The sequence below is a fragment of the Budorcas taxicolor genome, chromosome 6 (genome assembly GCF_023091745.1).
Source record: "Budorcas taxicolor isolate Tak-1 chromosome 6, Takin1.1, whole genome shotgun sequence".
Classification (NCBI taxonomy): Eukaryota; Metazoa; Chordata; class Mammalia; order Artiodactyla; family Bovidae; genus Budorcas; species Budorcas taxicolor.
The window spans coordinates 30,007,020-30,151,198 of record NC_068915.1 but is presented as its reverse complement, the minus strand read 5'-3'; the positions used below and the strand labels follow the sequence as shown (position 1 = coordinate 30,151,198).

Genomic DNA, 144,179 nt, shown 5'->3' with positions numbered 1-144,179 from the left:
TTCAAAGCTATTAAGAATAGTTAGATTGATAGAAATCATCTTTTCTGGGGTTTGCCTACTGTGATTTAAAAAACAGTGAAAAAACTCAGCTACATGAACTTGATGAAGCTATTCAAATTTTAATATTATTCTGAACCCCAACTAATATTCAGTTGCTTAATTGAATTACATTCCTCTTCAGTTTATATTGCAGTTTACAAAGTAAAAGCTCATTAATCTGGCTGTGGAACATTTTGGGGGGTGATTGAATACTCTGTTTTATGTAGAGTGAGATTAAACTGGCTCATTTATCTGATTTTATAACATCACATTTATACATCTCTAAGTATTTTAGACATAAAATGGATTCCTGGAGATCAGGTGATTAGAATTGTAGGGTTTTATTACCAGGCTTAATTAGAACTCAGATCTCCTGATTTCAATACTAATGCCTTTTTGAAATGTCAATGTTTCCCAGTGACTTTTTCCCTTAAATATAGGTTAAAAAAGATACACTCCACTAATAACAAAATGGTTCAGCATTACACTGAGCATCGTCCAGAAGGACTTTGGGGGAGCAGGGGCTGTGAGGTGATGCTCATTGTCCCAGTGGGAGCCCTGACGCGTGAAGAGAAGGGGCAGCCAGAACTGTGGCTCTCAAAATATGGTCTGTGAATCCCTGAGAGCTCTGAGGAACCTTTTAGGGCATTTCTGAATTCCAAACTACTTTAATAATAATACTTAGATGTTATTTGCCTTTTTCACTGTGCTGATATTTGCTCACATGGTTTAAAAGCAATGGTGGGGAAAATGTGGATGTCTCGGCACCAACCAAGGCGGTGGCTGCAGATGTATAATCACCACTGGGTTCCTCACTGCCAAACCCTTGAAGAAAAAAAAGAAAAACATTTAACTTAAAATGTTCTTAATAATAGTAGTAGAAATTATCACTTCATTAAATCCCAACCTTTGAGTGCATGCCTTGTGTTAGCATTCTCTGTGATAAAATGAAAGTATGCTTGACCTTCTCCCACGTAGTGAAGGACGATGCTTTTATTTTAGGAATTGTTGCAGAACTAGTTCCTTTTTAATGGATCATCATTGTAACATGAAAGAATGACTGACAAACTGTGACAGTTTAGACTTGGATATTTGGTGGACATTTTCTTGAAAATAATGAACTAAGCTTATCAAGAAAAATAATGGACTGTATTTGTTCTACTGATAAAATCTGAGCTTTCAGGTGAAAATCCAAATAAAAACTCAGATTTTGGAAAACATTTTCGTCACCACGAACTTGAGAGTATATAAATTTTTTAAATCTCTTTTAATGATATTGGTGACAAATAATATCATTTGTTAATGATATTAACAGATGTGACCTTTCTTTTGTTATTATATAAGGAAATATGTTAATTTTTCCAAGCTCTGTGTGGATCAGTGTGTGATATTATGCAACTATAAATGAATAAACGATCTACTCAAAGTGCAAGGGAGTAGACTTTAATGTAAAAGACTACAGTATTTCATTGTTATATTTCAGATTCTACATTACAACTAAACTTTAAGAAACTACTCTATGCTGAGTTTTGGTGTAGTATTTTGGAAGAAAATCTACAATATAGGGAAAAGCTTTTAAAACATTTCCCCCTTTTAAAGTTTTTTGATCTCTGGGAGACAGACTTGTCTTCATATACTCCAGCCACAACAACTTATCATGTAACATATTGAAAGCAGAAGCAAAGTTGAGAATATAACTTCTGTTAAACCGGATACTTCTCACCAAATTATTTTTATTTGAGGAAACATGGTCATTTTTATGAAAATATTAATGATAATATATAGTAGATATTTTTACTTTAAAATGAATTAAATATTTTATAAATGCCTCAGTTTTCATTTCTAATACAGTAAATGAAAACCAAAACAAGCATAAACAAAAATAAACAAATTTTTTTTTGGTCCTTATCATTTTTTTGAGAATGTGAAAGAATCCTGAGACCAAAAACTTTGCTGATGCTTTTCTAGACTCTAGATTGCTGCTGCTGCTAAGTCACTGCAGTCATGTCCGACTCTGTGTGACCCCATAGACAACAGCCCACCAGGCTCCCCCGTCCCTGGGATTCTCCAGGCAAGAACACTGGAGTGGGTTGCCATTTCCTTCTCCAATGCATGAAAATGAAAAATGAAAGTGAAGTCACTCAGTCGTGTCCGACCCTCAGCGACCCCATGGACTGCAGCCTACCAGGCTCCTCCATCCATGGGATTTTCCAGGCAGGAGTACTGGAGTGGGATGCCATTGCCTTTTCCGAAACTCTAGATGAGATGATGCTAATTTAATCTAATCTAATCTAGACTGTAGTCTTGCACTATTTTTGAACATATGCAGTTATATACAGATTGTAGGAACAAGAGACAAAAGGAGCATGGAAAGAGAGAGACGAAGGGCTTTATCAAAGTACTTGCAAAGTATTTTCCAGATCTATTCTTAATTTTTGCAGAGGCTATGGCAAGGGTACAAATGGAAAACTACATACCTTATGTCATGATATTTAAAATTTATAAATTAAACTAACATTCTGTTAAGTAAAATATGTTTATCCTCATGCCCTGAAAAATATACTGTTTAACCAACTATTAGGAAAATATACGTAAAGAAATAGGTTATGCCAAATAACTGCACAAATTCAAAATAATTGCCTTTCCACAAAGGACTATGGTTTATCTTTGGGAGACCTCACAGCAATGGTCAGACAAGAGAAGGACAGGGAAGAATATTCTCCTTTTTTGCTTTTCCAGCATCTTCTTCCAATCAACTGACAATTCCAGGGAAAATGCCCACTTTCTCTTGCTTTGTGTGAGAGGAGGCTCTACTCTCCACCCAGGATTCAGCTGCTCATCCATCTTGTGCTCTTTTCTTAACCTCACTGGGCATGGTAAGTTGCTTCAGTTGTGTCCAGCTCTTTACAACCCTATGGAGTGTAGCCCACAAGGCTCCTCTGTCCTTGGGGATTCTCCAGACAAGAATACTATAGTGGGTTGCCTTTTCTTACTCCAAGGGATCTTGCCCACCCAGGGATCAAACCTACATCTCTTAGGTCGTCTTCTTTGGCAAGAGGGTTCTTACTACTAGCACCACCTGGAAAGCCACCTGCCAGTGCAGGAGACCTAAGAGATGCGAGTTTGATCCCTAGGTTGGGAACATGCCCTGGAGGAGGTCATGGCAATCTACTCCAGTATTCTCGCGTGGAGAATCCCGTGGACAGAGGAGCCTGGTGGGCTACAGCCTGTAACGTTGCAAAGAGTCGGACACGACTGACGCTACTTAGCACAGTATAACCACTGTACAAGACATCAACTAAAACGCCCAAATGAGTCTGCAAAGTTACTCTTCAATCATCAGCAAACCATTCAAGCAGTGCCCCTCTCTGGCAATACTGCTTTTTTAAGATTTTTCCAATGAGACAAATAGAAAGTCCAAGTTTCACTGTAGAGTTCCCAGATTTACTTGAATTTTGTGTTGGACTACTGCTGCCTTGGGAGAGATGATCTGACCCTGGCCAAAACACACAATCCTTGTTCTTCCTCCCACCTTCTTACCACAACATAAGGCACTTATCTTGCATATACGTGGACGTCTCAGCCTTCTTGTCTGAACCCTGTCTCGCAGGTGTGGGTGTGTTCGTGCTGAGTCGTGCCTGACCCTTGGTGACCCCGTGGATTATAGCTCACCAGGCTCCTCTGACCATGGGATTCTACAGGCAAGAATAATGGAGTTGGTTGCAATTTCCTTCTCCAGGGGATCTTGCCAGCCCAGGGTTCAAGCACTGTCTCTTGTGTCTTCTGCATTGGTATGCAGATTCTTTACTCCTGGGCCACCTGGGAAGCCCTTGGGCAGTAACTGATTACTCTTGGCCATCCAAAGGCCATATATTGTCACCCTGCTTATTTAATTTACATGCAGAATACATCATGAGAAATGCTGGACTGGATGAAGCACAAGCTGGAATCAAGATTGCCGGGAAAAATATCAATAACCTTAGATAGGCAGAAGACACCACATTTATGGCAGAAAGCAAAGAACTAAAGAGCCTCTTGATGAAAGTGAGAGAGGAGAGTGAAAAAGTTGGCTTAAATCTCAACAGTCAGAAAAGTAAGATCATGGCATCCAGTCCCATCAGTTCATGGCACATAGATGGAGAAACAGTGACATACTTTATTTTTTGGGCTCCAAAATCACTGCAGATGGTGATTGCAGCCATAAAATTAAAAGATACTTGCTCCTTGGAAGAAAAGTTTTGACCAACCTAGACAGCATGTTAAAAAGCAGAGACATTACTAGCAAAGGTCCATCTAATCAAAGCTATGCTTTTTCCAGTAGTCATGTATGAATGTGAGAGTTGGACTATAAAGAAAACTGAGTGCCGAAGAATTGATGCTTTTGAACTGTGGTGTTGGAGAAGACTCTTGAGAGTCCTTTAGACTGCAAGGAGATCCAACCAGTCTATCCTAAAGGAAATCAGTCCTGAATATCCATTGAAAGAACTGATGCTGAAGCTGAAACTAATACTTTGGCCACCTGATGTGAAGAACCGACTCCTTTGAAAAGACTCTGATGCTGGGAAAGATTGAAGGTGGAGGAAAAGGGGATGACAGAGGATGAGATGGTTGGATGGCATCACTAACTCGATGGACATGAGCTTGAGTAGACTCCGGGAGTTGGTGTTGGACTGGGAGATCTGGCGTGCTGCAGTCCATGGGGTGGCAAAGAGTCAGATCTGACTGAACTGAACTGATCCAAAGGATGTACACTCTGGTTCTTTGGGATGAGAATTCCAGGGTCCTAGTATGAGTCACTTATGTGCATGTATCAGTGTAAGAAAATTTGCATTTTAATTTTGATAATTTGCATTTAGAGTACATTTTTATTAAGTAATAATTTTAGGTTTCCAGAATAATAATACTGTCTGTAGAGAAGTTATGAATCAAGTTGGGAATTGTATGGAAATAAATATATTGTTTTTGGAAAGTATTTTTAAAAAGAGTGAATAGTTACATTTTAAAGTAACTAATAATAGTTCCCATAAAACCAGTAATGAAGCCATTTATTTACTTAAAAAAATTCCAATCTTAGGCCCCTGAAGTGCTCTTTAGTAGCAGGGGGCAGGTGGGAGGGGTTGCTAGTTGCTCTTAAGCATACAGTATCCTAGTTGTTTCTCAGAGTTAATATTAACTACCATAGATTTGTAATTTATAATGTGGAAGTATTTTAGTCGCTGGTATTACCTGGATTATTTGGTATTCTGCATCTCTGTGAAATATTGAATGGCCCCTTGTTCATGGAATTATATGAACTTTGGGATTGGCTATTTGGGGAATTATTTTATACAACAGAATTACCTTCTTAATGATACTGTTTTTCTTAAAAAAATAGTCCAAGATTTTATTTTGACTTGCATAGTTAAATCAACATAGTATGGTTAAGAAATGGGACCTGAACTGGAAGGGTTAATCTTCAAGTTCAGCTTGAGCTGTGTTTACTGATCCTTTTCTGCTTCTTGTTAATTGGCACCTCAGACTCCATACTAATTAATGGGAGAGCAAGGGGCAGGTGGCGCTGTTTTATTTTGATAATCCTTGTCAGCAATGTCTGTGTAATCTTCTTGTTTAATTATAATGAATGTGCATTTGGGGTGCATGAACTTTCAACAGCTTTTCACTGAAAGTTCACTGGACAAGGACAGTTTTGCACTTGTCAGACACTGCTGCAGATTGCGTACAAAGCCAATTGTTTCACCATGCTAGTTCTGAACTCACACAAATGGAAGTCACTAATGGACATACCTTGTGCTTCTTTAAAGCCAGGCAAGGATAACTATCCAGAGAAATGAACTAAATCTATGCTTCCTTTAATTGTGCCCCTCTTTTTTGGAGTGAGGGTAAGAAATATGCTTAAATAGGGACATGAATTTTAAGAGTACTTAATAGATGAAAATATTAGAGTAATGTTTTTTCTGGAATGAAGAGCCTAGGCAGGAAGTCAAAATAAATGGAACTGATTTACTTAAGAATTTGCAAGTTTTAGCTGTGAAATGACTAGATAAATGATTCTGTTGGAAAGTAGGTACCTACTAGCAGATGCCTATTTTACTAATTTCCATTTTAAAGAGAATGTTAGGCTTTCAAGTAAGGTAAAGATTTAGGTAAAAATAAATTCATAATAATTTTGAAGTCTGGGGACCAGTCTTAAAATTGTGTTACAAGCAGTGCATTATTTATTTGGGGGAAGTGCGAGAAAATGAAGGAGGAAAAAGTCAAAAAACACCTCCTTGGCTGTTAATACCTTGAAACTTAGTGGAAAGGAAATAACACCCAATTTATAAGAACTCTAATGTAAACAAACAGGAGCTATGATAGGAAATAGCACTAGGGCCAGTTTATAAGACTTAGTCTATGTTCATTTTTTAGATAAAACTTCCTGTACTTCCAGCCATTTTAGTCCAGACCAAAACCAAAATAAACCTTCCTCAAATGGTGAAAGGAAGCATTTAATTGGGTGATATTTTTGGAAAATCAAAAATAGTTACTTCTGCTGTTGGTTCTTTGATAAAAGTTTCTGTTATTGATAAAAATTTAAGTGTTATTTGAGATATTGTAACACTTAAGTTTTGAGTGTTGATAAAAACTTGTGTTGAGTATTGATAAAAAATTTGTTTTATTTGAGATAAAAGTATAGATTTATATGAACTTAGATGTTAATTATATACTTATAGTTTACAATAATGACATTTCATAATACTATTGTTGTGCCTTATCAGATAATATTTACTTGACTTAATTTAGATTTACAATTAAAATAGAAATCCAAATCTGTGGTTCTCAACCCAGGAGCAGTTTTGGCAGTCTCAAGACATTTCTTATTTTTACCGCTGGGAAAGGGTACTACTGGTGTCTAATGAGTAGAAATGATGGATGCTGCTAAAAACTCTCTAAAAGACACAGGACAGTTTCCCCATGAAAAAGAATTATGTGTTCCCTGAATGTTTATATTACTGGGATTAGAAATCTGCCCTTTTACTCATGAAACACTACACATTTATAATCAATGGATTGTGAAGATTCCGGAGAGTTTATAAAGAGATGCTGTGTTTAAGGCAACAGTTATATTGGGCTTCCCTGGTGGCTCAGTGGCAAAGAATCCGCCTGCCAATGCAGGAGATGCAGGTTCGATCCCTGGGTTGGGAAGATCCTCTGGAGAAGGAAATGGCAACCCACCCTAGTATTCTTGGCCTGGAAAATCCCACGAGTTGAAGGAGCCTGGTGGGCTACTGTCCATTGGGGTTGTGAAAGAGTAGGACATGACTTAGCCACTAAAAAACAACAGCAAATCCACGTATTGGGTTGTATGGGATTGATCGATAAATAACATATTCCTAATTTTTATCACTTTCTCTCCCTTTCAAATTATAATTTTATACTGAAAGAATAAAAAGTAATTCACTATGTGAGAGAATAAACATTAACTACAGTAATGCAAACTAAATGGTTGACTAAAATGTGGTAATCATTTAGCAATATATGCATATATCAAATCCTTATGTTGTACACCTTATACGAATACAATGTTATATGTCAAGTGTGTCTAAATAAAACTAGGGAAGAAAGTTACTCTTGTGGGAAGGTCTAAAGTATAGGAAAGAGCAGTTACAAATTCTCTAGGTTTCGTTTCAGTTTTTATTATATATTCAAAATTGAAGACAGTGTAGTGTTAACATGGCCTAGAAAGAATACAGTGTGATCAGTGTGGTGTGTGCCATGTTGTATGCTGTTCTTTTTGTAAAGCTTGTGTGGTTTCTTTGGTGTAAAGTAGCTACATGTTAGAGATCTTTAAGTGGATTTTAACCCAACAACTAAAGTCAGGCTTCAGTTCATCTGATTTGAAAAACTGATCCTCATCTTTTATTCATATGTAATTTTTCATTAATTATGATTAGTGGATAGAATTTATATCAGGTGTATATTTACTATAAGAACAATAACCTGATTCCAGATTAAACCATTTAAGTTTCATTTGCTCATTATTTTTCTTTCATGATATTAATGCAACTAAATACATCCTCAGCACTATATTTCAGATGCTTTTTTTGGCCTGCTAGTATTCATCATTGGTCTTTTAAAAGTCACTAAATCAGTTCCTACTGACTTTCATATGTAATAGAGCAGACATGCTATGTAAAATGTTTTAAAGTATGTAATATTTTACATATACTATATATAGTGTGTCTGTAAGCAATGGAGCATAGAAATATTTCTGAACCCACATTGTACATAAGAAATTTAGAACTAACATTATGTTAATGCTGTATGAACATTGGTGGAAATAGGGATACTTGTTTGCTTTTGGAACTGGCCTATCTTCAAATATTACTGGTAAAACACATATTTATAGATCTCGGCAGAAAATGAATGTGTACTGAGTGTGTGAGGAGTGGAAAGATTTCTCAACATTATGTATTCATAAAAGATAGCTTTCTAAGTAAATGAGAAGTAACTTGGTTGCAGGACAATTCAGTAATTTATGTATATGTATGTATCTTATTCCCTGGGAGAGAAGAAACAGGACAGGCGCTGTGGTCAGCAATGTGGTGGAGAACTTGTTCAATGGCAGGAGGTTTTGTCTACAGAAACACGAAGGCTCACTCAGCTGGGTCACTGCAGTATATTTTATAAGGAAACCTGTGTGTAAAAATAGATGTGAATGAAACTTCTTTTAGGGCACAGGGTCCTATGGTTGTTACAGAGCCACTTTGTTTTAATGGAAAGAAAATGTGAACACTCTCCATTTGGAAGCAAGTCTTAGGGAAGTGGCTTTCAAAAAGTATCTTTTTGTGCACTGTTGCTAGTAAGCATCCAAAACAGGTGTGTTTTCTAACCACACTGATTAAGTAACTATCTTAATCAGCATTTCTCAAACTCTGGTAGGGTATACTTTTTTAGAATACTAGAAATCATATATAATGATTTGGTACAGTTTTTCTGTGAATTTTGGCAGATAATTCAATATTTGAAACAAAAGATGAAGGAAATTGTATTGAAGTTCTAGGTAATCTTTGCTATTTACCCTTTAAAAAAATCACGATACACCCAGTCCAGAGTTTTAATGTTATTGTCTATGACAAGAAAATGTTTTTATTTCTATGGTGTTTATAAATGCTATATTTACAACTCTCTTTGTAACATCAGTGGAGTTTCTGAAATTTGAGTTTATAAAAAGAATATGGAATTAAGTTAATATATGACTATTACAATATTCAAGTAGTATATACATAAAACTACTACTGCTAGTTTAAATCAGTTGAAGTGAAGTGAAGTTGCTCAGTTGTGTCCGAATCTTTGCGACCCCATGGACTGTAGCCCGCCAGGCTCCTCTGTCCATGGGATTCTCCAGGCAAGAATACTGGAGCAGGTTGCCATTTTTAAAGTTTGTTTTCCTTGTGACAGGACTAACGAGAACAACCCTATTTATTGCAGGAAGGTCTCTGTTATGGATTATCAATAATGTCTTGGAGCTCAGGTTAGATACAGTGAATGGAAGCTACTCTGTTAGGAGTATCATACTCTGTAGTTAAAAATGAGGAAAACTTTGAATGCTTTCTTGACCTCCATAGTGCAAGTCAAAGTCGCTAGTCATGTCCGACTCTTTGCAACCCCGTGAATTCTCCAGGCCAAAATACTACCCTATCCCTTCTCCAGGGGATCTTCCCAACCCAGAAATTGAACCAGGGTCTCCTGCATTGCAGGGATTCTTTACCAGCTGAGCTACCGGGGAAGCCCAAGAACAAGTATATTTTCTTTACCATAAAATTGCCACTAACTTTATTCTCTTTTGTGAAATTATTTACCATTTCAAATGAAAAGTCCATAGGGCTCAAAATAAATGAAACCTAACACATTTAAACACACATAACCCCCAAACTTTGCTCCATACCTTTCTTTCCTCTCCTTAGAGACTTCTGCCTTCTACATAGCATGCCTGCCAACAAAACTTCTAGTATGGTAAAATGTTTTCAATTTATATGTTCTTTCCAACTCTTATGTCAGAGACTCTTGAAGTTACTTCAGATCTCAAAGCAATGATGGCAAGCCTTCAACACTCACTTCTTTTAAAATAAGTTTATATGCATTTGCGTAATACATTTTCTGGTTCTCTGGCTTTGAAGCCTATGCCACAAATGAAACAGACCTCTCACACAAAATGCATTTTAATATATGCATGCTTATACACATGAATGAGAAGGTATATAATACAAGAAGTCCTAATGTGAAGACTTAAATACTGAACAATATCTTATAGGTTACAAGCTTTCACATATGTTCTGTCATTTGTTCAGTATGACAGTATTGTGAGGAATAAGGGGATTTCTGTTTTCTAGCAAGAACTGATGCTAAGAGGGATTAATTGTGGTAGAGATGGAATCTGTGACCCTTAGTCTAATGCCCTTTTTATTAGACCACACTAAAAATTCTATTTAAAAACCCAGCAAGATGACACTGCTTATTAATATAACTGTTGAATTAAGAATTGCTGAATCTGTCTGTAATTTAGCCTGTGAGGCCAACACTTCTAGCTATTTGAATAATGATTCTAGCAGCTAATATATTAGAGTCTATATTTGCACACTGCATAGTCTTTGTCCATTAAAGGAAAATGTAACATTAATTGATTTATCTGATTTTGCTTTTAGAAAACTCCATTTTCTCTTTGATGAGAGGTGATTGATCTTGACAATGGAAGGTATTTATTGCATTTCAGATTAAAATTTTATCTGCTAGGCAAGTGCCTCAGCCTTTTAGGGGTTCCCCACTCTAGGATTCTACTGACTGTCTTCTTCCAAGATCAACGCTGTTGCAAACTTAAGAAGCCTCGCTGTCTTGGGAGAGGCGTGTCCGGCCCTGGTACTTTCCTGCGTAATCCACTGTGTCTACCTCTGTAAGGACTGCCCTCCTGTGTACTCAGTCCGTAGTCTAAGCTATTCTAGAACTCGGTCAACAAGCGTTCATGGTATCTATAAATGCAGTATCAGCACAGAGAATGCAACTTACTTCATTCATCCCATGAATGTCAATTGTCTCTTGTATGCCAGGCACAGTTACAGACGCTTTGGATTTTATAGTGACCATGACAAAGTACCTGCTTCCAAGTGCTGATATTTAGAAGGAAACGGCTAATAAATACAAAACAGAGATCATCAAATCAGACATGGCCTGAAGAAGATGTTAGAAAAGCTGGCGGTTACTTTTCTTAGGATGGCCACAGAACTGAAATCTAAATAATGAGGGGACAAGTGAAGAGACCGTGAGATTAAAGGACTGTGTTGTGCTCGGGGGCTAAAGAGAACACCAGCATTCAGAGGACATATTGGGCAAAGGGGAAAGTGATAGGAGATGAGGTCAAAGAAGTAGGCAGGGGCTGAAACATGTGGGCCACAGCAGCAAGTGTGGTTTTGTTTGTAATTGGAGGTTTTAAGTAGGAAAGTAGCATGTGATTTACACTTTGCAGATGTTTCTTTGGTTGCTGAGTGGAGTACTTCATCTGAGGCAGGACGTATGGAATCAGTATCCTACAGAGGAGGCTATTCTATGAGTTTCTGCAGGACTATAACTTAGTCTAGAATTTTTGCAGTGGAAGTGCTGAAAAGTGGTTCAATTTGGGATATATTTTGGATATAGTACTACCAAGTCATGATATAATGTATTGGATCTAAGACCTGAGAGAAAGAGAGGAATTAAGGAAGATCTAATGATTTATTAGATCTAATTTATTAAAAAAGATCTAACAATTCCCTAGTGAAGGACAGGGAAGCCTGGCCTGCTGCAGTCCATGGGTTTGCAAAGAGTCGGACGAGACTGAGCGACTGAACCACAAAAATGATTTGTGAACAGAAAATATCTCTTGTAAAAGGTTAAAATGGTAATAGCTTACCTGGCTGGTTTGCCTTCATTCACTCTTTCATTGTTGTGGAAATGTGAAGTATCTTGATAGAATCAGCACTTTGCACTCAACTTGTTTCCTAGAAGTTGCTGCTTCAGTTGGTTCAAATACACCTATTAGCCAGAAGAAGAGAAAATGGGATACATTTTGGAATGCACTTGTCAATTTCGAAATGATTTTCAGAAACATTATTAGGAATCATATTTTGAATATCTGTTGTGGAACTGTGATCAAAGTGTCAGTTCACTAGAATGGTTTTCTGATGACTGTAGTTTTATTTACCAAGAGAGAAGGTAAAGAACATTGCTCATATTTGTGCTATGAGTTTGAAAGACCTGATATGGTAATAATAACCTATTTTAGGATAGCACATATAATCATGAAACATTTGTTTAGGTTTTATCACGACTAGCATAGATTTGTGATTGTATTTTTTGGGTCACAAGCACGCTTGACAGTATGTGAGGGCCCCTTGTACAATCAGTGTGTAACAGTGTATCTTTGCTCATTTTATAGAGCATAACTTCATTATATGCAGGTTGATATTTGTGTCTTCTAATTTATAACATTTTCTTCATACATATTGTCTATTTGATTTTGTAATCTTAATGAGGAATCAAACCCCAAATGATAATAGAAAAAAAAATTCAGTTATTACACAAAGGTATAGACTTCAGAATATCCTTGTAAAGCTGTATTTTTGTAAAGTTACCAAATAACTTTGTGTCCGTACTGACTCCATCCACTTTAAGCATGATTTCTCACTATTTCTTAGTCCAGGTACTTTATATATTATATTCTCACTTTTGTTACTCATTAAAATGAGTATCATTACTCATTTTTTGAAATACTTTTCCTTTAATGTTCATATAATTCTTAGATAACATTCAAAGTTGTCCCTATAATGTCTATATTATTTTAGATAGAAATAATAATTGCTAGATTACTCTGGATTTCATTTAAAAGATGAGTGAAGTATACTGTAGTTATATATGTATATAGTCTGTGCTTTTAAAAATGAAAGGCAAATTTTTCTTAACTAAATTCTTAAAATTATCCATAGTCCAGGTTATTACTTCTTTCTCTGTGGCCAATTTAAAAAGTTGGACACGACTGAGTGACTGAAGTGAACTGAGTACTCTCTAGGGTCAGAAGAGCAGTTAGCTTTGTTTGTAAAACAAAATGAAAAGAATTATTTGATTCCAAACTGAGAAGAACCTATTTCTCATTTAACTTATTTTTTTCTCATGTGTTTCACTTGATTAAAAAAATTAAAATTAAAATTATAAATGCTAATTTATTTGTCAGTTAATCTCTTAGAGTCTGAAATGTTCAACTAGTTATCTGAAGTTATCTGATTAAAAACATGGAGGGGGAAAAAACCAGAATTTCTCCATTTCTCATGACCAAATCCTACATGCTTTTCTCTCAGTATGTGGATCTGAGAGGGAAACCCAGCTTGCTTTATTATTCATCTTTCCTTTTGAACTGGATGATAAATGCTGAGCCATCACATCAAGCCTATTCTGAAGATGTCCTGAGTAACAATAAACGCTTTGTAATGAAAATAGCACAGGGTAGCTATTTACAAAGTTAAGAATCCTGAACTTACTTATTATCTGTATTACAATGTACTTTGCACATCATCAGTCTTCTGCTTATTGACTGGGAATATTTAAGTTAAAATGGATTATTTTAAATAGAATATAAAGTTTTTCATTTTCAGTCTTGTACTGTAACCACCAAACCACTCAAATAATTAAGTTGGTAGATGAGATGCCTGCTATTATGCACATATATTGCCTGATGTGTTCTATACATTTTATTAGGGGTGGTAATAATTAATCATCTTTTATCTGTGTATTACTTTCTACTTGATGATACTTTTTGCTATGTCAAAGATTGTCTTGCAGAAATAACCTGACCACAGTGGAAGAACCCCTAGAGTAAAGGAAAGCACCCTAAGATTCAGATGAATTAACTTAATGAAGATGGTGTCTTCAGCGCAGAGGCCACAGGAAGGCAGGACCAGAAGCATTTACCCCAGGAGGTTATATATAGGGTGATTGGAGACATTCCTAGAGACGATGAGGCACTGGCATTTATTTAAGAGAGAGGCCATTTCACTTAGAGGGCTCATGCTGGAATTAACTGGTGTCATTTTGAAGGAGGGTTTTGCTAATTGGCATCTCCCAATTGTATATAATGCCAACACCTTTTTGTTTTAATTATTTCCCGTAAGCATAACTCAGTAAAGCAAAACTCGTTGCAGGTTTATAAAGATTTAAGAGGAACTGTTGCAATTTAATTGGTTTCCAAAAGCCCTATGTGAACGAAAACAGTTGGTTGGTATTATTTGTATAATGTTTTGTTGTTTGACGTTGCAAGCATTATGTTCATGTATTGTGGTGATGGCCTGCTGAGTAATTGCAAGGTTCATTATACTACCAAGACTGTCAAGGGGCATTTATGGATATTCATGTGCAGTGAACCCTTGAACTTGAACTGGTCATTCTTCTCTCCCATGTCTGAAATTGTGTTTACTCTAAATGGCAGGAGAAACTTTAATTATGAAACTAGTAAAGAGGAAAAATTACCTAAGTTAAAGTTTAAAGTGATAAAAAGTGATAAATGTATTTAAAAATGTACCTGCAATTTTTCCTTTCTACTATTAAAATGTTACAGTGTTGACACATAATTGCATGTTAATAAATATATATATGTTTACCCACATATACCTCTTGAGTTTTGCTTTTTAAGTTTCTTTGATATTTCAAAAGTTTTTGAATCAATGTGCAATGCTTGGATCATATTTTTAAATTTCATATTGATATTTTCAAATTTTTATTAATATTTGGCCTGTAAATAGAATTTATACAGTATAAATAATGGATTTCTAATTTTTTTAAATTGAAATATACTTTGGGTGCACATTTGCCATGAAACAGTATGCCTTTAAAATACTTTAAAAAGCTTAGATTTATGAGTTTCTTTGAGAGTACAGATGACATTATTATGGTAGAAGGGATTTCTTTAGGAGTGTCCCTCCACTAGACTTTCCAATTCTTGAAAATAGAAGCATTCTATCAATCTATGTATCCTGTCTCCAAGTGCTCAATGCATAGTGCATGTTCAATGAAATCTTGTGGAACTTAATTGAAGAGAGCTGAGAGAAAAGCAGGAATATAAGAAACAGATACAAGTAGAACACGGAACACATGGAGACTGGTGGCAAGAGACGGAACTGGAGAATGAGGCAGGGCAGGTGCTTCTGTTGCAGGTGCTTGGATCAGATAGAGACAATGTTATGGCGCCACTGCAGGATTTTAAGCAGTTAATCACCCTTCACAGTGTTATGGAGGATGGGAATGGGGCAGGAGTAGATCAATTCTCTGATTCACCCTGGCTAGGATATGGTATTTTGGAAGCCTGGGTTGGACAAAGGTTGTTCCCCCACAACCCCCCTTAAAAAAAAAAAAACAAACCTCTTTAAAAAATTAATTTTGGTAAAATACACATGCAATAAAATTTGCTACCTTAATGATTTTTACATGTTACAATTCAGTAGTGTTAAATATGTCCACATTATTGGGCAAAGTTGAAACTCAGTCTGCTCAGGCAGTCGTAGCATAATACATTATACTGAGTGACTTAAGCGACCACGGACATATATTTTTCACAGTTCTGGGGTCCTGAAAGTCCAAGGTTATGGTGCCAGAACATTCAGTTCCTGGTGACGACCCCCTTCCTGGAGTTAGACTGCTGTCTCCTTATAGAGCAGAGAGAGACAGAGAACACAACAGAGTTAGCTCAGATCCCCTTCCTCCTCTTAGAAAGATACTAATCCCATTATGGGGGCCTTACCTTCATGACCTCATCTAAGCTTGATTATCTTCAAAAGGCCCCACCTTCAAATACTGTCACATTGAGGGGTTATGGCTTCATCATATGAATATTATAACAGCATTTATATTTTTGTGACTGGTTTATTTCACTCAGTATAATGTCTTTAAGGTTCATGCATTCTGTAGCATATGCCAGCATTTCCTTCCCTTAAAAGGCTGAATAATGCATCATCATGTGAACATTCCATATTTTGTCTATCCATTCATCTATTGTAGAACTCTTGAGTTGCTATTACCTTTTAGCCCTTGTGTATAATGTTACTATGCACATGGGTGTGTAACTATCCTCTCAAAATTCTGCTTTCAATTCATTTGGATATATATCCAGAAGTAGAATTGTTAGATTATAAAGTAATTCTGTGTATGATTTTTTTAAGAGTTACTCTTTTCCATACCAGCTGTACCATTTTACATTCCCAACAACAAGGGTTTCAGTTTCTTCACATCCTCTCTGATAATTATTTTGTTTTTGTTGATAATAGCTATCCTGTTGGGTATGAGATGATATCTCACTGTGATTTTAATTTACATTTCCCTAGTGATTAGTGATGTTGAGCACCTTTTTATGTGCTCGTTGGCCATTTATATATCTTCTTTGAAGAAATGTCTATGTAAATTCTTTTCCCATTTTTAAAATTGGGTTGTCTTTTGTTTTTGTTGTTGCTGCTGCTGCTAAGTTGCTTCAGTCGTGTCTGACTCTCTGTGACCCCATAGACGGCAGCCCACCAAGCTCCGCCGTCCCTGGGATTCTCTAGGCAAGAACACTGGAGTGGGTTGCCATTTCCTTCTCCGATGCGTGAAAATAAAAAGTGACAGTGAAGTTGCTCAGATGTGTCCAACTCATAGCAGCCCCATGGACTGCAGCCCACCAGGCTCCTCCGTCCATGGGATTTTCTAGGCAAGAGTACTGGAGTGGCTTGCCATTTCCTTCTTTGTTGTTGTTGAGTTCTAGGCATTGTTACATATTCTGGATAAGAGCCCTTTATCAGATATATGATTTACATGATTTCTTCCATTCCATAGGTTGCTTTTTCATGCTATATTCGGTTGCTTTTTCATGCTATATTTGGTTGCTTTTTCATGCTATTGATTGTATTCTTTGATGCACAGAGGTTTTAAGTTTTATGTTTACTTTATCTATTTTTTAAAATTGCCTGTGCTTTTGAAATCGTATCCAAAGAATCATTGCCCAATGAAGTAACGTGAAACGTTTCCCATATGTTTTCCTTTAAGAGTCTTATAATTTTAGTTCCTATGATTAGTTCTCTTATCCATTTAGAGTTCATTTTTGTACAAGGTAGGGATTCATCTTTACTTTTTACATGTGGATATTCATATTTTCCCAAAACCGCTTGTTTAAAGACTGTCCTTTCCTTACTGAATGGTCTTGGCAGTCTTGTTGATGCTCCCTGCTGGAGCAAAGGAAGAAAAGGGCCTTTGGTGCATGGAAATGAGAGAAGGACTTAAGAGACAGAATCTTGGAGAGACACCAGAAACTTCCTCAATAAGAATCTTGGAGGCAGTTTCAGGAAAATGATGGTGGAACCTTGTCAGATCAAAAGCACAAAAGGGAAGATTTAGAGCAACTTCCAGAGCCAGAAAGAGTGAGAAAATAATGTTTTGTTTTTGAAAAATATGTGAAGTAAACAAGGAGGGAAGTGGAAAAATTGTGGGAAAAGATGAATGATAGGCAGTCCACCTGAAGGAAATATAAAGTGTCCTATGGAAGACAGTAGGCATAAATAGTTATAATGAAGGATGCGGTAATAAGATATGTGTCATAGACATAATACCTGTCAAGTACTATGGAAGTTTGGAAAAGGAAACAATTATTTCTACCAAGGGAATCAGTTGGGTCTTCCTGGATATATTGCTCAGAATTTCAGGTTGAAAGCAACAGAAACCAACTATGATTAATTTACACAGAAAACAAAGCAACTAAGAGGATATTTGCTAGTTCATAGATTATCCAGGAAGAAATCTGGATTCATCTAGGAGGTGACATAATTCCAACTGAGCTATTTTAAATCCTAAAAGGTGATGCTGTGAAAGTGTTGCACTCAGTATGCCAGCAAATTTGGAAAACTCAACAGTGGCCACAATATTTGAAAAGGCCAATTTTCATTCCAGTATCAAGGAAGGGCAGTGCCATAGAATGTTCAAACTACCACACAATTGCAATCATTTCACATGCTACCCAAGGTAATGCTCAAAATCCTTCAAGCTAGAGTTCATACTAATAGTATGTGAACTGAGAACTTCACATATGAACAAGCTGGATTTAGAAAAGGCAGAAGAACCAGAGATCAAATTGTCAACATTCATTGGATGGTGGAAAAAAGCAAGGAAATTCCACAAAAACATCTAGTTTTGCTTCGTTGACTATGCTTAAGCCTTTGACTGTGTGGATCATGACAGACTGGAAAATTCTTCAGGAGATGGGAATACCAGGCCACCTTACTTGCCTCCTGGGAAATCTGGACACAGATCAAGAAGTAGCCATTAGAACTGGACATGGAACAACAGGCTGGTTCAAAATTGGGAAATGAGTATATCAAGGCTGTATATTGTCACCCTGCTTATTTAACTTCTATGTAGAGTACATCATGTGAAATGCTGGGCTGGATGAAGCTCAAGCTGGAATCAAGATTGCCAGGAGAAATGTCAGTAACTTCAGATATGAAAATGACACCACCCTAATGGCAGAAAGTGAAGGGAACTGAAGATCCTCTTGATAAGGTTGAAAGAGAAGAGTGAAAAAGCTGACTTAAAACTCAACATTCAAAAAATTAAGATCATGGCATCCGATCCAATCACCTCATGGCAAATAGATGGGGAAAAATTGGAAGCAGTGACAGACTGTTTTCTTGGGCTCCAAAATCACTGCAGAGGGTGACTGCAGCCGTGAAATTAAAAGACGCTTGCTCCTTGTAAGAAAAGCTATAACAAAACTAGACATTGCATTAAAAAGCAGAGACATTACTTTGCTGACAAAGGTCTGTCTAGTCAAATATATGATTTTTCTAGTAGTCATGTATGGATGTGAGAGTTGGACCATAAAGAAGACTGAGTGCTGAAGAACTGATGCATTTGAATTGTGGTGCTGGAGAAGACTCTTGAGAATCCCTTGGACTGCAAGGAGATCAAACCAGTCAGTCCTAAAGGAAATCAACCCCGCATATTCATTGGAAGGACTGATGCTGAAGCTGAAACTCCATTACTTTGGCACCTGATGCAAAGACCCAACTCATTGCAAAAGAACCTGATGCTTGAAAAGGTTGTGGGCAGGAGGAGAAGGGGAAGACAGAGAATTAGATGGCTGGATGGCATAACCGATTCAATAGACATGAATTGGAGCAAACTCTGGGAGATGGTGAAGCCTGGTGTGCTGCAGTCCATGGGGTCTCTGAGAGCTGGACAGGACTGAGCAATTGAACAACAACCAGGAAGACATGAGAACCAAGTTTGGAAGAGGCACTACCTAGAACTGTATTTAAAATTGCAGGCCACTATTCATCTTGTAAGAAGGACAGCAGTGTCACCAGTTCAGCATGGGCATTCTCACTTACCTGCTCACGTCTTCAATACTAGGTCCAGATGTTACACCTGTACCTGGTGCTGCTGCCTTTGGAAGCGCTGGTCAGAATGTATGCCCTGAGCTCTCTGGTAGCTTTGTGTAACGTCTGGGAGAGGCACATCTGATTTGGAAGATTTTGGTCCTATAGTCATGTCCTAGCTGCTAGAAAGGCAAAGAAAGTGAATCTGAATTTTTTTACCTTTTATTTTGGTAGAGTTCTGTCTCAAACAAATGGAAAATGCCCAACACTTAGGAAATGAGAAAGGCTTAAAGCTAGGTGATTGCAAAGCATGGTAACATCCAGAGTTGAGAGAGGTAGAATTTGGAGTGCTGTAGAAGTAATAATAGTATTTAGGCTTGCATTTGTAGCTGGAAATAGGGGAGTGGTGGTTCAAAAAAATAGGTTTAGCCTCATAGTCAAAATGATACTAGCTGAAACCTGGGCTTTACAAAGGAAAACATTTGAGAGAAGAAATCATTGGGAAAGAATCATGGTTATCTATATTATATGAACATGAGAGAAAGAAACTTGGATGAATAGGCCCTCATTATGAAAACCGAACGAAGAGCTTCTAGTGAGACCTTAGTAAATTGTATGTGTTCAGTTTACTTTTTTTTTTTTTTCTTTTTTTTTTTTCAGTTTACTTTTAAATGAATGAGAATTTTAAGAGGGAAAGTACAGACAGTGTTACATTGCCGGGGGACAGAAAGGATAAAGACTAAGAAGAATTCGTTGGACTTGTTGAGTTTTGAAAGAAGAATTTCAGTAGAATGGTGGTGATAGAATCTAAGAGCAAGTAGAGATTTACAGGGAAAAAGGAATTGAGATGGGAGTTAAGTGGTAGTAAGGGTCAGGTGCTTGAGGAAGTGAGAGCTAAGACTTGTCAACGGAAATACTTGGGGGAGAAAAGATTTATTGAGCACCTACTGCATAGTAACCATTGTAAGTGCTTGCGGAATCTAAGTGAACAGTGGACAAAGATCTGTGCCCAGGGGGTCCTTACACTCTGCAGGGGTGAGGGGAGCCAAGTAGTTAACAATAAAAATAGCTAGTTTAATTTTATACTGGTTAAAGGTGGTAAGTAGAAAAAACAAGCAAAGCAGAGTAAGAAAAATTAGTTGGATTTGTTCATCTTTGAAAGAAGAATTTCATTAGAATGGTGGGAATACAGGTCTCATAGGGACTAGTTGGGGTTTGGGGATAGGGGTGTTGCAGTGGTTCATGGAGTGTAGGAGAGGCTTCACTGAATTGAGAATGGAACAAAGACTTGAAGAAGGTAATGGAGGGAGCTAAGTAGATATCTAAGGAAGGAGTGTTGTAGGCAGAGGAGTGGGAGACCCAAAGTTCTGAGCTGGAGCATGCTTGATGTGTTTGAGGGACAGGATGAGGAAGGGGAAGAATAGTGGAAGAACCCAATGAGATATTTGGAAGCCACCTTTTTTTTTTTTTTTCCTTTTTCATGTTTCAATGCCATTCTCCCAAATCATCCCATCCTCTCCCTCTCCCAGAGTTCAAAAGACTGTTCTATACATCTGTGTCTCTTTTGCTGTCTCGCACACAGGGTTATCGTTACCATCTTTCTAAATTCCATATATATGTGTTAGTATACTATATTGATGTTTTTCTTTCTGGCTTACTTCACTCTGTATAATCGGCTCCAGTTTCATCCACCTCATTAGAACTGATTCAAATGTATTCTTTTTAATGGCTGAGTAATACTCCATTGTGTATATGTACCACAGCTTTCTTATCCATTCATCTGCTGATAGACATCTAGGTTGCTTCCATGTCCTGGCTATTGTAAACAGTGCTGCGATGAACATTGGGGTACACATGTCTCTTTCAATTCTGGTTTCCTTGGTGTGTATGCCCAGCAGTGGGATTGCTGGGTCATAAGGCAGTTCTATTTCCAGTTTTTTAAGGAATCTCCACAATGTTCTCTATCGTGGCTGTACTAGTTTGCATTCCCACCAACAGTGTAAGAGGGTTCCCTTTTCTCCACAGCCTCTCCAGCATTTATTGCTTGTAGACTTTTGGATTGCAGCCATTCTGACTGGTGTGAAATGGTACCTCATTGTGGTTTTGATTTGCATTTCTCTGCCTTTGGAAGGAATGATGGTAAAGCTGAAACTCCAGTACTTTGGCCACCTCATGCGAATAGTTGACTCATTGGAAAAGACTGTGATACTGGGAGGGATTGGAGGCAGGAGGAGAAGGGGATGACAGAGGATGAGATGGCTGGATGGCATCACTGACTCGATGGACATGAGTCTGAGTGAACTCTGGGAGTTGGTGATGGACAGGGAGGCCTGACGTGCTGCGATTCATGGGGTTGCAAAGAGTCGGACATGACTGAGCGACTGAACTGAACTGATAATGAGTGATATTGAGCATCTTTTCATGTGTTTGTTAGCCATCTGTATGTCTTCTTTGGAGAAGCCACCTTTTATATGACCTTGTAAACCACCACAAAGACTTCAGAGGGACATGCTAAGCATCTACTCTTACTATGGGGTTAATCTAAATCTTCATATACAATTCAGAAAGACTTCAAACTTGCTTTTCATAGGCTATTTTTATTTTTAACAACTTCCAGAAAGAGATAGTGAAAAACCAATACAGAAAGATAATGTTATATAAGAGATGCAAAGTGAGGCAAGATTCTTTACTGAAGAGACAGAAGGTAAACTGCAATACAGTGGTTTTTTTTTTGCCTCAGAGTGAAGTGAACATCTTGTTGTTCAGTTGTCAATTTCTGACTATATACATATAATTTAATGAAAAATTGAACACCCCTTTTAAACAAGTGTTTCTAAAAGAGCAGCTGTTGCTTTTGAACTTCCTCTTTTCCTTTTTTTTTTTTAACAAATTTTTTAGTGAAGGTACTAATGAGATATATTGAGGACTCAGAGTAGAAACTATGGTGACTGTTTAAATCAAATTGATCATCTGGACTGGCCTTAAATCAAATTCAAGTTTTACTCATGTCAATTAAGGTTGAATTTGAATGTTTCATTTGGCATAATCCTCAAGATAACTCTCTGGTTGACTAAATTTTTTAAGTTTTCATCTGGGTATTTTATAGTAACAGACATGACCACTCAGGTTGTTGACTAACTATAATATAATAAGAAATATAGAGCAAAGTGAACAGATAAAGGAATGCCTGTGTAACTAAGATTTTTGTATTAGACAAGAGTGGTATTAGAATTTCATATATTTTCATTAGACTAGTGGGGATTTTGTTTCTGATATGCCACTGATTTTATTTGCTGTCGTGGTCTGTAAAGCTCATCATTTTTATCTCCATAATTTGAGCGTCTTACTTTTGTCACTTCATGTGCATTTAGTATCCTCTGATTTGGCTGTAATGCTTGGGATGGAGCATGGAAGAAAAGGGTTCCACTAAGACTGAAGTCTGGTTTCGCTGTACGGTGATGTACTCTGATTGAATAAGGTCTATGTGTGGGGTTTTTTAAAAATTTATTTATTACAAACTATTTAAAAATTCAAACCGACCCTGAAACTTCCGGAAATTCTCCAGATATGGGGTATATTAGAAAGGCTTTAATGAAGTTATTATAGAAAATGTTTCTTATAAAATACTCAAAACACTAAACAGCTGTGCTTTATATCTGGGGACAGGTGAGGGAAGATAGGGACTTATATGCATGCGTGTGTATTTATACAAGATACAATATATTTCAGGCATCCTTTTGGTATCAACCATCTGTCATTAGGAAAGTATTTTCAATATACACAGTTGACTTCTGGCTGGTAGAAGAGATGAAAAAATCTAGCATGTTATGATTATGAACTGAAAGTTGTGACAGTCTTGCTTCTCATATTTGAAAATATTTTTGCATGTACATAGATTTTCAGTGTCACATTAAATCAAAATTAGCTTTCAGTAACCCTTGTAGTTCTTCTAGCATCAATTTGTAAAAGACTACTAACAGCTAAGTCTGCTAAGAAATGTGGAAATCATATAATGGCAGCATGACTGTTGAAAAAAATACCCTGGAAAAGCTGATGGATGCTAAATAAAACCAAACATTTCTTTGTTACAAATGTCTTCTCTTTTACTTTAAGAAACTTTTACTCATGTGATTCCTTATATACATACTTAGGTATTTTCCAAAGAGTGGAAAACAGATTTTCTAGGAGCTGGCTTCATATGATATGTGAACTTAAGCCTATATTCTTCAAATGTTTAAATAGGGTTATAGTTTAACTCCTTTTATATTTCTTTATTTGTGTAAACTAAGATGCACCTTCCTTCTAATTTATATTCAGAGGAATTTACAAGGAAACATACAAGGTAAAATTTTTTTGTACAATAATTTAAATATAAATTCTTATTTTCAGTTTAATACCAGTTCAAGTTGGATTTGCATGAAATTAATGCATAATTGACTCTAGGATGAAATAAGAGTAGAGTGATAGTAATTGTCTTTAAGAATTGATTTTTAAATGATGATTTTTATAATGGCTAGCAAGAGATGCAGAGAGATACTTTGAGGTTTTGCTTTTATGCTTAGGGGTGCATTAGTACTAATTTGATAAAGAAGATAATATCCTTTGAAAGAGAGCTTCAGGTAGGGCAAGTTAGCAGCTTCTGTGGTTCATTATTTTCCTAGTGAGTAACTTTAATACTGAAGAGACTGGGGCCAAAGTATTAAACAACAAAAATCCTTTTCTCACACAGTTCCTTGCAAGTGGGGCAAAGTAGATCTTCTCAACAGCTTTCTCATGTGTGAAGAAAATAGCATCTTTCATTAAAACAAACTTGGACTCATCTGGTGGAGGGAGGAGTGCATTACATTGTTCTGGTGACTTCCTTCACCCACTTTTTCTTTCTCCTAAGTTGACAGAGTTGCCGTACTATACGTGCTGAAGCACAGGTTGACTGAAGGGAAAACACTCTTTGTTCCCTCACCTTAGCTGCTTCACTGGTTAATAAACGTACACTGAAGGCCTGCTGGAAAAGTTAAAAAAAAAGATGTATACAAGACACTGCTTTAAATCAATGAATTTACGCTTATGTTTTAATTATTATTAATACACTTTTTATAAACAGCTAATACACATGGTCTAGAGGCAAGTTACGTCTCTCATTTTTATCTGAAACTGCTGACCTCTTAATTCACTGCTTTGATTACCGGAATGTCTCTTGTCCCACTCCTCTGAATCCACAGGTTTAGGATTGAGGGTATCTGATCACTCATTTGCTCTAGCCTTCAGAATTTCTGGCCGTCATGTTCTCTGAGTGAATCTTATCAGCCCATGTCTCTGAGTCTTCCATCAACTGAGTGGATGGTTTCTGCCCCAGTTATTTCTTGCAGAGCAGAAGCATGTGAGTCTCTAGCCAATGAAATACTGGTGACTGATCCTATCTACCGGTGACCAGCTCCAGGCCCCTTTGGCTCAGGCTTACTCAGTATTCTCATCTGTAAGTGGGAATGATACCCCTGGTGGCTCAGACAGTAAAGAGCCTGCCTGGAAGGTGGGAGACCCTGGTTCGATCCCTGAGTCAGGAAGATCCCCTTGAGAAGGAAATGGCAATCCACTCCAGAATTCTTGCCTGGGCAACCCCATGAACAGAGGAGCCTGGTGGTTTATACAGTCCATGGGGTCGCAAAGAATCAGACACAACTGAGTAACTAATGCTCACTCCCTCATACAAGGAGGCAGTGAGGACCAATGAGGCAATGTATGTTAGTTACATAGTGTAGAGCCTAAAGAGTAAAAGTTCACCAAGTGGTATGTAACATCATTAGCATCATCATCCTATAATCTTTTAGAAATAGCCTATTTATCCTCCCTGGGTTACTTACTTTCCAGCTCCTGTCAAGACATCTCCCTCTCATTCAAATTTAGCTTCTTATCTGAGGCAGTCATACTGACCAGGTAGTGGATTGAATAACATGCAACGAATAACATACAGAATAATCTCACATTTTATGTATCACCTGGTTCCCTATTCCTGGAGCACAAGTGTGACCTTCAGTTCAGTTCAGTCATATTCTTCGGCACTCAGCTTTCGTTATAGTCCAACTCTCACGTCCATCAGTTCAGTTCAGTTGCTCAGTCAGGTCCAACTCTTTGCAACCCCATGAACTGCAGCACACCAGGCCTCCCTGTCCATTGCCAACTCCTGGAGTTCACCCAAACTCATGTCCCTTGAGTCGGTAATGCCATCCAACCATCTCATCCTCTGTCATCCCCCTTTCCTCCTGCCCCCAATCTTTCCCATCATCAGGGTCTTTTCAGATGAGTCAGCTCTTCGCATCAGGTGGCCAAAGTGTTGGAGCTTCAGCTACAATATCAGTCCTTCCAGTGAACACCCAGGACTGAACTCTTTTAGGATGAACTGGTTGGATCTCCTTGCAGTCCAAGGGACTCTCAAAAGTCTTCTCCGACACCACAGTTCAAAAGCATCAGTTCTGCGGTGCTCAGCTTTCTTTATAGTCCAACTGTCACATCCATACATGACCACAGGAAAAACTATAGCCTTGACTAGACGGACACTTTGTTGACAAAATAATGTCTCTGCTTTTTAATATGCTGTTAAAAGTTAGGACCAGCTGGTCGTAACTTTTCTTCCAAGGAGTAAGTGTCTTTAAATTTCATGGCTGCAGTCACCATCTGCAATGATTTTGGAGCCCCCAAAATAAAGTCTGACACTGTTTCCACTGTTTCTCATCTATTTGCCGTGAAGTGATGGGACCGGATGCCATGATCTTAGTTCTCTGAATGTTGAGCTTTAAGCCAACTTTTCACTCTCTTCTTTCACTTTCATCAAGAGGCTCTTTAATTCTTCTTCACTTTCTGCCATAAGGGTGGTGTCATCTGCATATCTGAGGTTATTGATATTTCTCCCAGCAATCTTGACTCCAGCTTGTGCTTCTTCCAGCCCAGCATTTCTCATGATGTACTCTGCATGTAAGTTAAATAAGCAGGGTGACAAGATACAGCCTTGACATACTCCTTTTCCTATTTGGAACCAGTCTGTTGTTCCATGTCCAGTTCTAACTGTTGCTTCCTGACCTGCATACAGATTTCTCAAGACATAGGTCAGGTGGTCTGGTATTCCCATCTCTTTCAGAATTTTCCACAGTTTATTGTGATCCACACAGTCAAAGGCTTTGACATAGTCAATAAAGCAGAAATAGATGTTTTTCTGGAAGTCTCTTGCTTTTTCCATGATCCAGCAGATGTTGGCAATTTGATCTCTGGTTCCTCTGCTTTTTCTAAAACCAGCGTGAACATCTGGAATTTCACGGTTCACGTATTGCTGAAGCCTGGCTTGGAGAATTTTGAGCGTTACTTTGCTAGCTATGTGAGTTGAGTGCAATTGTGCGGTAGTTTGAGCATTCTTTGACGTTACCTTTCTTTGGGATTGAAGTGAAAACTGACCTTTTCCAGACCTGTGGCCACTGCTGAGTTTTCCAATTTTGCTGACATATTGAGTGCAGCACTTTCACAGCATCATCTTTCAGGATTTGAAATAGCTCAGCTGGAATTCCATCCCTATCCACTAGCTTTGTTTGTAGTGATGCTTTCTAAGGCCCACTGGACTTCACGTTCCAGGATGTTTGGCTTTAAGTGAGTGATCACACCATCATGATTATCTGGGTCATGAAAATCTTCTTTGTATAATTCTTCTGTGTATTCTTGCCACCTCTTCTTAATATCTTCTGCTTCTGTTAGGTCCATACCATTTCTGTCCTTTATCGAGCCGATCTTTGCATGAAATGTTCCCTTGGTATCTCTAATTTTCTTGAAGAGATCTCTAGTCTTTCCCATTCTGTTGTTTTCCTCTATTTCTTTGAATTGATCTCTGAGGAAGGCTTTCTTATCTCTCCTTGCTATTCTTTGGAACTCTGCATTCAAATGGGTATATCTTTCTTTTTCTCCTTTGCTTTTCTCTTCTCTTGTTTTCACAGCTATTTGTAAGGCCTCCTCAGACAGCCATTTTGCTTTTTTGCATTTCTTTTTCTTGGGGATGGTCTTCATCCCAGTCTCCTGTACAGTGTCACGAACCTCATTGCATAGTTCATCAGGCACTCTGTCTGTCAGATCTAGTCCCTTAAATCTATTTCTCACTTCCACTGTATAATCATAAGGGATTTGATTTAGGTCATACCTGAATGGTCTAGTGGTTTTCCCCACTTAGCCTTTATTTGCATCACACTGAAACCAGGTATTAATAGAATTATGCCTGTACGGGGTTCAGAGGTCCTGGGGGCAGTCTGGAGGTTTATTATTGTTTTGTTTTTACTTTAACTCTATAGCTTATCTTAACAAACTGAGTTCATTTTCATTAGTAGTTTAATTGTGGAAGTTGCCTTTAATTCTCTGCTACTCTTTAATGTTGTTTTTTTGTGTCTAGTCTTATCTTGGATGCAGGCTGTACAGATCCTTGTTATATTCATGGTCTGACATATGCTTTTTAAAAAAACCTCACAATCTCTAGGTAAATGATAGTGTCCTATATTTAAGATATTATTCTGTTAGAAAATTCCATGAAACATCTTCTTGCGGTGCTGATGATCAAATTATACCTTCTTAGTCCATAGTGTTACATTATTTTAGGAGAATAAAGTTTGGGCTTATTTGTTCTGTTTTATAAGCTCTCAGATCCCTTTATTGAGTTGTGAGGAGTAGCAATGATAAAAGACCAACACTGAAAGCCTGTATCAGAAGATATAATGTCTATTTCATATTATTGGGACTGTACCCTGTTAATAATGATCGTATTTGTATTAGGTAAAAATGGCTTATGCTATTGATTGGTATTTAATTTCATTAAGATATGTTCAGAGTATTTTATAACAAATACTCTTATTACTTTTATAAATGCCTCCAAAAGGATACCTTCTATGATGGTTGTTATAAAATTCATAGTTTTAGTTTTTGATATATATCTTTAGTGAACAATTAGTTCAGGAAAAAATATCAATCTGCTAAAACCATTGACCTTGTTTATAAGTAAGGGTTTGGAAATTTTAAAGCTGAAGTGCAATCTGGTTGTCTCTTTTTACTTGTGTGTGAAATTTTTTTGTTGCTAGTGGTAACTGTAGAGAATTTTTTTCAAATAGCACCCTTTTAATAACAATGGTCTCCCCAAATATACTGTGGCATAGCTTTAAACTTTATTAAGTCTGTCTTGGACTCCCCCTTCCTCTCTCTGAGTAAATGGAAGAGAAGTTTGGCAGGCTCCATGCTGTGCACTTGATTGATGTCCAGAACATCTGAAGGACTTCTGTGTCCTGCCTGCTCTCCATGAGTGCATAATGTGTGAATACTTAAAGAAGGTCGGCCCTTATCACATGTAATCTAGGCCTGAAGGCAGATCAGCAGTGACAGTCATATCCCGTAAGTAAGAACACAAATCATCCTCTACATGCTTTAGACAAGTTGTGGGATATTTTTCCTCTCTTTTTACCCCTTCCCTCTCATGGGGGGACCTTGGCAGAGCCATGAAAGCAGAGAGAAGACGTGCTCAGAATAATGTGTCACTCCTCGGAGGGAGGAAGGGATTGTTTATTTGTCATGATGTGATGGTCTTTCACTGTGCAGCTGAAGGGAGCTTTGGGTTGTTAATGACTAGTGATGTGGAATGCTGCAAATTAGAATGGGGTGGGGAGGCAAGAGGCAGCCTGAAAGCCACTGAATTTGTGGCCTTTGTAAACCCCCGAGTCAGGAAAAAAGGTTTTTTGCACACTTGAGTTCTATTGTTTATTTTTTCTCCGATAAGGGAGTAACTTTTTATATTATTTTGTAAGTGTAAAGCTGAAAATCGGAATGACAAGACGCATCAGCCAGTACAATTCTGAACACACTTTTCTATCTTTTGCGCAACTAGTGTGAAAGTATGAAAACTATTTTACTGCAAAACTCTGTGGCATGGTAGGTACTTAAAATACTATAACTTCTAACAGGAGCAAGGAAAGAACTGTTTATGTGTCTGTGTGTTTGAGCAGAAGTTTAAAAGTAAACATTCCAAACAATATTAGCAGAGATGTTCAAGTGTTAAAGAAAATAACACTCACCTTATTGTTTTCATGGAGACTATTAAGGAAATTGTTGCATTTTCTTATATAAAAAGGAAAATATTTTTCATCTAATCTCAAAAATTTTGCTAGTTTCTTTTGAAACACAGTCAGCTGCAAGAAGTAGTTGTGGTCAGGTCATACAATGGAGACTGTGCAGACACCCCATTCAGAGGCCAAGGCATTGCTTCCTATGCATGTAAGATAAAATAAAAAATCAAATTAGGAGCTATAGGGCCCTTCCTTCCCAATGTCTCTCTCCCAGTCTGCTTTTCCAGCCCAGTTTCTGTGCTCTCAAGGCATATCCAGGATTTCATGTTCTCCGCAAACATTGCTCTTTTTCTTGCTCATAAATGTCTGTACTGTCTGTTCTCTTTGCTTGGAATCCCTCTGCCCTCCCTTCACCCAGTGAATTCCTACTTATCTTTGAAGACCTAGTTCAAATGCCTCTTCCCCACAAGTCCAATCCCACCCCCGGCCAGAATTAATCTTTGCTTATGCACTGTCTTTCCCATGTTCCCTGGGCAGAGCCGGCCATGTCTGTAGAGCCTTGTCGTGATTTGGGTGTGTTTGTCTTCGCCCACTACAAGGTAGGTTTTGTCCTACAGGGAGGTATGGTGTAATGCTCCCATACCCCCTTCACTGGACACAGTCCCCCACATAGAGTTTAAAAAACTCTGTCTATATATAAAATCAGGAGATTTGGAGGAGTTTTATGTGAAAATAAGTCGCAAGTTGAAACTGTTATAAAGTAGTCTCATATTTCAAACTGCTTCTTGTATTTCTTCAATTACATAATGATTTAATAAATGAGGTACATAAAATAATTAAATATTTGCCTTTGTGAGTATAATATGAATTTTTAAAACTCAATTATCCTAAGATATATATATGTATATATTATATCCTTGTTTTAGTGATATCATTTGTGATGGGAAGAATTTGGCAAATGTCATATTAAAGACCATTATTGTTAATAAGGATTTTTTTTTTTTTGGTCAAGAGGCAGGAGAGTGATTAGTGAAAGTTATCAGGAAGTTGACTATTTTCTGATGTCCTACTATGTACTGGGCACTGTATTCAGTAATTTCTGTTCATTTACTTGTCTAATTGGTATAACAATCTTAACAGGTACTGAGTAGATTATAGAACAGAGAGCTTAAATAATTTACCTAAGATTATACAGATGACACAAATAGGCTTTCTCTACAAGATGGATCCACAAACCTAGAATAAGTGCATCTGTGTATGAATTCTACAGATGATACAGAGTGATGACTTGTATTCATATTGTTAATACTAGCTGCAGTCTTTTTTCTTTCCTTGCCCCTCTCAGGTGTACAAATTCAATTTGATACCTTTCTTTCAATATTCTCTTAGAGCTTTCTTTGAAGCCTCATTTGTTGTGTACTTTACAGTGAGTGGGCTAAATCATATGCAAATATGGATTCTTTTTTTCTTTGCCAAGTCAGATTTCTGATCTGCATTACAAGAATTTTTAAAGATCTTTTGAGCCTGTTTGTCTGGAATTGAAGTATGTGCTTTATACAACATCTCCTGCACTGTTGGTATCTGAAAGAAAGGTGAAAGGGTTAGTTGCTCAGTCATGTCCGACTCTTTGCGACCTCATAGACTGTAGCCCACTGGGCTCCTCTGTCCATGGAATTCTCCAGGCAAGAATACTGGAGTGGGTTGTCATTTCCTCCTCTAAGGGATATTCCTGACCCAGGGATTGAACCCAGGTCTCCTGTATTGCAGGCAGATTCTTTACCATTTGAGCCATCAGGGAAACCTGGCATATGTTAAATGGTAAAGGCAAAATGGAGGGAATTAATAGGGCTACCTCTTGAATTTCTTCATATAAGTTAAAAAAAGAAAGAAAGAAAGAAATCGGTATTGCTAAAAACTTTGACTAAATGAAAAACTCTCCTCACACTTCTAATTTTTACTTCTATTCACATGAGTGAGTGTGTGAGAGTTGCTCAATGATGTCCAACTCTGTGCAACCACATAGACTGTAGCCCGCCAGGCTCCTCTGTCTGTGGAATTCTCCAGGCAAGAATACTGGAGTGGGTTGCCATTTCCTTCTCCAGGGGATCTTCCTGACGCAGGGATCGAACCTGGGTCTCCTGCATTGCAGGAGGATTCTTTACCAGCTGAGCCACAAGGGAAGCCCTCTACTCACATAATTGGAGATTCAGGTTCAGAGACTCATCTTATATTCTGAAATCTTAAACCTTTATAAAACTTCATTAAGCCAGTTCATGCTCAAAAGCCTGTCAGTTATTTATATGATAGATAGCCTAAACTCTGTAACCTTAATTCAGAGTCCTGCACAGTCTGCTTCCACTCTGTCTAGCTTTCTTTCCAACCATTTACTATAGGAGCCATCTGTTCCAGTAAGGTTTTTTTTTGTCTCATGCTATTGCACAAATGAAATATTTAATCCTGCCTCTAATCCTTGCTCATATAATTTCCTCTCTTTTCATCTCCTCTATCTCTGTATAAGTTCAATTCATATTTCAGCATCCAACTCTGCCTTCAATGTTGGTCCCAGTCTAATCCATCCCTTACTCTGATTTTCCATCTTTATTCCATTTGAAGACACTTCATTTTAAAGTGACTACTGTTTTTTACTTAGTTCTCTATTATATAAACGCCGCTTTTTCTATGGTGCTGTGAACTTCTTGAGTGCATTTACTTCAGCTAGCACATAGTTCATCAGAAATGGTTGCTGGTATGTCTTGTTTTGAACTGAATTCGGATTTTGGGGTGAGAGCAACTATTCTGTCTTTATGCTTTGTACCATTTGTGGATGCCCATATTGGGGAAATGTGAGCAGTGGGAACTGTCCCACATTTTAGCCATTCACTCTTCATCCCAGAGCTCAAGGCTAGGTTCCAAATTGGCAGTGGAACCATGTTGTGATGTGGCACTGAGCCGAATGTAGAAAGTTTGGACAAGAGGTTCTATTTGCTTGATTTTGGTCTGCTCTTCACTCACATGACCCCTTTGATCCTGATCACTCTTATTCATTTTAGTATGCCTCAGTCTCCCTAAAATGAATATGGATAAATGATACTGAAAGATTATTTCATTTACCTCCCCAAACTTCTATTTTCCTGAGAAGTAAGGTGTATAGATTCTGTGAAATGCTTTAACATGTAGTTTAAGCTTAGAATATTCCAAAATTTTCTATGTGGTTAAAAATATTGTATTGGTGTGAAATTCCATTTCATGAAACGGAACTGAGGATGTTGGATTGATAGTATTAATAGAATTTATTAAATCCTAACAAGCAATTGTTCAGCTACTCTAACACGGAGAATAGATTTGAATGCCACATTAGGATAGTGCTGGGAGTTGCTGGTGTATGTGAAGAGAAGTGGGGGTGTCTCTTAAGAAGAAGATAGCAGAGATTTTTTTTCCAAGAAAGTGATTCATAAAATTTCAAGTAAACACATTCTAATGCTTAGATATAACCATTGAATTATGTCTCTGCTCTCATACATCCTTTATCATGCAAATGGATTAGATTTAATAACTACTTTTGTTTGTATCTGTCTATGGTGATATTGTTCTTTCTATAACACTGAAAATTTGTTTATATTTTTTGCTGTTCTTTAATTATCAACAGTTCCCAGAATGAATCAGAGTCTTTTAAAATGTCCCTTAGTATCAGACAGGTCACTCAGAATATCATTGGAAAGTTGAAATATTACAAAATATTCATAGTTATATTGAGGCACAATTATAATTAACATGTAAAACATTGAATAACTTACCTTGGTTTTATTCACATAATAAAATAGGTTAGGTCATAGCAGTTTTTTATTTTTTTTGGCTCTATAGAAAACTTTAAAGTATAGTCATATCAAATTAATTAATGAAAAGCTTAACTGAAATCTTTAAACTTGGAATATTCATTAAAGATGCCTTTTGTATATGACCCTTTTTTGTATCCATGCACTTGATTCAGAAGCATTTGCCTCATTATATAAATGTTGATGTAGTGTGAGAAAATGCCATAACATGACACTTTGATGTGTGGCAACATTTCTATCGTGTTATCAAAGAAAAACTTTTTATTTCTTCTTGTCTTTCTACGATTCCCAAAGAATTACCATTCATGGCAGAGGGGAAAAAAAAAAAAAGCAAAAACCCTTAACGGAAGAAATAAACAGTTCCATGTCAGCACAGTATAGGTGTGTGTCTCTCCGGAATGTCTCCACAGCTGCCCAGGAGGTGTGGGGACTTCGGCGTGGTCAGTCCAGAGCGAAGTCCCGCCTGCCCTGGCCTCTGTGTGGACAGCTGGGTCAGGCTCCTTTCTTAAGAAAACAACCCAGCCCGGGGTCCTCACCGCCCTTTGTTGTCCTCCCCACGAGGTGATCAGTTGAAGTCTCCGTGGTGACAGAACCAGTTTGTAACAGGCTTGTCTTTCACGGTCCTGTGTAGGGCTTGCTGGCAGGCTTGCCGGAAGCTCTGACAAGAGTGGCAGCAGAGGAGTCTCCGTGAAAGAAGCAAAGGCAAGGAACAGGAGGCTTAAACAGGCAGGTCACATTGACTGCTCTCCTGCTGCAATGGGTTGGCTGGACGAACTAAACTGGCAGCTTCACATTTCCTTGCTCATTCTTCTGTCTATGCACACGAGGGGTAAGAAGATCAGTGCCCCGCAGTACAGTGCTGACAGGGGGCTCCGTGAATGTCTGGTTTCGTGGTTTTTATCACAGAAGGGAAAGTTCAGGGCAGAAGTTCAACGGCTAAGCATTTCTAGCTCCCATCCTCCAACTGCTCTGTAACCTTACTACTTTCTCTGTCAGGGCAACGCTTTGTAGAGAGTGTGTCAGAATAATTTTAAAAGGGATGCAAAGTTTCTGTTTTCTCTAGCAGTTAATTATGTGCAGTCGAGTTTGGACCTTGGAGTATGAGGTTGATTGTCAACATACTGTGACAGTTTATATGATGAATTTAAGAAAACAGTCTAATAAACTTTGTTTTGATCATTTAAATTTATTTGAGTATTGTTAGGTTTTTTATAGTTAGCTAATTAACTTTGAAGTTCATTGTAATGTTTACATGGATGCATTGAGTAAATCTGTAGTTTTATAATGGCAATAATTGTAATTTGTGAATATGTCAGATGTTTACCCATATTTAAGAACAGGGGCTTTCTTAGTGATCATTTTGTTCAGAAGAATTATTCTTGTATAAAGTTGCCTAAAGGAGAAAAAAAATTAAATTATTTTAAAGAGCTAAAAAGTAATTATGAAAGTAGGTGAACTATTTTCAAGTTAGAAGAAGGATAACTTAAAATGAAATAATTATCTGTGATAGTGATTGGTAGTGAGGAAGTCACAAAGTTGTAAATAAGGAAATAGCCCTTTTATAAAATTAAGCCAGGTGACAAAGGGAATATGTGTGAGGTCAAAATGCATTTACAGGTCAGCCTCATATACCTGTGAATGTATTTAATAGAACTTATTTGGCAGTACTGTTTACTTGAGAAGCATGTATTACCAATTGGCATGTATTTGGATTGACACTTATAAGATTAATTTTTCATAATCTCCCAGTGTTCCAAAACACTATATAAGTATTATATTTTATTGCTTGGCTCCATGAAAAAATGCTTTTAATTTCTGGTTATAGATATGTGTAATTCAAAAGAGTTTTGTATGTTGATAGGGAGACAACATGTAATTCATTCACTTCGTTTACTAATTTATTTTTCAAAAATTGTTATAATCTGGTACCTTCTAGAAGAGACAGAAGGACCTCAGGGAAACTTTCTTAAGAATGTCCCAAGAAACTCAAAGCATGATATATATGAGGTGAAAGATCTTACTCCTCTACTCATGCTACCACTATTTCTTGATTGCCTAAGGGCAATTTTTCATTCCCTTTTTATCATTTTCCTTGAAACCTATGAATACATAAACTATTTATCGTTATGTCAGTCAAAAGTGAAGAGGCTATGTGTTACAGACTGAATCTTTGAATCATAAATATTAGGATTAGAATACACCTTAAGATAGTATTGTGTTTTTGACTTCAGTGAGAAGGTTGAAGCCCAGAGACATTCCCTGCTTTTTCCTATGAAGCATAACCTTTTTAACTCCCTGTTCGGAGCCCTTTCACATGAGTGCCCATGTGGGTCTGTGTGTGTCTACTAATTTATTTCATAGCATAGTGGTTAAGAGTATGAACTCCGGAGCCAGAATGCCTGGGTTTGAATCTTAGCTTTACCACTTACTAGATTGTGAACTAAATGAGGAGTCTTATTGGTGCCTTGATTTTCTCAACTGTGAAATGGGCATAATAATAATAACAACTAATCATAGGATTGACTTGATTACTAAATAATTAGTAAATACATACAAAACACTTAGAGGAGACATAGTGCATACTATTGTCTAAGAGTTTGCTATTATTAGTATCATTAGTAATAATGTTAATCTGTATAGGAATAGGAGACAACCAATCTGGAAATGGAAATTGAGACAAGACTTTAAAAGAATTCCATAGCTCATCTTAATGTGCTGTGCTTAGTCACTCAGTTGTATTTGCCTCTTTTTGTGACTCCATGGACTGGAGGCAACTAGGCTCCTCTGTCCATAAGGATTCTCCATGCAAGAATACTGGAGTGGATTGCCATGCCCTCCAGGGAATCTTCCCAACCCAGGGATCAAACCCAGGTCTCCTACGTTGCAGGCAGGTTCTTTACTGCAATGCAGACTGTGATTAACAAACTGAATCTCAGTTTTTATTCCTAGCTTTGTCACTAATGAAATTTTCACTGTTTTTGAAGAATCTACCTGTAACCTTATATAAAATAAATTTCTTTTTTTTTTCTGGAAAAAATGTATTTTCCTGTAAGAAAACAGAGTGTACTATAGAGAGAGACTATGAGCTCAACCAAGACCAAGCAACTTTGACTACTGAAGTTAAATATTCATTGACAACTTGTAATGCGTTATGATCATTAATTAGCATGTACTTCAGAAAGAATGATTATCACTAAGATAGGTATATATGAAGCATGGATCTTTGTAGTGGTCATGACTTATTAAGTGAATGACAAAGCCAAGATTAATGTTCTGAGACCTTAAATACTTATTTAAAGTAACTGTGTTTCAAAATGACAGCTTGAGACGTTTGGAGAGTGTGTGCTTCAGGCTAATACAAATATTTAGTTATTTAAATATATGGAAACCTAAACATTCTACGTGGAAGGAATATGTCCGTTATTCCAATTCCACCTTAAATGGTACAAAGCTCTGCAAAGTCACACAAATGGAACAGAGTAGCTAGGTTGGCCTGTGTGTGGGGTGATTCATCAGCCTAAATCTTATCACCGCTTAAATCTTATCTTAAACGTTTTACTTGAGGAGACATAGTCTAAGAAAAAAAGGGAGAAAGGGTACATGTTGGTAGGTTTTGAACATTGTGTTTTTTATATTGGCACATTGTGATTGCTTCAGGAATATATTTTTTAAAACTCGAGATATCGAATTGTCTCCTTCTAAAAGTGAAAAGATGACCTGTAATGGTGAAGAGCTGTAATGTTCATTTCTGCTTGAAATATAGTATTTTAGAGATTGATTTATTGATGCCACCCTGCCCCTTGTTTCTCAAATCACAGTAGGGAATTACAGGCAATCCTAATGAACATAGTACAATGTGTAAACAGTGTTTACCATCATTTTGGTCACTACCATTCTTGTGAAGTTCTGCCAAAGGAATTTAGTGAGGTTATAAAGGTGATAGATTGAGGGAACTAAAAAGTAAAGGATGCTTTCTGTTTGTTCTAACACATTGGTGGCAACAATGCACCCTTCCTGACAAGGATGTTCCTCGTGCTCTGGCATTTTAAAAGGTGAGATGTTTATTTGGCTTCTTGTTAAATGTATATGTGAAAATTTTTGCAGTGCCAGTGCCCCCCCCATAAAATCATAGTAATAAATTATTACAACAATCAGATTAAAATAAAAATTGGTAGCCAACTTTCGGTCTTTAGGAGTAATTCTATATCAATGAAGAGTTACTGGGAAAAAAGGCAAGATAGGACTTAGCAGCAGCAGCAGAAAGTAGGTATTAGCTCTTTTGGAATAGAGGGAAAGCCCCAAACCCAATGAACAAAAGCAGGTCCCAGTCTCCATGGCCCTGGCAGTTTTACATAGCCAGTATTTTACATCCTGCTACTTCATTGCCAGGTCACATTTCGTACATTTCCTACTGTAATATTTGTGTTTGATCTGGTTGACACTGATTTAAAACTATTAAAAAAATCTATGCTAGTAAATATTTTCAGTAGAATTAAGACAAATAGGAAATGCAGTAACAGGAGGACAACAAACATTGCTGTGAATGTGTAGTTTCAAAATTAAAATGGTAGTGTTGCTGTAGGGCATCAACTTTGGGTAATATTTTTAAGTGAAAAATGATCCTTGTTGCCATATGGCACACTATAGTGAAAATCTGAACTGTTAGACCGACACATCTGTTAAATGCATAAACATGGGTCTGTGTTTAAAATGTTTTCTACTGCAGCTATTATGTGGCATTTCCAACAATTAATCTTGGGCTGTTAATCAGGAGTAACTGCACCTTGTGGTGAGCATCACAGATGTAAGAAATTTGATCTCTGTGGCAATTTACCTGGGAGGAAAGTGGCTAAATTATACTTCTCAATTTAAATTCTGCAGAGTAGATTGGATTAAACACATTGACATTACTATTGAGTGCAAACACAAATTGTTTAGTTTTATCATTTGTTATAAGAAGTTACCTTCTTTCAATATGTCGTGATGGCTACCATGTATTTAAGGCATATGTATCTCTCAATATCTGTGCATATATAATTTTAACCTTTAAATTACAAATACATGAAAGCTTCTGAAAACATATTAATGTTATAATAGATCAGAGTTCAGATTAGTTTTTTTGTGTGTCTTTGTGAGCCAGTTGAATTTGAAGTAACATTTTACAAATCTTTTATTGACTTAACTGCTAGGAACAAATTTATGAATGTTTTTTCTGCTAACTTTTCAAATGTATATATCTCATTTTTAGAATTCGGACAGGACATTAGGCAAATCTTTAAGTAAGACAGTGTACTGACAATTAAAATCAGCTACATTGTCTATCAAGCTTTCTTATGCAAAATTTTAGGTTCAGATGGACCCTTTTGGTCTTGATTATTATACGTTTTTCCATCTGTAAAATAATTACTCTGCTCACCATAATAGATGTGTGTGGGTAAATATTCATATTAAAATACCTAAGGATGATTTTTTGATTATGAGCTCAGAATAACCTCATTCTTATTTCTAAGCCCTGCTACTTTTCACTTTATTCTAGAGAAGCTGCAGCTTTTGGAGTAACTGATTTCTTGCTTGATATCAGCTCCATCACACTCCCTTCCTTATTGGTTAATAATGTGTCTACGATCACATGAGTAGTATTGATATTTCGGGCAAAAGAACAGAAACTGAAGTAGAGGAAGAAGTTGAATGGAGACCTAAAGAAAAGCTAAAGGAAACACAGCCTCATGGGACCCAGAGAGGCCACTGGACCTGAGTTTCTACTCATCCATATCTGTGAGGGACCTCATGGACATTGCCTTCTTTTCTCTGTGTGTCTTTTCCCTTCTTTTTGTTTACAAGTTGTTACCTGACATTCCGTGCATTATAAGATCCAGACCTTTCTACGTCCTTCCAGGCTTGCATTAGCGAGGCTCTGACTCCTTTGCAGCTCATCTCACTACTCAGTGGTCAGCAAGCCACAGAGGCCTTTCCTGTCCGGAATGATCCAGACTCCTCTTTCTTTCCACATATGTTGTTTCCATAGCCCGTAAAGTTCTTTTCTACTCTACTTATTCATTTGCTTAAGTATCACTAAGTTTTCCTGAACAATCCAAATTAAATGAGATCCACTTGATATAATCCCTCATTGTAAGTTTTATTTCAGTTTTATAGTACATGTGATGTATCATTATATGTGTCACTCTCCTGTTGAAAGCTCAGCTTCTCAGAGGAAGAACCATGTCCATCTCATTTATTGCTGAATTCCAGTGCACAGTACAGTGCTTGGCCTGCAGAGGAGTCTACTTCCTTAGACATACTCATTATTTTGCACATGACCCAAAATAGTGTCTGCATTTTATGATATTTGAAGAGCTTCTTTCCTTAGCTCTCCAAACTTAACTGATAAACATTTCACTGTTTCTTGTTTTTAATTCTTTGGAGAGAGAATTTGATTGACTGCTGACCCTAAACAGTAATCAGATGTGAGTCAAATAGGATGTGTAGTCACCCAATGCCAAGATGGGCACCAGACAATAATTGACACTGTGGACAGTGGAAGTTTGTTCTAGAAGAAGTTTTGGATTAGGTTGACAATCAAAAACATCCAATATAGCTGCTACTGGAATTTAAAATAGCAATATGAATACCTCTAGTACACTGGCGACCGACTCCAGTACTCTTGCCTGGAGGATCCCATGGACAGGCTGTGTAGGCTGCAGTCCATGGGGTCACTGGGAGTCTGACACGACTGAGCGACTTCACTTTCACTTTTCTTTCATGCACTGGAGAAGGAAATGGCAACCCACTCCAGTACTCTTGCCTGGAGAATCCCAGGGACGGGGGAGCCTGGTGGGCTGCCGTCTATGGGGTCGCACAGAGTTGGACACGACTGACGCGATGCAGCAGCAGCAGCAGCAGTATTCCGTTGCTTGTAATGAACTCCTATTGGCTACCAAGTGACTTATTAGCTATATGAGTAGAAAAATTATAAAAAATGTACTTTATTTTTTACATGAATTTTGGTGTTCAGGAGATGTCACTACCAAACGTTGTTGATTTTAATAGTAACTGAACTGATATGGTTTTCTTTACTCTTTAAGAAAAGGTGCTATAGAAACTCAGGATACTAAAGGTGGTGGCAAAAATAATACATGAAACAAGTACTGTAAACCTCTTGGCAGATTTAGTTTTGTCAGATTGTTACATATAACTTTCACTCCTTTATTGAAACGGTAGTTGCACATCATATGTCTCACAAAGAATATCTCACAAATTTCACATTTTGATCCCCTAAAAGTCCACAAGTTTGTGGCTAGCAGTATACATTTCATTAGACTGGATTCTGGGAACTTGAGTGTCTGAAACTATGCTTTTGATCCCTTTTGGAGTCCAGGGGAGAATGAATATACATAACAAATTCACCTTTTAAAAACCTCTTAAGTACATGCAGAAGACTGGTTTTTGTGCGTAGGTTTTTACTGCTTGATCCTGTGGTCATAATGTGAGGACATCATGTCTCCATATTTACCTTACTATCTTCACAATTTTAACGGGAGTTTTAAAGGTAAGGAAATAGCGACTTATATCACTTTTGCATCAATTGTGGAACGTCAGCATTGTGGGAACTGCATTGATAATATATCAGCCAAGTGTGAGAGAATTTAATATAATATGGCATCTTAAAATTCTTTGTGATTATTTCTGTTTTCCTTTAAACTATGCCAAGGCCAATAGTATATGGCTTCAGAAAATCTGAGGCCAGGTTTGTTTTGTAAACTTTGCATAAAATTATCTTTCTGCTATTATGTTTGTAGAAATATTCATGTTGAAACTATGTCTTTGCTAAATCTTTCAGCTTTATTTTGGTTTCTCTAAAAGAAAACTATGACAATATTTTTCAAATCTGAAAAATAATAACCTGCCAATTGTAATTGTGTGTACTTTTAATGATGGTGCACTTTTTATGGGGCTAAATCTCAATGGAATGTTTATCTTGGTTAGAGTCAATATGCTTAATTGCTTATTGTTTATAAATTCCATTATGATTTATATGTTTCTTGAAAAAAGAAAAGGTTAATGTTGTAAGAGTAATATGCTGTATTTGCCCATTAACTATTAACTCATTTAAGTGAGGGGATGTGCAGCTCATTGGAGGAATATTCGACTGGTTCTGAGTTTAACTCAGGCGCTTAAATCATCTGAGTTATCAAGAACTGTGCAGTGACCTGGAAAACAACAAAAAAAGAGTTTCATCAGGACGTAACAGAAGAAGGGTAGGTGCCACTTAATTGAGGTTACTAAACAAATTGCCTTTTTACTTCCATACTTTCTTATACATATTATATATATCTACATACATATGTTTCTTACATGTATGTTTTCATAAGGTTATTACAGTTTATTGAAATCAGAGACTATCACTAAGTATTTCCTACTTAATTTCCTATGCCCTGAATGAAAATGTGTTCAAATTGGGGAATGTGTTTAGAGGAAAAGGACCCTCATGATAAACTGAATGATTTTACTGACATAAGACATTCTTTCAGTGGGTATTTTTGAAGATCGTTTTTGGCTGTATTTTTAAAAAGACACTAAACAGTTTATTCATAAAATGCATTTTGGTAGTTAATATGAATATTGTTAATCTACCCTACTTAACCTCTTCTAGTGAAAATATAATTTTCTGTCTTTTTTTGTTAGACTTAATGACAAACATCTTGCAAATTAGATTTTCATATATTTCATCTCTTTCTTATGCTCAATTTAATCTATCAAAGCCACACATTGTAGAAGACATCTGGTATTGAGCTTAGGCAGCTGGGTTTCATTTGTAAAGGTTTTGAGCAAATTTCAGTGCTTGCCAACAATAATATAGCAGTTGGCCAATGTGTTTTCTTTGTGGCAGCTTGGTGCCGTGTGGCAGGAGAGACCTGAATTCAGGATCAGGTGATTTTCTGGCCTCTTCCTGGCTTGACTGGAAGGACTTGAGGATTTTATGCAGGTGCTGCTGTGACCACTGGCTGGGTGAGGGGCCTGCTGCAGTGGCTAGTGAATGAGAATTAGTTGATGAGCAGTGTGCAATCAGCAGTGATCCATTTGAGAAACAAGGAGTCTGCAGTTTTCCTCACAGCATGGTTCAGTGTGTTTCTGACATTAGAGTCACTGTAGGTCACTTTAAAGATGCAGCCCCCTATACCCCATCCCAAATCTACTGAACCAAGTATTTGGGAGCTGAGCCCAGAAAGCTGCAGTTGATTATGCTACCTCAAGGGATTTGGCACATATGGCATTAGAGTTAATAAATTTCAGTTCATTCTTTACCTGCAGACAAAACCTCTAGCCCCCTTTTTCTGACCAAGAACTTATTTATATTAATGGTATTTAAAAGAATTGTCAGAATTTGTTTCAGAAATAACTTACCTACATATCTGGTTTTGGTGTTCTTTCATAAGTTACTGCATTAGTATGACCTGTTGTTTAACGAAACAGTTGTCCTGGCATTATTAAAATATTGTCCCTAATGATGAAGAAGGGATCCTAAGTCTTAATTTATTTGGAAGAATCCAAATCTGGAATGAAGGATTTCTTGGAGGGTGAAACAAAAATGTGAATCCCAGGTACATTCAGGTACATTAATTAAGTCATTTCTCTCTCCAGATTGTCATAGCACACCTGGTTGGCTCTTGGAAATCTTTTCAGAGTTTGGCTCTGTGAACCACCTTCAGAAAGCTCCTTATTGTTGTTGAGATGCTTCTGAGCCCTGTTGTTGTTGAGTTGCTAAGTCCTGTCCAACTCTTTGCAATCCCATGGACTGCAGCACTCCAGGCTTCCCTGTCCTTCATTATCTCCTGGAGTTTGCTCAAACTCATATCCATTGAGTTGGTGATGCTATCTAACCATGTCATCCACTGTTGCTTCCTTCTCCTGCCCTCAATCTTTCCCAGTGTCGGGGTCTTTTCCAAAGAGTTGGCTCTTCGCATCAGGTGACCAAAGTATTGGTGCTCCAGCATCAGTCCTTGCAATGAATATTCAGGGTTGATTTCCTTTAGGATTGACTGGTTTGATCTCCTTGCAGTCCAAGGAACTCTCAAGAGCCTTCTCCAACACCACAGTTCGAAAGCATCAATTCTTCGGCACTCAGCCATCTTTATGGTCCAACCCTGACATCGATACATGGGTACTGGAAAAACCATAGCTTTGACTAGATGGACCTTTGTCAGCAAAGTGATGTCTCTGCTTTTTAATACACTGTCTAGGTTGATCATACCTTTCCTTCCAACGACTAATCATCTTTTGATTTCATGGTTGCCATCACCATCCACAGTGATTTTGGAGCCCAAGAAAATAAAATATGTCATTGTCCCCAGAGCCCTGTACCCACCTCTAATTATATTCAACATGTTATTCCTAATGCAAATAGTTTATCTTTGTAGCAATATAGGCAGTTTTGGTGACTGTTCTGAAATAAACCAAGTCATAACTCTCTTCTTTGCTTCTGCTGGAAAAGTTCTATGCCAGAATTCTTACCTAGTGTTGTATTTTTGTTTTATTGGTTCTGAGTCCAGAATTGAGTTTTCCAGACAAACACTTATGAGTTCCAGGGCAGTATGGAAACACACCCAGGGCATGTGTGGTTTGAAGTGAGGATTGCCTCTTTGGAAGTGAATAGGGTAGTGACTGTTGTTGAAATGTCATTAAATGGAAATGTACTTTTCACCTTATCTTCCTTTGGAAGTTAGCACTCAAGATAGTCACTCTAGAGAGTTCCTGCATTCCCTCAGGGACCTGATTTGCAATAAACATACACATAGTGCTTAATAGAAGCAGCCAGCACCCCAGAAAATACAGCATGAAAAGAGGGTAAGAGAAGGGGCAGTCTGAGTGTTTGAGATTGTCTCGTTTCATGATCCATGTCATGCATGGGCTACATCTGCAGCTTTTTAAAGTTTTTGGAGGAAGCTCAGCAATGCAGCTGTCTCTAATGTACTGTGAACCTTGAAAAGGAATTTCCTTTCAAGTAAGAGCGGAAGTAGTTTGTGTGTGGGATGATGGAGCTGAAGGTTTTCTTCAACAGAGAATAAAGTGCCATTATATAAACAAACATCTACACAATCTAAAGTAAGCCCCGTAAAAACAAATGTTACAGGCACCTACATTGCTATTTGAAAAGACCTAGTTAATTTTAATGATCTACTTGTGTTCTCTCATTTTCACAAGGGAGGAAGCATGGGCACACAGTTGTTAGGCGACTTACCCAAATCTCACTGTTACTTCTAGTGGCTGAACCAGAATTTGGAGTTGCAGAGGTTTTGTTCTTGTTCTTTGAGGAATTACATTTAAATTGCACTTTATGATTGCTATTTAGGCTGAATCTTTGGAAGTCAAAGTCTTTGCCACATGAACATTTTTATTTAAGAGACACATTATAGAAGCACATACCACAACTACCACAAATGAATATTCCAGGGTATGAATAAAGCTCAGAGATGATAACTTCTGCCTAGATTTTCCCACTTACTATAATACGTAATATTTTGTAAAAAGTACCATATGTTCAGCCACATTTAGACTGTCATAATTTAGTGCTTGGATTTCCCTGGTGGCTCAGTGGTAAAGAATCCTCCTGCAATGCAGGAGTCACGGGTTTGATCCCTGGGTCAGGAAGATCCCCTGGAGGAGGAAATGACAACTAACTCCAGTATTCTTGCCTGAGAAATCCCATGGCAGAGGAGCCTAGAGGGCTACAGTTCGTGGGGTTGCAAAAGAGTTGGATATGACTTAGCAACAAAACAACACAACAATTTAGTGCTTTACAGAAATGCAACTTATATTCAGTTTGTTCTCAGCCACAGTACCTCGCCGTCTGAGGTGGGTAGGCAAAATTAGCAACACAATTGAGTTATTTTCTAAGGAAAAAAAATCTCTCTTGCTGTGAAGAATGGAGCATCCTTCCCTTTTTCCTCTTCCTAAGATTTTCTGCAAATGTTAATCTAAAGAGATTACTTGTGAAGTATCTTGAGTAGCTCTGACTGCAAATAAGAAATGTAATCTGTGGCTTTACACAAAAGCGAATGCTCTCACCTCTCCAGATTTATTTCTTAATGCTAAAATTACAAGGTCATTGTTCCTTCCTATTGTAGGGTATCACTTATACATGGCGCCTTTTAGATTTACACATTGAGTTTTATGGTCAGGAGCAGTAGCTGTAGAATGTTTTAGTATAACCGATGAACTGTCTTTACCAGATAAAATTGCTGTGGTGTTTATACTAATCTCTTCTACCTCTTCCTCAGTCACTGGGAATCCACACTGTGATTCTGCAAACTGAATACTTGGTCTTTTCTTTTGGGGCTTTGTTTTTGTTTGTTAATTTCTTTTTAAGGAATTTTTGAATTTGTGCTGAAAATTTCTTATCACCTATTTGTACTTGGTGTGTGAGCAAAATTATCCATCCCGTGGAAAAGTTCTGTGATGTTTTACTTCTTTGTCTAGATTCTTTGTTTATTATCCCCTTGGCTTTCAATAAATCGTTACTTTATTTACAAAATAATCAAAATGGTCTAGGGCTTAAAAAGAAAAGTGTATACTTATAGTTCTATTAAGTACTAAGCTAACAGACAATATTTTACTTGTGATTTTATAATTCATAAATCCAAGGATACAAATATCTGCATTGTAATCCATTCACTTGTAAATGCCTGTGTTTATAGATAATAAGCACTGAGCAAGTTAGGTATATTGGCTCTTCTAGATATAAAAACTTACTATGATTTTATAGTTTAATAGCTATAGTAATTAAAATAGTGTGGTTATGGCCTAGGGTAGCCATAGCTTTATGGGACATGATAGAGAATCATATATATAAGGAAATAATGTGTCAGATGGGACATTAGAGATCAGTGGGAAAAGGCAGACTTTTTTGAAAACCTCACTTCATACCATGTATAAAATTCATGAAACAGGAGAAAAATAATCACCTCCAAGTATGTCATAAAGCTAAAGGTAAAATTCAAAAAGTGAAAATGTTTAGAAGAAAAGAATAGCTGATGTTCCATGTATTGTCATAAACACTTCATCATTTAAATGCCGCACAACATGAGATAGGTGCTCTTATCCCCCCTATCCTATAAAGGAAGAATCAGGTTCAGAGAAGTAAATTTGTTTCAGATTACACAGCAATACATGGTAGAATATAGATTCAAATCAAGACAGATTGGTTCTTGTGTCCATTCCATTAGTAGCTATATAATACAGTGTCTGTTAGAGTAGGACATTTGTATAGCTTAAAGTTAAAAAAAATGCGAAGATCACACAACATAAAGATATTATTTTAGAATTTCTAAACAGTTTAATTATTGGTAGTTCAACAAAGCAAATAACAAGCAAAAGGATGGCTTACATACTTGGAAAACATGTTACAAGACATGTAACTGAGAAAAATTTAATATCAATTATATATAAAGAATGTCTTCCTAAATGAGAAAAATACCGAAAAGGGGTCAGAAGACATGAACAGGCCATTGACAGAGTAGATGGCAGTACAGGAAAAGAAACTAAATAAGTAAAGTTAAAATAAAATGAGCTACCAAGTTAAAATTAAGAAATAGGCAAAATAAATCTGAGGTTATCAAGCCTTGGCAGGGATGTGGAGAAATGGGAACTTTCAAGGACTGCTAAACGGAGCCTAAGTTGTTTTCAACCATTTTCAAAAGTAATAAAAGATTTTTAGGTCTGGATCATAATTACATAGAAATATTCATAAGATAAAGCAATTTAGATATGATGTCAAAAGCACAAGCAGCAATAAAATAATAAATAATACAAAGGATCATCAAAGAAAAATACATCATCAAGAAAGTGAGAGAAGAGCCCACAGAATGGAGAAAACATCTGCAAATCATATATCCAGTGTTGGACTCAATTCCAGATTATGTAAAGAACTCTTAAAACCAATAATAAAAGGTAATTCTTTTTTAAAATGGGCAAGGATTTTGACAGAAATTTCTGTAAAGAATATGTAGAGATGACCAATGATCATATGAAAAGATATCTGCTCAGTGTCATTAGCTATCAGTTTAGTTCAGTTCAGTCACTCAGTCGTGTCTGACTCTTTGCGACCCCATGCACTGCAGCACGCCAGGCTTCTCTGTCCACCACCACTCCTAGAGCTTGATCAAACTCATGTCCATTGAGTTGGTGATGCCATCCACCTCTGTGGCCCCTTCTCCTGCCTTCAGTATTTACCAGCATCAGGGTCTTTTCCAGTGAGTTAGCTCTTCGCATCAGGTGGCCAAAATATTGGAGCTTCAGCATCAGTCCTTCCAATGAATATTCAGGACTGATTTCCTTTAGGATTGACTGGCTTGATCTCCCTGCAGTCCAATGGACTCTCAAGAGTCTTCTCCAACACCACAGTTCAAAAGCATCAATTCTTTAGCTCTTAGCTTTCTTTGTAGTCCAACTCTCATATCCATACCTGACTACTGGAAAAACCATGGCTTTGACTAGATGGACCTGTGTTGGCAAAGTAATGTCTCTGCTTTTTAATATGCTGTCTAGGTTTGTCATCGCTTTTCTTACAAGGACCAAGTATCTTTTTATTTCATGGCTACAGTCACCATCTGCAGTGATTTTGGAGCCCCCCAAAATAAACTCAGCCACTGTTTCCACTGTTTCCCCATCTATTTGCCATGAAGTGATGGGACCTGATGCCATGATCTTTGTTTTTTGAATGTTGAGTTTTAAGCCAGCTTTATCACTCTCCTCTTTCACCTTCATCAAGAGGCTCTTTAGTTCTTCACTTTCTGCCATGAGGGTGGTGTCATCTGCATATCTGAGATTATTGATATTTCTCTTGGCAGTCTTGATTTCAGCTTGTGCTTCATCCAGTCCGGCACGTCTCATGATGTACTCTGCATGTAAGTTAAATAAGCACTGTGGCAATATACAGCCTTGATGTACTCCTTTCCCAGTTGAACCAGTTCATTGTTCCATATCCCTTTCTAACTGTTGTTTCTTGACCTGCATACAGGTTTCTCAGGAGGCAGGTCAGGTGGTCTGGTATTCCCATCTTTTGAAGAATTTTCAGTTTGTTGTGATCCACACAGTCAAAGGCTTTGGCATAGTCAGTAAAGCAGATGTTTTTCTGGAACTCTTGCATTTTCTATGATCCAGCAGATGTTGGCAATTTGATCCCTGGTTTTTCTGCCTTTTCTAAATCCAGGTTGAACATCTGGAAGTTCATGGTTCATGTACTGTTGAAGCCTGGCTTGGAGAATTTTGAGCATTACTTTGCTAGCGTGTGAGGGGAGTGCAATTGTGTGATAGTTTCTTTGGGATTGGAATGAAAACTGACTTTTTCCATTCCTGTGGCCACTGCTGAGTTTTCCAAATTTGCTGGCATATTGAGTGCAGCACTTTCACAGCATCATCTTTTAGGAATTGAAAAAGTTCAGTTGGAATTCCCTCACCTCCTCTTGCTTTGTTCATAGTAAGGCCCACTTGACTTCGCATTCCAGGACGTCTGGCTCTAGGAGAGTGATCACACCATTGTAGTTATCTGGATTGTTAATATTTTTTTAAATAGGTCTGTGTATTCTTATTAATATCTTCTGCTTCTGTTACTTCCATACTGTTTCTGTCCTTTATTGTACCCATCTTTAACTGTCCGTGACATTCAAATCAAAACCACAAGATATTTGTCCACCCACTAGAGTGGCTATAATCGAAAAGATAATAGCCAGTGTTGGTAGAGATGTGGGGAAATTGGAATCCTCGTACACTACTTCTGGGAATAGAAAATGGTGTAACCGATTTTGAAAAAACAGTCTGTCAGTTCCTCACAGTGTTAAACATTCAGTTACCATATGCCCCAGATGTTTCACTCCTGAGTATCTGTCCAAGAGAAGTGAGAACCTAATGTCCCCACAGAATTTGTACATGTTTACAGCAGTGTTATTCATAATAGCCAGTAAGTGGAAAACCCATATGTCCAGCAGCTGATGAATGGATAAACAAAATGTTGTGTATCTATATAATAAAATATTCTTTGGCAATGAAAATTATGCTATAACTTGAATAAAGTTTGAAAACATCATGCTATGTGAAAGAAGCCAGATTCTAAGACCACATATTGTCATATTACATTTATATGAAAAGTCTAGAATTTAAAACTATACACCAATGTAAGACAGATTAGTAGCCTTAAGTTGCCTGGGATGGGGGGCCAGGGGCAAGAATAGGGAGTGACTGTTAATGTCTATGGGACTTGTTTGAGGGTGTTATGAACATGTTCTAAAATTGCATGATGATATAATTGCAAAACTCTGTGCTAAAAAGGATTGAATTGAACATGTGAAAAAGGTCGGTCTTATGGCATGTGAATTATGTTTCTATAAAGCTCCTAAAATATTCATGTTGTTGTTGTTCATTCACCCAGTTGTGTCCAGCTCTTTGCAACCCCATGGATTGCAGCATGCCAGGCCTCCCTGTCCCTCACCATCTTCCGGAGTTTGCCCAAGTCCATGTCCATTGTATCAGTGATACCCTCTTATTCTCTGACGGCCTCTTCTCCTTCTGCTGTCAATCTTTCCCAGCATCAGGGACTTTTCCAATGAGTCGTCTCTTTGCATCAGATGACCAGAATACTAGCGCTTCAGCATCAGTCCTTCAGTGAAGTAGGCTGTTTACTACTGTGTAATATTCATAGTAGTAGATAAAGAGCCAGTTTATGATAGTGGTGAATATGGCAGGAGAAGGGGTTGGTCCTCAGTCGACTTTATTCTATAATTTATTCCTTTATGATAAAAAATATCCCTTAAGACTGAACCCGATATTCTCTTTTTTTAGTGTATTTGTAGAATTTTATGTAATAAAAGAGGTAACCCATAACAAAATGCAGTACATAGCCACACCCTTACCTTCCTTTCAGCTAGAAAGCATGATGGGTTTTCCTTTCCTCTGAAAATTGAAGGAGCTTTGCACTTGGGCTGGTGGTAAATAATCTGGCTGCCAGTGCGGAAGACATAAGAGATGTGGGTTTCATTCCAGGGTTGGGAAGATTCCCTGGAGGAGGTCATGGCCAGTTACTCTAGCATTCAAGACTTGGGTTCCAGAAAATGTTCTCTACAAGGAAAACACTGAATTCAGTTTCCTGTGTTGACTGTTATTTTCTTTTTCTGATATCAATGATAATAGTATTTTACTTGTGAAATCAGAATTTTAGTGAAGAGGCTTTGTTATTTTATTTAGTTGGTTTATGAGAAAAATTACTTGTGATTAAGAGTTACCATTAGTTCTGGTTAAGATCATATCATTTTTCCTTTGTTAAAACTTAGCAGAGTAGCCCACCTGCAACCCTGCTTGTTCAGTTATTGCTTTTGGGGACAGTTGGTCTTCATAATTCTGTATCTGGGCCTTATGGGGATCTGTTAATTTGCCTATGAATCTTTATCATTAACTCTTCCTACACAGATTAATAGATCGTCCTGGGGACAGAGAGCATGCCTATAGGCTAGGAAGCCTCTTTCCAAGCTTTTCTCCTTGTTACTGTAGCAGAAACGCCTTTCCTGTAGAGTAGTTGGAAAACTGCCCACACTGACAAGCCCTTCTCAGATAGCAGAAACTCATAGTCATAACAAAAACATTTTTCCCCCAGAATATTGTTTCATACTTCTCCCACTCAGGGCCATGGCCGTCATTAGGATGGGAAAATGACTCCAGGGCCTTGAGGTTTGTACATCAGAGTATTAACAACGAGTGATGCTAAAGCTGATTCAGGATAAGCTGGAGTGTGGTTGTGACAGCATTCAAATACTGTTGAAATACAGTTGCTCTATAGAGTACAGCTTAAGCAAGAGTTCTTTTGTTGAATTCTAGAACCTATAAACATAAGCATGTTTGGAATGGTTTATTTAGAATCAAAGGATGAAAAAGTGTGCAGAGCCAGAAGTCTGTGTAGGGAAATAGATGACACATGAAAGCTAGATTGCGACTAGACAGTGGTTTTCAAGTTGTGGTCCCTGCCTCAGTGTGACATGGGGACCTGTTGGAAATATAAATTCTCGTGTCCCAACCCAGATCTACTGAATCAAAAACTCCAGGGAATGCATCCAGAAAACTTTGTTTTTAATAAGCTGTCCAGTTTATACAGATGTGTGGTTAAAGTTTGAGAACTTTGAACTAAAATTATGTTGCTTTGTGAGTAAACTTGAACTTAATCCCACAGGCAATGGAAATTCATGGAGGATTTGTGAGCTGAGTATGGTATGATTGGTGTTTTAGTTAGATAATGGAGTCTTCTGCCTTATTTTTCTAATAAAGGAATTTCAGTTTAGAAAAATTTTAAAATGTTACCACATCTAGTTATGTGATTGAATGCATATGTTTCAGAAGTGTCTATTATTTTGTAATATTTTATAATTAAATATGAGTTGTTTAAGGACTTAATAGAACTTTGGAAGTTTCAAACTTGAATGATTTTTATTCTCTATAAATTATAAAATGATGCTTTCTTTTGTATGCTGTTTTGTTCCCTGCACTGAAAACACTTTGCAGTTTTTATAGGACCTAGGTGTACTCTTAAATTATAAAGATATCCTCCAAATAATTTTAGAAAATGTCTGAGGGCGTTACCCAGGTCACTTTATTGTGTAATTTTTTCCCAAGTATGTTTTTCTTTTTAAATGTTTTCATTTTTCCTCTTAATCTTGTTATGCATCAGTAACACATGATGTGTTGGCATCTTCGGGAATTGCACATTTGTTCCAAGTGAAAAGGACTAGGTTCAGAAAATCTAGTCAGCCAGAAAGTTTACCCAACAGAAACCTATATTGAATCTAAAAATAATGTGCTCACATTTTCCATCAGAACTGAAATGGATTGAAGTCAGGAAGCCTCTATGAGAAGCTGACTGGGCTCTGCCCTCCATGAACATGGCTTCTCATGTGACTCAGTGGTAAACAATCTGCCTGCCAATGCAGGAGACGCAGGTTCGATCCCTGGGTTGGGAAGATCTCCTGGAGAAAGAAATGGCAACCATCTCCAGTATTCTTGCCTGGTAAAATTCCATGGACAGAGGAGCCTGGTGGACTTCAGTCCATGGGGTTGCCAAGAATTGGACGTGACTGAAACAGCTGAGCACACACGCCCTACCTGAACAGCATGACCAAATATGTCATTTAGACCTATAACTTGCAGACAACGTGGTGAAAAAGATCTCTTTCCCAGAAGTCGGGCATGGGGCTGACTGCAAAGATCTGATTTTATCAACCCTCTCTTTAAGAGTCTTTAAGATTTAAGATACAGTACAATGATTTATTTTACTTTCAGATGGTCTTATTTTTATGTTAACTAGAATGCTAGTATAGGGATAAATTGGGAGTTTGGGATTAACAGATACACACTACTAATATATAAACAATGTGACCTACTGTATAGCACAGTATCTCTATTGAATATAGAGAACTGTATTCAATATGTTATAATAACCTAAAGTGGAAATGAATCTGAAAAAAGTGTGTGTATATATACACACACACATACACACTTTGTTGTACATCTGAAGCATTGTAAATCTACTATACTTCAATTAAAGAATGCAGTAAGCATTTTTAATCTTTAATGATCTAATTCTATAAATATCGTAAAACATATTATACTCAGATCTTGGCTCAGAGTTAACTATTTGGGAAAAGGCAGGAGTCTTTTCTGATGGGAATCAAAATAATTGAAATGTAATTGTTTCCTAGCTACTGAATCCTTATGTGACTTTGGACACAAGCTTCAGTGTCTCAGGATGAGGTGACACGTTAAAATATTTAAATAGTTCATATGAGAAGTTGGTTTGGGGCACAGATACTGTTTTAAAAATAAACATAGAATGACTTGGAGAAACCACTTTTTCCTTAATTTAACATACTTTAATTGCACGCCTAGTATCTTCCAGTGTTGTAATATGCCCTATGGGTTCAAGAAAAATATTCCATGATTACATCCTGGGGGGGAGGCAGGCACATACAAAGACTGTTTTGGGAATGGGTAGGTGAGGAGATATCTTAACTTAAAAGGAGATATCTACTGAGTTTAACTTAAAAGGAGATATCTACTGAGTTTCCAATTAAAGGCTGATAAGGAGTTATTTGAGCAAAATAGACATCCAGAGGGACCAACCTGAGCAAGATTCCAGAGAGCCCTGAGAGAGCACAGTGTGGCCAGAGGATTGAGTTTATTTAGTATAACTGCAGAGCTGGAGGTGAGGGGTAGTGAGTGGCTAATTTGAGACTGTAAGCAGGGCTGAGGAGATGAAGGTGTGTGTGAACCGGAGATGCAGAGATCCATGACTACCTTTTAGAAGGAAGTGACATACATAATCATATTTCCCTCTGTCTTTTGGTTAATGGCAGTTTCATGCTTGTAGTTCATTAGGACCAAACCTTGGCATTACCCTTATCTCTTCTTTATCTGTCACATAGTGCATATAGTCCATTAGAGAATTATTCCAAGACTATTTTTTTAGGGCTCATGTACTCCACTTCTAAATCCTCTTTAGACTACCCTTTCCTGCTGTCACGGGTGTGTGTGTGCTTAGTCGCTTCATTCGTGTCCTACTCTTTGTGACCATATGGACTGTAGCCTGCCAGGGTCCTCTCTCCATGGGATTCTCCAGGCCAGAATACTGGAGTGGATTGTCATGCTCTCCTCCAGGGGATCTTCCTGACCCAGGGATTGCAGGAGGATTCTTTACCTACTGAGCCACCTCTTGTGAAGGCATTGCCCTGTTTTATGAAGATGAAGTTGGATACTGTCTTACCTCTTGGTCCCCTGCCTTGGGGCTTCTTTAATGCAACACGAGGAACCAATGTGTGCTGATGTACAACTTGAAAGGAAAGGCCATACACGACCAGTGGGGGATAGGAGCTGAGCCAGAATGGAGATCTTGAGGGTCATGTCATGGCACCTCTGGCGAGGTGAGCTAGTTAACTCATCCTCAGATTGCCTATGTTTTTTCTTTCCTGTTTCACAGTCCTGGTTGATTCCTGGATGACATTGCCAGTAAACTACCTGTTTGAAAGCAGTTGTCTTAGGCTCTACTTTCTTGGAAATTAAAGTAACAATAATACCTTCAAAACACATCTTGAATTTGACTGCTTCTCATCACCCCTGCCGCTGCCATCCATGTTCAAACCGCAGTCAGCGCCCGCCTTAATCATCCACTAAGTGCTTCATTGTCAGTGCCTGCAGTCATCTCCTAAGTGCTCTCTGCTTTGATTGTTGTCCCTATAGTCCATCTTTGGCACAGCCCCCAGAGGAAGAAGTTCCCCCAAGGCCCTCTCAGATCTGTCCCTTTTTCTTCTCTGGCCTCCCCTCCTACCTCTGTGCCTCTTTCTGGACAAACTTGTGCCCGTTGCTCTTCAAGGACCCCAGGTGCACGTCCACCTCAGGGCTCTTGCTCTCTTCTGCCTGGAACACTTCCACTTCATAGCTCACTCTCACCGTCTTTCCCTTCCCAGAAATGACTGCCGCAGTGAGGAGATTCTGACTGTCCTCTTTAAAATAACAACCACTCCCTACACCTTCTATCTCCTTTCCCTGCTTTATTTTTCCACATTGCACATAACATAATTAATGTGCTTTCATCTTGACTTGACTTCTCGTCTCTTTTCTCCAGTAACTGTCAGCTTTGTCAGGGCAGGGAATTGTGTCTTTTTCTTTTTATTATTACGTACTTGGGCAGAACCTGTTACCTGGTAGGTGTTTCCAAAGAATTGTTTAGTTAAGCAAATAAACGGATGCTTATTTTAGAAAATGTAGTTCTGACTGTAGTATAAGATGGTTAGAGGAAGGTAGGGCTAGAGATTAGGAGCCTATTGCAGACCACCAGGTAAGAAATGATGAGGGCTACATTTGGAATCTTTTAACAATATCAGTAGAGAGTTAAGGAAGGATTCCAAAAAAATTTAGAAGATTGAAATGACTGTATTGCTAATGGATTGGATATAATGGATACAGAGAGGGAGACATCTAGGAAGATTCCTGGGTTTTTATTTGGCAGCTGTGTGGATGATGAGCATGTTTATCAGAAAGAAACTGAAGACAGTTTAGGTTTAGAAAGAACAAGGATAGGCTGGAGAGGTTCAGGAAGGAGGAAGAAGAACTTCAGATTTAAATATGTTCAGTTTGGTGTATCAGCAAGACCTCTTAGCGTGAAGTGTTAGAGATCTCATAGTCAGTTGAGATAAAAGGACTAGAGCTCAGAAAAGGGTACTTGTGCCTAGTAAGTGGATTGTGTCTTGAGATGGGCCTTACACAAATCAAGCAAGGGAAAACCGCATACTACTGCATGTTCCTATAGGAGTATAGGAATTCCTAACTGTTGCCAGGGGGGAAAGGGGCTCTTTGTTAAAAAAAAAATTTGAAAGAGAAATCATTGAAAAAGAGAAAAGAAAAAAAGGAAATGTCTGATTCATTTTTGTTGGTACATTTTGAAGTAATGAAAACAGCATTTATATTCAGTGAAGTGTCTAAGTACCTCTAGAATACAAAAAAACTTAACCTTTAGCTTGCCCTGGCTAGCCTCAAACACTCCATTTTACTTTCACAGCCATCTTCTTTTATTGAAAACACGTTGAAGTACATTTTTTTTTCCTTTAGTCACCGGAAATGAGTACGTTCTTTACTAAAACATCCAGGATGCATGTAATGAAAAATGTTTAATGTTTCGAGCAAGATTTCTGGTATATATGTATCTATTGAGTAATATAAGTTTTAAGTGATTGTGTTCTCCACTTACATGCTTTTCACCTATTTTGAAGCTCAGATTTCTGCCAATAGCTTTCATACCTCTGGTGATTTTTATTACCTTATTTAGTAGAGGAGAGTAAAGCATCTTGAACTGGTCTTCAGCCTAGACATTTATTCAACAATTTGATTTCCCAAGGGGCAACACTGTTGGAAGAGATTACTATACACAAATCTCTGGGCCGAGAGTGGATAGAGATGAGAAAGATACTGCCAAGGAAATTTATAGAAACAAAACCCAAATCACTCTGCGCTGTGATCACCTTGTAGTTGGTGAGTGCACCTTAGCTTTGGTTGAAATCTTGGACTTGTTATTTGAATCTAATCCTTGCTGTTTGATCTCATGTGGACAATTTACATTTCACTAAGATGTGAATGATCTTATAGTCTTAGCTTGCATTGGGCACAGGGGCATTAGTGGCTGCACTGCCTGAATTGCCATCAATAGAGCATGGATTCTAAGGACATGTTGTTGAGTTGCCGTGTCCTACTCTTTGTGACCCCGTGGACTGCAGCAGCGTGCCAGGCTTCCGTGTCCTTCACTATCTCCTAGAGTTTGCCCAGATTCAGGTCCACTGAGTCAGACATACAGTGAGTCTGACATACAATGAGTCACTCACTGAGTCTGAGGGCATATGTTAGATCTCAACTATATGGCTGATAGTAAAATTTAACTTTTTATTAGGTTGAAGAAACTCTAAGAACCACAATTCAAGGGCCCAAGGTAATTCAGATTTAATTAAAAGAACTTTTTATATTTATTTAAGAAACGGGTATTTTAGGAAACTTTGAAAACCAAGAATAACTGAATCAGGGTTCTCCATAGAAATACCACGAATAGGAAGCATGTGTGTATATATGTTTTCGTCAGGAACTGGTTCACATCATGATGGGGGCTGGCAAGTCCCTAGATGGGCAGTTGACAAGCTGCAGACTCAGGAGACCTAGTAGTGTAGTTACAGTCCAGACAGAGATACAGAGATCAGGAGTTTAAGACCCAGGAAGAGAGCTGATACTTCAGTTGGAATCTGAAGGCAGAAAAAATGTGACGGCCCAGCTTGAAGACATTAGATATGAGGCATTCCCTCTTCTTTGGAGAGTCAACCTTTTTGTCCTGTTCAGACCTTCAGCTGATTAGGGAGGGAAATCTGCTTTCTGCAGTCTCTCAGATGTTAGATTCATCCCAAACACCCTCCCAGAAATACCAGATAATGTTTGATCAGATATCTGGTACCCACAATCCAGTCAAGTTGGCATATAAAGTTAATCATCACAATAACACTATTTTAAAATCTATTCAACTACATTCAGTTAATAAGCATTTAGGCATAGCTTTGTAGATTCAGCAGAGAGTAAGACATTTTGAGTATCTAAAGAAGTAAAGAACAAGTGTCAGATAATGCTTAATAAGACCAAAATAAAATCAATAAAAGATACAAGTTTTTAGTATTTACATTCTTCACCAGGATATTTTTCATGTATATTGAAGCTTACTCAGTTGTGTCTGACTCTGTGACCCCATGGACTGTAGCCCACCAGGCTCCTCTGTCCTTGGAATTCTTCAAGCCAGAATACTGGAGTGGGTAGCTGTTCCTTTCTCTAGGGGATCTTCCCAACCCAGGGATCTAATCCAAGCAGATCTTTACCATCTGAGCCACTAGGGAAACCCTGAAGCTTACTACATGGGACTGAAAATTGAGTTTCTTATTCTGAACTTTAAATTATTAAACAGATATTAAGAAAACCATATACTTACTTTTCCATTTTTTAATTCCTTTTTAAATTTGTTTATATCACAATGTGTATTCATCTGGAAGGTGGTAGCATAATCATAAAGAACCAATAAAAGCTTAGTCTGTTTAAAAAACAAAAGTGCTAGTGGATACCACAAGAAAAAAATTTCTTCAGCATTTTTTGCCCCTGTGTTGCATTATTCTGTTCCTGAGTAATATTTGTGGTCCCCTGTCTGATGCCATGTGTTTCTGAATTCAGGTAATATAAAATGTTTCTGTGCTTACTGGATACTGTAGGTAAACCAAGTTTTGATATTGTTTAATTTTAAAAGAATGAGAGTCTTTATAAACATATGTATAATTATTTAGCCGCAGAGCATAGCTTATTAAATAGCCATTACAGATGTGTTTCCTCTTCCCATCTCACCGTCCCCAGTTCCAGCTAAACTTTAGGAAGTGAAAAATACAAAGCAGCTGGGAAAATGATTGTAAGAATTTAACAGCTGTATTTGAATGACTTAAATATTTTAGAGTCAAGTACAAAATAAAAATTATCTGATTATTGTTTAATAAAATTTCTTAAAGACATTTAAATGAATTAGGTCTCTGAATTTAGCTCATTTTTGGAAATTATAGAGGGGCTTCACTAAATAAACTTATTTACTTTCTTATGTCTTAATTTCCCCAAATTTAACTGAGGTATCTTCTATTTCTGGTTTTGTGATAATGACAAGGTAGTTATTTTCACAATTCAGGGACTTTGGGGAGGTCTTTTTATAGGAACATATTTATCTCTCATTGAGGAAACAACAGTTTTAAAAGGGGGAAAAGTTATTACTATATGTCTGAAAATAATGAACATGTTTTCCCCTTTCTTACAGTGATTCAGATGGGGTGGGTTTTGGAGAGATGTGTTCTCATGGAGTTAATATTTGACTTGCCAGCTCATTTGCATTTGGCTGACCTTGGGAACTCTGGCATGGCCATGATATCTTGTGAGATCTCCCACCTTTTGGCAATGGGAGGAAATATTTGAGGCTATGGCTTCATCAGAAGTCAATCATTATGATAATACACTCCCTGACAGCTGTGTAGGATTGATGTAAAATGCAACACTTTGGTGAATGCTTTCTTTGAAGACTCAAATCCAGTGTGAAAACATTTTTTAATGCAAAAGATTTGTGGCACTTTCATAATAGCTGGGCCTGCCCTGTTGATTTAGATCAAAATCACTTCCTCCACCATCATAACCATTTTACTGTTCAGTGGTGCAGAAGGCATCATCAATAGTTAGTGAAATGTTTTGGATCATTTGGAATTGGATGACCGATAAAAATGAAAATATCTCCAACAGATTGTGCTGTGGTGGGCTTCTTACAAAGGCAAAAATAGAAGTTATCGCTACACTAAGAATTTTCTTAAGTGTTCAAGTGATATGAACCATTTGGGTAAACATCTAATACAACACTGAATGTTTACAATTCCATTTAAGACTTTCATCATGCCTACTCTACTCTGGAATCTTAACTGTTTTCTCTTTCAGCTTTTAGGGAAAGGAAACACCACTTCTTTTACTGTTTAATGAATATTTATGAAGTCCTTTGACAATTAAGGGCTCATTAAAATTCACTTCAAAAGAAAAGAGATAAAACACTTTTAAGACCAGAGCAGAATGTGGTGGCAAATACTAACTCACATCTCTCTCTCCTTTAAGCCAGAAACACTCTGCAAATGAACTGACAGTCTTAGTCCAGGTTCCATGCATGAGACAGAGTGCTCGGGGCTGGTGCACTGGGATGACCCAGAGGGATGGGATGGGGAGGCACATGGGAGGGGGGTTCAGGATGGGGAACACATGTACACCCATGGCTGATTCATGTCAATGTATGGCAAAAACCACTACAATATTTTAAAGTAATTAGCCTCCAATTAAATAAATTTAAAAAAAAACTGATTATAGGTTTAAATATGGTGGATGTATTTGATTATCACATGGTGACTGTGATTTTGTATTGACTGTTGCCATGGTAACATCTTTTTTCTGTGAATACTAGGAGATCCTGTTTTTATATTGCATACCTGTTAATGGGAAGGAGATCCGTCTTTGTATGGAGTCAGACTTCTTATTTAAAATCTGTTTCAACTCTCTCCTGTTCTGTGACCTTGTGCAAGTTTTCAGGGCCTCAGTTTCTGCATTTTAATATGGGGGAAATAACACTGTAGGACTCATAAGCTTGTTGGAAGAAGCAACAAGAGTTATTGCAGAAAAACAGTGTGGATAGTTCCTGGCACATTAGTTTTCTCTGTTTTGAGAAATCTTTCCTTTCAATTTGAAAAGATCTTTGTTTCTCCTGGCTAAGGTTGTGCAAAGGAATAGTCAGTGAATCCTCACTTCTTATGGGTAGCATTTTAGCTTCCTTTTTCATCTCTGTTTTTCTCCATTCTTTCTTCCCAGGATCCCAAGCCTCTGTGTCTTGCCACTTATAGCTTACCTTAGACTGCAGTCTTCTGTTAGTTCAAATATGTCACACAGAATATGAGGATGCATAAATATAGATTCAGTCATTTACAAAAGCACAATCTTTTTTGAATGAGAGATTGCTGGAGATAAGGTATTTTGAAGTGAGAGCACTTGTAACATCTTTGCTATTACTCCATGTATATCATTGTTATTTGGTAATGGAAGTAAAGAATACCTGGACATGAAATCAGATAATGGCACAGAAAATTACATGCTGGCTCATCATCATTTTAAATTTGAAATGGAAGCTTGTGTTGGGATGAGTAGAAGAGTACTAAGGAATCCATTCACATATTTCTCTTTCTAAGATACTTAACATTGCAGAAGTAAGCACTGACTTGGAAACCGAAAACTTGTATGCTGTTGATAAATGTATTCCTCTCAAGAACATCTCACTTATTCTTAAGTAATCTATCATCTTACTTTAAACACTATAGGTCATATGTTTAAATTTGTCTTCGTAAAGTGCTAATTTCTGTTATTTAATGCAAACTGTATCTTTAAGACAAGCCTCATAAATTGAATAATAGTCATAGTTTCCACTGGAATTTTTGCTGAAATTTTCACCATCTGCTCTTTACAGTCTATGAGAAGACCTATGCAAGATGTTGGATCTGTTTTACGGTAACTGAGTAAACTTTCACTTCCAATAATTATTTTCTATTGAAAATGCGATGAGTCTATTTACTATTTTTGAGAAGTGAAACTGCCTGATTTGATTGTTGTTATATCTGTCTTCATGGGTTTTAGCCATTGAGTCCTTATTTTGGAGTGGAAACTTTCTAAAGAAGACACTAAATATTTCTGTATTTTCTGTATAGATGCTCTGTACATTAATACTGCTCAGGCTGCTTTTGCTATAAAAAGGCTGTCATCTCCCAGTTCAGTGAGGTCTGTAGCTTCCTTCTCCCCTAAAGTCACTGTTAACAGCCATGAGGTGGATGCTGGGAGGTAAAAGATCAAAGCTGTAAAGTTGTTTAGTGCAAAGAGAGAGAAGGAGACCCAGATGTTGAACTGTGAATGTCCTGTTGATGTAAAACAGGTTTAGTTTTTCTGTTTGGTTGGCAGAATATTCAGAAAGTATGCAGAAAGTTCCCAAATTGTACCAAGAAGTAAGAAAGTCCAGTGAATAATCTTGTCTCTATCCAAGAGTCGTATGTTGATGTATAACCCTCCTTTCACATCTGTGTCATCAAGTTATAGGATGAACTGGTACTTTGCTGCAGGGATGAGCTTATTTTGTGCTCTGTAGGAATCTGTTATGATAATGTCTGTGTGTATGTGTAATATATATTATATATGTAAATATTATATACATGTAATATATATATTTGTCCTTATAAAACTACTTAGAAGACTTATAAAGTCTTATGTTTTAAAATGTTTTTATACTTAAAAACTTAAATATCTTTCCTTCAAAAATTTTCAAATGCTAGACTCAGAGTTGAATGAGAATGTGAGCTAGTTAACACCAAACAATGAATTTCTTTGATCAAAAATTTCAGTGATTAATGGTATACGAATTGTTTACACTTATACCAAACAAACTCCTTAAGGTACTGTTCTGAGTATTTTATACATACAAATGAATAAATGCCATTGCCGTCATTTTACAAATGAGGAAATTGAAGTTCATGGAGGTTAAGTAAATTGTTTGAGGTCACACAGCTAATTATTCAAGTTAATAATCAGTTGGGTGGCTCACATGTAAATAAATTGTACCACTTGCCATAAGAGGGTGATAGTTGATAGGCCAGAATATGTGTGCAACTAAGTGTTCTTCAGTGTAGAGTAAAATGTGTAACATGGCAAAGTTCCATGAGAAATAAAAAAAAGATGCATATACTTCTGATTGGGAACTGTGACATAGATGATGGAAATGGAGGTGGCTATAGGCTGAAAATTATGAGCAAAGACACAGGAATATGAAAAAACCTGGTGAGTATGATAAATATGGACAGAGAGCTGGAAAGATAGGTTGAGTCAATTAATTTTTCTTTTTAGGTTACTGGGTCTTTGTTGCTGTGGGCAGGCTTTCTCTAGTTGTGGCCAGAGAGAGCTCGTCTCTAGTTCCACGCAGTCGTCTCATTTCAGTGGCCTCTCTTGTTGGGGCGGGCTCTAGGGCATGCAGGCTTCAGTAGGTGTGGTCCGTGGGCTTAGTTGACCTGTGACATGTGGGATCTTCCTGGACCAGAAATCAAACCCGGGTCCCATGCATGGCAGGTGGATTCTTAACCACTGGACCATCAGGGAAGCCCAGGTTGAGTCAATTAAAGTACCTTGGATGCCTTTTTAAGAACTTTGGAATTAGAACTTTTTATCTCGCTTCAGCTTTTTGATTTTCGTAGTTTATGCATGTGTATTGCTATTTTTAGTTTACAGTGAAAATAATGACCCTAGAAGTGGGAGAAAGATCAGAGATTTAATTGTTTATATGGCACAGCAAAACTGTCAGCTCAATCCTAAGGCTTTATATCTGAGCCTTGGTCATTTATAAAAATGGAAATAATTGTACACGCGTTGGTAACTGTGGTGAGAATTATACGAAGATGTGTGAAAACTCTGAGAAGAGTGTTTTGCTTGTGGTAAGTACTCCATAGCTTGTTTTCTTTCATTTGTGGCTCATTTCAGCGATTTTTATTTACTTCCCTGAAGCACACAAACCGCATTGTGATAGCCTTTGTATACAGTATAGGGTTAATGGACAAGCCACTTTCTCCATGCAATTTTTAGATTGTCTTCTCATACATTTTAAAGTGAGTGACCGTATTACCTCTATGTTGTTTTAATTTTCTTCCTTTTAAAAACATAGGACATTAGAGTCTGGTGAAGTTAATATAACTGGCTGTATATGATTATATATTAACAAAAGGTCTGAGATACATGATTAAATGTAGGCCAATTTTAAAATTTCATAACACTGGATGTTATGGAATGCCTATGTGTATAATTTCTGGATCTGTTTAACACACATACGTTTGTTCATGTAGGTATCTTGCAAAGTGTAAGTTCTGAAGATACAGAATATTGTTAAAAAGTAGTAGCTAATGCTAACAGTTGATAGCAACTTGAATTGAATATGACATACAAGGTATGCTATTTTTAAGATGTGTGCTCAGTCGTGACTGACTCTTGGCGACCCCATTAAATGTAGCCTGCCAGGCTCTTCTGTGTGTTGGATTTTCCAGGCAAGAATATTGGAGCAGGTTGCCATATCCTTCTCCAGAGGGTCTTCCTGACCCAGGGATCTAACCTGTGTCTTCTGCATTGGCAGGCAGTTTCTTTACCAATGCACTATCACGTACAGTGCTGTGAAGGCAAAGTTGATATGACATAGTAAACAAACCTTAATATGAGTAAGTAGTGTTGGTATACTTCACGAGTTGCGTAATGTTCTATAGTTTTTTCTTTGAACAGTGCTACATTTATTTATCACTGCTAACAGGAGCCGTGCTAATGGAACTTCCATGTGATTTCTTCCAAGTAGTGAAACTAATTTTAAAAACAAATTATAAAGTGGTTAAACTTGTTTGAAAATTAGAAATATGAGTTAGTACCTGTAGATAGTACCAATGATAAACTCTAGAAATAGTTATGTGTACCTATTTTATTCCTCCAGTCACTTTCTTTTTTATACACCTTTTAAAAGTTCTTTTAACTTACAGTTATTACAGAATATTGGCTATATTCATTGTGTTGTACATCCTTGAGCCTATCTTACACCCAGCAATTTGTACCTCCTGCTCCCCTACATCTGTATGGCCCCTCCTGCCCCTCCACACTAGTAGTAACCATTAGGTTTTTCTCTAAATCTGTGTCTGCTTCTTTTTTGTTATATTCACTAGTTTGTTGTATTTTTTAGATTCCACATATAAGTGATATCATATAGTATTTGTCTTTCTCTGTCTGACTTATTTCACTGAGCATAATGGCATCCAAGTCCATCCATGTTGTTCCAAATGTTAAAATTTGGTCTTTTTTTATGGCTGAGTAGTGTTCATTGTATATATACCACATCTTCTTTGTCCATTTGTTTATTGATGGACACTTAGCTTGCTTCCATATCTTGGCTGTTGTAAATAATGCTACTGTGAACATTGGAATGAGTGTATCTTTTCAAATTAGTGTTTTTGTTTTCTTGGATATATACCCAAGAGTGGAATTGCTGGGTCATGTGGTAATTCTATTTTTAGTTTTTTTGAGACACCTCCAAACTGTTTTCCATGGTGACTGCATCAATTTACTTCGCTACCAACAGTGTACAAGGGTTTTCTTTTCCTCATATTTTAGCCAGCATTTGTTATTTATGTTTTTTGATGCTAGACATTCTGACAGGTGTGAGGTGATTCCTCACTGTGGTTTTGATTTGCATTTTTCTGCTGAGCATCTTTTCATGTACCTGCTGGCCATCTGCATTTATTTCCTCTTTGGAAAAATGCCTATTCAATTCTTCTGCCCATTTTTTAATCGTGTTGTTTGTTTTTTTGATGTTCAGTTCTGTGAGTTGTTTATATATGTTGAATATTAATCCTTTATCAGTCATATCATTTGTGCAAATCTTCTCCCATTTAGTAAGTTGCCTTTTTGTTTTGTCAGTGGTTTCCTTTGCTGTGCAGAAGCTTTTAAATTTAATTAGGTCCCATTTGTATGTTTTTTATTTAATTTCCTTTAGGAAAAGGGTCAAAAAGTTATTGCTGTAATTTATGTCAAAAAGTGTTTAGCCTAAGTTTTTCTCTAGGAGTTTTATATTATATGATCTTACATTTGTGTCTTTTATCCATGTAATTGCTCTGTTCTATTGTGTATGTTCCATTGTGCACTCAGCTTTCTTCACAGTCCAACTCTCACATCCATACATGACCACAGAAAAACCATAGCCTTGACTAGATGGACTTTTGTTGACAAAGTAATGTCTTGGCTTTTAAATATGCTATTTATGTTTTCAGTTTTTAAAAGTGGAAATTTTACCAAGCAGCAATCACAATTCTTTAAATTGGTTCTGGATTCTGGTAGTCACTTTATAACTTAAGTAGCTGGGGTGGAAGATGTATCCTTTTCTGTGTTACAAACTTCGCAGTCATTACCATCAAGTTTTAATCCATCAGTTCAATTCAGTTCAGTCTCTCAGTCGTGTCTGACTCTTTGCGACCCCATGAATCGCAGCACACCAGGCCTCCCTGTCCATCACCAACTCCCGGAGTTTACTCAGACTCACGTCCATCGAGGCAGTGATGCCATCCAGCCATCTCATCCTCTGTCGTCCCCTTTCCTCCTGCCCCCAATCCCTCCTAGCATCAGAGTCTTTTCCAATGAGTCAACTCTTTGCATGAGGTGGCCAAAGTACTGGAGTTTCAGCTTTAGCATCATTCCTTCCAAAGAACCATAGATTTCTGGAAAATCAAGGCAACCTACATTTATTGGGAATTTACTCTGTCTCAGTCACATGGCCTATACTAAGTGCTTTATATAGAACTTCACTCAATCTTAGCAATAACTACAAGAGAAGTAGACATGATTACTCCTATTTTCAAGATGGAGAAAGGGAGGTCTAGAGAAATAACTGAGTTTTTCACAAGGTATACAGCTAATTAGCCAAGCTGGGCATGATCTCTAAGCCCATGTGTCCTCTTCTCTGAGTGCTGTCCAGGTTACACTGGCATCACAGACAATGTTCAGAACCTTCCTTTCACACTCCTGTTCCCATGTTTCAGTCCTTAGTAAACTAAAAGTAATTTACTTGAATTTGCTCCATCAAAGTGGGGTCAAAGTCTTTCCTGAGCTTGAAAAGTATATGTAGAGGGGACAGAGAAAGTATCAGAAAAATTTAGCTGCATTTTCACATTCAGTTCAGTTCAGTCGCTCAGTCGTGTCCGACTCTTTGCGACCCCATGAATCGCAGCACGCCAGGCCTCCCTGTCCATCACCAACTCCCGGAGTTCACTCAGACTCACATCCACCGAGTCGGTGATGCCATCCAGCCATCTCATCCTCTGTCGTCCCCTTCTCCTCCTGCCCCCAATCCCTCCCAGGATCAGAGTCTTTTCCAATGAGTCAACTCTTCTCATGAGGTGGCCAAAGTACTGGAGTTTCAGCCTTAGCATCATTCCTTCCAAAGAAATCCCAGGGCTGATCTCCTTCAGAATGGACTGGTTGGATCTCCTTGCAGTCCAAGGGACTCTCAAGAGTCTTCTCCAACACCACAGTTCAAAAGCATCAATTCTTCAGTGCTCAGCTTTCTTCACAGTCCAACTCTCACATCCATACATGACCACAGGAAAAACCATAGCCTTGACTAGATGGACCTTTGTTGACAAAGTAATGTCTCGGCTTTTAAATATGCTATTTATGTTTTCAATTTTTAAAAGTGGAAATTTTACCAAGCAGCAATCACAATAGAACATACACACACTCCCCTCTCTAAAATAACATAATCATAGGTATAAGATGAGTTAACATTGTAGCTTCCCTCACATTAGATAATCCTTGAAACCTTCATAATAGGGAAGTTGTTCCACAAGAGAGGAACAAGTTATACATGCCTGCCAGTGCCAGGCACTATTCTAGATGGTGAGGTTGTCGTGGTTAAACCAAAGAGATATAACTCTTTCTCTGTTAAAGTTTATACACAAAATACATATTTCATTTGAGTGTTAGTAATAGCACATTTAAGACCTCATAATAGAAATACTGAATTTCTCCATACAGTGTGTTTAGGTGGGAAACCCTTCAGTGATATAAAATCTAACTTTTCCTACAAACTATAAATGCTGGAGAGGGTGTGGAGTAAAGGGAACACTCTTGCACTGTTGGTCAGTCAGTTCAGTCGCTCAGTCGTGTCCAACTCTTTGCGACCCCATGAATTGCAGCACGCCAGGCCTCCCTGTTCATCACCATCTCCCGGAGTTCACTCGGACTCAAGTCCATCGAGTCTGTGATGCTGTCCAGCCATCTCATCCTCGGTCGTCCCTTTCTCCTACTGCCCCCAATCCTTCCCAGCATCAGAGTCTTTTCCAATGAGTCAACTCTTTGCATGAAGTGGCCAAAGTACTGGAGTTTCAGCCTTAGCATCATTCCTTCCAAAGAAATCCCAGGGTTGATCTCCTTCAGAATGGACTGGTTGGATCTCCTTGCAGTCCAAGGGACTCTCAAGAGTCTTCTCCAACTCCACAGTTCAAAAGCATCAGTTCTTCGGTGCTCAGGCTTCTTCACAGTCCAACTCTCACATCCATACATGACCACTGGAAAAACCATAGCCTTGACTAGACAGACCTTAGTCGGTAAAGTAATGTCTCCGCTTTTGAATATGCTATCTAGATTGGTCATAACTTTTCTTCCAAGGAGTAAGCGTCTTTTAATTTCATGGGTGCAGTCACCATCTGCGGTGATTTTGGAGCTCCAAAAAATAAAGTCTGACACTGTTTCCACTGTTTCCCCATCTATTTCCCATGAAGTGATGGGACCAGATGCCATGATCTTCGTTTTCTGAATGTTGAGCTTTAAGCCAACTTTTTCACTCTCCTCTTTCACTTTCATCAAGAGGCTTTTTAGTTCCTCTTCACTTTCTGCCATAAGGGTGGTGTCATCTGCATATCTGAGGTTATTGATATTTCTCCCGGCAATCGTGATTGCAGCTTGTGTTTCTTCCAGCCCAGCGTTTCTCATGATGTACTCTGCATAGAAGTTAAATAAGCAGGGTGACAAGATACAGCCTTGACGTACACCTTTTCCTATTTGGAACCAGTCTGTTGTTCCATGTCCAGTTCTAACTGTTGCTTCCTGACCTGCATACAGATTTCTCAAGACATAGGTCAGGTGGTCTGGTATTCCAATCTTTTTCAGAATTTTCCACATTTTATTGTGATTCACACAGTCAAACGCTTTAGCATAGGCAATAAAGCAGAAATAGATGTTTTTCTGGAACTCTCTTGCTTTTTCCATGATCCAGCAGATGTTGGCAATTTGATCTCTGGTTCCTCTGCCTTTTCTAAAACCAGCTTGAACATCAGGGAGTTCATGGTTCACGTATTGCTGAAGCCTGGCTTGGAAAATTTTAAGCATTACTTTACCAGCATGTGAGTTGAGTGCAATTGTGCGGTAGTTGGAGCATTCTTTGGCATTGCCTTTCTTTGGGATTGGAATGAAAACTGACCTTTTCCAGTCCTGTGGCCACTGCTGAGTTTTCCAATTTTGCTGGCATATTGTGTGCAGTACTTTCACAGCATCATCTTTCAGAATTTGAAATAGCTCACCTGGAATTCCATCACCTCCACTAGCTTTGTTCGTAGTGATGCTTTCTAAGGCCCACTTGACCTCACATTCCAGGATGTCTGGCTCTAGATGAGTGATCACACCATCATGATTATCTGGGTCATGAAGATCTTTTTTGTACAGTTCTTCCATGTATTCTTGCCACCTCTTCTTAATATCTTCTGCTTCTGTTAGGTCCATACCATTTCTGTCCTTTAAATTGATACAGCCACTGTGGAAAACAGTATGGAGTTTCCTTAAAAAAACTAGGAATAAAACCACCATATGACCCAGAAATCCCACTCTTAGGCATATACCCTGAGGAAACCAAAATTGAAAAAGACACATATATACCATTGTTCATTGCAACACTATTGACAACAGCTTGTCATTCCTTGGTGGCTCAGATGGTAAAGCGTGTGCCCGCAATATGGGAGACCTGGGTTCGATCCCTGGGTCAGGAAGATCCCCTGGAGAAGGAAATGGCAACCCACTCCAGTAGTCTTGCCTAGAAAATTCCATGGATGGAGGAGCCTGGCAGGCTATAGACCATGGGGTCACAAAGAGTCGGACATGACTGAGCGACTTCACTTCTTTTCTTTCTTTCTTACAATAGCTAGGACATGGGAACAATCTAGATTTCCATCAACAGATGAATGGATAAAGAAGTTGTGGTACAAATATACAATGGAATATACTCAGTCACAAAAAGGAACTCATTTGAGTCAGTTCTAATGAGATGGATGAACCTAGAACCTGTTATACAGAGTGAAGTGAGTCAGAAAGAGAAAGATAAATATCGTATTCTAATGCTTATATATGGAATCTAGAAAATGGTACTAAAGAATTTATTTGCAGGGCAGCAGTGGAGAAACAGACATAGAGAAATAGACTTATGGACATGGGGAGAGGGGAGGAGAGGGTGAGATGTATAGAAAGAGTAACATGGAAACTTACATTACCATATGTAAAATAGATAGCCAAGGGGAATTTGCTGTATGGCTCAGGAAACTCAAAACAGGGCTCTGTATCAACCTGGAGGGGTGGGATGGGGAGGGAGATGGGAGGGAAGTTCAAAAGGGAGGGGATATACATATACCTATGGCAGATTCATGTTGTGGTTTGACAGAAAACAACAAAATTCTGTAAAGCATTTATCCTTCAATAAAAAAATTAATTAAAAAATCTAACTTTTCTTAATTCAGAATTGGCTGTTTCCTGCAGCATGAGGTAAAAATGAGTCTTTGGAGATCAAGAGATTTAAACTATGTTCAGATCAAGACATGCACATAGTTAAAGTTAGGGAAAAGCTTGTCTCATCGTGGTCAACCTCTGAGTATTCAATATGAAAAAAAAACAGAACCATGCAGAAGAAACGGAAAATCCTGACTATGATAGCTTACAACCAAAAAGCAAAGCAAGCAAATATCAACCAGAACTAATTAGTGCCACATTTAACAAATTCTTCTCTTCTTAATTGTTTTTCTGAGAATGTGAACTTTGTGTACCTATTTATTTTACTTTCATATTAATGAATCACCTTTTGCTTTTCTCTAGTGTTCATCAGTATTTCATAACTGGCAGCATCTAAGTGGTGACAGCTTAATTTTCAGAGCTCTGTGTCATTTATGTTTTCATTGATCTCTAAATTTATATTAATAATTGCTTTCATATCTGGCCCACATAATATTTTTGTGAGCTATCTAGTGTTTCCAACTGAAAATCTCTCCTTAGATCTCAAAAGGGTTCAATAATATATATATATATACACATTTTTTTTACTCATTTTTCTTTCTTAAAATTATCTCTTATGCTCATTCCCTTCTCTTCCACTATTGTTAAAATTTCTTGGCTTATCTTAATATATACATAAATTTTATATATCTAGTGACCAGTAGTTTGTCATCTAGTATGGCAGTTCTCAAAAAATGATTCATAAAGATAGTAATAAGATTTATTATTAACATTTTCACTGATGATACAAAAGAGAAATAGTAGTTAGAACTGTTGATAGAACCTTAGTGCAAATGCAGACAGGGCATCAAACTGTTCCTTACTGCCATGTATTCGAGTAAAATCAAACCATCAGGCACGCCAACTGACCAAACACCAAACCAGCTAACCAAACACCCACCACCCAACACCAGGCAAAAAGCTTTATTGTCGTTTAATAATAACTTGATTAGAGAATATCCTGAATGAAGCTGTTAAAATTATGATGTTTATTAAATTCCAGCCTCTGAGTGTACTTCTTTTTAATATTCTGTGTGACAAATGTGGAGAATACATAAAGAAATTCCTCAGCATACTGAAGATGATGGTTACTCAACGACTTTTTTCATGAAAGGCAATTTTTACTATAAAGAATGACTCACAGACAAACTGTTGTTCTTCAGGCATGGGTATTTGCAGATGTATTCTCAAAAATGAACAGAGTGAGCCTCTCACTTCAGGGAAAACAACTGACAGTATTTATTGCTAATGATCAAATTCAAGCTTTCAAACAAAATTCAGGATCTGGAAGCTTGCAGGATTAATCTGCATAACTGAGCGAACCAAGATTTTTTTCCTCTGGACAACTAGTGCTCATTGTTTCATCTTCATGCGTGTATAAAAATCTATTCAAAGTGTATGACAGACAGTAGATTTTAATTTATCAGATTATGAAAATTTCATTGATAGGATTTCACACTCAACTTGAATCTAACTTTGAAGAGATGTCTACTAGTCCAGTGTTTGTGTAGTGCTCCAAAGTAACCACTATTATGAAAAAAGTCTACTAAAATATAGGTCTTTTTCCAACTACATATCTGTGGCCATACATTCTTCGTATATGTCACACACAATATATTCCAAAGGATATAATTCAGAAGCAGATACCCAGTTTCTTAAGTTCGACATTAAAGAAACTTGCAAAAATGTAAAACAGTACTACATTTTTCGTTTTTCTGAAAGCATGTTAAAATAAATTGGTTCCCGGGTGGCACTAGTGATAAAGAACTCACCTGGTGATGCGGGAGACATAAAAGACACAGGTTCAATCCCTGGGCTGGGAAGATTCCCTGGAGAAGGGGATGGCAACCCACTCTGGCATTCTTGCCTGGAGAATCCCAGGGACAGAGGAGCCTGGCAGGCTGCAGTCCATAGGGTTGCACAGAGTTGGACATGACTGGAGCGACTTAGCACGCACACATACATATTTAAAAACTCTTCCGTTTTAATTCCTAATTTAGTAAATGGTCCATAAATAAAAATATAACGTTCTTAATAATTTTTAATTAGGGGAAAGAATCTTGAGAGCAAAACATTTGTGAACCACTGTCTAGAGGAGTCATTGCTTTTCAGAGTCACGGCCAAGAGTTTACCTCCCACCTTTGTCTGCTGCTCACTAGTTTGTTTTCAGAAAAATAACCTCTCCAAGCCCTAGTCCCTTCATTTATAAAATGAGCATTTTGAGGATTATATTATATGAGATTTATCAACACATAATTGGGGATAGATAAAGGCTTTTTTAAATTAAATACTTAATCCCCTTGAGACTCCTTGAAGTGGAAGTCCTGTAACTATGAAGTGTTTGAGATTTTTAAAAAATTAAGAACTGACCTAAGAACAGCTAATACAAGGCAGTACTGGGATTCTTATATTTTCTTAAGATAGTATTCAATACCCTCTTTTTAGGCTATAGATGCAAAAAAGAATGTATATCAGCAATGTGAAAGTTATGTGGAACCATACTACATCTGAAGTAGGAGGGAGGTTAGAGAACACACTTTCCTACCATCTCCTTTTACTGATAAGGACATTCAGGGCACACAAATATATCATTGTGACCCCTGAATTGCTTTGAACCTGAAAGTATTTTTAACATAATTTTTATCATCCTTTCTTACCTCCCATTCTTTGCTTGGCTGGACTAAAATAACTCAGTTATCTTTGGCAACAGCTATTCTTACCATCCCACACAGATGCCGATGAAAACAGAAGCATATAAAGGAAGAAAGAAGACAGAAAGGATATGGTAAATAACCATAACCTTCTGTGTCTACTGGCTGATCTGCTTTTATTTTGTTCATTATTTTGATTTTTTTAAACCTTGAGAACTCAGTATTTGTTGGAAATTTAGCTGAAGTAATTTAAGAAGGGGATGTTTGGGGAGACTTGACACTAGTAAAAAGGACAGAAGGAACCGGCCGTGTTTGGAACAGGAGAATGTATATGCCAGTCAGCGCCAGACAACCCATCTCCGCAGAGCAGGCTGATAAGACTCCTGGCTGACACTCGTTTGGTAATTTCTAGAGAGGAAGGCGTAGTTCTCTGCTACACATGCTAATGCTTCTCCTCCTGCTTACCCACAACCCATTGATACCTTATGGACACTGGCATTAAGGCTCGGTGCTGCCACTTGATTAGGGTTATTCTTTCTTTGTTTCTTCATAGTTTGCTCCCTTTTTACTATTACTCCATAGAATTGAGAGCATGAACTAATATACTCTATCAGAGTAAAATCCAGCCTGTATTTAAACATAGCTTGTATAAATAATCAGCTCAAGGGAAGTGAAAGTTATTTCCAGGTTATGCTATGTGTTAGTTTAATGTTAGAAATTCCCTACTGCCATTCAGTTTGGGCTGTTTGTCCTGTCACCTTTCCCCTTTCTCTAATGTAACGCAATCTCCTTTCACATTTATTCAAACTCCTTTTTCAGTAAACTCATTAATGCAAGCCCACAAGCATACAGAATTTTGTATGCATGTAATATTCCCTAAATATGTAAAGATAGACGTCAGCCTTTAAAAATCTGCCTGAAAGTAGATAGGTGAAGTCGGGGGCATCCATATGTACCGCCATATTTATTACGTAAAGTACACGTACTTGTTATGAATGATTTTCTGTACTTGTTGCCAGATGGGCTTGGGTTGATTTTTATTCCTCCTGTCCATGACTAGTTATGAGGTTAGGCAGTGGGAGGTGGGATGCCCTTTTTCCAAAATGTTTATTGAGTCAGGGGAGAGCTGGAAGTAGTTAGTGATAGAACATGTAGTATTTTGGAATATTTGGGTCACCAGAGCAACCAGAGCAACTGCTTCTTTCTGCGCAGATTCTTTTCTTTAGAAACACCCACGGTCACTCTCTTTGTTACCCATCCAGGGAATGCGGTCATGGGAAAAGCAGTCGCCCTGTGGCACTGTGGTGCTATGCTGTTGACTCAGGGTCATTTCCTTCACATTGAGTTTCTAATCTAGACAGGTATGTTTGGCTGAGTCTTTTCTTGTGATCTAATTCATTCATTGGTATTCGTTCCACAAACATATCCTGAGAACCTGTGTTTACTGTCTATGCCTTATTTGGTCAATCATCACTGTGCTGGTTTTCCAAACAAAACTTTCTGGACATTCTGGAGATTTCCAAGTTGATAGCAAACCTCAGGCTAGAAATCACAATTCCTTCACCTGTTTGGAATCTAGTTATCCTGTTATACGTGTGACTTGGCCTATTGTAAGATGAGTTGGTGCTTGGTTACATGTTTTGTATATAAGTTACTACATTTTGATATTATGGCACAAGCATCAGCATCTCAGGTTTTCCTTTCAGGGCTCCTTTGCACTTTCTTCCCAATATACTCATTTTCTCTTTGTCCTAAAATCCTTTTCCAGCTGGGCTGATCTAGCCTGGGAAAACTGTTCTTTGTTCATAACCCAGGAAGGCATGGATGAAGGCAAACCATCCTCTGTGAGAAACTGGCCTCGGCTGTGCATCTGGGTGTGTGAGACCCAGCAGACAAATGGCAGGGTGGCTCCCCTGAGAGGACAAGTAAGGATGAAAGTTCCCAGTTAGGATGTGTGTGTTGAGTGGAGCGGGCAAACAGAGACATTTCACACCTGGTGTTTCCTGTCTCCTCAGTGGGAATGGGAGGGAAGAAAGGAGACATCTGGATCTTCAAGAACAGTGGAGTTTTTGAGAAGCCACTGCGGGTTGGGAGATAAATGAGGATGGAAGGTAGGAAAGAGTCTCACATTTTTTTTTTTTAGACAGGGCTATTCTGCACATATACTTGAGTGGAGGGCGCCTGCCTTTGTTTTCCCGTGCATTGTAGAATATTAGTGGTGAAGACCTCAGGGTTTGCTGCTACCAAGCAGAATAGTAAAGCTGAGAAACTTGGCTTGTGTAGATATGCAATTTAAAAGCACACTGATCAGCCACTACTGATTATACTGCAGAAGTGGAGAGTGCCCCGTGCATCTGCTCTGAGCATCAGCTCTTGGTCTGACTCAGACCCTGGGTGATGGACTGAGTGTATATGTGTGTGAGAGAAAAGGAAAGGTTATATAAAATAGTAAATCTTTGGAATGAACGTTTATATGATTGATATGTTTTTAAAGTCTAGATTGGTATGTTTACCTCTCAATCATTAATAAACTCAGAAATCTATGACTATTAAGTCTTTAATGGTAGGCAGAATTTTTCTGATCTTGATTCATTTAATGGTAAGAATTTCCTTCTAGTCACTAAAAAAGATTAAGAACATGTCACACTTACGTTACTGTTTGAGTTTAATATAGGTTTTGAATGGCTAACTACAGTTTTTTTTTTTTTTTTTTTTTTTTTTTTTTTTAACACAGACACTGGTAGTTTCAGAATTGAAATACTATTTCCATCTTTCTGTCTTAGGCTTGGTCTCCTCAAGACCAGGTGGCTATTAATGTGAACCAGTTTTTCTTAAGCATTTGTTACTGATGTCCTAACGTTTGGTTTTTTGTGGGTTGTTGTAGTTTTCATGATGTGACAAAAACTTAAGGTTTATTGATACCAAATATTTTATTGTTGTTCAGCCTGCTGAACTGTCAGTGAAGTAGAACAAAAGAGGTGATATTGAAGAAAACATTAAAGGTTTGCTAAGAGGTGGCAATAAATGTGGTATTACTAGCAGAGATGCTTTTGAACAATACTGCTAAGGAATAGGTCTAATGAGATTTGGGATGTTGTTTAAAATTAGTCAGCATTAGTGTAATGTTCTTTCAGGGAGCGTTTGTAATGCCCACAAGAATGTGTCAGTGGGGTGATCAGATTCCAGGCGAACCTTCAGTTGCTTTCAGTAGTTAACATAACACACACCTGTGTGTTCTCTTTTCTGACCTCAAAATTGTTTTGAAAAACTTCTGACATCTGGAAGTGTGAAAAAGAACAGATTTTGACTTGTTTTCTGACAAGTGGGAAGAATAAGTTCTAAATGTAGTATGTTTTACTTGTGTATGGTACTTGCAGAAAGCGCCATGTTTATCTCATAGACTTCTAATCAAGTATGGACTAAAACCTCTGAGTTACATGATGGATTAATATTTTTCTTGCAGCATTTTAACATGCTAGAGGTGGAAATATGTATATACATACACATTTACATAATATTATAAATGTAGACGAATGAACAGTTGCACTCACTTGTATTTCTTTTTCTTGGAAGGAGTCATTTAGGAATTTTCTATCAAAACAGATTGTTTGTGAATAGGAATAGTGCTGATAAGAAAACTGACCCAGTTCAACTTTAACTTTTACATAGTGACAGGTAAAGCTTTCCTTGATAACATATATTTGCTCAACCTCAGTATTATCATAAATGCTGTCACTTAAAAGAAAATATCAAGTATCAATAAATTTTCTTTGAACTCGAATTACTCTGCAGTAATTTTGGTAACTGAATCAGTTGGTCTTTTAAAATACATGGTCTGTGTTTTATATATTATATTATAAAATAAAGTGCTTAATGATTTTGAATGCTCTGGTATCCTAGATTGATTTTTATTAAATCTGCAGATTTTTCTTTTCACAATTAAGCTTCACTTGGTTTGGCATCAGCAGCTTATTCTTTGCAGTCTATTTAATTGAATAGCTTCTGCTGTTTATCCTAAAATGTAGATAAATGGCTTTCAGCACACTGTTTATAGTTTAGTAGTTCCTAAAGTGAGTCAACATTATCTCCTAGCGTCTACATGTCATAACTAATGATCTCTCTGCTTATACTTTCTTGCTAGTGAGGAGACACTGAACTCTACAGAGGAGAAAGCCCTGAATACTTGGGGGTGGAGGACTTATTTGGGATGGGGCCTATTGAACAGCTTCCGCCCCCCACTTATTGGCATGAAATGGGAAGAGAAATATTTCCTTTACCATTATTTCAACTGCACAAAAGCAATCATGAAGTCCTGTATTCTAAGGACTGGGATGAAAAATTGGGGGGATGTAACTACTAGAGGGATTTGTTTTATTCCAGATCATCTCTCTAATTAATAATTAGCACAATTTTGATCCTTTCCTGGCCAGGCTGTTTGATATGATGGTAGAGAAGGAGAGCCACTAGGAAATTTTCATGTTACCACCAAATAGTTACTGTGGTTTCAGTGATGAAAACAAATAGTTTTTGGTCTGCAAAGAAAGATGAGAAGAAAATAAGTAACCTTCATTGTTGAAAATAAATAACCATCATTTATCACAGTGAAGTCTATTCATTCTGAAAGAACCTCATGCTCTTTCTTTAAGGAAAAAACAAAACAAAAGTCAAGGAGACTTCACTCCTACTGAGAATCAGCAGGCTTGATGGTTGTTACAATTAAAGTTGACAAAGTTTTGCCAATCTCTGGTTCATTAAAAAATGAGAGTTCTTGCCTCCCATACTGAATATCTGAGTTTTTAGGTAGAGAACAGGACCTTCTGTAGGTGAACTTAGAAAAAGACTTCTTAATAACTGAAGAACAAATTCTTTAATTTGGTAAAATATTTTGCTTGATCTTAAGTATTCTTTGTCAAAGTGGGAAACCTTCTAACTGAAGTGGTCATTTAAAATAGCTACTGTCCTTTTCTCCTATATTAATGTTATTACTTATTGTTGGGAGTACTTTGGTAATTTAAATAGAACATGATTAAGTGTATATTTTTTATTACTCTGATACTGAAATTTAAAATCATATACCAATTTATCAAAATATTTCAGGGTGAAAAGAAAAACATACACAGAGATATGTCTGCCTTTTGTTGATGTGGCTGAGAATAACCATATTTGTGAGAGTTACTTATAGCATCTTAAGATTCAGGGGTTTTTTGGAGGGTTTGGTTATCTTGAGTACCATATTGATAATTATTTTAAAAAGGAGAAAGAAAACATTTTTACTTTAGAATATGATGTATGGGCAAGTACTTTTTGGCATCACTGAGGAGTGGCAGGTTGGATGAAGAACTACAAAGAAGGAACATTTGAAGGTCAGATCAGACTTTTCAAAACCTGAGCCACTTAGTCTGCTAGGCTTTATACAATTACAAAATTTAAAAAGTAAGATTGCTTTTGAAGAATGTTTTGAAAACTGAAGCCATTTGTTTATTGAAAGAGGGAAAGCTTGAGAAACATCAGGCCAGAACGTTCCAATGTATGTCATACCCAGATTTAAGATAACAAAATCATTATCATAACATAGTCTCAGTTCAGATCTTTCCTTGGTGTTTCTGCTCAAACGTCAATAAGACTTTTGCCTTTGACAACCTTATTCCAAAAATTCAAACAAAGCTGATGGTGGTTCAGAATCTCAATACTATTTTAATGGTCAATTAAGTATAATTTCAGAAAAAAATTTTTTTTGTACTTAAACATCAGTAGTCTATATATATTTTTTGCTAGTCATATAAGTACCCAGAGCCCAATTCAGTTTTCTTGTTTAGTTCAGATGCACAGACCAAAATATGGGAATAGTTAGGAAAATGTTAATACAATGTTTTGTGGCATACTACCACAAACCTTGGTCCTTCTCCAGTTAGCCTCACAGGGTTATCTGGAACTTTAAATGCAGTATTATCTTTAACACTGCTGTCCAAATATAAAGGAAAGCTCTAAGACTTGTCAGATTCTAATGAGTATTTTTATATACTGCTTTTGTTAGTAGGTAATTAATGTCTAATTAATGAAAACTAAAAATATTGTTAAACATTTTAGTGTATACTTTATATGTATAATTTTAAGTTGATATATTTTCTTCATTTCAACTCTTTTTGTATATATAAATGAATGTTTAACCATCTGCTACTAGGAAAGGGTGTCTGGTTTTTGGGTAAGTTTTTAGATTATTTAAAATGGCATGGACAGTGGCCTAGGGGACAGATGGTTTTGTGTTTATATAACAGAGTGTAAATGGAAAAATAGTGAAAATTTTGGTATGAGTGAATGGTCAGCAGCCCTTTTATGACAAAAGAACAACAATAACAGAAAAAATAACTTTTAATCACTCTCCTGGATTAGATTGTAAGGTTTATGAGTTAGTGGCCATTTCTTCTTCACCTCTATGAAATCAGAATGCTTTGTAGATAGCTTTAGTGTATGATAAATCTTTCTTAAATCAATTTGGACTTGCCAGCAATTTAATGCTGGCTAAAATAAATATTTTATGGTGTCTTAAGCCACCCATGATGAATAAGATAGTTGTGTTTCAAATATAAATTTTATATAAAAAATTCCGAGTCAAGTTCAGTGATATGGTGGACTTAATAAAAAGATAAAATTAATGGTAATCATTTGGTTTCAGTTTTGCCAGCAAAAGGAGTTAGATGTCTAGAATAGGTAAACCTCTTTAAAGAAAGATTTTTAAATGTTTGTGTAGCTGATCGATTTGTGAAGTTATGCTTATTTTAAAATAAACCCAAGAGTTGTATGTTGATGTACAATTCTAAATGTCAAAAGGATAATGTCAGAAATAGATTTCTAGATACTTGAATGTTGTATGTGTTTCTGCCTTGCGTATAATCAGAGGCAGCTTTCAACCATCTGGAAATGTTACATAATACACTGTGGTCAATGATTTTTTTCTTTTCTTTTTATTTATTTTTTTGATTCTAAGGTTTCTTTTCTCTTTCACCTTTCCACTGTCATATGCCATGTATCTTGAACATAGCTCAGTGCCTGACCAGAATAATCTGTCTTGCCAGCTCATAATCAAAGGGAGTACTGAGAAAAACAGCTGAGCTGTATTAGGCAACCACCGTCTGGACTGCATTTCTTAACTGGTGAATAACACATCACAGGTGCAGGATTAGAGCTGCCTACGGTGCTGGGCTCTTTAGTGGACACCCCTGGCAGTTCTGTGCATCCTCCTCATGTCTCATCCCAGGGAACCTGGCAACGATCTTAGCAAGCGTACAGAAATCGCGAGTGAGTAGTGGGAGATGCTTTTTATCTTACAGAGGCTGTTTATCCCCCTTCGGAAATGTAAGCCAGACCAGTTAAGATGCTTCTGGCACACACAAAATAGATGACGGAACTTAGTCCTTCCTGGCATAGAGGGTGGAGAACACGACAGTTCAGGGGGTTCAAAAATTTTGTGCATGAAAATTACTGTACATGACAAGCAGATAGTTTAGCTTGGCTATCCCTGCAGTGTACGATTGAGGTTACTTTTAAACTGCTAAATATTGTGCATACATTGTTTGAACTTCTGTGTTGTCTGTGTGTTGAAGTGGGGGCCTGTGTTTGCCCTTACACATTTTCTAGTACGGTCATGATTAAAATCAAGTGTTATGGCTGTGTAAAGTCTTTGTGGTATAATTTGTAGTTTTTGACATAGTAAATTCTTTTGCTATCTGTGACATGTAAGTCTCAATTCATAGATTATCGAAGTCTAAGTTACTTTCTTGCAAGTATGATATTTACAATATAAAAATATTTTAAAGTATACATTTATGATTTAAATATTAGAAGGAATCAGTGTTTTGAAGATTTAGTTTCTAAATCATTTACTTTAATCAGGAAGGTTATAACTTGTTTTACGGTAAAGTATGCAGTCAGAGAAACTAAGGCAAGTATATTTTAGTAATTCACGTCATTTTTGCTATCTTAAACTTTTCTAAGAATCATGACACGTAATTGTAAACAGAGCCATGTAAACAGCGCTGCAGCTTTTGTATGGTTGTTTCTTTAGTTTTTCTGTTTAAACTCCGTATAATAGCTTTCTAATATTCAGATTTTGTTTCAATTCATTTTGCTGCAGGTTATCATTATTCCATGTTGTTTCATCGTAGACCTTTAAATTCACTGGTGATGATAGTAGTTAATATTGGTGTATTGTAAGTTAAGTTTTAAAATATACATATTCTATTTTATTCCTCAAACATTTAAACATTTGAAATAGCAATATATTTGCATTTTTAAGGTCAGTAAACTCCTCACTAAAGTATCCTTTAACTATTATCCAATTAGAGGATACAGAAAGGATTAGAAACAGAGAGAGATCCTAAATGCTTTCCAGGTTTTTTCTTTGGGGAAAAAGAATAGCATGAACCTGGTGATTTGGTTTCTGATCTATCTGGCTTCATTGTCACTTCTCTTCTTTACACAGATGTCTGTTCAAAGTAGTTTTACATATCAAGCTGTCTTGGGAGTGCTTTGCAAAGCTGTGGAGTAAGTTTTGGTGTGATGGCAAGTAAAACATCCACTTTGATTAGCTTCAAAACTCTGTGAAACAGAGCACTGATAGAAACATCACCGAATAAAACCAAAGCTCCTGGCTTGGCAGTCTGCCATGTCCTGGTGGACATTATTGTCAAAGAGGCTGTGGTTCAGTTTCTTTTCCAAAAATGTGGATTTAAACAGACATACTAAGTATTTTAAAATACAGAGATATTTTTGACCTTTAAAATGATCCTTTTAGCTGTGATTATGCTTTTTTATGAATATAGATTCAGTTTGATGTTAAACTATCTTTGAACATGGTGGTTACTTGCTTGTAAAGTTTATTATTTCTTATTTTGACATTTTTACTAAGATACTTGTAACCATGTTGTGTTTTAGTATTTTCAAAGGTTTTTAATATCTGTGAACATTTTGCTTGAGCTCCTCAAAACTCAAAAGCTTTAAAACCTGAGGGAACGGTATCTACTGTTTTACCCTTAAAGAATAAAAATGTGATGTCCAAAGAACTATAACTCCTATTATAATCAGTTATGATGCTTACTTGGGCTCATAACTCTGTATTAGTTACCTGGAAAACAAATGTACATGTTGTATGGTCCCATTTATGTAATATTTCATTTTTTTAAATGATTTGCTTGACTCATAGCATCTCAGAATATAAAACACTTGAATTATTGAAGTTTTCACTTTTTTACCAGATGTTGTAGGGTCTCTGGGCAGAGCTTGCTCGATATAAAATGTTGAAAACATGATTGTCTTACAGAAGCTGAGTGATGTAGTGATATGGATGTGTTAAGTATAGTGAAGAGAGAAACAATTGCCAGCAAATGGAAACATTTATAACAAAATATTTTATTATAAAGGCCCTGGTTTCTATAGTGGTCCAGCATGTCTCTAACATGGTAAAACTAATGTGTTTTTCTTACCCTATTCAGCAGTGTCAACAATGAACCACTGAAATGAAACAACTGTCAGAATCCCTGCTTTTGGTGCTTATGTTTTCCATAAAAGTTATTGGTTGATTACTGCCACTCCTGGTCATCTTCCCTCGTGTGTCTCCTACCTGAGACTTAGTTATATTTGACAATTCTGTGTGGCATTATGACATCCATTTTATTGTTTGCATACACTGTTTTTGGTTTTCCATATGTAGTTGATTTGTCTCACTATGTTCCACATGCAGTCGATTTGTCTCACCAGCAAGATTGCTCTGTTGCTGAAGGGACTTCCAGTGCTCTTGGCCATTGTGTTATGTAGATGGAATGAATTTAATGATTCATTTTTACCACAGGGAAAAAAGAAAATGAGTAACAATGTATTAGCCACGAACAAACTATCCGTGTTTCTGAAACCAAAAAGCTCAATATTTTTATAGACTTTTCGTGCGCAGTGACGAACCTAAAAAGGCAGTTAATGGAAATAACATAAAAGAAAGGGGAATTGAAGAAAAAGAGAGAAATCAGGATGAGAAAAAGGATGGGGAAAGAAGAAAAGGAAGAGAAGTAGAAACATTTAGGAGATGAAGCCTTAGAGAAAAGGAACAAAAACAGTGAGGGAAAGAGAAAAATATGAAGAACAAAAGCAAAAAAAAAAAAAGGCGAAAAAACAGAAGCTTTAGCAGCACAGATAACAATGACAATTTACTGTTATTCACTCAGTATGTTCAGGGAGCTGTGATAGGTGCTTTCTTTGAAATAGCTCGTCCAGTTCTCATAGCAAGCCAGTGTGTGCTGACGCTCTCCACAGCCTCTGTTAGGTGACTTACTAAGGCCACAGAGCAAGGCAATAGCTAAGCCAGGTTTGAACTGTTTTATTCTATATCCTGGTCAAGTCTGAGTCCACTGCTTGGTGACTACACATGATATGGTTTGTCACTTGGCATTCCATGCCCTTCTATAGCATGCTAGCCCCTGGACTCACCACCAACAAGCCTCCCTTGTCCCTCTCGCCTATGACTTCTGAGACTCTTGAAGGAGAAGGACACTCCTGAGCAGTTAACATCACTATTAATAATTGAAATTCTACTCTTTCTTTATAATGCATGAGATTTTGCTTTGATATTTTTGTTTTTAAGTTGTATTTATATTTTGTTTTCAAGAGTTTAGGCACATATTCCAACTTTTTATTAATGATTGAGTTTCATGTTTATATATATATTTTTAAGTTCTGTTGCAAACAGCATAGAAAGCTTGTTTGAAAATGTCTTAGTATAAAAGAGGGTTAGGCAATGAAAATTGAAGTCAGGACTTTTGAATTGAATATATTTCTAAGATAGTAAATTAAATTATTAACTTGAGTTAAATGATTCAACTTTAGGTGATAAAAATAAGTTGTCTATTTAAACCTACTATTCAGGATCACTAAAGCTTGAAAATTAATATTATTTTCAAACTCTGATTCACATTTTATTCCTGTGTATTATAGGTTTTTATTTATAACCAATATAACCTTTAAACCAGTTTTGGTTGAGAAAGGAAATGGGCATTGATTCACATTATTTATTAATATAGCAGTGTGGATAGTGGTAGAATGGACCATTCTCAAAGCACTACTGGACAATTCGGTGCTTTTGTATTTTCTTCCACTAATCTTTTTACCCAAGATACTTGAAATACAAACTTGTATGGTATGAATTTCAGTTCCTCTTCTTGCTCCGGCCTGCCCTCTGGTGAAGATGAGATAGAACAGAGAAGACACTCAAAATTTTGTTAATTTTTGAGATATTTGGAGTAAAAAAAAAAAAAAAGAAAATGAGAGCAAAATAGATTACTAGTAGATTCTGTGGCACCAGATAATTATATGTCATCTTTAAATGAATTTTGAAGAGTCACAGCTCTTTTTTAGTCCATTGCATATTTGAGATTTAATTTTCTTGAATTATCCCTATTCATAAAGATTGTTCTGTATGTGTTTTAATGTGGTAGTGGATTCTAATATTCTCTTCACTGTGACATATAAAACAATATGCATATCACAAACTTAAAATGATTTATTGCATTTTTGAAATGACAAGAATGTTACCAAGAAAAAAAAATCAAAACCAAGTTTAGCTAAAATGTACTTTAATATATAATAAATGTACTGTAGGATAGGGCTTCCCTGGTAGTTCAGACGGTAGAGTGTCTGCCTACAATGCGGGAGACCCAGGTTCGATCCCTGGGTCGGGAAGATCCCCTGGAGAAGGAAACAGCAACCCACTCCAGTATTCATGCCTGGAAAATCCCATGGACCGAGGAGCCTGGTGGGCTACAGTCCATGGGTCGCATGGAGTCGGGTATGACTGAGCGACTTTGCTTCGCTTTGCTGTAGGGTATGACCTGTTAAGCCTTTGTAGCTGAATGGAAGTCACACTGTGGCATGATGATAATTTTTATTTCATGAAGTTTGAGCAATTTGCCTGAAAAATCTGTAAATCTATCTCATATGAAAATATGTGTTGAAATATGTTCTTTCTGTCCTTGTTGAGAGTTTTTTAAAAACATAAATGGATGTTAAATTTTGTCAAATGCTTTTTCTTCATTTATTGATATGATTTTCATCCTTCATTTTGTTAATATGGTGAGTTGCACTGGTTGACTTGTAGATATTGTAACATCCTTCCATCCCTGGAGTAAATCTCATTGGATCATGGTGTATGATCTTTTTAATATATTGTTGGATTTGGCTTGCTAATATCTTGTTGAGGATTTTTAGATATGTTCATCAAGAATATTGACCTGTAATTTTCTTTTCTTATGGTGTCCTTTTTTGGCTTCATAACATGATTTTGGAAGTGTTTCCTCTTCTCCTGTTTTTAGAAGAATTTGAGAAGGATTGATATTAATTCTTCTTTGGATTTTTGATAGAAGTGACCAGTGAAGCCATCTGAAACTAGACTTCCTGTTGTTGGGAGGCTTAAATTCTTGATTCAGTTTCCAGATCTTTCTGCTGCTGCTAAGTCACTTCAGTTGTGTCCGACTCTGTGCGACCCCATAGACGGCAGCCCAACAGGCTCCCCCGTCCCTGGGATTCTCCAGGCAAGAACACTGGAGTGGGTTGCCATTTCCTTCTCCAATGCATGAAAGTGAAAAGTGAAAGTGAAGTTGCTCAGTCGTATCTGACTCTAGTGACCCCATGGACTGTAGCCCACCAGGCTCCTCCATCCGTGGGATTTTCCAGGCAAGAGTACTGGAGTGGGGTGCCATTGCCAGATCTTTCTAATAGCTACATAATCTTTTGTGTACTATACACAAAAAATTAACTCAAAATGTACTAAAGATATGAATGTAAGACCTGAAACCATGTAACTCCTCAAAGAAGACATAGATGATAAGCCCCTTAACTTAGGTCTTGATGATTTTTTTGGATTTGACACCAAAAAAGACAAGGAAAAATAAATGAGAGGGACTGCATCAAAAAAAAAAAGAAAAAAAGACTTCTGCACAGCAAAGGGAAACCATCAACAAATGAGAAGGGAACCTACTGAATAAAAGAAAATATTTATAAGATGTATAAGGAGTTGATGATCCAAAATATATAAAGAGCTAATACAGCTCTTCCCTGTGGTAAATACAGCTCAGTGGTAAAGAATCCTCCTGCTAATCCAGGAGACATGGGAGATGTAAGTTTGATCCCTAGGTCTGGAAGATCCACTGGAGAAGAAAATGGCAACCCATTCCAGTATCCCCTAGACGGAGGAGCCTGGTGGGCTACAGTCAATAGGGTCGCAAAAGAGTCAGACACGACTTAGCAACTGAACAACAACATACAACTCATTAGCTAAAAAATGAATAAAACACCAAAGTCCTATTTTAAAAAATGAGCAGATGATCTGAATAGTCATTTTTTCCAAAGAAAGACATATAGATGACCAACAGGTACATGAAGAAAACATTTAACACCATTAATCAATAGGGAAATAGGTATCAAAACCTCAATTAGATATCACTTCACACCTGATAGAATGGGTATTCTCAGAAAGACAAAAGATAACAAATCCTGGTGAGGATGTAGAGAAGAGAAAACCCTTGTGCATTGTAAATTGGTGTAGCCACTGTGGAAAACAGTATACACATCCCTCAAAAAACTGAAAAATAGAACTACCATAAGATCAAGCAATTCTACTTCTGGGTGTTTATCCAAGGAAACAGAAATGAACTTGAAAAAAGAATATCCACCTCTGTACAGCATTATTTACAATGACCAAGATACAGAACAACCTAAGTGCCCAGCACGGGATGGATAAAGAAGGTGTGGTACATTGTTGTACCCCTGACACTAGTATTGTATGGCAGTTATACCACACTTTAGATTTTATAATCTTTTTAAACTGTATTCTTAAGCTTTTAATATGAGTCTAATCCAATGTATTTATTCTCCTGCTACTGCTTCTCTTACCCCATTCTCTATTTAGCCTCCAAATTATCACCAATGACTAATTTTATCTTGTGATTGGAAATATTGTGAATTGCTTGATAACGATTCTCATTTCATAAGAAATTAACACATCTATACGAGTAACTGACTCCTAAGTAGTAATTGTACAATTTACATAGATTACTCCTTTGATTATTTTAGCAAAAGCAAATATAAAGCACTCTTTACCGGTCTCAGATTTGCATTTAACTATCCATTTATTTAATGCTTCTTAAGAGCAATCATTTATCATCTCACTACTTTTAGTTTTTGGGTCACATTATATGAAGATAGCCTTTATATGTTCTTTCAGTGTTGTCTGTTAACTCAGTTTGCAGAGATGAAATGTTTAATATGAGCTAACTGTACTTATCTTTTTGTTCTTGTGAATGTGGTTTTGTTAAAATAGCATGTATTTTGACTACATGTTAAAGTGTTAAGCATTTTAGAAAGATTATGCAGCAATATTTTATCTCTGCAATCTGTATAGAAAGGATGATTCTTAAACCTTCTGGTTAGCATGTTTTCCTTTCTAGTGTCTCCTCAAGATTCCTTTTATATTACTAGTTATTTAACCCTTTTTGTCCTTGTAGTGGAATTTTGTAATTAAAATGCTCTGTAAACTGTTCCTTTGAACAAAAATTATGGTTTAACAGTCTTTCTTGTCAGTAAATGTACTTCTACATCAACATTTCAATAACTACATAGGAATCTCTTTTTAAAAATCTGATTATACCCCTGGTAGCTCAGCTGGTAAAGAATCTGCCTGCAGTGCAGGAGAAGCCAGTTCAATTCCTGGGTTGGGGAGATTCCCTGGAGAAGGGATAGGCTACCCACTTCAATATTCTTGGGCTTCCCTGGTGGCTCAGCTGGTAAAGAATCTGCCTGCAACGCAGGAGACCTGGGTTCGATCTCTGGGTTGGGAGGATCCTCTGGAGAAGGGAATAGCTATCCTCTCCAGTATTCTGGCCTGAAGAATTCCATGGACTGTATAGTCCATGAGGGTCACAAAGAGTTGGACACAACTGAGTGACTTTCACTTTTTTTACAGATTGTTAATAAGCAATATTGTGAAAAGACTCTTTCTAGCTAAATTTTATATCATTAAGTTAAAGTGAGAGAATATCATAAATCCTTTCTTAAAACACTTCTTACAAAATGACACCTTATTTTCAGTAGTTTGAGGATGTTTCCTTTTCTACCATAGACCATTCTATGCAAATATTCCATTTAACAACTTTTCCCATCAGACGGTAAATTCTTTGTATGTTTAGTTCATCCTACATACCTGGGCTATGTCTGAAACAAGGTAGGCACTCAGTATATATTTAAGAAGTAGACATACGTGTAATATTAATAAATGAATTTTTATTATTTTGTTTTAAAAGCTTCAAAGAGCAGGGGCCTGGTATGGAGGGAAGCGGGATGTAATAAGTTTTAAATATCTTGCTTTCATCACTGTGAGTTACTTTGAGGTTCCTCAGGTCATAAAGTTAGTAAGACTAAGAACCACATTATAAAAAGGAAGTCAGTGTGGTAGGGAGATATATAGACATACCAACACCCACTGCACCTGGATATCAAGCAATGCTAGGGCGTTTGTGCAGGTTTTAAATACAGCATGTGAATGTGAGCTGTGTTTTACTTCACTTTCTTTTGGAGTTTTCACTTATGGACGAGCACCATATTTTATAGAAATAATAAACACCTATCGGGATTAAATATTATTAATCTAGTCCTAGTTTTCTCAAAGTGGAGTTCCCATCATCTGTCTCAAAATCACATGGGGTCTTGTTGAGTATGCCTTCTCTTGGCTGACCTGAGACCTGTAGAATCAGAATCACTATGATGGCCCAGGATTCTCAATAGAACACACTCTTAATATATTACAGTTTGTATATCTTCTGCAGACTAAAATTCAAGAAACTGTTCAAGAAAGTTAGGTGCACATCTTACATAAATTTCAAAAATCTAATGAAATATTAGAATTAATGATTGGGGAAATTCTGATAAATTGATCTAACAACAACTTTATTGTTTTCCTTTTCAACTATTACTCTAAGAATTCAACTAATTGTTATAGCCCAGAGAAAGTCAGAAAACAGCATCACAGATCTGTTTTTAAACTCCTCATTCTCTGATATAATAATGGTTGGAGGCACTAATTTGTAGTTTAAAAAATTGCAAGTGCACACTGTACGTATCTATTGTGTATACTGTACTTCAAGAATTTCAATTTTTTAACCCAATGCCTTTCAGATAATATTTTTGTTGAAATTTTATTTAACTATAGGCAAACTGGATCTGTTGTGAGATTTTAAATCAAACATTGCTCAGGGTGATGATTTCTACAGTGACATAGCATGTATGAGAACTTTTACCACTATGCCTGAGACTTAATAGGTGTCAATCCATGCTTCCTCGAGCATCATTATATTCCAAAGGTGGTGGTAAAGAAGAAAATATGAAAACAGTCTCAGTGATATGTCACCCTATGTTGTGAAACATTGTCTTGCTACTTAAAAGGTAAAAAATTAGATTTTTCCAATAACATTACCTAATATTTATCAAGTAATAGTACATAACATACACACTCTAAATTCTTGACATGACGTAGGTGTTTATAATTATCTTCATTTTAATGATAAAAAAGCACAATGAGATTATTTGTAAAGTTATTCAGTGTCAACTAGCTGATAAACAATAAAGTGTGTTTTTGAACCCAGAAAAATATATCTCTAGACATTATGTCTACCATCGTTTCTTCCACTTAAACTGAAGATGTACAATTACTGCTAATAAGTAGTCCCTTTTGCTGTAAATACTGATGAGGGAGATATATTTTTTGAAATATATCTTGATAATTAAGTTTCTATCTTCTTATGAATTTCACAGATTAAATATTTCCTATGATTTGTTTAAAAAATACCAAATATACCTAAAGTAAAAAGACTAGTAGAAGTTTTAGGGCCCAAACAATCTGGATTTAAATCCTGTATTCATGACTTACTAGCTGAGTGCAGATCACTTAAATTTCATATCTTAATTTTCTCATCTGAAAATGGGAATGATAATATTTACTCACAGTATTACATACAGAGATAATCTGTATAATAGTGTGTCATTGAACTGCTTGCACTCAGTCAAATACAACTATTATAGCTTAATGTAGAAGCTACTACTCCAAAAGGTTTATGAGAATTTCTAGTAAGGCCTATCTATATTGTAGAGAAAGTATAGTTTTCCATATCAGAACATCAGAATGTGTTTTCTCTTTATATCTTTAAGTGTCACAAATCCTTACTATTTTGTTTAACATCATAATTCTTTGGACAGCAGACTGTGGCTGGGCTATCCCAAAGATGCTTAAATTAAATTCTTACTCTTTCTTCTTTTCAGCAAACTTCCTTGATAACATGCTTTTGCGAAGTTCAGGAAAATTAAGTGTGGGCACCAAGAAAGAGGATGGTGAGAGTACAGCCCCCACCCCTCGTCCAAAGATCTTGCGATGTAAATGCCACCACCATTGTCCAGAAGACTCGGTCAACAATATTTGCAGGTTGGTCATATCAATTGTTCAACTCCAGTTTTCACAGAAAGGCATCCTTTTTTGACTATAGAATTTTAGGCTAGTGCTCCCAAGAACACATTTTGGGGAGTAGGGCCTACCTCCAGTACCTCTCAGAGCTGTGCCTGTCTGAACTATTGAATCCCATTTTGCCTTGAAATGTTGTTCTGAAATCATTCTTCCACCAAACATCACTTGTGCACATAAACAGAGTGCAGATCCCAGGATCCTTGTCAAGGAGCAGAAACTAATTATTTTCTTGCAAAGACCCTAGCCCCCAAATAAATAAATGCAACAGCAGGAGCTGTCGAATGTGTAGGGTTTTTTGTTTGTTTTAATCATTTATGTTGATGGTGTTAGTATTTTGGAAAGAACAACCTAAGTTGTTGACTTCCCAGGTGGCGCTAGTCATAAAGAACCCTCCTGCCAATACAGGAGATGTAAGACAGATTTGATCCCTGAGTTGGGAAGATCCCCTGGAGTAGGAAATGGCAACCCACTTCTGTATTCTTGCCTGGAGAATCCCACGGGCTGAGGAGCCTGTTGGGCTGCATTCCATGGGGTTACAAAAAGTTGGGCATGGCTGAAGTGACTTAGACTGAGTGACTGACACTGTCACTGCCAAGCTGTTAGGAATATTCATTAACTGATTCTGGGAAGCAGTGTAGTAGCAGAGCTTATGTGAGTCCACCAGAAGTTAGAAAGACGTTATCAAAGTACTCAAGAATGGGCTCCTTAGTAGGTAATCAAGTTTGTATAAATACTTTCAAATATTTGAAACTAGGCTTTTTGCTTCTTTCTTCCTTACACATCATGATGCAGCTACACCCATCTCGTTGGTGACTGTCCCTGCATTTATTCCCCTTGGTGAGGTCGACAGTAGATACAGAGGCTAGAGTATGCCCAGGGAGAAGTGGGTGAGATCACAAGACAAGTGTGGGTCTCAGGAGCTGAAGTGTCAGAGAAGCAGAGTCTCCCTCGAGGAGGGTAATGGACCCAGATAGGGAGCTAGGCTGCTGCTGGGCTGGAACTCTGGGCAGAATATCTGGGCAGCTGTTTAGGACCTCTAGTTCCCCAGGAAGGAGCATAAAGCTGAGCTGAGTGTTTTTTCTTTCATACTGAAACTTTTAAAAAAAAGCTTCTTATGAAGTGGGAACTATCTAATGGAAGCTTACCAGTGTATCCTAAAATATATAGTTCAAGTAATATGAATTGACAGAATGACGCAATGAGGAGATTCGGGTGTATTAACAAATATATGTCTCATTTAATCAGCACAACAATGCGATGTGGTAGAGAATGTTCATTTCTTACCCTTAGACCTAAGGAGTTCAGGGCCCAGAGAAGCCTAGTGACTTGGCCCTTGTATGATAGCACCAGGTTGCAAGACTTACTTTAAGTCTTAAACCAATATAAAATGATTCCAAAGCTCAGACAGTATTTCCTAGGAAATGGTTGCAGTAAGCAGAAAAAAGTATCAGAAAAATCACACGGAGTTTTCTGAAGAAGAGCAGCAGGAATTAGCATGTTAGGGAGACATTCTACTGTTTTGGCTCAGTTCAGTTCAGTCGCTCAGTCGTGCCTGGAGATGGGAGAGCTTTGACTGTGGCCTGAAGGAGATGTTTAAACAGGAGTAGCAATGGAGATTGATGTGATGTGATTTGCTTTTTTGAAAAATTATCTCTCCTGTAGAGTACTCAGTGTATTCAGTTCAGTTCAGTTGCTCAGTCGTGTCCGACTCTTTGTGACCCCATGAATCGCAGCACGCCAGGCCTCCCTGTCCATCACCAATTCCCGGAGTTCACTCAGACTCGTGTCCATCGAATCGGTGATGCCATCCAGCCATCTCATCCTCTGTCGTCCCCTTCTCCTCCTGCCCCCAATGCCTCCCAGCATCAGAGTCTTTTCCAATGAGTCAACTCTTCGCATGAGGTGGCCAAAGTACTGGAGTTTCAGCTTTAACATCATTCCTTCCAAAGAAACCCCAGGGCTGATCTCCTTCAGAATGGACTGGTTGGATCTCCTTGCAGTCCAAGGGACTCTCAAGGTTCTTCTCTAACACCACAGTTTAAAAGCATCCATTCTTTGGCGCTCAGCCTTCTTCACAATCCAACTCTCACATCCATACATGACCATAGGAAAACCCATAGCCTTGACTAGACAGACCTTAGTCGGCAAAGTAATGTCTCTGCTTTTGAATATACTATCTAGGTTGCTCATAACTCAGTGTATTAGAGGCTGACAAAAGTGAGTTTGAGAACAACAGCAGCCAGGTGAGAGAAATTGAAAAGTGGATTCAGGAAAGACACAAAACTAATGTTTATTGAACTTTTATGCTACTAGAATGTTTACTTTCATCTATCTTTAATTTTCACACCATTCCTGTAAAGAATGTAGCATTATCTGCATTTCGAGGTCAGAAATTTGAGGCTCTGAGAGGTTATAAAATCTTTATTAGGTCATTCATTGTGCACACCCAAATGACTGAAAAAAAAAAAATTGTGGCTAAGTTACCAAGATTCTAAATTTCTAACTAACAGCTAACCTCTGACACTCAAAGGAGCAGAAATATTCACTCTTGGGTAAAACATATATCAATTTTGCTAACAAGATATTGATTCCAGTTGAGTCTCTTGTGAGCTGAGGTCAATCATGTCTGAATCACAAGGCCTTTTTCTGTTCTGGGCTCTAAGACTTAGGAAAAGATCCAGGCCTTTCTGCCTCCATCCCTGTAAGCCCTTTGAATCAGATAGTTCTCAGGCTATGGTGATGGTGGTTTAGTCACTATGTACAATTCCTTTGCAACCCCATGTACTGTAAGTTGCCAGGCTCCTCTGTCCATGGAATTTCCAAGACAAGAATACTGGAGTAGGTTGCCACTTCCTTCTTCAGGGGATCTTCTCAACCCAGGGATTGAACTCACGTCTCCTCCATTGCAGACAAATGCTTTACTGCTGAACCACCAGGGAAACCCTTCTCAGGCTCTTCTGTCCGTGGGATTTCCCAGGCAAGAATACAGAGTGGGTTGCCATTTCCTTCTCCAGGGGATCTTCCCTGCATTGCAGGCAGATTCTTTAACATCTGAGCCACCAGGGAAGTCCCTTTTCAGGCTATACCTCTGGTCAAAAAATTTTCCCCCATAAATTGAGCACTGATACTTTCTAAAGTTCAATAAAGATGAATTACTAGAAAAATTAATTAAAAAGACTTACAGATTACATTCTTCATTTTTCTATTGTCTGTTAATTAAATTCAAGGGCTTCAAGCAGTAAATAATCCACCTACAATGCAGGAAATGCAGGACACGTGGGTTCAATCCCTGGGTCGGAAGGTCCCCTGGAGAAGGTCATGGCAACCCACTCCAGTATTCTTACTTGGAGAATCCCGTGGACAGAGGAGCCTCGTGGGCTACTGTCTATAGGGCTGCAAAGAGTTGGACACAATTGAACAACCGAGCATGCATGCATTGATTAAATTCAACAGAGCTGGAGTTACTGCGATACAAATTTCAATTCCTATATTAATGTACTCACAGACCAGTAATAAGTGTTTGAGGGAGCACACTTTGAGTAACACTGCACTAAATCTTGCCCTTCTAGGCAAAACAGTTTTAAAGATAAGTCCTTGCTTATGGCTTGGATGAAGGCTGGTACCAGGCAGATCGTAGCCAAGCTGGATAGCCTGGGTAGAGTGCATGCTCATTACCACTCCCACATTCCTGTGGAGAATAACCCAGAAAGTAGCCCAAATCAGAAGTGCATCGCACTTTTTCAGAGATTCTGAAATCCCCTGAAGATCCAGGGAATCTTCTGACCCAGGGATTGAACCCACGTGTCCTGCGTTACAGGTGGATTCTTTACTGCCGAGCCATCTGGGGAGCGCTTGATGGGATAATTCAGAGAACATGCACAAAGTGTAGAGGGTTTTGTCCTTTATTTTGTTATTATTTTTTAAACTCTTTCTGAGTTCTTTTTGGCCTTGATTCCTGTCAGGTGCAGTTGTGTCTGCTTCCAAATCCATTCCGTTTACATGGCCTAATGGCAAGTATGTTAGATGATGTAGTGCATATATATTGTGCTGAATAAAGTAGTAGGATGCTTTTTTAATATCCATAACTCAAAGGATGAAAGCATTGTCTAACTTCCCTCAATAAAATATTGGTCATCTAAATACCTTTCAGTTGTTCCTTCGCATTGTTTATCTTTCTTATTCCATTTCTAGATTCTGTTCCTAGGACCTCATACTGTCACTGTATGCTTTGAAAACTGTGTAGTCATCTTAATTAACTCTTTGTTTATGACTTCCACCATGTCAGTGTTCTACTTAGTTTTCCTTAGTTGTCCTAGCAGGCAGAATCTCAGTCTGATTTATTTTTTCTCCATATAATCTGGTCCCACTTTATGTATTCTTCCTTGTTTTACTTGACATGATCTGTGATAGTCATTTTTGTCCCTTTCTCACCACCTCTCTTAAGTTACTCTACTCTCTCATACAAGTCTATCCAGTTCTTTTTTTTTTTAAACTCTTTTTCAAGGTAATTTTAAATATTTACTCATTTATTTGACCCAAAATACTCCTACCTTGGCAGTTTTCAGGATTTGTAGGTATTATAAATCACATTGTATATTTGCATAGATGTACAAATGATTCCAGGTGCCTAAATGACAAATTACATGAGTTTCTAGCTGTTTCCTGAAAAGTCAAAGAGGGCAGAAGGGAAAGCTTAGGGGTTTAGTATAAGGCTTTTTACAGCTATACATTGAGAACCATTGAAGATTTCTGAATAAGAAGGAACATGTAAGATCAGGCGATGCTGTCCAGAGCCCTTTTGTATAGTTTGTGTTAACTTGGAGCTTCTAAACCTTCTGCCAAGTGTGATGGTGTGTACTTTCAGAGAGATGCTCCTGACCCAGGTCTCAGAGTGTTTGAAGTGAGCACTGTTCTCATTTGTGTGTACATCTTCTGTTCATCCGGTTTATTCCACTGTTGCCCAGACCACCTGAACATTCAGCTTTATGATCTTTTTTTTCCCAGTAGAAGATGTTGAGTTAAAACCATTTCACATATGAGAAATGGCTCTTTCTGTGGAACATATCACTTAGTTGAATGAGGATATGGTTTCAAATTCACTTGTGAAATCTTTTATAAGGAATAACTCTGCCTTTGTGTCTCTCGTTAATCATGAATGATACTTAAATGGATCCATTTAGTGTTGGACTTAAAAGAAAGTGAATAGTGTTGGGCTCGGTACAGTTATACATAGAGAATCATTGAAGATACTTGAGCAGGAAGGAAGATGTACGATTTTTCAGGCAGTACTGTGTGGAATGGGTTAGAGACTAGAGAGAGGAGAGGTGATGTCCGGGTAGGAGGCTCTCAGAGTAAAGTATGTCAGAGGTCTCTACACAGGACTGCAGGAGTGAGAACATGCCAACGCGTATATAATGTAACAATTGAGACAAGTTCAAAACAATCTTCTACCTCCTGGGAGGAAAATGAACAAAACGTTAAATCACTTGGCATGGCTGCCAGAGGAGGATGTACGGTAGTTACACTCTCTTCAAGATAAAGTAAAAAGGCCCCTCTCACATTGGAACTTCATCACTAATGTTGTAACTTCAGTAACTTCAGCGTCCCCCAGTACTGCGACATCTCAAAGGAAAAGCCAGAAAATGGGAGCAGTGACAGTCTTACCCATCTTACTGTCTTTCCCTCCACCACCATGGGAACACACCCACCTAAGATGATAAGGGGAAACAAACAAAACAGAAAACAAAAAAATCTTAGGACTCCTTGACTCTGGTGATGACCTTTGCTCAGCGTTCTTCTTTGCCTTCCTGCCAGTCAGTAGAAAGCACTTAATTAGCTGGTGATTTCTGTCCCTCCTGAAGTGGAATGACTGTCTTTTCTAGGATTGGTGCATAGATGTTGAACTCCTTGAAAACAAAGGCTGCATATTCCTCACCCTTGGTTCTCAGCATCTGTCTGAGGCATAGTATGCTTAATGTGTGAGTGTTAGTCGCTCAGTCGTGCCCGACTCTTTGCGACCCCACGGACTGTAGCCCACCAGGCTCCTATGTCCGTGAAATTCTCCTGGCAAGAATACTGGAGCGAGTGGCCATTCCCCTTCTCCAGGGGATCTTCCCTTCCCAGGTATTGAACCCAGGTCTCCTGAACTGCAGACAGATTCTTTACCGTCTGAGCCACTAGGGAAGCCAGTATGCTTAATAGTTTGTAAAAGTAACTGTGGTTAAGCAACTTTCAGCTGTTTTAGTTAACTGACTAAAATCTACATAACTTAAACACAACTTGAAAAGCTGTATCTTTATTTACCTATAACAGAAAACTTTATTTATTCCCTTCATTGTGAAATAGATATTTTAGAAGACAGTATCCTCAAGAATTTACAATTCACCTAAAACAAGCAGCCTTTCAAGTAGTATCTGACCGAAACGTAAAAGAATTTTGAAAGAAATTTAAGAATGCTAGTATTTCTTACACGCTGGAAAAAAGTGAAATAAATTATTTGATTCAGTTTGATCAGGATAAATAGATTGATTGGTGTAGAGAACTTGAATCCTTGTGAGCAGATGCACTTGAGCAAGTTTTCATTTATTTAATCAGTTTTTGTCAAGAGCACAATTTTAAACTATTTAATAATTAAGTAATATTTGAGTTACTTGGTGATTTTTAGATTACTTTATTACTGCTTTTAAAATTTCCTATCACCCTGATTGAGCAGATCAGATAAACTCCTTTTTCACTACTACTTTAAAGATTATATTTTATAGTTAAATTAATCTTTATAAGGAACTAAACCAGTTAGAAGAAAATTTCTACAATAGTCCCTTCTCAACTGAGGTGGTTATATTTCTGGACAACTTGGGGTTTATAATAAAGAAGCATAAGATCTTAGTGGAAGAATAGAGTTAGTTAAAGGGACCAAGACTTGGGTAAACCTTATAAACCTTGCCCTCACTCTGCAATGAATGAATTGGGGTCCAGAAGTGAAAGTGAAAGTGGCTCAGTCGTGTCCGACTCTTTGCGACCCCATGGACTGCAGCCTACCAGGCTCCTCCGTCCATGTGATTTTCCAGGCAAGAGTACTGGAGTGGGGTGCCATCGCCTTCTCTGATCCCTTTCTTACTTACTAGTAAATGTTCACGGGCACACTGAAAATCTCCCAAGGCAATTTATCTTCGATGTTCTCTCAAGATTTTCCAGACTTCTTTGCTTTTGAAATACTGGGCATATTCAAGGAGGCATGAACCTGTAGAACTATCCAAGGTGGTAACAGAGGTTTTATTATCACTACTTTGACCTCATATGACGTTTACTTTTTCAAATGCTTCGCTTTTTCATGAATTAGCCTTACGTTGAGAGGCATTCAGTACTGATGACTGCTAATGTTTATAGGCAACTATTTTGTCAATTACTTTTCCTGACTTATAACACAGTGGCAGAATTTTTGAAATGTCACATCAGTTGTCTTTTTTATTGATGTTTGGTTGATTTACAGTATTATATTAGTTTTATATATACAGCATAAGTATTTAATATTTTATAGATTGTACTGCATTTAAAATTATTATAAAATAATGCCCATATTTCCTCATGCTGTACAAATATATCCTGGTAGCTTATTTATTTTATACATGGTAGTTTGTACCCCTTAATCCCCTGCCTCTATTTTGCCTCTCCTCCCTTTTGAATTGCCTTTTAAAATTCATTATCATTATTATAATCAAATGATTCATCCTGCATTCATATATACATCTCACTGCTTTCAATTTTGTATAAAATTATTTCACCTTTTATTTTTCTCATGATTCTTCATCTCTTGTTATCACTATCAACACTCTAGGGATGACAGGTAATAATCTATATAAAACATTTGAAACCTGTACTTAAATATGGAAGCAAGCAGCAGAATGTTGAGATAAGCCCATAGTAGAGTCAGATGCCTCTGGTGACATTCAGCAGCTGTCTCTTAGTGGTGGGTGGTTGATCGGCTTTGATTCCAGAGTGCAGTGGTGTTTATATTTGTGCTTGCTTGAGAGTTGAAAGTTCTCAAGTAATTTTTAAGTGTCTGTAATTGCACTACTGGTTTCCAGTCAATGGCCCTTCCTAGCTAGGAATTTCAGTAAGAAGTTTATAAATTAATTTTATCTTGTTGTCAGTAATATGCATTTGAGATGTTTCTCTTACCCCCTTGCTTGTCCTCCAACTAAGTATTTCAGTTTGTATCTGAATTTATAACTTATAGGACGCCAGCTTCTTTCTCAAGGGCCTCTCCCTCTCCATCCCTTTTGTAACATTTATTTTTTATTGAAATAATGTTGGTTTATAACATTTCATGTCTCATTGTACATTTTATTTCTACTTCTGTATACACTACAGCATCTCTCCGTCAAAAATCTTGTTTCCATCCTCTATTTTAGCTTCCTCCTCTTCACAGATAAGGGAGTGCTCCCCCAGTGCATTTTTAAAGCTTGAATTTACTCTTCCTGATGTTTCTTTACATTTACCAGGACATTGTAAAAGTAACATGCCAACAGCTTTACCAGCCTTTTCTTTTTTGATTCTTATAAGTTGCCTCAAATTACATTTCTGTATACTCAGATTTTGACTTAAGGGGACCTCCTGGATAAGGAGAAGTTAGTCTTTTTAGATTTAACATATTGTATCAAACTTTTTTAGTCATGCTATGATAATGTCAGAAGCTTAAAATAACTTTATTCTTAATTCCTGAGTTTTACTTTTGATAAGAAATGCAAGTTACACGCTGAGTGTAAGTATATAGAAAAGGGATAAAAGAAAAATCACATGGTTATTATTTGCTTATATTGTTTAAGGTAAATTTCTAAGGGATAGTTCTTTCATTTATTGCCTTTAGGGTTTACATGCTTTGGATTTTCATAGTAATTTCAGGACATTAGTTAAAAAGCCCCAAAGAATTTAGAGCATGGGCTGTTTAAAGGCAGTCTTTCTTCTACAGCAGTATTCATGCATTTGACCTTGGTCTAACAAAATGATTTATCATTGGCCATTCCTTGCCGTTCATTATGTCTGAATTTTGCCTTGCTTGTTCTTGTAAACAGGCATTTTGGATCGCTTGAGGCTTATAAACCAGGTAAACAATTCTAAGGGTTTTGATGATAACTGTAGTGCCGGTGTATGGCAGAATGCTGTCGCCACTAACACACAAATCATGCTCAGAGCTTTCTTCCTCTGACCTTTTAGGTCATGTAATCACATCTGTGTTGGACGCTGACCATGGATATACATCTTTCTCTCATGAGAAAGATGGAGATGTAGTTCAGTAGCTAATTTCTTAGCACATGCAGTAGTGGTTTATGACTTATATTGGGAGTCTGTTTGCATTCATCACCCAAACTTGTGAAGTAATGTCTGTTTAAAAATTGTTCTATATATAACAGTCCTTGTTTTTCATTTTTAATCCCTGGAGGGACTTTGGAAAAGCTATGAAAATGAAGCAAGAAGTCCTTGATGCTACACATGATTCTATATCTGTTTGTTTTGTGACCTTGTACAAGTTTGTTAGACTCTCATAACCTTAGTTTACCTATTTGTGAAATAGAAATATTACTTATCATTATTGATGAGAGGATTAAATGAGATTCTAAGTGAAAGTTCTTTTCAGTGTAGAAAACCAGAGAGAAATTAAAAGTATTGTTTCTTTGGCTTTCATAATCTATTAAAAGCCCTGCTTTCTGTTGTCCATCCTTACCCCACACCCAAATTAAGACCGGACTTGTTGCCACAAAGCCCGATGTTTTCATATGCCATCCTGAAAGCAGAGCTTAGCACTGCGTGGCACAGTCTTAGTCGCCTCACTGAGGCTATGCTGACCCCAATCCCTACTTCTCCTTTGTCTGTAAGCCCCCTGTATGCCTTCAGTTCAGTTCAGTTCAGTTCAGTCGCTCAGTCGTGTCCGACTCTTTGTGACCCCATGAATCGCAGCATGCCAGGCCTCCCTGTCCATCACCATCTCCCAGAGTTCACTCAGACTCACATCCATTGAGTCAGTGATGCCATCCAGCCATCTCATCCTCTGTCGTCCCCTTCTCCTCCTGCTCCCAATCCCTCCCAGCATCAGAGTCTTTTCCAATGAGTCAGCTCTTCGCATGAGGTGGTCAAAGTACTGGAATTTCAGCTTTAGTATCATTCCTTTCAAAGAACACCCAGGACTGATCTAGGAAGAGATAAATTCACTTCACTAGCTCAGAGCAAGTAGAACCAGAATAAACACTCACCTGCATGGGTTCAAACCCCTGTTGCACCTCTCACTAGCTATATGGCCTTTGAGAAATTACTCAAGATCTTTGAACCTCAGTTTCTTCATATAGAAAGTAAGCATATAACTACCTTCCTCTTGGAGTGGATTTCTGAAGGTGATAGCTGTGGAAGGACCAGAATGAGTGTTTAGTATGTAGTATACATGCTATTAAAGGCTATGGTTTTTCCTGTGGTCATGTATGGATGTGAGAGTTGGACTGTGAAGAAGGCTGAGCGCCAAAGAATTGATGCTTTTGAACTGTGGTGTTGGAGAAGACTCTTGAGAGTCCCTTGGACTGTAAGGAGATCCAACCAGTCCATTCTGAAGGAGATCAACCCTGGGATTTCGTTGGAAGGAATGATGCTAAAGCTGAAACTCCAGTACTTTGGCCACCTCGTGCAAAGAGTTGACTCATTGGAAAAGACTCTGATGCTGGGAGGGATTGGGGGCAGGAGGAGAAGGGGACGACAGAGGATGAGATGGCTGGATGGCATCACGGACTCGACGGACATGAGTCTGAGTGAACTCCGGGAGATGGTGATGGACAGGGAGGCCTGGCGTGCTGCGATTCATGGGGTCGCAAAGAGTCGGACACAACCGAGTGACTGAACTGAACTGAACTGATGGAAATGTTGGAGCCTTTCTCATGAGTTTCTAGACAGAGGATATATGAGTAAATAGTTAATGATAGATCAACTTAAAGGAAGTTTCGGGATTCTTTAATCAGATAATAACCTATTATATGATCTTTTACTTTCTTCTTGTTTGTAATGAAACAAATGATTATTGTTATTCAGTCGCTCAATTGTGTCTGACTCTTTGTGACCCCGTGGACTGTAGCTCACGAGGCTCCTCTGTCCTTGGGATTTCCCAGGCAAGAATACTGGAGTGGGTTGCCATTTCCTTCTCCAGCAGGTCTTTCTGACTCAAGGATTGGAACCCGAGTCTCCTACATTGGCAGGTGAATTCTTTACCACTGAGCCACCAGGGAAGCCCCAAACAAGTGATAAACATCTTCATTTCCTTTTACCCTGGACATGCTCTCTCTCTCTCTCTCTCTCTCTCATGTGCGCACACACAAACTCACACACACACACTTACTTTGCCTGTTTGATCTTTAGCACAGATGGATATTGTTTCACGATGATAGAAGAAGATGACTCCGGGATGCCTGTGGTCACTTCTGGATGTCTAGGACTAGAAGGCTCAGATTTTCAGTGTCGGGTAAGGAAGATACCTTGGTTCCACTTTGTAACCTTTTATTGGCAAGATTGCGAACAGCCAAGTTTCAAGCAAGATAAAACAGAATTTTTTTGACTAGCTTGTTTTCAGTATTTTGGACAATAATTAAAAAATTTGCATTGAGTCAGTTCTCCTTTCATTTTGAAATCAAGTAGTCATTTTATTTTTGCTGTTAACTTTTGGCTTAGGGGCTCATTAGATCATCTTGCTCAAATTCCGATTTGGTTAATTGCATTAAGCCAAGCCTTCTTCCTGAGTTTACGCTCTGCGTACTGGTTATTGCAAATAGTAATTTTGTGGAAGTGCAAAGCTGCAGTAAGAATATATGTGATGATTTGAAAGAAATTACCTAATATAGCATTTCACCATGTCTGAATAAAATTATTAGAATTTTAAATCAGTTCTGTAAAGAGTGTTAATTTGCTAGTTTTAGGTGATATGGCTTTGAAATTTGGGGTAAACCTATTAATAGCTGTCAGGTTTCAATTTCAGGACACTCCCATTCCTCATCAGAGAAGATCCATTGAATGCTGCACAGAACGGAATGAATGTAATAAAGATCTACATCCCACGCTTCCTCCACTGAAAAACAGAGGTAAGGAGAGGAAGGCTCACAGGCGGAAGAGCTTTAGGCATAAAGAAGATAAACACTTGAATCATTCTCTTTTCCAAATGTATCTGCCTGTACCGTTTTCTCGCTCCTGGCCCAGAGGGCCGAGACAAGATGACAGTGAAACTGACATTCAGAGGTGAATACAGGGGGTTATTGGGAAAACAGTCACATGTGGCTTCACTCTTAAGATTTACTTCCTTACCCTGTTCTTACTTCCCTCAGAAAACTAGTACTAGAGCTTGGAGTGGGTTTTAAGAGGATAGAGGAGGGAGAAAGTGTTTTTTGTTTACCCCTAAATGTTATTCAGAAGTTGTGCTTCATTCAAAGACTGCTATTTGTCTACATTTGTTTTAAAAATAAGGACCTTATAAAACTGCATCCCCAGCCTTTTTGATACCAGGGACTGGTTTTTTGGAAGATAATCTTTTTTTGCATACTGCGTGGGGGAGGTGGTTTCAGGATAATTCAAGTGCATTGCATTTATTGTGCACTTTATTTCTATTATTATTACACCTTAGATCATCAGACATTAGATCCCAGAGGCTGGAGACCTTTTTATGAAGGGTTAATTCAGATTATTTGCTTCATGGCATTTCCTTTTATTTATGCTAGAGTAACCTTTTAGTCAATTCATATATATTGATAAAATGGAGAAAATACCTAGAAAGTTTAGTTCTAAGACTTATACATTTAGTGTTGCTCATTTATTTATGCTAGAGTAACCTTTTAGTCAATTCATATATATTGATAAAATAGAGAAAATACCTAAAAAGTTTAGTTCTAAGACTTCTACATTTAGTGTTGCTCATTAAAAAAAAGACACACACTGCATCCCCAGTGACTCTTGGTTAAAAACAGCTCCCATGTTTCCTTTTTCTCTTGGTCTCACCACAAAATAAATGATTTGTAATTGTCATAGAGTCCTAAGTCTTAAAAAAGTAGCTTAAGATAATTTATCATCATTGATTTTTATTTCTTAAGAGAATATCTTCCCTACAAAATACAATGACCTTATTGGGTTCTGATGGTATTTTATAACATTTGTTCCTATAGCCTAGCTCTGTAAGATTGATTCATAATAATTCACATCAAAAAGTCACAGGCAGTTTTTTTTTTTTTTTTTAAATTTTGCCATTCAGCATGCTAGGTGTTAGGGATTCAGAAATGGATGAAGAAAATTCTTGCTTTCAAGACTAGCACACTAGATTGTGAGAGAGAAACATGGAAATATACTCAGAAAAATCTCAGTAGACATGAAAGAGTGGCTCATTTTGGAGTAGGAGGATGTCAAAATAGCTGCATAGATGTGATACTTGAGCAAATTTTAAGGATGAACAGAAGTTTGCTACGTGGGTTAGGCAGAAATAAACATTTTAAAAATGAAAATGGCTAACATAAGCCAAGAATTATGCTAGTAACTGTGACATTAATTAAACCATTTGAGCTTCACAACAATCCTATAGGGTATTTAGGATTGTTAATCCCCATTTAAATATAAGGCTTTGGCAGCACTGAGAGGTTAATTAACTTTCCCAAGGTTGCACAGCCTGTGAATAGCAGTGACTCTAAACAGGCAATCTAATGTGTGTAATATTTGAGAAAGATTTGAAAAATGCAGTTATGTGAAACAGCATAGCTGGTTGTGAAAAGTCTAATTCAGTTGTTTGGTGCCTCGCTGTTCAAAGTGGGCCTTTGGATCAGCAGCACCAGCATCACTTGAAACTCATTAGAAATGCAGAGGCTCAGGCCTCACTCCAGACTACTAAACCTGCATTTTTAATGAGATTTCCCAAGTGATTTATGTGCACATTAAAGTTTGGGCAACACGTTTGGTAGAAAAAGACCTATGTGTGGATATGGCTGGCACCACTGTGTCTCAATGTGTGTTTTTGACAACACCTTGTTCAAAGAGAAGTCCACTGATTTCAAACTGCTATAAAATTCTAAATGTTTATTTTGTTTTGTGGTTATTTCCTTATGAATCAGTTGCAAAAAGTAGGCTATCTATAGACAGCAGTTTGAATCACACTGATACAGGAGCTGATGTGTTGGGCTTAGGGCCGGGAGGTGGGTAAAGAGTGCAAGAAATGAAGATAGATGTTCTAGAATCACTTCCCTCAAGGAGAAAATCCCAACAGTAGAGATTAGGAAAACTGACTTAAATGCTGAAAGGGCTGCAGTTCACATACTGTCCTGTAGGTGGAACCAGATTCCAGTTAGGACCTGGCAGACAGACGAGGATTCTCTGAGGAGGTTGAGTGTTCTAGAGAACTGAGTGAAAAGGTTTTGGAAAGAAGAGCAGTAGTACTGGGAAGGCAAGTCCTTTGTTCAGGAAAGTGGATGCTGATGTGGCTGGTGGATTATGTGAGAATTATACAAGGTGATAGGTTTGAAGGTGTGGAGTTTAGTGACTTTAAAAGTTACTGTTTTGAACTCCGAAGATCCTAGGTAGTGCTTGGGTGAGGTCTGCGTAGATTCCACCTCACCATTTTTGGTGCAGTCATTTTGGGGTTCAGTAAAAGTCACTGAAGACTGTGGTCTGAGAGCACTGGTCATGTCTACAGGAATATACCATAGAACTGATTTTTTTTTTTTTCCTCTACCATATATACATGGGCAGCATTTTTACAGGAAGTGTGCTATGTATGTTTACTGAATATCAGTAATGCCTTGGTCAGAAACATTTGCACTGCAGCCTCATGTATATATATCTACACTATAGTTGTATTGGAGACATGTGTATGTATGTTTTGGTATAAAACCTAAAATAAAGAACAGGGGTGTTAAAGAGACATGGGACCATCTTATTTTGATATTTTTAACTTTAGCTGCTGTTGTAATACTTAGGACCAACCCTAACTTTTGTGGAGCTGGGGCAATAGTATAAATGGAAGATCGCATACCATTTACCTAATTATTTAAAACTCATAATCCAATACAGCAGACTGGTAAATAAAATACTTTCTATTAACTGAATTTAACAAGTATATTTTTATAATGGTGAAGAACACCAACTTTGCATTTAGAATGCTTGATTTATTCACTGCAGTGTGGGAGGGAGAGTGAGGGGGATTCCTGCACTGGGAGGAGCCTCTCACACATGTAGCTGGACACCTGTTTGTGTCTGTGGTAGTGATACCGTTGGTTCGGAATGCTTGAAGCACTTACCTGGGTCCATACCACTCTGGCAGCCCCCATAGACATTTCTTCAACTGGACCCAATGTTGTGACTAGACTGGCCCATGTGGTTCTTATTATATAAAATTCACCTCAGCAACCACTGTCAGAGAAATCTGGGAGAAAAGATGTATTATTTGCAGAAACTAGAGGTTACACAGCACACCTGAGGGCCACACAGCAGGGTCACAGGCTTTTGGGGTGGGGACCTGGGCTTCTACTTTTATTGGGGTCAAAAGTAGGGTGCCTAGGATTTCATAGGTTCACCCTTTATTGGCAAATTGATTAATTAGCTTAAATGACTGAGTTATACTTGACATATAATGTTATATTAGTTTCAGGTGTACAACATAATGACTTGATACTTGTATGTATTGCAAAATCATTACCACAAAAAGTCTAGCTAACATTTGTCACCCTACACGGTTACAAAAATATTGGCAAATTTAAAATGCAAGAGTGGGGATGCGGGTACGGGGAAGGAAAAGTGGAGTTATTAAGGTGGTCAGTTATCCGGGAGCTTCATGGGCAGGGCACCTGCTTTCTTACTGGTTGTTTTGCTAGTTGTTGTGTCATACGGCTGGTAATATGTTTATCCGAGATAGATGCTTTGAAATGGATGCCTCAGCAATCAGAAGCTTAATGCTGGGCCAACACCTGGCCCTCTGGTTTATGCTCTGCCCACATGTCTTGTCCCAGCCAACCTCGGCCACCTCTTTGTCAAAGGTTAGGGTAAGTACACCAGTTTTTCAGTCCACCTTCAAGGAGACAGGGAGCTGTACAGTCCCCAGACACAGGCCCTTTAGGTAGAACTTCAGTCTTTGGGGCAATGGCCAGTGTTTTAAATGGAGAGTGGGATAGGACAAATTCTGGATGGACACTTCACTGGAGTTTTGCAAACCCACTGGTCACTGGGAAGAGGTACAGTTGAAGGGAGCCAGAGCTCAGGGCCCAGGCCAGTTTTGTAGGTGAGGGCAGTGGAAATTATCATCATAACCATGATAATCACATTTGCTAAGATGAATGGAGGGCTTACTTACCATGGCCCTTTTCTAAGTTGTTGTTGTTGAGTCATCCAGTCATGTCTGACTCTTGGCAGTCCAACAGACTGTGGCAAGCCAGGCCTTCCTGTCCCTTACCATCCTCTAAAGTTCACCCAAGTTCATTCCCCTTGCATCGGTGATACCATCTAGCCATCTTATCCTCTGATGCCCTCTTTTCCTTCTGCACTCAATTTTTCCCAGCATCAGGGACTTTTCCAATGAGTAGACTGTTCACATCAGATGACCAAAACACTGGAGTTTCAGCTTTAGCATCAGTCCTTCCAAAGAGCATTCAGGGTTGATTTTCCTTAAGATTGACTGGTTTAATCTTCTTGCTGTCCAAGTATTTTTCTAATTACTTTACATATACTAACTAATTTAATCCTCATAACAGCTCAGTGGGGAAGGCACTGTTATCATCGTCCCCATTTCATAGACATGCAGCTGAGGAGCAGTGAGGTCAAGTACCATGTGAAGGTTACACAGCTTGAGTGAGTACTGGAGATGGGAAGTGGGCCTTGGACCACATCACCCTGAATCTTCTATAAAAAAGAAAAGAAAAACAAAACCCTGAATGACATTGTCGGAAAAAAAGCTTTTATGTATCTAAGACTTGGAAAGCTCTAAGTAAGTAGTGGTTGGTTAGCCATATCACAAAATAATCAGTAAACAATATGATTACTTCAATGCCTTCTGTTTATTATGTTTGCTTTGCACAATTAGCAATTTATTCTAGAATGGGTTTCCCTGGTGGCTCAGCTGGTAAAGAATCTGCCTGCACTGTGGGAGACCGGGTTCCATCCTTGGGTTGGGAAGATCCCCTGGAGAAGGGAAAGGCTACCCACTCCAGTATTCTGGCAAGGAGAATGCCATGGACTGTAAGTCTATGGGGGCTCAAAGAGTTGGACATGACTGACTGACTTTCACTCACTTCCTTGTTCTAGAATATAGTGCTAGAGGGTTGCTCCCTCTGTCTCTTGAACACACCACTCTCTCTTCCTTCCTCCTTTCTCCTCTTCCCTATAATTTTTATTGAATTCCATGTAAGTACTGGGCTTTCCCGGTGCCTCAGCAGTAAAAAATCTGCTTGCAATGCAGAAGATGCATGCTGGAGACGTGGGTTTGATCCCTGGGTGGGGAAGATCCCCTGGGAAGGAAATTGGCAACCCACTCTAGTATTCTTGCCTTGGAGATTCCGTGAATAGAGGAGCCTGGCAGGTTACAGTCCATGGGGTCACAAAGAGTCAGATATGACTGAAGCAATTTAGCATGTAGGCATGCACGCACTCCTACACTTAGTACTTCTCAGATCTATAATAAAACTTCACTTAAGTCTCTTTAATTATACATACCTACAAGTAAGTTTGCTGATTAAAAAATAAGCAAGAAAACCTTTTCTATCTATCCAGTTTTTTCACCTTCCCCGCCCCCCCGACCCCAACTTGGATGCGTTTGCTTAGCAGGATATTAGAGATACAAAATCGCGTCCAATAAATATTTATCAATGTATATTTAGAACCTTGAAATTTTATTTGTCATCTTCTATTTCACAAAAAAGATGATGAAGGGTGACCAGAAAGCAGCAGAAATTCTTTTATGAATATTAGTTTTCCTTTTCCTTTGCTGATTTTATTTTAGCACCAGCAACACATAATACCCTCGGATGATATTCTTTCTCCTGAAGGAAGAATTATAACAAGTAATTAGATCAAATGCAGCACCTTCATCATAAATGATGAAGTTTGATTTGGGAAGCCCAGTAACACTGCAGTTGGTGCTAAAAGAAGGGAGAGATGTCTGTTTTGATGGACAGGCTTGTCGGGAGAAGTCGTAGTGCCCTGGTGTCTGGCTTCCTGCCTGCAGAATTAGTAATGAAGGGGCCCCGGAAGAATGATGTATACCTACACTCTCAGCATTACATGGTCTGACCAAGATATTGTGAGTAAAATGTTCTCTTGAAATGATGTATAGGCAGGAGAATTTGGTGAAGTTTCTTTTCTCCTCTCAAGTTACTTATTTTCGTTTAAATATTTTTTCAAATGAGCACTTAAAGGAGTGGAAGACTGGTGTTAAAGTGAATAGACGCTTTCCTTTATTAAATGGGATCCTCTAATTCAGGTTTTACAAAACCAAAGTTCATATAATTTTTTGGAATAGGTGTGGGTTTTTCTGTGTTTAAATATGGAAATTATGTATACTGCATATATACTTCATAGAAAATGTGTCAGAAACACCTTTTTGTTTGTTTTGAAATAGGGTAACTACCAATGTAGGTTAAGTAACATTATAATACAGAATTTCCTAAGCTCAACTTTACCTTCTGATTTCTTATTCAACCAAAAAAATATTTTGAGCACTGTATAGATTTGTTTTAAAATGCTGTTACTTAGCTTGGTATTATCAATTATAAATTAAACTCAATAGAGTAACCGGTATTTAACCAGTGAAACAACTCCCTGATTCTCTACAACATAGAGAGTTTGAATACATGATAGAATGCAAAGTTGAGTTGCAGAATTCTCCTTCTGACACATGTATTATACTTGTGGTAGTATAAACCAGTATGTGAGCCTGAGCTGAATTCCTTGACAAGGAGTAGCCTCAACATTTCTTGAAATGTGCAGCTTTTAACTTTTCTGGAAATTCTGGTTAACTTTATATTGGAGGCATATGGAAGGAATTTAGAAATCATTAGTCTTTTTTAATCTGAATATAAAAATTCTGTCTTAACTTCCTTTGTTACCAGGAAATAAAATTCTAAACTTTTTCTGCAGGGAAGTAATTAGAATATTATTTCTTTGTGCTTATAGTGAATGCATTTCTAAATGTTACCATAAGATGGCATACCAATATATGAGGAAAATAGATTACAGTATTATCTGTTCACTAAAACCCTCTGACAAGATCAGGCACTTTTTGCTCTAGTAATAGAAAGATGTCTCCAATTTATCTGTGATTATAACATTGAGAACACACATAAGGATGTCTTCCAGCACGTGTTTCCAAGATTCTTTCTAGCGATTTAGTTTTTTATTTCTTCTTGCAGTTATGAGCCATATTCTAGCCTTATGAAAACAGTCCTGGCATTTTAAGTAGCTGCAAACCAGTTAATTATCAGAGAGGAGACAAGTAACGACAATACTATTTTGTTAGGAAACCACTGGTGATTCTTCTTTGCCTCTCAGAGTGAACCAGACTTCCCTGGAGAGTTCTCCGATCTACTTCCCTGAGCAGTTGAAGTGACAGCCAAGTAGAAGCCTGCGCCCTGGAGAGAACCAGGGGCTCTGTTCTTTTTCCGATAGGTATCTGGTCGTGTTCCCCTTCTGAGACTCAACAGTGACTTGAATGTTTACATTGTTAATGCTCTGAGCACAGGTAATGGCAGATTAAAACACGACTGGCGTGACCAACAGAAACAAAAGGTTTATTGATAAGGCAATAAATTCATGACAGAAGACCAGGAGGCAGTTCTTAAGGCTCTAGGGGCTGGGGTTATTGGGGCCAAGAAAAGGAAAGTGGGAAGATAATGCTAGCCTTTTTTATTTATTTATTTATTTATTTTTTCTTTTTTTATTTAAAAAAATTTTTGACATGAATCCACCACGGGTGTACATACAGCGCTTGATGATAAGGAAAAATCCCTTAGATTCTTTGTGGTCTCATGGCTGTCATCAGAAATCTGTTAAGATGAGTAATAAATATACTGTTCTTATGGCGCAGAGCATTCTGCATTTATGTGGAAAAGTGAAAGTCGCTGAGGCTTTCTATATTTGTATACTGATAATATGTTGTGCTTATGTAATTAGTTCTTCTAGTTCTGATAGAGTATCTAGGGATCTCTATGATTTTCTGCAAAATCAGGCCTTTTGCTTTCTTGTCCTTAAAACTGGAAATAGATTTTAAGTTGTTTCCAGTGCCATCATTTGCTCCATGGCGTTCATACACCTGCATTGTTAGTTACTCTCACTGGAATGGGAACTCTCTAAAGGGAGTGTTGGAATCCTTTACCCTAACAGGTTTTCTATAAGACTGAAATTATTTCAAAATAATTAAGATGTATGTTCACATTGGTAAAAAAAAAAAAAAAAAAACTGTTATAATCTTTTTAAAAGGATATTTTAACAATGTGTATGACAAAACTTAAAATATATATCCTTCAACCTAACACTTGTACTTTTTAGAATCTAGATTAGGAAAATAATCATTGACATGTGCAATGATGTATGTGTAAGAATGTTCATCACAGAATTTTATGTATCACAGCAAAGACGTATTATAACAAAATCTTCCCAATCTCCTAAATATACATCATCAGAAGACTGACTTTCTAATTAGGATGTGTCTGTATGTATACCATGTAGTCTTTGAAACTCATGTTGCAGAAAAAATTTTATTGTTTTAGAAAATGTCTCCAGTATTATAAATGAAAACAATCTAGTTACAAGGTAATTATGATTTCCCCACAGTTTTTTATGTGGTGAAATACACAGAACAGAAAGTTTTCCATCTTAATCACTTAGGTATACAGTTCATTGATATTAAATATGTTTATAATGTTGTGCAGCCATCACCACCACCCATTTCTCTAGCTGTTTACCTTGTAGAACCGAAACTCTTACCCATTAAGCTTTAGTTTTCCCCAACTCTCTTCCCTCCTAACCCTTGACAGCCACCATTCTTCTTTTTGCCTTTATGATTTTGACTTCTCTAAGTGTCTCATATAAGTGGAGTATTCATCTTTTTATGACTGGCTTATTTCACTTAGCCTAATGTCCTCGAGGTTCATTCATGTTGCAGCATCTGTCAGGAACGCCTTCCTTTTTAAGGCTGAACTACATCTTAGGTAATACGCCACATTTTGCTTATCCATTCGTGTGTCAGCGGACATGGTTTACTTCCATGTTTTAGCTGTTGAGAATAATAGAGCTGTGGGTTTATAAAGCGTTTTTGTGAACTATTTTGCTCATGAAATTTTTTTGTTTGTTGAAATGAGACTGGAAAGACATATAATAAAATGTTAGTACTAAGTTTCCTAAGTAGTGAGGTGATGGCAATTTTATTTATTTCAGTTAATTTGTGCTATTCAGTTTTTTTTCAGGGAAGGTATAATGCTTTTGAATGAAAAAAGGAAGTTACATTGAGTGGGATGAGGTCCCCAGCCAGAATGTTCAGGTAGCCGTACAATGAAAAGTGCATAGCACAGTTAGAAAACATCTTGTTTGTAGGTAACCAAAGTAATAAATTACAATACATGATACCTTTGATACCTTTTAAAGTTAAGAAGCAGCAATGATTCTCCCAAGGATGTATGGTGCCCTTAATCAGAATGGTGCTAATTCTGTTACTATGTAAGTGCACCTGGCTTTCAGTCAGTTTTCTCAGAAAAAACATATGTTCCAGAGACTACTGCATATAAAATCACCTGGGATGGTTGTAAAATAAAAATAAAATACTTTGAATAAAAATCTCTGGTGTTGAAGTCAGTAAATCAGCATTTATATAAAGCCCTCCTAGTCATTCTTACTTTTAGGAATTTTGAAAAACCATGCTATAAGTAAATCTTATTTGTGAAGAAGTGGAGTTAAAACAGTGTGAATACTATTTAATAATTTGTTCTTTAAAAAGATCACACCATAATTCTTTGAGTAGACACATCCATTCTTTTAAAAACTGATGCCATTTATGAAAAAATTAGTTATGTATTTTTGAAAAGCATCTTTGTTTAAAGTATTGCACATCCATGTATTCTATTTATTTGCCAATATTTGAGGAATTAAGGGTATCGGTCCATTTACATTTATTTATATTCTGTGTTTTTATCCTGTGTCAACCTGTTCCTTCCAAAGAGGAAGAAATGTGTACTCTTGAAGTGAGTGCCTAGATGAACAGTGCTTCATGTTACTCAAGCTTATTTACTCAAATTTTGAGAGTATATATTTATTTCTTATCAACAAGCAGATTAAAAGAACCTCACATCTTACACATGGAGGTTAGCAAGCACTTTGAGGAAAGATTTGCTTCCTAATTTTTAAGTAAAAATAATCTTGTATTATGCCTCTCTTTACTTCTATTTAATTTCAGATTTTGTTGACGGACCTATACACCACAAAGCTTTACTTATATCTGTGACTGTGTGTAGTTTGCTCTTGGTCCTCATCATTTTATTCTGTTACTTCAGGTAAGTTTCCAACATGTGGATGTAGAATTTTGAGTTTATAAAATCATCCTCATACTGTTCTACCAGCTGATATTTTTCATCACAGCTTTCCTTGACCTAATTAGATATTAGATTTCACTGACAATATCAGTTATTGATAATCATTTGTCCTAATGAAGTTATTAATAGATAGCTATCTTGTTTCTGCTTCAAATATCAAGACTACCCAGAAAAATGTCATCTCTAGGAAAGTTATGGTAGCTAGGAAATTCAGCAACTAGTTGCTACTAACCTTTGACTCAAAGCAAGAAATGACTGTGTTGACTTTGAATCACTTTAGTAATTCCTTATTTTGTAAGCTAACAGTATTCCCTTAGTATTGAATGATTATAAAAGATAACATATATTAATTATTAAGATAGACTATGTTCAGTTAAGATGTAGATTTGATCCATGGCTCAGGAAGATCCCCTGGAGAAGGAAATGGCAACCCATAATCAATATTCTTGCCTGGAGAATCCCATGGACAGAGGAGACAGGCAGGCTACAGTCCATGAAGTCTCAAAGAGTCGGACATGACTTAGCAAGTAAACAACAACATTCCAAATTATTTTCAATCACCTAAGAACTCATTTTCTAGTTTATGAAATATCAGGGACCTTTAAGTTCTTATCGTTGCCCTTTTGTAATACTTATTTAGGTTACTGTTCTACAAATAAGAGTTGACTCAGATATCATCAGTTCTAACTGAAGACATGATTATTGACAAAAGCTTTTCAGTTTATCTGTACTATTGCTTTATACATTGTCTTTTATGAGAAAGTTACGATGTCTTCTGTAAACCAAAAATCTGCATCTTTAGCTAATTAAGGACCTTGTAAGAAAAGATTTTAGGGAAAGGATATTGGAACTATCCTGGAGAAGGAAATGGCAACCCACTCCAGTATGTTTGCCTGGGGAATCCCTTGAGCAGAAGAGCCTGGTGAGCTATAGTCCATGGAGTGGCAAAGAGTCAAACACGACTGAGCAACTACTACTGCTACTATTGGAGCTATATAAAAATGTTAATGGAATGTAGGCTGCCTGGATATATGCAATCGAAAGAAACAGAGGAAGAAAATTAGAGATGGTTGTGACTGTGTGAAAATTTGAAGTTTAGTTTAAAAAATAGGTTAGAACACTAATGATGACTTTGTGCTTTGGAAATCGTAACTAAGGGTAATATATATTGAGCATCTAATCTCGTATTTGCGAGCAAAGATGAAACCTGCCGCGCGTGGTTCTGCGTGTTCTGTCCCTGTCATTGCAATCCACTGTCTAACGTCTTCTTCCTTTGTGCATCTTCAGGTATAAAAGACAAGAAGCCAGACCTCGGTACAGCATTGGGTTAGAACAGGACGAAACTTACATTCCTCCTGGAGAATCCCTGAGAGACTTAATTGAGCAGTCGCAGAGCTCAGGGAGTGGATCAGGCCTCCCTCTGCTGGTATGAGAGGAACATACCTTGAATGTAAAGGAAATGTCAGTAACTGCTGGGTGTCATTTTACTGAAACAGATAGGGCAGTGGACAAAGGAAAGCGCTCTGCAGTCAGACGTCAGATCTCAGATGCAGGGTTTCCTGATAACACTTTGACATATTGGGGGTGAGGTCATTGTTCTTAAATGTAAGTGTATGGTTACAATCCAGACCTCTGCGTTCTGATAAAGAGCAGATTAGAAAACATTCGACATGGGACCATCTTCCCTCTGTTTTCAGGAAGGATAACGTTACAGCACTTTGGCCTGGCTTTTGAAGGCAAAAGTATTACAACCAACTGGGATCTGAGTACTTCTAAAAGGGAAGAAGGCTGCCTCTCAGCTGGAGGGTTTATGTTTCAGGGTGAAGCCCTGGCTTTTCCATTCAGGAGAGTTTTAATTTTCTGATGGTCAGCGCTGCCAACTTGGAAGAAAATATATAGTGAATCCAAGGCACTTGCTTTAATGAGAAAAGCATTTGGTTACTTTATGGACTACACAAAAAGATTATTGGGACTTGAAATGGAAATAACAATGAGAAGTATTTTCCTTTATAAACTTTATAAATTCTGAGATTGATTTTCCTAATCTTTATTGTCTGGTTCTGACTTTGGATGTCTTGTTTACTTGATTCTTTTGGTGACCTTTTATTTAGTACTAAAAGTAACTTAAAAATCTCAAGCCAAGAATTTATTTTATAACTCTTTTCCTTAGCATACAAAAAGCTGTGTACATTTAACATATATAACTTGAAGAGCTTGGAAATAAGTAGGTGGCTCAGTCAGTGAAGAATCTGTCTGCAATTCAGGGGACCTGGTTTTGATCCCTGGGTTGGGAAGCTACCCTGGAGAAGAAAATGACAACTCACTCGAGTATTCTTGCCTGGGAAATCTCATGGACAGAGGAGCCTGGCGGGCTACAGTTCATGGGGTCATAAAGAGTTGGACACCACTTAGTGACTAAACCACCATACACCCCTGAAGCCATCACCACAGTCTAGGCCATTAACATATCCATCACCTCCAAAAGTTGCCTCATGCCCCATTCATTATTATTATTTTATGATAAGAGCCCAGTGCAAGAGCTAACCTCTTTGCAAATTTTTTAAATAGAGGTTAATAGAGGTTAAATAGAGGTTAGCTAATGCTACTGTGATAATAATATCTCATTATTTAAATATATCAAATCAACACGCTGTATACCTTAAACTTACAAAATGTTATATGCTAAGTATATCTAAATAAAAATGAAGTGAGTATCAACTTTTTGCTTCAAACTAAGGAAAAAAGAATGCAATATTCCATTATTAACTATAGGCACTGTGTTGTGTGGCACATCTCTGGGACTTACTCATCTTGCATAACTGAAACTCTGTTCAGTTCAGTGGCTCAGTTGTGTCTGATTCTTTGCAACCCCATGGACTGCAGCACACCAGGCCTCCCTGTCCATCGCCAACTCCCAGAGCTTACTCAAACTCATGTCCATTGAGTCAGTGATGCCATCCAGCCATCTCATCCTCTGTTGTCCTCTTCTCCTCCTGCCCTCAAGCTTTCCCAGCATCAGGGTCTTTTCAAATGAGTCAGTTCTTCGCATCAGGTGGCCAAACTCTGTTCTCTTCCACTAATACCTCCCCTGGAGGTATTACACCAGACAGAAAACCACTTGTGAAGTTGTTGTTATGACCAAACTGATGCTACTTAGGATATAAATCTTTTTTTAATGTAAAGTTCTTATCAAATTGCTTGACTTTTCATTCTTAGAATTTAACTGATATATAACAAATACCATTCTTACATTTAAAAACATTTTGTTACACTTCTTTTTCAAGTACAGATATTAAAATTCCCTTTGATGTTAATTAATCAGATACACTCTTAGAATTGGAAACTACTGTCTTCCTCCTTTTAGCCCATCTTTCTCATTCCTGTGGAGTTCTCTCTCAAATCTTTGACCTTGCTATTCTCTCACTTTCCTGCATAACACACTCAAATATCCAGTCATGATTGTGGGTCTTCTTTCTTAGCTTGATAAGCATAGCATTCCTCTCCTCCCACCTCTTCTGCACTGGATTCTTGAGCTCTTGCATCAGCCTTGAATAACTGTTTTGAAAATACAACATGTTTTTAAAATCCATGTCTTTGCAAATATAATGTCTTTCTGGAGAGTTCCTCAGATTATGCCCCATGTTTTATCTCTGTGACAGATTAGACTGAGCTAGTCTGTTTAACTTATGTCATAACAGAAGTTTGCATAACCAGTGCAGCAATCAATATAGCTGTTTAAAATAACATCAAAATTGGTATTAATGCACCTGTGTCTTTAGGTGGACTCGCATCTCTTTTGAGGTGGAAACTACATTTTGTCACTTGGCATCCTGGGGTGATTAAAGAGGCTGCTCAATTATTTATTTGTTAAAAAAAAGAAAACATTCAACTCCCAACTTTTGGTATTTGTGAAAATATTAATCTGTGTAATCTGGGTACCAAACAGCAGTGTTTAGCTATTAACCATATACGATTAAGAGCAGCCAGGTTACCAGAGGTCCAGCCCTGGCCAGATTCTGGCCTTTAAAGGATGATCTCATTTAACCCTCATAGCCACTGTGAGGTGGTGTAGAAATGTATCCTGTGTCACACATCAGGGGCCCAAGCCCACTGGGGTCAACCAGCTGGTCCATGGAGAAGCCAGGAGTCAAACCCGGGTGATCTGCCTCGAGAATCTGTGCTCCCAGTGCTTGTGAGCCAAATGTTAAGTAAAATTAAGACCTGCATTCGATAACAACAGGATGGGAAGAAGGCTCCCATCACTCACTTGAGTGAAGGGAAAGCCTCGGTATTGCTTTAAGATTTGTTTTTTAAGATAAACAGTACAGAAATGTTCAGTAGTCTCTCTTCCTATTATATGAATGAATATCTCACCTTAATTCCACTTTGTCATTTATTTCATTAACATAAAGGGAAAGTTCATGTCTTGTGTATAAACACATACTTGGAACTAATATTTACTAAGTGACTTTGTATATAAATCCTCTAAGGGAGGAATATCATAGAGTGGTTGTAAGAATTTTCCCTGCCATATATATATATATATATATACACACACACACACACACATACATATACAGACATATACATATAAATATGCCTGGCATTTTGAATACCTGTGTACTATGTATTTAATCAATAGTAACATTATTTATTCATACCCTCTTTATCTGACTGTGTAAAGGAACAAAAGGTGAAGTAAATTGTCTAACTGAACACTAAACCTCTCAGCTGAGGAATCTGTTGTGAAAAATCTGTCCAGTATGCAACATTAACATGGTCTTATTAAGCAGATATGTTAAACAGTGTTTTTGTGTGTAGAGGTATGTACTTTGTTAATTCAGGGACATAGAGCCCAGAGGTTTCTAGGGTCCACATGGGCTTAATTTACTATTGGACACTATCAGATAACTGATCACTAAATAGAAAGACATTTCTAAAATAGTGATAACCCTTATAATCCTTACACAGTGAGTTGTCCTCACTTTACATGACATGATTCTTCTCTGTTTTGAATCACAATTATAATGATTGTATTGAGTTTGTATAATCTACCTTTCAAAATTGATTTCTAAAGATGTCATATAGAAGAAAAGTTTGAGTACAGAAAGACCTGAAACATTAACTAAATCAAATAAAAATGCAAATAAATGACATAGTTAAAACATTTTTCAAAATTTATTTTTGGGTCCGTAGATATTATAATAAATCTCAAAATAGAAGTATATTTTAAATTTCTGACTATAGTTTAGTGAGACTTGTTATTTTGAATAAGTTGCTCCTGTTCTTGTGAACGTTGCCAATTTCATCTGTACTCATATCAAATTCATGATATATGTCATCATTAGGAAAAAAGTGGACTTAAAACTGTTTATTTTAGGAAATGTTCTGTGGATCTACATAAGCGATGCTTTGTAACAACTGTAAATTAATAATACTTCTTTAATCAATGTAGGAAGCCTCCTCTCAGGCCAGTAGCTTAACCACTTACGGGTCCGGCCCTCAGCTGCTCAGTGCTCTTGATGCTTCTGCTCCCTTGTTTGGGAAGGGAAATGGACTGACTGTCTCCTACAGGGCCTTTTTGACTCCTAAAGGGAGGGAGGCTGGTCTACACGTACACTTGATGCCTCATTTCCTTCAGGCTGAGTGGCTTAACATCATGTCAGCAATGCTTTTATTCTTTAATTCTTCTTTTAGAGGAAAAGAAAAAGACTTTATCTTGTCCCCAAAAGCTCTCAGTCTGATATTAGTGCTGTTAATGATTCTAGCAATGGATAGCATTACGTCTTGAATTGATGAAATCATTCATTAGACAAAAACAGAACCCATCCCAGTTGGTAGACATCCGTGGTAGTCAGAATGCTAGCCCCCACAATGTCCATGTCCTTTGCCCTAGAATCTGTTATTTTACAAGGCAAAGGGGAATTAAAGTTGCTCATCAGCTGGGCTTCCCTGGTGGCTCAGATGCTAAAGTTGCTCATCAGCTGACCTTGAGATGAGATTATTCTAGTTATCTAGGTGAGCTCACGATAGTTGTTGTTGTTGAGTCACTAAGTTGCATCCAACTCTTTGCAACCCCATGGACTACAGCACACCAGGCTTCCCTGTCCTCCCCTGTCTCCTGGAGTTTGCTCAGGTTAATTACAGTAGCTCATATATATAGTTAGCTCAGTATAGTTACATGACCCTTAAAAGTATAAATACAGAAAGAAACATTTGAATTTACTTGATGTAAAGCCTGTCTCTGGGAAGAGTACATCCCAACTTTCTAAGCAGATCTTATGAGAGTTCTATGTTTGATTCTTTATATCTCCCAAATTATGTAAGTAGTCACCAACACTTAGCCCCTTTAGTCATGGCGTTTTTAAAAATTTAAGCACAGAGTGAATGATGATCATGTGTAAAGAGACATTTAGCCCCTATGCCACTTGAACCCTCTTGTTTTCCTCCTGCCTGTCTCTGCCGCACTCGTAGAGCGCTCTCATAGCTTTGGTTTTTCCCCAGCTCTAATGGGCTGTTCTCCCTTTCCATTTTACATTTTTGGTTGTGACAGCCCTTCCACCTCAAAGCATAGTTTTCAGTGATTTCTTACTCCTTCCTTATGTTTCATTCTGTCTCCTATTCTTCACATTCATCACACATCTCATGTAGTGGGGCATTCTGTACCTGAAGATTCCAGTATCTGTAATCTGAAGGTGTTAAATCTATTGGGATTCTTTCTCTTGCCTCATTTGCAGTGGGTGTTTCCTTTTGTTTTAGGGCATTTACCCTGTGCGATCCTCTCTCTCTCTTTTCCCTCCCTCTGTTTTCTTTCTTCTCTTCCTCCTCTCCCTCCCCTTCCCACCTTGGGGATTTCCTTTATTCCCTTGTGAGCCCAATAATGCATTACAATTTTTTGCCTCTTATATTTTATCCATGACCAAGTTGTAGGGTGGCAGGGGCTCCTTCAGAGGATCTAGTATCCTTCCATAGTAGTGGAGTGAAGCATATTCTGCAATAATTTCCCCAACAGAGGATTTGTATTTGTTTTTGCCAGGAGCCATGGTGATGGTGTGCTGGCAAATTTGGTCCCATTCAGTGGTTCAGGTTTAATGCTAAAGCCCAGGGTTCAATGTCTCTCATTTTAAAAGGGTCAGAGTTCATCATCCAGATCTCAAGGCTGGGGTTATTCTTTGCCCAGATAGCAGTCTGGCATTTGTCTATGCTGGGTGCTTATCTAGCCCTGCTCTGTTCTTAACTCTTCCCTTCCTCTGCCCACACCTCCCTGCTTAGAGATTTCCTCTGCAAGTATTTCTGTGCATGCCCAATAGTGCGTTACCTTTTTGTTTTGTTGTATGTTATCGAAGCATATAGTGGCATGATTCGCTTCAGAGTATCTAGCGTCCCACACTAGTGGTAGAAGTGAAAAGTATTCTTTTCTGCCAGTTACTGTGAACCCTTCAAGGGTTTTTCTCTGTGAAAATAATAATTGGCAAAATGAAATAATAATTTGGAATCAGTACTTCAGCACTCAAAACCAGCAGTCTCAAATGTATATTTAAAAGAGGACAATATAAATTAATACGTAAATAAAAATAACTTGTCTCACCAGTCTCCTCTACCCATGGGATTCTCCAGGCAAGAATACTGGAGTGGGTTGCCATTTCCTCCTCCAGGGGATCTTCCCAACCCAGGGATCGAACCCGAGGCTCTTGTGTCTGCTGCATTGGCACACACATTCTTTACCACTAGCGCCACCTCGGAAACCCATATAAAGTAAAACTACTGGCTAAATATATTTTACATGCAACTGTTTTCTTCTCTGAAGGAAAAAAGAAAACAGTAAACAATCTGTAGTGCCGTGAATGCACTAACAGTGTGTTGGGGGATTTAACAGGTCCAGAGGACGATAGCAAAGCAAATTCAGATGGTGAAACAGATTGGAAAAGGTCGCTATGGGGAAGTTTGGATGGGAAAGTGGCGTGGCGAAAAGGTAGCTGTGAAAGTGTTCTTCACTACAGAGGAGGCCAGCTGGTTCCGAGAGACAGAAATATATCAGACGGTGTTGATGAGGCATGAAAACATCTTGGGTGAGTATAAGCCTGTATTAGCGATGTTCAGGGTTTCCTAGCTTTCCTCTCTCTCTTTGTTAACATCTGCATATTAACTCATCTGTCTAGATCCACTATGAAATATATAGACATTTTTTTTTTTTTGCCATGAGCCCAAGAATGTTATATGCTTCTAATTGGAGACCTCACAGGAAGAATGACTAAGGTACTTCTATGAATGGATGGTGGGCTTGAAATGAAACATGTTCAAATAAATTTTTTTTTTCTTCAGGGACAGGAAATGCAAATGAAATACCAAAATTTCTCAGATTTCTTAGGGATTTGAAGGAGCACATTTTTGTCTAAGTACTGTGAAGTTATGGGAATTTTATCTGCAGGGTTTATTTATATACAGTTTATATTGAGAATTGATTTCCTTTTTAAGTTAGAAATGATCTAACTGCATTATTCAAGTAGAAAGAGTGTCAGCTAATCATGCAGTGTGTGCCTGTTTTGTAAACAGTGTCTTATGTGTAATTATAATACCATGAACTATTTACTGTTTACTTAGAAATAATTTAAATACCAGCTACTGATTGGAAAGGTATCCTGTCTTCAGATACAAATGCATAGTGTTTCTCTACCCCTGCTGTTTTGGTTATCTGTGATGGGCTTCCCAGGTGGCTCAGTGGTAAAGAATCTACCTGCCAAGCAGGAGATGCAGGTTGGATCCCTGGGTCAGGAAGATTCCCTGGAGAAGGAAATGGTAACCCACTCCAGTATTCTTGCCTTGGAAATCCCATGGACAGAGGAGCCTGGTGGGCTACAGTCCATGGGGTCACAAAGAATCAGACACAACTTAGCAACTAAACTACAATGAGGATGGGTATTAGTCATTTAATGCTCTCATAAGCACAAGCAGAAAACTGAATGAAATGCTGAATAAAAGACACCTATGACAAAGGACGATAGTTGGAAGAATGAATTATCCTGGTAGTATTTAGAAAACACGTAGCTTCAACCCTTTTTGTCTTCTTTCCTTTTAGGCTTCATTGCTGCAGATATCAAAGGGACGGGGTCCTGGACACAACTGTACCTAATCACAGATTATCATGAAAATGGTTCCCTCTATGATTACCTGAAGTCCACCACCCTAGACACTAAGTCGATGTTGAAGCTAGCCTATTCCGCAGTCAGTGGCCTCTGTCACTTACACACTGAAATCTTTAGCACTCAAGGCAAACCAGCAATTGCCCATCGAGATCTGAAAAGTAAGAACATCCTGGTGAAGAAAAATGGAACTTGCTGTATAGCTGACCTGGGCTTGGCTGTTAAGTTTATTAGGTTAGTATCAAGGTGAACAAATATACTTTTTATGGTTCTTTTCTATCACTTTTTATAGATGATGCATTTTGTTGCTCAGGGCTTCTAGGATATTTAGTGAAGGAGGAATTTTGCTAACTTTGACTTTTCCTGGGGGCAAAAAAGAAGAAACATCTTCTTTGCAACAAATAAACAATGTTTGGGTCAGTTCTATTGTTTCTAAGCTTATCAGTGACCTGACTTCAAGACACTGTTCACATAGGTTTGAGCTGTCATGAAGCTGTTAGGAAAAGAAGTTGCTAATGCCTGGGATTGTGTGCTCAGAATTCTACCTAACATTTGTAGGTAGGAAGAGGTTTCGGGAAAGAGCTACAATTATGTAGTGATAAAGGCATTTTTTATGTGTTATAAGAAAGATATCTTGCAGAGGTATTCTATAAGAAATGTCAATAGTGAATAAGCAACACAGTGCTAGTACTCAGCACTGTAGCTTCTGCAGGATGGGCAAGAGGAATGCCCCATAGCTGGGGTCCTGGTTTGCTTACCTCTCTTATATTCATAGCAGCTCCTTTATCTTGTAGGATTTAATTAGACAAATGATTCTTCTGCTTTGAAAACAAAATGAAATGACTTGGCAAACTACAAGAAAAGAGGGATCATCTTATACTTACTTTTAAAAAATTCAGTGTAGGCTCAGCTTTTATTAAATTATTGGACCCTCTTCTGGATTTTTTTTTCCCTCAAAGAGACTCTGTAGAAAATGAGAAGGTCACAAAGGAAAAAGCCAAGGCAAAGAATAAAACTGACGAGAAAGGACTAAGGGATTGGTATTTTCACCCAGAAGTAAAGATGGAGAGGTGATAAAATGATAAATCCTAAATATATAAAGGTCTTTACCAACTGGTGAAGGTAGAGGGTAGCAAATTGAAGTCCTTGGTCTTGAAAAACAAAGCAGGAGGAAGTCCTTTGGACTGTAGCTTCAAGTTAGAAATATGAACTGCCTGCTAATAAAGATGATTTGAACCTTCTTTCTCTTCTGAGTTCTTTTTTCTGACCTAAGTCTCATCTACCACAGGGAACTTTCCGTGATGCTTCTTAAATTACCAGCGTTTTTCCTTCCCTCCCCTGTGAAATTTCTCAAGAGTTCTAAAGAGTAATTTGCTTTCACAGTCCAGTAATTCATGACGTTTTGCAGTTTGGCTTGTGCTCCATCTCTTCTGAAGCTCCTTTCCTGAAGGACAACATGGATTTTGTCACCAGAAGCCTGTTTCCCTGTCGGCCCACCTCCCCTGTGCCCACACCGTTCTTCCTCCTGTGTTCCTTTGTGTTTATTCCAGGTTCTCCTCCTTTCTCTCTGTGGGTTCTGCTCTCTTTTTCTTAAGTATTTTTCCACTTCTCAATTTCATGCTGCACGTGCTTTCTCTCCCCAGTTCCCAGTTTTGGTGGATCCATTCCAAAGAGTGAGGCGTGTTTCCTCTGTTCCCTAAGTTTGTGATTGCTCAGTGAATGAATTCTGTCTCCATGATATTCCCAGTGGAACTGGGTCAGTTGGGGGCCTCCTACCATTTTTCTAGATACTGGAGTAAAGCATTTTGTGGTTATTTCCTCTTCCCAATTTGTCTTTTACATACTGCTGCCAGATATACTTTCTTGAAGCATAATTTTGGGCATCGTCATAATTTCATCATTTGCTCTGGCTTTGGGTTAAAATGTAATTTCTCTCATGCCTCTGAGTATTTTTAATACGCTTTTATCTTTATCTGAATACTTACTATCCTCTCCTTTATTTCAGTAGCTACTGCTTCATAATTTCATCCTCTGCTGCTACTGCTAAGTTGCATCAGTCATATCCGACTCTGTGCGACCCCATAGACGGCAGCTCAACAGGCTCTCCCGTCCCTGGGATTCTCCAGACAAGAACACTGGAGTGGGTTGCCATTTCCTTTTCCAATGCATGAAAGTGAAAAGTGAAAGTGAAGTTGCTCAGTTGTGTCCGACTCTTAGCGACCCCATGGACTGCAGTCAACCAGGCTCCTCCATCCATGGGATCTTCCAGGCAAGACTGCTGGAGTGGGGTGCCATTGCCTTCTCTGATTTTATCCTTTAGAGCCCCTGTTATCATTCCCTTACAAGCCTGGCTTTCAGCGAGTTTCTGTTGTACGGTCATCAATGACTGCTTTTCTGTCATTGTCACTGCAGATGAAGTTCCGTGAAGGTAGATACCATGTTTTTCTTAAATTTGCATCTCTAATCTTTCTTTGGTGCTCATTAAATAGGGGTTGCTTCAAAATTTTGTATAAAGCTTAAATGAATGATTCCATATGGACTATGGGATGAAGGGAAAAAGCATTTTTTTTCCTCTTATCTCCAGAGATTTTGCACACGCTCAATTAAATCTAACTTTCTACTTTTATGTCCAATTTATATGGACATAAAACTCTCCAATTTATATGCTTTATTTTGCAAGACTGAACTTATTTGTGTTTTTTCCATGTATACTCCATGTTTGCTACTGCTTTGCTTAATCCCAGGGACTGGGGAGCCTGGTGGGCTGCTGTCTATGGGGTTGCACAGAGCAGGACATGACTGAAGCAACTTAGCAGCAGCAGCAGCAGACAGCATATAACTTGGAATGCCGTTGCGTTTCCATGTTACTTAATCCAGTCTCAGAGTTACCTCTAAGTCACTTTACTCATCCCCTAGGTGGGAAGGATGACATCATCTGTTCTACTCCTGTGATAATTTTCTGACCCTTGTCTGCCTGACCCTGTAATTATTTTAGTGCATGCCTCATCTTATCCTCCTCTTCACTGCGCATCTTGAGAGTCCATGTCGTTATGTGATGTGTTTCTCATTTGAAATGACGTAGTGAGTTACCCATTAGAGATACTATTTTGAATCAGTGCACGTTGGCAGTATCAAAGTAATTAAGAACTCATCATCTTAATAGACCTTAAAAAAAAAAAACAGGAAAATGAGTATCTATTATATTTCTGAAACTTAGTTCTGCTTAATGGGAATGAACTAAATGAACTCTCAAATTTCATACAAACCCAGATATAAGGAGTGGAAGGAAATACATTAAGGGATAATTCAGAGATTTATTTGGCATCTATTGACTGTTTAATGGAGAGAGGAAGGATATGAGGATACTGGCTCAGATGAACAACTTCCATAGCTATCGCAAAGACCTCATATGGCTAACTAGCAGCTGTGGGATCATTTTCCATCCTGTGCCTCTGTTTCCTTTATATTAAATGGATGCTGAATTTGATAATTGGAAGTCCTTTTCATGTTTTCATTTCATATGTTTCAGAGGAACTTTGGTCTGCTCAATTTTTGAGCCTCGCTTTTAAGCCTTGCTGTACACAGTTCTTTGGTTTTCACTCTTCCTGACTTTCCTGTCGCGGGGGAGTGTGAAGCACAGACACTTACAGCATTGTACTGCAAGTGGGGTCAAAGCTAACCCAGTGTTGAGTTCTCAAACTTCATATGTGAACTTCCTGTGAGAAGTTAATCTTTACTGTCGTCTCTGTGTGCTAAGTGTTCTCTCAGGCTTTTAAATTATTTTGGGGAGGTTTCCAGTGACGTTCAGAGATGGAAATGGCAACCCACTCCAGTGTTCTTGCCTGGAGAATCCCGTGGACAGGGGAACCTGGTGGGCTGCTGTCCATGGGGTTGCACAGAGTCGGGCACGACTGAAGCGACTCAGCATGCAGGCATGCATTGGAGAAGGAAATGGCAACCCACTCCAGTGTTCTTGCCTGGAGAATCCCAGGGACAGAGAGCCTTGTGGGCTGCCGTCTACGGGGTCGCACAGAGTCGGACGCGACTTAGCAGCAGCCGCAGCAGCAGCAGCCAGTGACGTTCACAGAGGGTGGACAATGCGTTAGAGGTTTCCTGCTCATTTAACATCTTTATGCTGTATTGTTTTCTTCGTGCACACTCTTGAAAATGATGTAAGTGCTGATGCATCTCATTAGCAGAAGGGAGATGGAATCCGGGTGATGCCATGAGAGACACTCCCATTAACCTGAGTCTCTCGGGATAAGAAAACAATGACACGTGGAATCTCATGCAGGAACTTACAGAGCTTTCCACCCTGCCCTCTGGAGGATCACACAGCCCCTCTGGTACTTCAGGGACAGAATGCTATGTTTTCTTAGTGAGGGAGTAAGTCCTGCCTGGCTTACGGCCTTTCAAGTATTATATTTTATATAGAAAGCCTAGTGAAGACTGGGCTGTAACACACATCTCCAGACGGATGCCTGTCCAGTTATCCAAGTGCAGAGGAGATGGAGAGTCTGGCCCAGAAGGTCCTCAGTGTTCTCTGTCTCTCAATGACGTATACACACCACTGCTTCTGGTGTGTATACTTAGTGGTTTTTTAAAAAAAGGGACGTGGTTACATGACCAGCCAGAGTCACAGACCAAGCATGCGTGGAAGCATGCCCAATCAGGGTTTCTGCAGCCTCATCCACCTTCTTGAAGAGTTTCCATGTCAAGCTTCTCTTTCTAAGAAACCCTGGGATGTCTCAGGGTTTACTCATAGGAGCAGTGAATTCTGTTGGTGCTGCAGAAACCCCTCCTCATTGGTTAATGTTTGCCTGGGCAGAGCTCAGTTCAGCAAGTCAGTTCCATAGCTGTTTGCAAGATACAACAGGAGAGAGGAAGGATGTGCATAGTCCCTTCTTCTGTGAGAATATTTCATGCTTTGAAAGGTCATTTTTGTCTTCCTAACAAGTGATTCAATATTCTCTGGTGTGGTTCATGTGTGGTTAATTTCTTGCAAGAAATGTGTGGCAACATTCCTTGAACGAATCCCTGCTATGGATTCATAATTAGAAGCTTAATTAATGTGAAAAAAGTTAATATAAGGTTAAGATAGATATTATACCTTTAAATACCAGCTTTATTCTCTGCCATCAGAATGAAATTCTTCTTTCTGCCCTTCTTCCAGTGCATGAGAGCCAAGAGTTAAGGCACACCCTGCTCCACTGAGTTGGAAGGGTGCTCAGGTTCATTCTCTGGCCTCTCAGGATGATGGAAGGATGCCCCACTTCCAGCCTTTATGCATCCACAGGGGCTCTTTGATTCTTTTCCTCAGTTCTACCAACACCTGCAGTCTACACACTGCTGTAGACACCAGTATTGGGCCACTGAAGGCAGCCGCCTGGGTACAGGCAGTAAGAGGCTGCCTGGTTTGTAGACAATAAAACCCATTAAAATGATCTCCATGTGCAGAAGTTCTAAACAGTGTCAGTGATAAGATGCCCAGGAGAGGGCATCACTTCTACCATCCTCTCCTTAGTACATACAGCCTTCCCGCACCTTCAGAGAGAAAAGTCTTGGTCTTATATTTTTTTCTGCTTCTATCTCTGTCTGTCTGTTTCCGTCCCCCCGACCCTCTCTCTCTCTGACAGACAGACAGACACACACACACACGCCCACCCACCCACCCCTAAATCATCTTTGCTTTCCTCCCCAACCTGGAGTAGTTTCCTTGAAATCTCTCACCGGCTTTGTGGCCCCCCAAAAGAGGAGCCACTCAGTGTGTGTCCATGCAGGGGACCCTTTGTCATCAGTGTGAATCTTCTCCGCCTACACACTGGAATTTTCTTTATAGCACCGTCATCCAGGCGACACTGGTCAGAAATAGGAACTTGATTTTCATCCCTCCTTATGGAACCCCATCTGAGGGCTCCCTGCATTTGAGATCCAGATACAGTTAGGCTCTATCACCCCTGTCTCTGTCCCTCCCTAGTGCAGTAGAGGGCTCAGTGTCCTGCGCAAGCACATCTGTGGATCCTAAGGAGCTTGATCCCTCTTTGCTGCATCAGGCTTATGCTGCTGACACATGTCGCACCTTTTTTTCAGGACTTACCTACTCGTTCTTCCCCAAACACTGTCAGCTCAAGGCTGAAGACGTGTTTACTAGGTTATATCATAGGTATTTCATGAAATTTAGTTATAAAATTCATACTACCAGAACATTTGCCCCCCCTTTTATTTTTTCTACAGGGCCTTAGCATCCTGCCCGAACCCTGAGCCTGGGGGAGAAACCCTCTTCTCTCCAGCTGGCTTGCCCTCTACCCTCAGCCTCCAAAGTTTCTGTTCATTTCTTACTCAGAAAATTTTAGGTATTTTTTATTTTATTCTGTGTCAGCGCCAGTGTCTCTAAAGTTCATAAAGAAAATTACTGGTTAAAGTATGATTCTGACACAAGGTTTTTTCTTAGAGAGGAATTTACTAGACTTCCCTTAACTTATTTTATTCAGGTTTTACTTTGAATTTCATCCAGTTCTACTTATATCTCAGTGGTACTCACATTGACAGGGACAAAAGCCTTGTTGGATCTAGTAGAAGTATTAGTTGGGAAAACATAATTAAGTAAAAGTGTCCTCGTAATTTTCTAAACCCAGTTCTTTAATCATGGCCCTTTGTGGGAGTTTTGTAGCCCTTCTCCATGAGCAGGGAGACGAGATCACGGTTCGTCTGGAGTGAGTGCAGCACCACTGTTTGATGGAGCATTTTTAGTTCTGCTTGCTAGAAATGTGTCTTTTCTGTAATTTTGTCCAGTTTTTATTTAGGCTGCTCTGAGTCTCAGTTGTGGCACACAGGACCTTTAGTTGTGGCACACAGACTTTTAGTTGCACCATCTAGTTCCCTGACTAGGGATTGAACCCAGGCCCCCTGCCTTAGGAGTGGGGAGTCTTAGCCCCTGGACCACAGGGGAGGTCCCTGACCAGTGTATTTAGAGGACTTTCAATCTTCACAGCCTTATGTCTCTAACCTTAATCCTTGTCATGCATGTTTTTCTTGTTCCTGATTCTCCTGAGTACTTATTTATATTAATATTTTAAGCCTACAGGAAATGTTAAAAATAATGAGGCACTTGTAATTATTTAACAAAATTAATTAGCAATAACAAATATTAACAATTTGCCTTATTTTTTTTTTTTTATAAAAGAAATGCACTGTTAAAGAGAGTTCTTTTGCATTTTCCTCCCGATTTTATCCCCCTTTTTCCTTCCAGAAGTAGCCAGTATCCCGGAGTTGGTATTTATATTTACTGTGTGTGATTTTATAATTTTCACACACATGTGTATCTGTGGCCATCTCAGCACACAGAATTATTTTGTGGATTTGAAGTTCCTTTCTCCACAGCATTCATCTTTTCTTGCCAACCTCATCTCTTGGCCCTCCCATTCTTCATGGAAAAGGAGAGTAGGGGATGGTGAGGCCACCTGCCCTCGTCTGCTTCCCTCTCTCTCCTGGGCCCTTTCCTTCAGGTACTCATACCTGTCCTTAAAGATCTGCGTCTTGCCCTAACGCTGGGCCTGGGGAAGAGCCTCTCTGATTGTCCTTCCTGTCCCTTCTGCTGTCTTTGCTCTTGCTGCCCCAGTGCTAAATCGCTTCAATTTCTCTTTGTGACCTTGAAGATGAAAACAAATTCCATGTTTCTCTCCCCTCATTTGGAAACAGCTAAGATGATGTGACTGAATACCTGGGAGAGAAATGCAGTTTAATTACTTTCAAGTAGGAAAACCCTCCTGAGGGAAAAGGGACAGGACTGGGTGTCTTGGAGAAACTAATACTTTATAATGTTGGATGGAAATTACTTATAATAAGTATGTTTGTTCTTTAACATATAGCACTGAAGGCTCTTGCCATTGGGTTGATAGTCCTGTACAAAATTAATTTGCTGAACAAAATGCAGTTTATCTTTCTACATGGCTGCCATGTTTGATTTTATGGCCTATGTATAACAGAGATTTTTAAGTTTTTCTTTAAATCATACATAGCAAAGTTTACTATTAAAAAACCTTTTCCTTCTTTCATTTAAAGTGTATTCCCTACTGCCGTGTGCAAGACACATGGTGAATGGAGATGGGTGGGGACCTGCTCTTTAGGGACAAATCCAATGATTACGATGTCATTCAGGCTCAAGGAGTTTACCGTCTTTGGTTGGAAGATGAATATTCATTGAGATGCCACAATGGAGAATATTTATTCAGGTTCTTCTAGGGGAAGGTATTTATTCAGCTCTCCCAGGGGAGATAGTTATTCCAGCACTGGTGGGGGAGCACTTGGGATGGAGAGTGCAAGGTGGGGAGGGCCAATAGTGGCAGGGGTACTGTGTAAGTAAGGAGCTGGTTTTAGAGCATTTGATGGGCAAGCAAAGTCCTCGATTGAGTGTTTTTTCCATGTTTGAGGGAATGAGAGTCTAGAGAACTATAAATAGTCTGGCCATCACAAATCCTGAATCTGTTATCCTCCAGTACCAATTAGCTTTTAGTTTTCCCATAGATGTCTCCATGTCACGCATTCTGTTAGCCCTTCTTGACCTCCCAAATCCAACTAAAACATTAAGGACTAAGTATAAGAATGGAAAAGAATTGTCTAAAATCATTACCAACTGAGGTTAAAGTATGCCTTTGGCCTAAATGTACTCCTGTGGGGCCCATGTTCTTGGGAATGTTCTTGGTTTTCTTTCCCAGAACATGTTCTGGAAGATGATTTAAGCCGTTCACCATCTTCTTTCCATCTGCAAACCCCCATGCTCATTTCTCTACACAGAACCCAGAATCCTCTATCCAACCCCTGCACTGTTTTCCTCTAATGATTCAAAGTTAAAAGCTGTAACACACACATTAATGGAAAACCCGCTGTGTGTTCACATGAGAGGTGTTCAGTGGGCAGAAGAGGAGAGAAATTGCCGTATAATTGAAGGGGGAGCCTCTGTGGCACCTTTTACGTCTGCTGTTTTCCCACATTATCATCCAGCCTCTTCCCTTTTGTGTTCCTCCCTTACTATGTAGTATTTGGGTTCACAGGTGACATTTGTCTATTGCGTCCTGCTGATAAATACCGTGATTCACATTTTATACTCTTTCTAGTCTTAGAAAAAAGCCTAGAGCACTGAGACCTACATTTACTGATGGAAAGGAGTATGAACTCTTTTTTTTTTTTCATTAAAAAATTTCCTTTAACTATTATTTTAGGAAAATGGGCTCCTTCAGAGTTGTTGCTCTTAAAAGATCTTGAGGGGCCTAATGAGTATCCTAGTGACCCGTCTGGTGAAATAGCTTTAGCTGAAGAATTTTAGATGGAAGCAAATTTTAAATGGTAGTAAAGATGAAGCTTTATATTTATAAGTTTTAGTAAATGTTAACAGTTTTGCGATCTACAGAGGGATAACTCCCACCCTTTAGGTTTTCCCAATGACACTATGTTTTATGCTTTTGAAGACAGAGATTGAGGCAGTAAGATCCGACGCCAAGTTGTTTTTTTTTCTTCCCCAAAAGCCACTGTGTTGTTGTTCAGTTGCTCAGTCCTGTCCAACTCTTTGTGGCCTCATGGACTGAAGCACACGAGGATCCCCTCCACCTTCTCCCAGAGTTTGCTCAGACTCATATCTATTGAGTCGGTGATGCCATCCAATCATCTCATCCTCTGCCACCACCTTCTCCTTTTGCCTTCAATCTTTCCCAGCTTCAGGGTCTTTTCCATTAAGTCTGCCCTTTGCATCAGGTGGCCAGAGTATTGGAGCTTCAGCATCAGTCCTTCCAATGAATATTCAGGGTTGATTTCCTTTAGGCTTGACTGGTTTGATCTCCTTGCAGTCCAAGGGACTCTCAAGAGTCTTCTTCCATACCACAATTTGAAAGCATCAGTTTTTTTGGCACTTAGCCTTCTTTATGGCCCACCTCTCACATCTATCCATGACTATTGACTTTACAGACGTTTGTTGGCAAAATGAAGTCTCTGCTTTTTAATATGCTGTCTAGGTTTATCATAGCTTTTCTTTCAAGGAGCAAGCATCTTTTAATTTCATGGCTGCAGTCACCCTATGCAGTGATTTTGGAGCCCAGGAAAATGAAATCTGTCACTGCTTCCATTGTTCCTCTTCTATTTGCCATGAAATGATGGGACTGGATGCTATGATCTCAGTTTTTTGAATGTTGAGTTTCAAGCCAGCTTTTTCACTCTCTTCTCTCACCCTCATCAAGAGGCTCTTTATTTCCTCTCCACTTTCTCCCATTAGAATGGTATCATCTGCATAACTCAGGTTGCTGATATTTCTCCCAGCAATCTTGATTCCAGCTTGTGCTTTGCTAAATTTGCTGTTGTCTGTGATGCAGTGTGATGAACGTGGTATTTGATATATGCAGCTGTTTTCTGCATTGAAGAAAAAGAACAAACATATCAGTGCTTGAGAGTGAGTGGAGTCTGATGAAAAGGAAAAGAAAAAGAAAAACTCTTGGGAATCAAGAGAAAGGAAGGTTTATCACAGATTAGAGACTTCAGTTTAATCATGAGGGGTTTTTTTTGTTGTTAATCTTTTCTGTTTTGCAGCTGATTCACCCATCAAAATAGGGGCTCATTGCTCCTTATTTCCACTAGTTTCTTTTGAGCTGTGGGGCTTGTTGAACTTGTGATGCATGCTTAGCATTGTGCTGGCAGTGATGTTACATGTCTCCTCTCGTTAAGTGTCAGCTTCTCAAGCAATCATAGTTTGGCAACTTTGCAAACTGGGTTCACAGCTCCAGCTCCAGCTCACTGCACTGAGACCATGGTTCCCACATGCCAGCCTGCAGATGACTGTCCTTCCATCAGGAATTTTCTCCCTGTCTATGCAGAATAATAATTAATAGATCATGTTGTGAAATTTTCTGGAAGCTAAAGATAGTATATTCAGTTATTTTCCTTTTTATCAAAAAATACATGTTATTTGGTTTATGAAATAATAGTGCTAGTAGAAATCCTTTTTATAGGTCTCTGCTTATCAAAGTAAAAAAAAAAAAAGAAAACCTTTGCAAATCTTCGTTGATCTTCTCCTCCTTTCCCTTCTTACTTGTTTGTAGCTGCAAAAGCCTCCCAACACTTGGCTTAAGAAATATTGTCTCAAATCAGATTCACATGTGCACCTGCCAGTTTTAAGGGCAAAGCTACTAATATATGAAGGGAAGGACGGTAAGTGTGACATTGAATCGGTATTTATTAATAGCAATAATGTAGAGTTTACATTGATCTTGTGGCAGTGCCATCTTCTATGTTGTAGCTTCATTCTGATTGTCATCTTTGTGGGTTTTGACCTGTGAATATCGAACTTTTGGCAAGAAATATTTTTCAGGAAAATGTTATGCCTTGAAAGGATATCCTTTCTCACCTTTCACTAAAGCGCCGAATTAGGAATCCCCTGACCTGTCATTCATTGCTCCTCTTCAGAGCTGATAGCGCTTTGCCTGACTTTCTCCTTAGTGACACGAATGAAGTTGACATACCACCCAACACTCGCGTTGGCACCAAGCGCTACATGCCTCCAGAAGTGTTGGACGAGAGCTTGAACAGAAATCACTTTCAGTCTTACATCATGGCCGACATGTACAGTTTTGGACTCATCCTTTGGGAGGTCGCTAGGAGATGTGTGTCAGGAGGTAAGTGACAGTGATGCTGCTGGAGCTGCTGCAAATCCTTTCTCTCTGGTCAGAAATCAGAGTTATTGTGTTGTTTACTAAATCAGACTTGATTTGCTTTTCCCCTTTATTTCTGTTGCTGCGATCACAGTCCTCCCAAACCATGGTATTTAACATCTTAGAACTGTCTTTGCCACCTTCCCTCCACCTGCCACTACTACTGAGTCTCTTTCAGGCACACTGTCAACTTCCTCTGGCCTTTTCAGAGCTCACCCCCTTCTACCATGTATATTGTCTCCCTTCTCTTTTGAGCTTTTCCTCCAGCAGTTACTCCATCAAGTCAAACCCCCTTTCCTACCCCTTCCAGCTTCTGGCCTCACCCCGAACATCAGTGCCTTGTTGCCTGTGGCTTCCTCTGTACAGATGAAGGGAGACACATCAATGTGGGGAGACACCCATTGTTTAAGCCCCTAATTCTTGAATTTCTATGATACGTCCTCATAAACGAGCTTGAAAACATAAATTTGTATCAAAAGGAAATTAAAGCATAAGAATGTCATTATTGTTCACGATAACTTTTCTATAAACATAAGGAGTCCTTAGTAAAACTAAGAAAAGATTTTTTTAAATATTCAGAGGTAATATTTCTGTAGTGTTTTGTCCACTGCCGCATAATTTGCTCTTAGGCAGATTTGAACATCTTTTAGGTGACGAGCTGAGTTGCAGGCTCTTCAGTATCAAGCGCCCTGTTTATGCCTCTACTTTTGGTTGTGCTGGTTCAGAAAGTAACATTGCTGCCTTTCCTCATGATGGCTGGTTCCTCACTTTCTCAAAAATTTGAGCTTATCCAGGGATCGGATAGTGCAGCAGGCACTTAACTAGTACAGGGATTTTTTTTTCTTGGACCTGCCATTTATTTGTGAACCTTTGATGCGTTACTAAATTTTTCTTTGTTTCTGTTTTCTTATTGTCAGAAGGACGTGAATGATTGTATCTACCTCAGATGGTTGTTGTGAGGTTTCAATGATTGTAAAAAAGAATTAAAACTGCCTGGCGTGTAAAGAACACTCAGTACACGTTAGCTATTATCTTTAATTTTCGTTTTGGTTGGTAGAGACTTAACTTACATTTAGAGTCATGTTTAAATATGAAGGAGAAACAGTAGCTCAACAGGCATTCTTACTTTCATAGAAAGACCATCTTCAACGATGCCTGCTGATCACTCTGGGAACTCTGTGCCTCTTGTAAGCAGTTTAAAATAGAAAACTTTCCCTCTGAAATAAGAGAAGTCTTTAGGCCAAAAGAAAAGTGAATGTAGGGCAAGTTTCCTAAACAAATATCGTATAAATCTCCTGTTGGAATTATGATTTCATGCTTTATTAAGAGTAAACGAGTCTATTTTTGACTAATATGCTTACACTTATTTTTTTTTTATTAAGATAGGTTTACAGAAGTTAGAGGAGTAGTTCAGTTCAGTTCAGTTCAGTCGCTCAGTCGTGTCCGACTCTGTGACCCCATGAATCGCAGCCCGCCAGGCCTCCCTGCCCATCACCAGCTCCCGAGTTCACTCAGACTCACGTCCATCGAGTCCATGATGCCATCCAGCCATCCCATCCTCGGTCGTCCCCTTCTCCTCCTGCCCCCAGTCCCTCCCAGCATCACAGTCTTTTCCAATGAGTCAACCCTTCGCATGAGGTGACCGAAGTACTGGAGCTTCAGCTTTAGCATCATTCCTTCCAAAGAAATCCCAGGGCTGATCTCCTTCAGAATGGACTGGTTGGATCTCCTTGCAGTCCAAGGGAATCTCAAAAGTTTTCTCCAACACCACAGTTCAAAAGCATCAATTCTTCGGCACTCGGCCTTCTTCACAGTCCAACTCTCTAATTAAGTTTTCCTGAATATCTCAAAGTGAATAGGGCTACAAGAAGCCTTTATTTGAAAGCTTGTGGGCAGGAATACAGGAGCCGTGATTCTCTACTTAGGAAACAAGCCAACCTTATGTAGACAGCAGAGTGTTAGTTGCTTTTCTAGGGCTATCTTTGCCTGTGGGGGTTAGAGAGGTACTAACATGTTCCCTTGTCTCCGTATGAGATTGATGTATATTTGTCAGAAAGACTCAGCTCTGCCTAAGACCAACTGTATGGCATTGGGCAAGTTACTTAATCTTTCAAAATCAACTTTACTTCTCTGTATAGTGTTATCTTATAAACAGTTTTGAGAATCTAATAAGATAAATGATAACATATACTATTCATGCCTTGCAGATCATAGACTCTCAGCAGATGAGTTTCTTTGCTCTTCCAGAGGAGACAAGCACAGAGATTCTATTCTCTAACACTCTCCTTTATGAGGATATTGGAAATCTGGGGACTTATCTTTCTAGTCCGGATTCTTTTGGGTAAAGCAGACACATCCAGGTATAGGCCTTTCAGGCTTTGGGAGAAAAGAGAAAGTTTTGAAGTTTCAGACACAAAGGTAGCAGTTGTTGAAAATTTTGATAATGTTATTGCATGATAAGGAGAGAGGAGTAAGGCCTAGAGTACAAAGACAGACTCCTATGAATTGATAATTTTGTGTGGTTGGCTCTGTGTCTGTGGTGGCCTGTATACCCACCCCAGCACCATACATCAGTCCAGCCAGGTAAGGTGCTGGCATTAGGCACTAAGGAAAATCTGAGCTGAATGAGATCAACATCATCCTTGCTTAAGATTTCCAGAACCATCATCTTGAGAATTAGGAAGGGAGGAAGAACAGGAATGAAAAGAGCATCTCCTGTCCAGGAGACCTTTGCTTCCATTATCTTATGTGGAGATGACACACATGGCAGAAGGAAATAGTAACATAGATAATACATATGTTTTTGATCTGTAATCTCAGTAGGGGACAGAATAAATGGTGAGTTGGAGTGATCTGAGAAAACTTTTGAACCTTCTGGTCCTTCATGATTATAAATGGGTTTGAGTTTACAAGAAAGGACATAATAAAGCATTAGTCACTCAGCTGTGTCCGGCTCTACGACCCCATGGACTATAGCCCACCAGGCTCCTCTGTTCATGGGGTTTTCCAGGCCAGAATACTGGAGTGGGTTGCCATGCCCTTCTCCAGGGGATCTTCCCAACCCAGGGATCAAACCCACGTCTCTTATGTCTCCTGCATTGGCAGGCAGATTCTTTACCACTAGCACCACCTGGAATATAGTATTTTAAATCTTCAGTGTGCAAGAATACATTCTGATGATTAAGCAGAAAAAAAATGTACATCTGACATTTTGTTCAAGTAGGATTCACTGCCAAATTTATTATGAGATTCATAATCCCATATTGCAGTAATAGAAATAGTTACATATTGTGCAGAATGAGTTTGGGGTGTGTCTGCCAAATTTGCACAAGATTTATATAGATTTTTAAAATTTTGGCACAGAGTACAAGAGCCTTTATAAAATCAGAAGTAAATTTGAGATGTTTGTTTACTTAGCTTCTAGAAGTTAGGAAAAAAGGCTTGAAAGTGTATAATAACGTTTCCGTGTGCTTTTTATTCATTTTTTGAAAATTGTGTCATTTGGGCCCATTTTTTTCAAGGTTGGTGGGTTTTTTTGTTTGTGGCTTTTTTTTTTTTTTTTTTTTGCTGTTTTTCAACCTAAACTTGTCTTTGGTGCCGATAGAAGTTTCCTCTGAGAACAGTTTGTTTGTTAGACTTTTATTTCCCCTTCACAGAAAATAATAACCTTCTTAATATATTTTCAGGTATAGTGGAAGAATATCAGCTCCCCTATCATGACCTGGTGCCCAGTGACCCCTCTTACGAGGACATGAGAGAGATCGTGTGTATCAAGAAGCTGAGGCCCTCCTTCCCCAACCGGTGGAGCAGTGACGAGGTGAGGTTGGAGGTCACCGCGTGGCCGTGACCAGTGTCGAAACAGGCTTTTCTCCTTTTGCCAAAATTCCAGATATTTACTGCAGGAATTTGTCTTCTCTGTTGGGACGGTAAGGATATGTCATGGCAGCAGTTTATATGGAGATGAGTGCAGTATATTACATTACCTGTTCCTTTCTCCTGTTTGATTTTGCCGCTTCCAAAATACATTGAATGGGTCAGTGTTTAGCCGACATAACTGCTAACATTATTTCATTTATTGGTGATTCCTGACACTTGCATAGAGGCTGTTATTTCTCCGAATGTGGGTGTGTAAAACATCATGAATTTTCTCCGTGACAGACTCACATACAGCATTCTCTCATTTAATGAGAGAAGAGGTAGGCATCTGAAGAATTGACTTTTCTGTACACAGAAGTGGTACAAGGTCACCTAGGTGAGATGCCTGACTGCGTGGATCTTCCTTAATACATGACGTGATGCTGTGGGAACAAACCCACACTCAGTCGGGCTCTGAGTGCGTCCTGGTGAAACCTCCACAGGTCTGAGAGGAGCTGCCCAGAAGCCGGAAGTGAGCCGGCCAGCCTTGCCTCTCCTGCCCCCTCTGCGCCTTGCTCACCCCTTTTCCATCCGCCCTGTGAAACTCTGGACCCCTCGGACCTGGAGTGTCTGGAGGCACTCGGAGCGCCACATTCAGAGAGCAGTTTGAAGCGTCCCTCAAAAAAAAAAAAAAAAAAAAAATCCAAGCCAGTGCAGACAAATGGACAGAACACTGTTTATAAACTAATTCTTCAGTGTTAATTGCATTTAAAAATAACTTTTGGTTCTTGGTTTTGTGGCCAGTTACTGAAATGCTAAATAATACATGTTTCCCAGTGAGCTGTGCAGAAAGCCTTATAAGATGCTGGAGTCTATATTATTTTGAAGGTGGTTATGGGCATTGGTATTGCTCAGAGTCCCTTCACTGAGGATTTCTAATGAAGCGAAATGGTGCTTTTCAACAGGAAGGCCAATAATTGACGTGCCACAGGAGAATACAGGAGAAACTTGTAGTGAGGCTGTGCACAGGTCATTAATCTTGTTAAATGGTATAGTGTGGTGCTATTATTGTAGTGGACAGCTATGATTGAGGAATAACCATGTCTGTTTGACTAGTATGGAATTAGATAAAAGATTTAAGCTCATCGAGTGTTAGAGACAGTCTGGGAGTGTGCAGCGGAATACAGGCTCCCGGGGTATTTTTGTATTTGTTTAATCTGACTTCAAAACACTCTTCTACAATCAGCAAAGCCACCTGCTTGCTCCTGTCACAAGGAAGACATGAAAATTTGTTTCAGTCCTTTAAGATTTTCATGAGAAAGGAATTTTTATGGAATTTTATGCCTACATGCTTTTAAGACTGTCTTTTAAAAGTACATTCAAATTTCAGAAACCCAGAACTAGAAGCCAGTATCGAGTGCCAGCCTTGCAGATCATACGTTTCTCTCGTGTAAGTCTGGTTCTCCTTTTCCTTCCTGCAGTGTCTCAGGCAGATGGGGAAACTCATGACGGAATGCTGGGCTCACAATCCTGCCTCAAGACTGACAGCCCTACGGGTTAAGAAAACACTTGCCAAAATGTCAGAGTCCCAGGACATTAAGCTCTGAGGCAAGAGTAAGTGTCTCTGGACAAAGCCAGTAGATATTCTTCTGTTTGTGGGCAGAGCAAAAGATGTTCCAGCAGCATCCACCGTCCCAGCCTCGAACATCCTCCTGCTCCCCAGAGGGTGTATTCTTACCGCTCAGGGAGCAGCCTGGACAAATAGAAGTTTCCAGAAGCACGGATTCCTCATGTCTGTCTGTAGGCGGGAGAAACTGCCTGCGTGATTTGTTCAAGATATGATGCATATTGCTTTCTAAGAAAGCCCGGTATTTGGGGATTGCCTTTTTTTTCCTCAAAAGATAATTTTGCCAAAATAAAACAAAAATGTAGATGTTTCAAGGTATATACTATTTTAGTTCAAAGAATAACAACTAAAGTTCTTCCCAGAAACTGCTGGAAGGCAAATGAAAATATGTGTTTCCATTGGTAAAATGTTGTTGCACTCTACCAACCAAAAGACAGTCGTTGAAGCTGGAGAACCGAATGGAACCCATCTTAAAAGCCCCCGACGTGCCCCTGCCTCCTCAGACCACTCTGGCCAGCCCTGCACTGGGGCAGCCGCAGCAATGTGAACGCATCTGGGTACCGGCACCGCCTGTGTGGGACCGCCTCTGGGGATTCCCACCCATGACCTTCTGCAGCTTCAGAGGATGTGGGACAAATGAAGGTTTTACGAGACTCTACTAGAAGTAAATGTTAACACTGTTCTTCAGAACCACTTTGTATTTCTGATTCTGTTAGGTTTTTTCTTTCATTAAACACAAACAAAGCTTTTGTGTGTGTAGGAAGTTGAACCCCTGCATGCTTTTGATCTCTCAAATGAAAGGATCAATATTAAGTAAAGTGGCTGTCAGCTGGGTCGAAGACAAGGCGCTTTAAAATAGAGATAATTTGCTCTTGAGCTGTAAGAAGATGGTGTCAAAAAGGTAGGCGGTGAGGATGGAGGTACACATGGCTTGTGTCTTAGGTATGCGGAAGAGACCTCCTCGGCCGCATGAGGGGGAAAGAGTGCACAACTTACTGTGTACAAAGAGGGTTTCTTTTAGTTATTATCTGCCTTTTCTCTGTCTGAGTTTAGAGGAGAGGAAACATATCAGGTTAATTGAACTAATTTTAATTTTAAATTAGGTAACTATAACCTCCAAATGGAACAGCAGAGGAATGCTAGTGGAGACCACAAGATTTTATGGCTGTCGGGACTGATTCTACAATAGATACAGATGGAGGATGTAAGTCTTAGGTGATAGCGTCACGTCTTAGGAGAGCTGACTCAGTTTATTTTTATTTTCATGACGTTCAGCTCACTTTTTAATTTATTATTGTTTTCTTCTCTGCAGCGCTTGCGCAGAACATCTCTCCACCTGTTCAGTTATGTAGACACACAAACTTTTGAGCAGCAGGAGTCAAATCATTGACAGGGCCAATATTCCTTAGCAACAGGAGCATAATAAAGGGTACAATTGTATACATCCCTCTCAACCTTATTCATTTACTTCCTGACTGTGGTTTTCTTATGCTTCTTAGAATTCTGTAGTGTTTAGCAAAGAATTGGGAAGCTCCTCTTCTTTGCCCTTAAAAAAAAAAACCCCCAAACAGCAATTCTGTTTTTTCCAGAATACTCCAGGGGGCAGTGTTTTATAACACATTTTCATTTCCCCACTTGGTGGCTGAAGGATGGAGAGTTTTTGGAAATGTGACAGCTGCACGAAAAATGAGAAAATATTTTCCTGACTTCTGAAGTGAGCTTGCAGCTGGTGACTGGTTCCTCCAGAAAGCATCCGAAGGCAGAGACCGACTGTGAGCTGTGCTTACCGTCTGGGAGAAGCAGTGTTCTGTATTCAGCATTCACTCCCCAGTGCTTCATAATCACAGCTCCTTTGTAAAAATATTTGCTTAATCCTTGAATATGAAAAAAAGTTTCTGCTTTTTCAAAGATTAAAAATAGTTGGTTCCAAATATAATTAGAATGCTGCTTTTACTGATATTAACATAACCTGAATAACAGTGTAAATGTTCCCTTTTCTTAGGTCAAAATATTCTTTGCGATTGCTTAGAAGGAGTATCTGGCTAAAGCTAAGTGGGATAATCATCTGAGCCTAGGAGAGAAACTTCAGTGCCTCTAATCAGATCATCTGCAAAACAAATAAGTAAACATTTATGTCAGTTAAGTGGGGACATGTTTGTGTTTCTTGATTTTCCCTAAATTTAGGTGATGTTTGGGCTTAGCGCTTAGGTAACAATGTGGTTTTGTTTTTAATAAGTTCTTATACATGGATAACTTCAAATCAGAATATACTGTGGAGAGGTGATGATTTGAAGGGTAAACTAGATTTCCAGGGAGATGTTGGTTCCTGTGAAAAATGGGAAGAAATTAAGATAGTGTCCAAATTTTTTTCATATAATTTGTTTGGTTGCTTTGGAAAAATGGATAGCTTACTTTCTAATTCCCAACCTGGTATACTCACTATGGATGTTAAAAAATTTTTCCTGGTATACTTAAGAAGACACATTAGTTACTGTTGTGTTTTAATGATATAAGAATTTATTTATGAATAGATTTTTTTTCCTGTCTTACCAAAATCCACCTCACTTAGGAAATATTAAATTGTTCTTAAATAGACTACCTACTCGCTTCCAAATAATTAATTTTGATTTTTAAATTTCTGGTAGCTCAGAAGTGAATTTATTTTTTTGTTTTGTCTCTCAATAGAAGAGTGGAGACCTGGAAATAATGTAGACGATTGCTTACTTTCAGGACGATTTCAAAGACTAAAATTTTCTTCTAACCTTTTCCCTGCAAAGGAATCCTAAAATACTACTTGTTAGCTAATATAAGTTTTGTATGCTAAGATATTTGGGTTTATAGTTTATGTATGTGTGTGTATATTATATAAATATATGTACATATAAATATTATGTTCGGTTTGGAGTCCGGCACAACTCCATTATGTGGATTAGAGAGTAAAATATTATGGATGATAAAGTACTAAGTGAAACATAATATTTATTTATAAAAGGGTGTAGGTTGTTACATCACAGGCAGCAGTGCTATGAACATTGTGTGTGAGGAGACAGGTCTCTGACCTCCTGAAATGCGCTGCTTGAAAGACACTAGTGACCATTCTTTTTCTTCTCAAAACAAAACTTCTTATAAAATATGCTAAGATTTTATTTACAGGGAATTCTTCGACACGTTTCAATTGCTGCATAGTCAGGTAGAGCGAGTGCTGAATAATGATCGGTTTTCATGTTTCCAGAGCCACGCAGATTCATTAGAAGTGACAGTGTTTTGTGTTGTTGGTCTGTTCTTTGCTGGTAGGTGTAAAGGCACTGAAAGAAGTACAGGTTTTTAAACTTGAATAATTCTATAGTTATAGCTCCTTAGAAAGCTTAGTCACATAGCCGTGGAAGGGAAAGAAGGCATCAGAAGTGACTTAATTTAGCACTTATGATTCCTTTTGTAAAAGAAAACAAAACAAAAAAAAAACAATGCCATACTTTTTGGAGAAAAGTTAGACTATATAAGGGATTTTGTTGTCTGTTTCAAAAGAAGACTCATTTGTGTTCTTTTGGGGAACCAGTGCCTTACTGAATTTGTATATACTGTAACTATTCAGAACTAGGGAACAAACAATTGTATTTGTTACTAATTGTATATGGCTTTGTTTTAACATTCCCTCTAATAAAATGGTTTCATTCTCCCCTTGGAAAGAACATGTCCGTTGTCTTATAGCTGTGCCTGTTCTCTGTCTCTAAAAATGTCACGTTGTAACAGGCGGGAGAGGCAGCCGTGGACAGCGCCGCAGGTAAGTGTGCGCCGTGGCGGCAGGAGAGCGGGACGAGAGGTCTGATGGCTCCGATTCTGTCTGTAATTAGGAGGAACAGTCATCTGCTGAGAGTGAGAGGGAAGGTGGGAACCTTGGTGACAAGGTCACAGGCAGATGCTTACAGGCAATGCCGAGGGCCCCATTGAGATGGAGAAGGCTGACTGTGGCTGGTGACCGGGGCGTGGCTGCTGGGCCACCAGACAACCGGCGTGTGAACCTGGGCCCCCTCGTCCTCCCCGCTCTGTCAGGGTAGCCCTGTTTTGACCTCTTGAAGACTTGGCTTCTTCCCCTTGAAGACAAGAATAATATTAATCTCTACCGCATGGAGCGGTTCTGAAGATTAAATAATCCATGCCATGCCCCTAAGCATTAGGTGCTCGACTATTACTAAATATTAGCTATTATTACAAATTCCCTGTGCTACTCTTCTATGTATTAATAGTTTTATGGTTTTATTTTTTTCTATCAGGAACTCAGATGCAGGCCTGGAGACTGCGACAGCTGGTTTCATTTCAGGTGGGAGTTACCAGGCATATGCAGCAAGGGGCCCTGGAAAATAAGATTTATCATCAAGGGGACAGCCGACGGGGTCCAGAGGAGGGAGGGGACTAAAGAAGAGGCAGGTGACAGGTCCAGGGAAACTAGGTCAGAGGGCAGGTAACTAGGCTGGGGTCGAGGTGGTGCGTATGCAGTTACTGAGAAAGAGGCTGTGTTCAGAATCAAGATTTCAAAGAGTGAGTCACAAGACCAGGGACAGGCTGAGGGTGTACTCACAGGGGTGGATGGATTTATTCATGGACAAAATGATTGGTGATGACACGTGCGTGCCAAAGCCAGGTCGTTGGATCTGTCTTTGTGGATTTCCAAGCCCCCCAGGATGGTGGTGGTCTAATGACATGAAGATTGTGAGACAGGATTCACCAGAGCCATCGTGGGATGGGGGCAGAGGGTGGAGACAGAGGCTGGTGGGGTCTGATGTACTACAGAGTGGGCATTCATGCAAGGGCAGCGACCTGGAAGCAGCGCCCCAATGGCAGGAGAGAGACTCCATCCTTCCTCCTGACTGTGAAGTCCGTGTGTGGAGCTAACAGGTTGTTGCTGCTGTTTCTGAATCAGTGTCCCCCAGAGAGGAGACAGCCGTCTTGCAGAGGGAGAGGGAACTCGTTCGGTTGTCTGTTCATGGCCTGGGAATCCTGGAGGCCAGAGTGAACATGGGTTTCGAGGCCATCCAGCGGTGGCTTAGGCAGTAATGAATCTGCCTGCAGTGCGGGAGACCCAGGTTCTATCGCTGGGTTAGGAACATCCCCTGGGGAAGGGAATGGCAACTCACTCCATAGTATCCTTGCCTGGAGAATTCCATGGACAGAGGAGCCCGATAGGCTACAGTCCATGGGGTTGCAAAGAGTCAAACGTGACTGAGCAACTTTCACGTTCTACTTTCACAGTGGAGACTGGATC

The 144,179-nt window shown here is 38.3% G+C and overlaps 1 protein-coding gene across 1 annotated transcript; it reads left to right on the top strand.

The window, feature by feature from the left end:
* The first annotated feature begins 79,699 nt into the window (after positions 1-79,699).
* Positions 79,700-139,570, top strand: BMPR1B (bone morphogenetic protein receptor type 1B). The gene is made up of 11 exons (XM_052642362.1): positions 79,700-79,796; positions 89,847-90,006; positions 101,437-101,539; positions 102,050-102,152; positions 112,472-112,568; positions 113,895-114,033; positions 120,484-120,676; positions 121,684-121,981; positions 133,226-133,401; positions 137,124-137,254; positions 138,774-139,570. Exons 1-11 carry the CDS (start codon positions 79,742-79,744, stop codon positions 138,897-138,899), a joined length of 1,581 nt encoding a protein of 526 aa, XP_052498322.1. The 5' UTR covers positions 79,700-79,741; the 3' UTR covers positions 138,900-139,570.
* Positions 139,571-144,179: the final 4,609 nt, after the last annotated feature.

What these genes read in the sequence shown, in the direction of transcription:
- BMPR1B (XM_052642362.1), top strand. Translation starts at nt 79,742, where the DNA reads ATGTCTCATCCCAGGGAACCTGGCAACGATCTTAGCAAGCGTACAGAA. An exon ending in TCCTCCACTGAAAAACAGAG is followed by an intron (nt 102,153 to 112,471) that starts GTAAGGAGAGGA and finishes ATTTAATTTCAG; the next exon opens with ATTTTGTTGACGGACCTATA. An exon ending in ACCGGTGGAGCAGTGACGAG is followed by an intron (nt 137,255 to 138,773) that starts GTGAGGTTGGAG and finishes TCCTTCCTGCAG; the next exon opens with TGTCTCAGGCAGATGGGGAA.